General features: G+C 42.2%; 1 protein-coding gene across 4 annotated transcripts; it reads right to left on the reverse strand.

The window, feature by feature from the left end:
* Positions 1-10,591: 10,591 nt before the first annotated feature.
* On the reverse strand, positions 10,592-82,298 carry LOC110533360 (gamma-aminobutyric acid receptor subunit gamma-2). 4 transcript variants are annotated; one of them, XM_021617479.2, is made up of 10 exons: positions 81,021-82,298; positions 74,389-74,528; positions 72,023-72,090; positions 56,518-56,738; positions 55,803-55,885; positions 51,862-51,999; positions 31,575-31,727; positions 26,763-26,968; positions 18,862-18,885; positions 10,592-15,458 (listed from the first exon to the last, which is right to left on the reverse strand). In XM_021617479.2, exons 1-10 carry the CDS (start codon positions 81,134-81,136, stop codon positions 15,180-15,182), a joined length of 1,428 nt encoding a protein of 475 aa, XP_021473154.1. In that variant the 5' UTR covers positions 81,137-82,298; the 3' UTR covers positions 10,592-15,179. The 4 variants fall into 4 exon arrangements, with proteins under 4 accessions (XP_021473154.1, XP_021473153.1, XP_021473155.1 ...); XM_021617478.2 differs by having other exon boundaries at positions 10,592-15,461; XM_021617480.2 differs by lacking the exon at positions 18,862-18,885 and having other exon boundaries at positions 10,592-15,461.
* Positions 82,299-121,894: the final 39,596 nt, after the last annotated feature.

Here is a 121,894-nt window from a genome sequence, read left to right on the forward strand (position 1 = left end):
CCTCCCACTCTTTCTATTCTGGTTAGAGACAGTTTGCGTTGTTCCTTGAAGGGAGTAGTACACAGAGTTGTACGAGATCTTCAGTTTCTTGGCAATTTCTCACATGGAATAGCCTTCATTTCTCAGAACAACAATAGACTGACGAGTTTCAGAAGAAAGTTATTTGTTTCTGGCCATTTTGAGCCTGTAATCAAACCCACAAATGCTGATGCTCCAGATACTCAACCAGTCTAAAGAAGGCCAGTTTTATTGCTTCTTTAATCAGGACAACAGTTTTCAGGTGTGCTAACATAATTGCAAAAGGTTTTTTGTGGGTTTGTTTACTTTGATTTACACAACATGCCTACCATTTTGAAGATGCTAAATATTTTTTCCTCTGAAACAAACAAGATAAAAGAACAGAAAATTTGAGCGTCCATAACTTTTCACCCCACCAAAGTCAATACTTTGTAGAGCCACCTTTTGCAGCAATTATAGCTGCAAGTCTCTAGGGGTATGTCTCTATAAGCTTGACACATCTAGCCACTCTGATTTTTTTCCCCATTCTTTATGGAAAAACTGGAAAAATCCTCATTCGTCATTCCTTCAATTCTGACCAGTTTCCAAGTCTCTGCTGATGGAAAAACATCCCCACAGGATGTTAGTCTTGGGATAATGATAGGTGTTGGGTTTGCGCCAGACATAGCATTTTCCTTGATGGCCAAAAAGCTCAATTTTAGTCTCATCAGACCAGAGTACCTTCTTCCATATGTTTGGGCAGTCTCCCACATGCCTTTTGGCAAACACCAAACATGTTTGTTTTTTTTTCTTTACGCAATGGCTTTTTTTCTGGCCACTCTAGCGTAATGCCCAGCTCTGTGGAGTGTACGGCTTAAAGTGGTGCTATGGACAAATACTCCAATTTCCGCTGTGGAGCTTTGCAGCTCCTTCAGGGTTATCTTTGGTCCCTTTCTTGCCCCTCTGATTAATGCCCTCCTTGCCTTGTCCGTGAGTTTTGATGGGCGGCCCTCTCTTGGCAGGTTTGTTGTGGTGCCATATTCTTTCCATGTTTTAATAATGGATAAATAATGGTGCTCTGTGGGATGTTCAAAGTTTCTGATATTTTTTTATAACCCAACCCTGATCTGTACTTCTCCACAACTTTGTCCCTGAGCTGTTTGGAGAGTTCCTTGGTCTCCATGTTGCCGCTTGCTTGGTGGTGCTCCTTGCTTAGTGGTGTTGCAGACTCTGGGGCTTTTCAGAACAGGTGTATATATCTATATATACTGAGATCGTGTGACACTTAGATTGCACACAGGTGGACTTTATTTAACTAATTATGTGACTTCTGAAGGTAATTGGTTGCACCAGGTCTTATTTAGGGGCTTCATAGCAAAGGGGGTGAATACATATGCACACACCACTTTTCCGTTTAGTTTTTTTTTTCTTCACCAATTTGGACTATTTTGTGTATGTCCATTACAAGAATTTCAAATAAAAATCCATTTAAATTACAGGTTGTACTGCAACAAAAGAGGAGAAATGCCAAGGGGCATGAATACTTTTGCAAGGCACTATACATGTATCACATTTACATAAGTATTCAGACCCTTTACTCAGTACTTTGTTGAAGCAGTGATTACAGCCTTGAATCTTCTTGGGTATGATGCCATAAGCTTGGCACACCTGAATTTGGGGAGTTTCACCCATTCTACAGAACCTCTCAAGCTCTGTCAGGTTGGGCTCAGGCTGGGCCACTCAAGGACATTCAGGGACTTGTCCCGAAGCAACTCCTGTGTTGTCTTGGTTGTGTGCTTAGGGTTGTTGTCCTGTTGGAAGGTGAACATTCACCCCAGTCTGAGGTCTTGAGCTCTCTGGAGCAGGTTTTAATCAAGGATCTCTCTGTACTTTGTTCCGTTCACCTTTCCCTCGATCCTGACTAGACTCCCAGTCCCTGCTGCTGAAAAAAATCCTCACAGCATGATGCTGCCACCACCATGCTTCACCGTATGGATGGTGCCAGGTTTCCTTCACACGTGATGTTTGGCATTCCTGGCCAAAGAGTTCAATCTTGGTTTCATCAGACCAGAGAATCTGTTTCTCAAGGTCTGAGAGTCTTTCAGTGCCTTTTGGCAAACTCCAAGTGGGCTGTCATGTGCCTTTTACTGAGGAGTGGCTTCCATCTGGCCACGCTACCATAAATACCTGATTGGTGCAGTGCTGCAGAGATGGTTTTCCTTCTGAAAAATCTATAACGCAACAAAATGTGGAAAAAGTCCAGGGGTCTGAATACTTTCCCGAATGCACTTTGTTTGTGTGAGTGCAGCGTGTGTATATAGTGTGTTTATAGTCTAGTGAGTAGTCAGTGCAGCCAGCAAACACTTTAGGAAAACATTTTGAAATCACAATAAATGTGGAATAGTTTAAGATCTCATGGATCTCGAAGTTAGTTTAGGTTCAGTTAAGGTTTATTTAACTGTTGTGGCCCATTGAGTGCTTTAGGAGAGTGGGAAACTTCTGTTCACAGGTGAATGCATCATGCCTGGCTCTCACGGTGGATGAGCAGAAGACTACCATCTGGATTTTGGTCAGGGGGGTCCATAAATACATCAACATGAAAAGCACTACCAATGCTCACTGCTGTGACACTGAATAACATATGATATCTCTGGTGCTCCAGAGTCCTCCCCTACTGTGTACCATGTCTTCTGGAGGGGAAATGAGCGATCTATTATCCATGTGTTTATCATACTGTACGATCTCTGCCTATGTTATGGTGGTATATTGATTGTGAGAGTGGCTGGTGCATCCCGTCTCCTACTATTAAATTGATGTTGTTTTAGAGTGTCTGATGCATCCCATCTCCTACTATTAATCTGATGTTGTTTTAGAGTGTCTGGTGCATCCCGTCTCCTACTATTAAACTGATGTTGTTTTAGAGTGTGATGCATCCCATCTCCTACTATTAATCTGATGTTGTTTTAGAGTGTCTGGTGCATCCCGTCTCCTACTATTAAACTGATGTTGTTTTAGAGTGTGATGCATCCCATCTCCTACTATTAATCTGATGTTGTTTTAGAGTGTCTGATGCATCCCATCTCCTACTATTAATCTGATGTTGTTTTAGAGTGTCTGGTGCATCCCATCTCCTACCTGATGTTGTTTTAGAGTGTCTGATGCATCCCATCTCCTACTATTAATCTGATGTTGTTTTAGAGTGTCTGGTGCATCCCATCTCCTACCTGATGTTGTTTTAGAGTGTCTGATGCATCCCGTCTCCTACTATTAATCTGATGTTGTTTTAGAGTGTCTGATGCATCCCATCTCCTACCTGATGTTGTTTTAGAGTGTCTGATGCATCCCATCTCCTACCTGATGTTGTTTTAGAGTGTCTGGTGCATCCCATCTCCTACCTGATGTTGTTTTAGAGTGTCTGATGCATCCCATCTCCTACTATTAAACTGATGTTGTTTTAGAGTGTCTGATGCATCCCATCTCCTACCTGATGTTGTTTTAGAGTGTCTGATGCATCCCATCTCCTACCTGATGTTGTTTTAGAGTGTTTGGTGCATCCCATCTCCTACCTGATGTTGTTTTAGAGTGTCTGATGCATCCCATCTCCTACCTGATGTTGTTTTAGTGTGGCTGGTGCATCCCATCTCCTACTATTAAACTGATGTTGTTTTAGAGTGTCTGATGCATCCCATCTCCTACTATTAAGCTGATGTTGTTTTTAGAGTGTCTGATGCATCCCATCTCCTACCTGATGTTGTTTTAGAGTGTCTGATGCATCCCATCTCCTACCTGATGTTGTTTTAGTGTGGCTGGTGCATCCCATCTCCTACTATTAAACTGATGTTGTTTTAGAGTGTCTGATGCATCCCATCTCCTACTATTAAACTGATGTTGTTTTTAGAGTGTCTGATGCATCCCATCTCCTACCTGATGTTGTTTTAGTGTGGCTGGTGCATCCCATCTCCTACTATTAAACTGATGTTGTTTTAGAGTGTCTGATGCATCCCATCTCCTACTATTAAACTGATGTTGTTTTTAGAGTGTCTGGTGCATCCCATCTCCTACTATTAAACTGATGTTGTTTTTAGAGTGTCTGATGCATCCCATCTCCTACTATTAAACTGATGTTGTTTTTAGAGTGTCTGATGCATCCCATCTCCTACTATTAAACTGATGTTGTTTTAGAGTGTCTGATGCATCCCATCTCCTACCTGATGTTGTTTTAGAGTGTCTGGTGCATCCCATCTCCTACCTGATGTTGTTTTAGAGTGTCTGTTGCATCCCATCTCCTACCTGATGTTGTTTTAGAGTGTCTGATGCATCCCATCTCCTACTATTAATCTGATGTTGTTTTAGAGTGTCTGATGCATCCCATCTCCTACCTGATGTTGTTTTAGAGTGTCTGGTGCATCCCATCTCCTACCTGATGTTGTTTTAGAGTGTCTGATGCATCCCATCTCCTACCTGATGTTGTTTTAGAGTGTCTGATGCATCCCATCTCCTACCTGATGTTGTTTTAGAGTGTCTGATGCATCCCATCTCCTACCTGATGTTGTTTTAGAGTGTCTGATGCATCCCATCTCCTACCTGATGTTGTTTTTAGAGTGTCTGGTGCATTCCATCTCCTACCTGATGTTGTTTTAGAGTGTCTGATGCATCCCATCTCCTACCTGATGTTGTTTTAGAGTGTCTGATGCATCCCATCTCCTACCTGATGTTGTTTTAGAGTGTCTGATGCATCCCATCTCCTACCTGATGTTGTTTTAGAGTGTCTGATGCATCCCATCTCCTACCTGATGTTGTTTTAGAGTGTCTGATGCATCCCATCTCCTACCTGATGTTGTTTTAGAGTGTCTGATGCATCCCATCTCCTACCTGATGTTGTTTTAGAGTGTCTGATGCATCCCATCTCCTACCTGATGTTGTTTTCTTCAACCCAAGTTGCCACATGTTCAATTTGTGTATATATACACTGTCGTTCAAAGGTTTGGGGTCACTTAGACTTGTTTTTGTTTTTGAAAGAAAAGCAATTTTTTGTCCATTAAAATAACATCAAATTGATCAGAAATACAATGTAGGCATTGTTAATGTTGTTAATGATTATTGTAGCTGGAAACGGCAGATTTTTAATTGCATATCTACATAGGTGTACAGAGGCCCATTATCAGCAACCATCACTCTTCACCCTGTGTTTCAATGGCACGTTGTGTAAGCTAATCCAAGTTTATTATTTTAAATGGCTAATTGATCATTAGAAAACCCTTTTGCAATTATGTTAGCACAGCTGAAAACTGTTGTCCTGATTAAAGAAGCAATAAAACTGACCTTCTTTAGACCAGTTGAGTATCTGGAGCATCAGCATTTGTGGGTTTGATTACAGGCTCAAAATGTCCAGAAACAAATAACTTTCTTCTGAAACTCGTCAGTCTATTCTTGTTCAGAGAAATTAAGGAAAGTCCATGCGAGAAATTTCCAAGAAACTGAAGATCTCATACAACGCTGTGTACTACTCCCTTCAAGGAACAGCGCTAACTGGCTCTAACCAGAATAGAAAGAGGAGTGGGATGCCCCGGTGCACAACTGAGCAAGAGGACAAGTACATTAGAGTGTCTAGTTTGAGAAACAGACGCCTCACAAGTCCTCAACTGGCAGCTTCATTAAATAGTACCCGCGAAACACCAGTCTCAACGTCAACAGTGACGAGGCGACTCCGAGAGGCTGGCCTTCAGTTCTTTAATTTGCCATGCCTAGATACAGCACACCTTCCACCTCCGCTCAGAGTCAGGATAGTCAAATCAATAGTAATTACTACTGAATGATCAAGTTGAACTCATTATGTACAATGACCCAAGCTGCTAGACTTTAGATAAAGCCTTCTCCATTGGCTTTCAATCTCCACACATCACTAGAGTCTCAACTCAAATCTCTCCTCAGTTGTACTTCTTTTCACACCCTCTATTTCCTTCAGTCTGCCTTTTGAAGTCTGTGATATTTAACTTCATGATCAGGGTGATTGTGTTGGGGGAAAGATAACGCAGAAGTAGGTCTACATTTTGGAAACCTAACAGAAATTATATAGCCTATGTGTTACCTGCAAAGCATAAATTCGGGTGGCAGATAGCTTAGCAGTTAAGAGCGTTGGGCCAGTAACCGAAAGGTCGCTGGATCAAATTGCCGAGTCGACTAGGTGAAAATCTGCTGATGTGCCCTTGAGCAAGGGCCTTATTTCTCATGTAAGTTACCATTTAAACAGCCTGTGTCCACCCTATCGACAAGGGGAGATGCCCCGTGGAAGGGCTCTTTCTGTTCATTCTAAGCATGTGCCGTTGTGTCTGCCTCCAATGTAAAATGCATTTTGGACCTCCACACCAAATTACTTCTTTACTTATTTTAGGATTAAGGAAGTGTGTAGTTCGCATTCTTTAGGCATTTTGTGCTCAGTTTTATGCCCCTCGTTCCCAGCTCAAATGTACTGTAAGCTGCTTGCGTTCAGTTACAGTGAGAGTGGCTCTTGGTGCTTAACCTCTTCCTTTAGCCAAGCCAATCTGTGTAAACAGGGATTAATTACCCAAGCTTATTGTCAAGATAGCCCTCCATAACCACAGAGAGTAGATAAGCACGCGTTACACACATAATAGTCTGGGGAGAAATGAGGACATGGTGGGTTCACTTACGTAGGTACGCTGCTTTCAGAAAGTATTCACTTCCACATGTTGTTGTGTTACAGCCTGAATTTAAAATGGATTCAAATTAGATTTTGTGTCACTGGTCTACACACAATACCCCATAATGTCACAGTGAAATTATGTTTTAGACATTTGGACAAAAATGAAATTCTGAAATGTCTTGAGTCAATAAGTATTCAATGTGCTTAACCAGTCACATAATACGTTGCATGAACTCGGTCTGTGTGCAATAATAGTGTTTAACATGATTTTTGAAGGACTACCTCATCGCCATACCCCACACGTACAATTATCTGTAAGGTTCCTCAGCTGAGCAGTGAATTTCAAACACAAAGGAAGTATTCCAATGCCTCGCAAAGAAGGGTACCTATTGGTAGATGGGTAAAAAATGAAATAACAAACATCAAATATCCATTTGAGCATGGTGAAGTTATTAATTACACGTTGGATGGTGTATCAATACACCCAGTCACTCCAAAGATGTTTTATATCTTTTTTTATTTCACCTTTATTAATCCAGGTAGGCTAGTTGAGAACAAGTTCTCATTTACAACTCCGACCTGGCCAAGATAAAGCAAAGCAGTGCGACACAAACAACAACACAGAGTTACACATGGAATAAACAAACATACAGTCAATAATACAATAGAAAAAGTATATATACAGTGTGTGCAAATGAGGTAGGAAAAGGGAGGTAAGGCAATAAATAATAATAATAATGACAATGTAGCAATTAAACACTGGAGTGATAGATGTGCAGAAGATGAGTTTGCAAGTAGAGATACTGGGGTGCAAAGGAGCTAAATAAATAAATAAAGTCCTTAGATACAGGAGTCCTTCATAACTCAGTTGCCGGAGAGGAAGGAAACCGCTCAGGGATTTCACCATGAGGCCAATGGTGACTTTAAGACAGTTACAGAGTTTACTGGCTGTAATAGGAGAAAACTGAGGATGGAGCAACAACATTGTAGTTACTCTACAATACTAACCTAAATGATGGAGTGAAAAGAAGAAAGCCTGTAAAGAAAATAATATATTCCAAAACATGCATTCTGTTTGCAATAAAGGCACTAAAGTAAAACTGCAAAAAATGTGGCACAGAAAGGAACTTCATGTCCTGAAAACAAAGCCTTATGTTTGAAGGAAATTGAACACAAGGCATCACAGGGTACCACTCTTCATATTTTTAAGCATAGTAGTGACTGCATCATGGTATGGGTATGCTTGTCATCGGCAAGGACTAGGGAGGTTTTTTAGGATAAAAATATATTAAATAGAGCTAAGCACAGGCAAAATCCTAGAGGAAAACCTAGTTCAGTCAGCTTTCCAACAGACACTCAGAGACAAATTCCCCTTTCAGCAGGATAGTGACCTAAAGCACAAGGCCAAATATAAACTGACTTTGAATGTTCCTGAGTGGCCTAGTTACGGGTTTGACTTAAATTGTCATAAAAATCTATGGTAAGACTTGAAAATGGCTGTCTAGCAATGATCAAGTAACTGCCTTAATGTTGCTGGACTCCAGGAAGAGTAGCTGCTGCTTTGGCTAATGGGGATCATTAATAAACCCCAGGAAGAGTAGCTGCTGACTAATGGGGATCCTTAATAAACCCCAGGAAGAGTAGCTGCTGCCTAATGGGGATCCTTAATAAACACCGGGAAGAGTAGCTGCTGCCTTGGCTAATGGGGATCATTAATAAACCCCAGGAAGAGTAGCTGCTGCCTTGGCTAATGGGGATCATTAATAAACCCCAGGAAGAGTAGCTGCTGCCTTGGCTAATGGGGATCATTAATAAACCCCAGGAAGAGTAGCTGCTGCTTTGGCTAATGGGGATCATTAATAAACCCCAGGAAGAGTAGCTGCTGACTAATGGGGATCCTTAATAAACCCCAGGAAGAGTAGCTGCTGCCTAATGGGGATCCTTAATAAACACCGGGAAGAGTAGCTGCTGCCTTGGCTAATGGGGATCATTAATAAACCCCAGGAAGAGTAGCTGCTGCCTTGGCTAATGGGGATCATTAATAAACCCCAGGAAGAGTAGCTGCTGCCTTGGCTAATGGGGATCATTAATAAACCCCAGGAAGAGTAGCTGCTGCCTTGGCTAATGGGGATCCTTAATAAACCCCAGGAAGAGTAGCTGCTGCCTAATGGGGATCCTTAATAAACCTCAGGAAGAGTAGCTGCTGCCTTGGCTAATGGGGATCCTTAGTAAAAAACAAATACAAATCAACAACCAATTTGACAGAGCTTGAAGAATTAAAACAATATATAATGTGCAAATTTGGTACAATCCAGGTGTGCAAAGCTCTTAGACTCATAGCTGTAATCGCATGTATTGCCTCAGGGGTGTGAATACTTATGTCAATTAGATATTAATGTATTTCATTTTCAATAAATCTGCAAACATTTCTAAAAACATATGTTCACTTTGTCATTGTGGGGTATTGTGTGTAGATGGCTAAGAAAAAAATCTATATGATCCATTTTGAATTCAGGCTGTAACACAACAAAATGTAAAATAAGTCCAAGGTTATAAATACTTTCTGAAGGCACTGTATGATCACACACAGGGTGCAAATCTCAAAAATATTTATTTGTGGTTTTGGTTTAAGTTTAGACATTGGTTAAAGCTCGTATTTCATGGCTGACATTTTGAAATGTGAATCGCTGTTTGAGTAGTTCAAAAGTTATTTAATGTCACTTCTAATTACGTTTGGTGCCTTTTGATGCAGTAAGGTGATATCTTTAATATCTAAATAGCTTTTCAAACAGCATAAACATGTCAGTGAGACACTTATGTTTTAGGTAGCCTGTATGACTTTACGATGAGACATTTTGTTATTTGGATGAACTCTCCCTTTAAATTTCACCATGTCTTGGAATTTGTTTTACACATATCCCTCTTTTTTTTTATGTCCCTGGAATGACTTTGCCCTCCAACCACATAGCCTATGTGGGTTAGTAAAATCTTTGCAAAAAAAAAGCAAGTCCTATAGAATGACCTGTTCATGCCAAGATTCCAGGGATATGCACATCCGATAATCCAGTTGTCAGTTGGTTAAGACAATTCTAAATGTTGTGGAGATGGGGTTTACAAACAGACAAGTTCTCAGGCATTCATTTCATGAAGGGGGGGGGGGGGTCTCCTTGTAGTTCCAGTTTTTCCTCAGAAGAGCTTGCACCTCTGTGGATGAAAGGCTACTTTTGATCATGGGTTGTGTAATAACCAGGGTGATTCGCTGCCATCTCTGCCCCAGCAGCTGCCACTCAACCCAGGGGATGAGGAGATGCCAAGTCAAAATCTGCCTGAGCCAGCCAGCCCAGCACGCTGCTGCCCTGAAACACATCAAACACTGGGCTACTGCCGATGTTCCCATCACATCACTGCACAGTCGACCACACCTCAACTCGCTAGTCAAAAACTGCTTCACATGCCTCCAAATATGATGTCATCTGTTGTTTTATCTGTTTTTTTGTCAAGGCACCAAGTGCTTTATTGTAGCTCAATCCAGATTTTAATCTGTTCTCCCCGGTGATTATCATGATGGACTTCAGGTATTATATGGTCTATAACCCTCAAACTCAACTCTGGACCTCTAAACCAGTTTCACTGTATTTTATTTCATTGTTCCCCTCCAATCAGGGACTGATTTAGACCTGGGACACCAGGTGAGTGCAATTAATTATCATGTAGAACAGAAAACCAGCAGGCTCCTGACCTCATAGGTTGAATACCCCTGGTCTATACAGCGTGAGAAACCAGCTCACATGTTCCAGAGTGTCATGTTTTGATGCATAGTCGCATTTCTTTGTGTTACACCATGCCATTGCTAGAATAACAGCAATGTTTATTAAATACATGTATTGTAATGCTATGTACATAACGTGTTGATTTGACAAACAAGACACATTGATAAATGCAATCATTTTATTATAAAATGCACACAGCTGTGTGCAAATCCCTTATGAAAAGGATATTTTCAGTACATTTAGTGTATTATACAGACCCCAAGAATAATTCATCAATATCCTCAAGAAATATACAGAGATGGCAAACAACTAACATATCAATGGAATTTATAATATATTGATTTTGTTTTTGGAACCCAGGTACCCAATACAGCAATGATGGTGTGGTATATTTTATTGTTTTTCCCAGTCTGACAAAATATATAACAATATAAATTATCTACATGTGATCTTCACATGGGTCTTATTTAGAGTTTGCCCAAAATAAAATAACTCTCTTGTCTTCGGTGATTGTTGAGTCTACATCTAACATAAATGTGATGGTCGAATAGACGGAGGCAAGGCATGAGGCCAAATTAAGCTGATTAATACCACATTACTTAAATGTCAAATATATTAATCTTTGTGATTGACCTATATATCTTGTGCAAATACTGTATATTTTATGATATCTTTGGAAGTACCAGCAGACTTCCAAAACCTTCAACAGTTTATACAACTGTATGTACCATACTGTAAACTAGCACAAGAAAATACAGAAATCACAAAAATACAATATAATGTAAAGTAAAGTCATATTTAAATAGTTGATAGAAATAATCCGATTTTGTATGCCATCCCCGTTCAATAACATGACCTCTCAAGCTCTAAGGACTGGTTGGTCGTTGGGTATATGTAAACCAAATAGAGTTGTTCCACTCTGGCTTGATACCTCAGTAACTACTTCCTCAGTTTAAAACATCTCTACTTTATGACTGCACTCAGTCCTTCATTTAAACAAACAAAACATGATGCCTTATGCTAACTCATTCTCTTTTCATTGGTGAAACTTGAATTTATGAAAGTGTGCTGAAAGAAGGAGACATTTAGATAAAGCTAACTCATGGTTTAGTCCTTGTGCCTGGATATTTGTTCATAAGCAATAGACCATGAGAAAATGTTAAAGATATGCAAATAAAAGTCACATTTTTGTCATATTTTCATGCTGTATGTGTCAATAGTAAATTATTTAAAAATGGTGTTAAATATATTTTCTCGAAGAACACAAAACGGGTTTCTCTCGTTCTCACATTATTTCCAAAAACTCCAGTGCAGCAAAACAGTTCATTTCGATTTAGAGATCATTGGATACTATGGGTTTCTGAAAGGATATATCACATTTGTGTCAAAGTTTGGCACTTAGTTGTTCTTCCATAACCTTCCATTCCTTTACATTTTAAAATAAGTAAACACTACACATTAAAGGCCCAGTGCAGTCTAAAATGTTTTGTTTTTTAAAAATACATTTTCAGACTATGAGGTTGGAATAATACTGTAAAATTGAGAAAATTATGAATATGCCCTTTTAGTGTAAGAGCTGTTTGAAAAGACCACCTGTAATTTCAGTTTTGGCCTGCCTGGTGACATCAGGTAGCCTAGCAGTTACGAGTGTTGTGCCAGCAACCAAAAGCTTGCTGATTCAAATCCCTGAGCTGACTAAGTGAAAAATCTGTCGATGTTCCCTTGAGCAAGGCAATTAACCCTAATTGCTCCTGTAAGTTGCTCTGGATAACAGCGTCTCCTAAGTTACTAAAATGTAAATAAGAGAGTTCCAAACCTCTCCCCCATTCACAGATAGTTTTCAGACCACTCCCAGAAGGTCCTGGCTAAATTCTTGCTTGAGAAATTGCTCTTCGCTAAGAAGCTATTTTTGTTCATTTTGAAAACACAATCACAGTAAGGTTCTTAATTGTTACCCAGAAATAGGCTGCATTGGACCTTAAGTAAACTATCAAGTGGCCCAAAAAATAAATTCCATTCTTTTCAAGAAGTGCAAAAAACAACACACATGCTTAAGACACACCCTGGTACTGAGTGATAGCTTCGCAACAGGTACAATATATAGGACCACTAGTGAATGAAAGCGCTTCAGTTTCCACTTCATTCAACTAACATTGGTAGTACAGTTAATACAGAAACTCTGAAGATCACTCTAGAGTAGCACATCTGTTCAGTACCTCAGGAAGTAGCTAACATCACAGTAAAATGTCTGAAAATATATTTTTAATTGAGGCTGGTTAATAAGTAACTTTGCCACCTACCTTTTTAGCCATAACATTCAATGAACAGACTATAACTGGTCTTTAACGCCTATGTAGACCACAACATGGAAAATAAAATAACTACGACACGATAAATGAATTTCTACATAGAACGAAAGTGTGTCTCGTTGTTGACAAATGACATTCTCCATCTCTGTTTTGTTAAGGGCCATCTGTTTTGTTAAGGGGAAATCTAAACAATTTCCCACAGGTTCAAGCATAATGTAATGATATAAATGAAAAGGGTTAAATGAAGGAAAGACAACAAACCAATAAGTTCCCCATTTTAAAATGTAAGGGTTTGTTAAGTGTTGGTTTCCTTTTGTGATCGACTATGTACATAATATCATGTGACTTACAATATGCATAATGACTTATTTATTTCGATTCAAGAACTGCTCTTTAACATCCTTGGGCTGCCTTTACCCAAGGTACTCGTTTGGAAACGGTTGGCTATGATTTGGGTATATAAATATCCCTCAAGTTGCATTGTAAGACCTCTGTACCGTATGATGTGAAGCACATTAGTACTCAAAGCAGTTTGAGTACTTATTTTGACGTTCACAATGTGCTACACTATACAGTACATGAGTAATGTCGTACTGACACATTAATGATTTAATGATGCATCATAAACACTGGAAAAAAACAACAACAAAACAAACCAAAATGAATTCCTGAACTTCTCCCAGATCTTTAAACATGTTTTCAGTGTCAGATCATTGTAATTTCCACAGTGTGTCTCTTCAAAGAGAGTAAGGCTAATGCATCTGGTCGGGTCACAAGCAGATGCTTTCTTCTCCACGGAGCTGTCAAGTTCAGCAATATTCCTCCAGTTAAATAGTTAGTTTTTGCCTTAAGTCCCCCTAAACCACCCATTGAGACAGATGGATCTGTTTTAATGCAGTGACTAAGCAATGCTGTTCAGTCTTATGGCAAATGGGAGTGTGTTTTCTGTCACTGAGCGTTTGGGCATTTTGATGGGTGTAGGCATTCAGAACTACAGCCGCTTCCAGTGTAGACACTCAACGTGCCAGCCGAATGAAGTAAAACACTGCTTGCTGTGTTTGTGTAATACTAACGTCTACCAAGTGGTTGTCGGGGAGAAAAAGGAGCAGAATATTTTTGGGATGATTCTGATGCCTACTTCTTATCTACACACTTCCCATAGGAGCCAGCACAACCACACCTGTGTCAATTGAAGTGTTTGAAAAGGAAGATTAGGTCCTCAGAACACTATAAGTTCATTAAAGTTGATATAACGTTTTTTTGCCTGTAAGGTCTGTATTGATCCTGTCTTAATACATATTGGTGGAGATGAACATGAACTTAGAAGTCAACATCTGAAAGTATTTTTGTCTCATTTTCTACTTTTCCTCAAAAAAAGATGAATAATCAGCCGTGTTCTTTTTCTGCATCCATAGCCAACAACAGAATACCTTAAAACGTGTTGAATTTTGGCCAGAAAGGTGCATGCAATAAATGTAAACCACTACATAATAACATATATACACAGTGTCTGTACAGTCGACCATAAGCAGTATTTTCTAGCGCTCTGACCACACATGAAAAAAAGTCACGTTCAACACTGCTAGTCATGTTTAACACTGCTAAAGTCATGTTTAACACTGCTAAAGTCATGTTTAACACTGCTAAAGTCATGTTTAACACTGCTAGTCATGTTTAACACTGCTAAAGTCATGTTTAACACTGCTAAAGTCATGTTTAACACTGCTAAAGTCATGTTTAACACTGCTAGTCATGTTTAACACTGCTAAAGTCATGTTTAACACTGCTAAAGTCATGTTTAACAGTGCTAAAGTCATGTTTAACACTGCTAAAGTCATGTTTAACACTGCTAAAGTCATGTTTAACAGTTAGCTAAAAGAAACATATCAAAGTAAAATGTAAAATCATACTTACTGTTCAACCTATATAACTATTAAAGTGCTTTTTGTATTTTGGATGGATGAATATAGCAATAAATAAAAACGTGAAAATAAGCTGATGTCATATCTGACATTTGTCTTCTGTAGCGCATGCGTAACTTGTTAATACAAAAAAACAGGAAACTGCCCTTTTCACTGTGATCTAATATGCTGACTAAGGGCAGATACAAATAAAACATTGAAGCGGACCTGATATTGAATAATTTCTACATAAACCAATACCTGACCAAGGGGAATCTGGGAAACGTAGTCATGCAGAATCACTATGGTGAGCTTAGGTTCTTGCTTACACAAAGCACAGTCGTAGTTCCACTATCAGACTCCAGATCCCTGCATGCCTATTGGGTTTGCTACAACTTTTGCATTAAAAAATATGAATGATCAAATAACGAAATAAAAGAGAAACAAAAGGAAAAGGAAAACATTTCAGTGGGTCCCCTTCTTAAAAATGGTCTTGTTGGAGCAGAACGTATATTCTACGTCCGGCTACACGCTGGATCTAGAGATAGAGATAGGAGATCCAGTAAACCAGGTTAAAGAGACCGAAAGCGGTGGGGAAACCGATGCGAGCGTACGAGTCTATCTTGGCGACACGGATGTGCAACCGCCCGTGCCGCCAGGCCCCAGAGCGGCAGTCCTCGAAACAGCAGAAGAAGCTGGTGCAGTCCTTGCCGTCCAGGCACTCGTAGCCATACTCCTCATCCCGCTCCTGCATGTGGGTGGCGTTGTTCATCTGGATGGCGGTGGCTGAGCGAGGGCGTATGTCCACCGTAGGGGTCTGCTTTTAACAGAGAGAGCACAGTTAGCAACTGGAGTCTAAGAGGTGAAACATGGGGGACCTAATTTAGTCTCTATCTTAGTACACAAAATATAATTTTTAACTTCACTTGGAAATTGAATCTTTTTAAGCATTTCAGTAAAACACAAATAAGCCATCAGTGGTACCTGTATTTAATTAGAGTGGCTTAAAGCTGACAATGGACTATTCCCTTTGGAACACACAATGCAAATTACACCTATGGGTAAAGCCAAAAGTACAAAGTATCTGGCTTCTGTAGGATACATTGTGTATTGGGCTTTATTTAGTCGAAAGATGACGCTAGTGCTGGGCAACCTATTTTAAGCTCTGTTTTGCACGTCATGGGAAAATACGAGGAGTATCATGGTTATCATTAGTCCCAAACCTAAACACAGTCCCTTTTTGCATAATGATTCACTCAAATGACATAATTCTTGTTCTGTATGTGGATGCCATTGAGTGGATTTCAGAGGGGGAACATTTGAATTTATTCTAAATGGATAATGATGTAAGCTGTACGATAAGAAAGACTGTTGAGCAGGGACTCACTGTTCCTCCATTTCCTATCCCTAAATGGGTTAAATCAACCTCCTTTAAAGCCTGCCCACCACTTGAGAGCACAGCAATTCATTTCTGACAATTCCTAAAATAGTCCTTTGCTCCATCAGTCAAAGGAGGCACAATTAGCATTTTCATGGGCTTTTATCTCAAAATGGCAAGCCACCTTTGCACATATGTCTTCTCTCGTGATGAACTATAAGACTGAGTTTCTGCTGACCCAGCATAATATTTTGTGTATGATTCATTTAGAAATATAATGACGCAGTTACATACAGTATTGTATTGTTCCACTTCAAATAAACTGAATGGAATCGCTACTAACTGAACAGAGCCCAAAGCCTTTAACCTCTAGTCCCTAACCTCTCCCGTAACCTCTAACCCCTAGTCCCTAGCCTCTAACCCCAAGCCCCTAACCTCTAGGCCCTATCCCAGAGCCTCTAACCCCTACTCCCTAACTCCTAGCCTCTAACCCCTATCCCCTTCCTTTTCATTAGGCTTTATTGTAGTTAATCGATGTCATGCTAGTGCTATGTATAGGTAATCATACTGCTTTCCTAATGTCCTCATAAAATGAACCATATGTGTGTCAAGCACCATCAAACGCCATAATAATTGGGGTTAAATTGTTTAAAGGCATGTGTCATTATAAAAGATCAAAACACTGATTTGACTGTAGCTCCTTCTCTGCAGCTCAAATTTGCCCAGCACTAGAATACAAGGATGCTTGTAGTTCCTTTGAAAACGATGCATAACCACATGTAAAGATTGGTTGGTTCCACATTATACTCTGATTCATTGACAAGCAGGGGATTTGCAGCTAGGTCGAAAATATTGAGGTTAATACAACCTAATAATTCCATGCGGAGCGTTTGAAAATAAACACATTCATTGGACCAGCTCTGTGGCTGATTCTACAGGAATAGGTTTGAAAATGTCACCAATGGTCAAGAAATCAAGTAACAAAGTGGCTGCAGATCATTTTTTATAATTTTTTAAAGAATATAATGACAGTAAAACAGTTATGCTGTGTTTGGTGAGTAGTTAGCTAAAATGGGAAACTTTTTGTACTGCTAACATTTGCTTCCAGTCACTTTTGCTTGTTAATTCTGTAGAATCAGTAATGGTGCTGGTCCAATTAATTTGTTAATTTTCCAACGCTTCCGCATGGAATTATTACATGGTTTTAACCTTTTATCATCAACCTAGATTTGCACCAGGAAGCAGCATCGGGTCATGTGACTCGGTTCTCAAAGGGGGGGTTGCACGGGAGAAGGAAGCGTGTAGTGGAAGCTAGCTCAAGCAGAAGAGCAAACCCAGATCCTGCAGTGTGGCCGGGGTTTGCAAACAAAAGTGGCATAACCAGCTTTAACCGGATGAAGTAGACAACCTCTCAAAATGAATAATTGACGGAAACACTTAAGGGCTCTATTCAATCCGCACCGTGGAAGTTCAGCTTTACAGGTTGAATATAGGCCTTAGTCTCCTACTCTGGATAACTACCACTATAATCAAAGCTAAGTGTCAGCTGTAGTTCATTTTTTGTCCATTACTTAAAATAGCTATAAAAATGATCTCACTTTAAATGGCTGGTTCAAATGTTTACCATACTTACAGTATCCTCTGACTAATGGTATTTAAATTCAGTCAAATTACCCCATTAAGAAATGTTACACTTCCATATAATAGATTCAGGGTGATTCTGTTTTTTAAAGCACATCATCTTCTTTACTTGAGTGTTAAATATACAGCTAACTGCCAAAATAAAGGAAACACCAACATAAAGCGTCTTAACAGGGCATTGGGCCACTACAAGCCAGAACAGCTTCAATGCACCGTGGCATAGATTTTACAAGTGTCTGGAACTCTATTGGAGGGATTCACACCATTCTTCCACGAGAAAGTCCATAATTTGCTGTTTTGTTGATGGTGGTGGAAAACGCTGTCTCAGGCGCCGCTCCTGAATCTCCCATAAGTGTTCAATTGGGTTGAGATCTGGTGACTGAGACGGCCATGGCATGTGCTTTACATCGTTTTCATGCTCATCAAACCATTCAGTGACCTCTCGTGCCCTGTGGATGGGGCATTGTCATCCTATGGGGGCATGGCCATGGTAGCAACATTGCCCAGCATTTTATACATGACCCTAAGCATGATGGGATGCTAATTACTTAATTAACTCAGAAACCACACCTGTGTGGAAGAACATGCTTTCAATATACTTTGTATGCCTCACCTAAGTGTTTCCATTATTTTGGCAGTTACCTGTAGCTCTTCAGTAGCACCCTGTGCACTGTGAGTGTTTTAGAGATTACTGGGGCTAAATCTACTCTGCTGCATGTGGAGCCATTAAAATGATCACTACTAATTAGGCTTAACACAGTGTAGGGGTTGTCTATTTCAGTCTGTTAAGGCTCTGCTGATTCTATAGGAAGCGTCAGGTTAAAAGCCCCACAAACACACGGGTAGCTTAGCTTGACAGGGGAAATAGAGCTGCCACTGCTTTACTGTTAAAATTGCACAGTGTAAAAAATAAAATAAGTCAGAATGAAACTATTTTGTACCATCTTTTTACTAGCTGTGGACGTGTGTGTGCTGGTTATATGAGAGAGCAGAATGTTGTCATTACACAAGTATGTCTGGCTGCCTCTGCACAGTGAGCGCTTTGTTTGGTGGTATTGCGGAAGACATTCTGAGGTAAAGGTAAAGAAATGGTCTCTAAAACAGACATGTAGCAGTGAGGTACACTAGCTGGGTACAGAGACAGGCAAAATGCAGCAGACACATGCAGTCAATAGATGAAACTCAGACACAGGCAATATACCTTTGAGGAAAATAGCCGGAGGAGCTTTTGTCCCAACAGGAAACAAAGAATATGTAGAATTAAAAGAGAACAACACAAAAAAGAACAAATGTAAAAAGACAAACAGAGAGAATGTCTAAAGAAAATAACACCGTAGAAGTAGGAAGGGAACAACATACTGTCGAGACACACATACAGGAGGAAGATGCAGGACTGGATACATCAAATTGTGGACCAGGTTGATCCCCAGTCAATTTTACATTTAGAGATGTGCTATATCCATGAAACAAACTTGACATCAACGATTTAGGGATGATATTGATCCTAGTTGGGCTCAGAGCTGACCCGTTACACCAAGACAAGACAATGGCATTTTTAAGCTCAGTTAAAGGCATTTTTATCTGAAAAACACATTGAACATGGATTTGTAGTACTTTAAACTCTCAAACTACTGTATCTTCAAAAATGCTTTTTTACTGATTTTATTTCCTGTTTATCAAACAATTAGTCCTAATGGAATAACACATCAGTTCCAGTATGCATACATTTAACAGATTGATTATAAATACACTGTCGTTGTCTACAAACAATTATTTGAACAATTACTGTACCATCATAACATTTCATAACACTGAAATAGGACATCATTATTTACTTATTCATTTTTTAATTTTCAGAAAATGGTTAAATCCTTAAACCTAAAACCTATGAGAAATGAAAATGTTTAGACCCTTACACCCAAAACCTATGAGAAATTAAAATGGTCAGACCCTTACACCCAAAACCTATGAGAAATGAAAATGGTCAGACCCTTACACCCAAAACCTATGAGAAATTAAAATGGTTAGACCCTTACACCCAAAACCCATGAGAAATGAAAATGGTCAGACCCTTACACCCAAAACCTATGAGAAGTTAAAATGGTTAGACCCTTACACCCAAAACCCATGAGAAATGAAAATGGTCAGACCCTTACACCCAAAACCTATGAGAAGTTAAAATGGTTAGACCCTTTCACCCAAAACCTATGAGAAATGAAAATGGTCAGACCCTTACACCCAAAACCTATGAGAAGTTAAAATGGTTAGACCCTTACACCCAAAACCTATGAAAAATGTTAGACCCTTATTAAACCCAAAACCCATAACATATTAAAATGGTTAGACCCTTAAACCCATAACCTATGAGAAATGAAAATGGTTAGACCCTTACACTATAAAAACCTATGATAAATGAAAATGGTTAGACCCTTACACTATAAAACCTATGAGAAATGAAAATGGATAAACCATTACACCAAACACCTACGAGAAATGAAAATGTTTAGACCCTTACAACATGAAAACCTATGATAACTTAAAATGGATAAACCATAACACTCAAAACCTACGAGAAATGGAAATGGTTAGAATATTACCCCCAAATCCTGTGAGAAATGAAAATGGTTAGACCCTTACACCCAAAACCTATGAGAAATGAAAATGGTTAGACCCTTTCACCCAAAACCTATGAGAAATGAAAATGGTTAGGCCCTTTCACCCAAAACCTATGAGAAATGAAAATGGTTAGGCCCTTTCACCCAAAACCTATGAGAAATGAAAATGGTTAGACCCTTACACTATAAAAACCTATGAGAAATGAAAATGGTTAGACCCTTACACTATAAAAACCTATGAGAAATGAAAATGGTTAGGCCCTTTCACCCAAAACCTATGAGAAATGAAAACGGTTAGACCCTTACACTATAAAAACCTATGAGAAATGAAAATGGTTAGACCCTTTCACCCAAAACCTATGAGAAATGAAAACGGGTAGACCCTTACACTATAAAAACCTATGAGAAATGAAAATGGTTAGACCCTTACACTATAAAAACCTATGAGAAATGAAAATGGTTAGGCCCTTTCACCCAAAACCTATGAGAAATGAAAACGGGTAGACCCTTACACTATAAAAACCTATGAGAAATGAAAATGGTTAGACCCTTACACTATAAAAACCTATGAGAAATGAAAATGGTTAGACCCTTACACCCAAAACCTATGAGAAATGAAAATGGTTAGACCCTTTCACCCAAAACCTATGAGAAATGAAAATGGTTAGGCCCTTTCACCCAAAACCTATGAGAAATGAAAATGGTTAGGCCCTTTCACCCAAAACCTATGAGAAATGAAAATGGTTAGACCCTTACACTATAAAAACCTATGAGAAATGAAAACGGGTAGACCCTTACACTATAAAAACCTATGAGAAATGAAAATGGTTAGGCCCTTTCACCCAAAACCTATGAGAAATGAAAATGGTTAGACCCTTACACTATAAAAACCTATGAGAAATTAAAACGGGTAGACCCTTACACTATAAAAACCTATGAGAAATGAAAATGGTTAGACCCTTACACTATAAAAACCTATGAGAAATGAAAATGGTTAGGCCCTTTCACCCAAAACCTATGAGAAATGAAAATGGTTAGACCCTTACACTATAAAAACCTATGAGAAATGAAAACGGGTAGACCCTTACACTATAAAAACCTCTGAGAAATGAAAATGGTTAGACCCTTACACTATAAAAACCTATGAGAAATGAAAACGGGTAGACCCTTACACTATAAAAACCTATGAGAAATGAAAATGGTTAGACCCTTCCACTCAAAACCTATGAGAAATGAAAACGGGTAGACCCTTACACTATAAAAACCTATGAGAAATGAAAATGGTTAGACCCTTACACTATAAAAACCTATGAGAAATTAAAATGGTTAGACCCTTACACTATAAAAACCTATGAGAAATGAAAATGGTTAGACCCTTACACTATAAAAACCTATGAGAAATGAAAATGGTTAGACCCTTACACCCAAAACCTATGAGAAATTAAATCGGTTAGAACCTTACATCCAAAACCTATGAGAAATTAAAATGGTTAGACTATTACACCCAAAACCTATGAGTAATGAAAATGGTTAGACTCTTAGACCAAAAACCTATGAGAAATGGAAATGGTTAGAATATTACCCCCAAATCCTGTGAGAAATGAAAATGGTTAGACCCTTACACCCAAAACCTATGAGTAATGAAAATGGTTAGACTCTTAGACCAAAAACCTACGAGAAATGGAAATGGTTAGAATATTACCCCCAAATCCTGTGAGAAATGAAAATGGTTAGACCCTTACACCCAAAACCTATGAGAAATGAAAATGGTTAGACCCTTTCACCCAAAACCTATGAGAAATGAAAATGGTTAGGCCCTTTCACCCAAAACCTATGAGAAATGAAAATGGTTAGGCCCTTTCACCCAAAACCTATGAGAAATGAAAATGGTTAGACCCTTACACTATAAAAACCTATGAGAAATGAAAATGGTTAGACCCTTACACTATAAAAACCTATGAGAAATGAAAATGGTTAGGCCCTTTCACCCAAAACCTATGAGAAATGAAAACGGTTAGACCCTTACACTATAAAAACCTATGAGAAATGAAAATGGTTAGACCCTTTCACCCAAAACCTATGAGAAATGAAAACGGGTAGACCCTTACACTATAAAAACCTATGAGAAATGAAAATGGTTAGACCCTTACACTATAAAAACCTATGAGAAATGAAAATGGTTAGGCCCTTTCACCCAAAACCTATGAGAAATGAAAACGGGTAGACCCTTACACTATAAAAACCTATGAGAAATGAAAATGGTTAGACCCTTACACTATAAAAACCTATGAGAAATGAAAATGGTTAGACCCTTACACCCAAAACCTATGAGAAATGAAAATGGTTAGACCCTTTCACCCAAAACCTATGAGAAATGAAAATGGTTAGGCCCTTTCACCCAAAACCTATGAGAAATGAAAATGGTTAGGCCCTTTCACCCAAAACCTATGAGAAATGAAAATGGTTAGACCCTTACACTATAAAAACCTATGAGAAATGAAAACGGGTAGACCCTTACACTATAAAAACCTATGAGAAATGAAAATGGTTAGGCCCTTTCACCCAAAACCTATGAGAAATGAAAATGGTTAGACCCTTACACTATAAAAACCTATGAGAAATTAAAACGGGTAGACCCTTACACTATAAAAACCTATGAGAAATGAAAATGGTTAGACCCTTACACTATAAAAACCTATGAGAAATGAAAATGGTTAGGCCCTTTCACCCAAAACCTCTGAGAAATGAAAATGGTTAGACCCTTACACTATAAAAACCTATGAGAAATGAAAACGGGTAGACCCTTACACTATAAAAACCTATGAGAAATGAAAATGGTTAGACCCTTCCACTCAAAACCTATGAGAAATGAAAACGGGTAGACCCTTACACTATAAAAACCTATGAGAAATGAAAATGGTTAGACCCTTACACTATAAAAACCTATGAGAAATTAAAATGGTTAGACCCTTACACTATAAAAACCTATGAGAAATGAAAATGGTTAGACCCTTACACTATAAAAACCTATGAGAAATGAAAATGGTTAGACCCTTACACCCAAAACCTATGAGAAATTAAATCGGTTAGAACCTTACATCCAAAACCTATGAGAAATTAAAATGGTTAGACTATTACACCCAAAACCTATGAGTAATGAAAATGGTTAGACTCTTAGACCAAAAACCTATGAGAAATAAAAATGGATGGACCATTACACCCAAAAGCCATAATAAATGAAAATGGTTAGACCCTTTCACCACAAAAACCTATGAGAACGGAAAATGGTTACACCCAAAACCCATGAGAAATGAAAATGGTTAGGCCCTTACCCCCAAAAGCCATAATAAATGAAAATGGTTAGGCCCTTACCCCCAAAACCTATGAGAAATTAAAATGGTTAGACCCTTCCACTCAAAACCTATGATAAATGAAAATGGTTAGACCCTTACACTATAAAAACCTATGAGAAATTAAACTGGTTAGACCCTTACAACACACAAAACCTATGAGTGTCACTTCCTGACCTTAGAGAGCCGTTGTATTTCTCTATTTGGTGAGGTCAGGGTGTGAGGTGGGGTGGGCATTCGATGTTTTGTATTTCTTTGCGTTTGGCCGAGCGTGGTTCCCAATCAGAGGCAGCTGTCTATCGTTGTCTCTGATTGGGCATCATACTTAGGTAGCCTGTTTTCCCACCTATGTTGTGGGATCTTGTTTTTTGTTAGTTCTGTGAAGCCGGCTGAACGTGACGTTCGGTATTCCTTTTGTTGTTTTTGTTTGGTGTTCTGAGTATTAAAGATCATGAACACTTACCAGGCTGCACCTTGGTCTACTTCTTCAGACGAACATCACAGAAGATTCCACCACAAAAGGACCAAGCAGCGTTTTCTGGAGGAGTGGACATGGGAGGAGGTACTGGAAGGCAAGGGACCGTGGGCGCAGGCTGGAGGATATCGCCATCCTAAGGAGAAGCTGGCATGAGTTGGCATGACGAAGCATGCATGAGAGGCAGCCCCAAACAATGTGGGGAGATTGGCGGAGTCAGGTTATAGACCTGAGCCAACTCCCCGTGCTTACCGCGGGGAGCGAGTGACCGGGCAGGCACCGTGTTATGCGGTAAAGCGCACGGTGTCGCCAGGGCGCGTGCACAGCCCGGTGCACTCGGAGCCAGCTCTCCGCAAGTGCCACACTAGAGTGGGCACCCAGTCAGGGCGGATTGTGCCAGCTCAGCGCTCTTGGTCTCCGGTGCAGGTTTCGGCCCAGGGTATCCTGCGCCAGCTCTGCGCACTGTGTCTCCGGTGCGCTGTGACAGCTCAGTGTGTTCTGTGCCTGCACTCCACACGTGCCGGGCTAAAGTGGGCATTCAGCCACGAGGAGCGGTGCGAGTTGTAAGCACCAGATCTCCAGTGCTCCCACACAGCCCTGTTCAACCTGTGCCTGCGCTCTGCAGGTGCTGGGCTAAAGTGGGCATTCAGCCTGGAAGAGTGGTGCCAAGGATAGGCACCCGATCTACAGTGCTCCCCCACTGTCCGGTTCATCCTGTGCCTGCTCCATGGGTCTCCAGTCCGGAGCCTCCGGCGACGGTCCCTAGTCCGGGGCCTGCGGCGAGGGTCCCCAGTCCAGGGCCTGCCACGAGGCTCCCCAGTCCGGGGCCTGCCACGAGGCTCCCCAGTCCGGGGCCTGCGGCGAGGGTCCCCAGTCAGGGGCCTGCGGCAATGGTCCGTAGTCCGGGGTCTGCGGCGAGGATCCCCAGTCCGTGGCCGGTGACGATGGTCCCCGCACTAGAGGCGCCACTAAAGTGGGGGGAGCCAGAGGCGGAGTGGGGGCTATGCCCTAAACCGGAGCCGCCGCCAAGGGTAGATGCCCACCCGGACCCTCCCCTATAGGTTCAGGTTTGCGGCCGGGAATCCGCACCTTGGGGGGGGGGTGTACTGTCACGCCCTGACCTTAGAGAGCTGTTTTATTTCTCTATTTGGTGAGGTCAGGGTGTGAGGTGGGGTGGGCATTCAATGTTTTGTATTTCTTTGGTTTTGGCCGAGCGTGGTTCCCAATCAGAGGCAGCTGTCTATCGTTGTCTCTGATTGGGTATCATACTTAGGTAGCCTGTTTTCCCACCTATGTTGTGGGATCTTGTTTTTTGTTAGTTCTGTGAAACCGGCAGAACGTGACGTTCGGTATTCCTTTTGTTGTTTTTGTTTGGTGTTCTGAGTATTAAAGATCATGAACACTTACCACGCTGCACCTTGGTCTACTTCTTCAGACGAACATCACAATGAGAATTGAAAATGGTTAGACTATTACACCCAAAACCTATGAGAAATGAACATGATTAGACCCTTATACCCATAACCTATGAGAAATAAAAAATGTTAGACACTTAAACCCATAATACATTAAAATGGTCAGACCCATAGACCAAAAACCTATGAGAAATGAACATGGATAGACCCTTATACCTAAAAGCCATGAGAAATAAAAATGGTCAGACCCTTACACCCAAAACCTATGAGAAATAAAAATGGTTAGACCCTTACACACAAAACCTATGAGAAATGAAAATGTTTAGACCCTTACACCCAAAACCCATAAGAAATGAAAACAGGTTAGACCCTTACACACAAAACCTATGAGAAATGAAAATGGTCAGACCCTTACACCCAAATCCAATGAGAAATTAAAACGGATAGATCATTACACCCAAATCCAATGAGAAATTAGTATGGTTAGACCCTTACACCCAAAACCTATGAGAATTTAAAATATGTTATTTCCTCGATTTCCTTTTTTATTCATGAAGATCAAAAAGATCTGAGTCAAAGGCTTCTTCTGCATCACAACTTGGCAGACCATGTGAAGAACCTCATTTAGAACAACCCCTTAGAGAAAGCAAACTGGCATTACACCTTCAGATCGTCAAAACTCATTCACCCAGCACACATTTATATCCAAAAACAAATCTTACTTACAGAGAAGCTGAAACTGGAGCACTCCACAGCCTGATAAGTACCTAGCTAGCTAACTCTGGTGCTTTTACTATAGCCGTCATGATGTTGTGGGGATTTAAAGCCCCGACACCTTCTGGCCATGTGACGAGGTTTTAAAATAGTACTGCACAGCTGTGGTATGGATTAAGGACAGGTTCTATGTCTCTCGTAGACTGCATGGCACGAGGTGGCCTCACAATGACTGCTCCCTTCAGAGAACCTAGTGGTAGTAGGCTTTGCATTACAGTGACACAGTAATACAGTGATTGGCGAGGCTTTCAGAGACGGGAAATAACTCTGTGTTTGGAGAGTGTTGTAATCCCCACCCCTTGACTGGGCCTATTCCTAATATAAACACATTCTCACAGGTATGGTCAACATTCTTTGCAAACACATTAAGCTCAAAATGTGTCTGACATTTATCTCAGCTATTCTGACCATTTTATCTTCACTACTTGAGAAGAGTCATTGTGTGCCCACTTTGTTTTGGATAAACGACTCACCGGGTTTTTCTTCTTCTTGTCCTTTTTTGTGCTTGGCTTCCTGTTGCTTACAAAGTAGTGCAGTGTTCCGTATTCTATCAGCGCGGCAAAGACGAAGATGAAGCATACGGACACAAAGAGGTCCATGGCCGTCACGTAGGACACCTTAGGCAGCGACTTCCTGGCTATGGTACTCAGCGTAGTCATGGTCAGCACAGTGGTGATGCCTGTCAATAGACCAGATGGCCAAGAGGGTCAGACGAGGGTACAGAAAGGGTATAGCAACAAAAGATAACAAACAGTATGCCATTCTTAGAGGGTTTTGATTTTAGTACTTGGGGAGTTGGTACAGTGGAGGCAATAAAAAATGTAGGATATGTCGGAGACTAACAAAATAGAGTTGTAAGAGTGGTTCAGAATATATATATATATATATTTAATATATATATAATTATTTTATTGACCTCCCTAGTCTCAGAGACGTGAGAAAAAAACTGACCAAAAATTCAAAGAAACTTTCTGTACAAAAATATATTCACAGAGATTATTGGAATGGAGCAATCTCAGACTGGTTGAACAAAATACAATATGTATGATACACACAGTGGGGATGTTTGAACTATTTTAGCATGCTGCACACATCTATTTTGAAGAGAGCTTCCTATTTGATCCTTATGGGTCTTAAATGAATTACATACTTTACGTGTGTGAGCTGGGTTATGCCGAAGTGCTTTCTCTGGTAATGTAACATATCTAACAGATACAATATATTTCCCATAATACTACTCCAACAAATGAAAGGAATCCGAGGAAACGGTATCATTAAGTATAGTGATTAGAAATCAAGGCAGAGTATTCAAGTACTGGATTACACAAACTAAAGGATTATGAAATGCTGTTAAATTGCAAACACTTGACACATTATGACGTACAGTTTCCCCATAATGGACGGCGTAGCAACCAACTGTTGTGGTCCCTTGATCCACAACATACACAATATATACAACATTATGTGGACACCCCTTCAAATTAGTGGATTCAGCTGTTTCAGCCACACCCGTTGTTGACAAGTGCATAAAATTGAACACACAGACATGCAATTTCCATAGACAAACATTGGCAGTATAATATTGTTACTAGAGGTCAGTGACTTTCAACGTGGCACCGTCATAGGATGCCACCTTTCCAACAAGTCAATTCATAAAATTTCTGCTCTGCTAGAGCTGCCCCGGTAAACTGTAAGTGCTGTTCTTGTAAAGTGGAAATGTCTAGGAGCAACAACGGCTCAGCCGTGAAGTGCTAGGCCACACAAGTTCACCGAACAGGACCGTAGAGTGCTGAAGTGCGTAAAAATCGTTTGTCCTCAGTTGCAACACTCACTACCGAGTTCCAAACTGCTTCAGGAAGCAATGTCATCACAATAACTGTTCGTCAGGAGCTTCATGAAATGGGTTTCCATGGCCAAGCAGCCGCATACAAGCCTAACATCGGCGGATGCCGGGAGAACGCTACCTGCCTCAATGCATAGTGACAACTGTAAAGTTTGGTGGAGGAGGAATAATGGTCTGGGGTTGTTTTTCATGGTTCTACATGGTACCTCAGTAGTGTTCTTGTGGCTGAATGGAAGCAAGTTGCAGCAATGTTCCAACATCTAGTAGAAAGCCTTCCCAGGAGAGTGGAGGCTGTTAAAGCAGCAAAGGGGGGACCAACTCCATATTAATGCCAGAGATTTTAGAATGAAATGTTCGACAAGCAGGTGTCCACATACTTTTGGTCATGTAGTGTATCTCTTCTTTCAAGTTCAGCCTTACCACCAGCCATCTGGGGCAAAGGGATCAGTGTTCATTTTGGCAGCTATTTTATATTTAGTTTTAGTCTTAAAATATATTTGAGCCTTAGTCACACTTTAGTCATTTTATCCATCATTAGTTTCAGTTATTATCAATTGACTAAAACTCTGGACAATTTTTGTCAGTGCATTTTTCCCCCATTAAATAATTTATATTTACCTCTATCTTCCATCATGTGCACATTCAGATGGCCGTGTCCAACTAGGCCTACTATCCCTGTATACAACTGGCACATTGCTATTGTGGAAGATTGTAACCAATGCCAGCCAAGATTTACTATATAGGCTACAAAGCCTTGGATACAGGTTAAACAATTTATGTATAGGCCTACAGCTCTTTTCTCCCAATCATAACCAATGAGAGAATCGCATTCCGTATTCTGCAAAGGCATGCATGCGTATGATTGGACAATACAGATGAAAAGCAGCTTCATGTCAAATTGAATGTCCATGAGTCTTTTCGTCAACTAAAAATGAAAACTCATTTTTTACAGTTATAAATTAAGGACCCTGTCTTTCAAAGATCATTTGTAAAAATGCAAATAACTTCACAGATCTTCATTGTAAATGTTCAATGAACCATAAACAGTTAATGAACATGCACCTGTGGAACAGTCGTTAAGACACTAACAGCTTATAGACGGTAGGCAATTAAGGTCACAGTTATGAAAAGTTAGGACACTAAAGAGGCCTTTCTACAGACTCTGTGAAAAACACCAAAAGAAAGATGCCCAGGGTCCCTACTCATTTGCGTGAACGTGCCTTAGGCATGCTGCAAGGAGGCATGAGGACTACAGATGTGGCCAGGGCAATAAATTGCAATGTCCGTACTTTGAGACACCTATGACAGCACTACAGGTAGACAGGACGGACAGCTGATTGTCCTCGCAGTGGCAGACCACGTGTAACAACACCTGCATAGGATTGGCACATCCGAACATCACACCTGCGGGACAGGTACAGGATGGCAACAACAACTGCCCGAGTTACACCAGGAACGCACAATCCCTCTATCAGTGCTCAGACTGTCCGCAATAGGCTGAGAGAGGCTGGACTGGGGGCTTGTAGGCCTGTTATAAGGCAGGTCCTCACCAGACAACACCGGCAACAACGTCGCCTATGGGCACAAACCCACCATTGCTGGACCAGACAGGGCAAAAAGTGCTCTTCACTGACGAGTCGCGGTTTTGTCTCACCAGGGGTGATGGTCGGATTCGGGTTTATCGTCGAAGGAATGAGCGTCACACCGAGGCCTGTACTCTGGGCTCATGGTCTGGGGCGGTGTGTCAAAGCATCATCGGACTGAGCTTGTTGTCATTGCAGGCGATCTCAACGCTGTGCTCATGTGGTACACTTCCTGCAGGCTCATCCTGACATGATGCCACCAGCCATACTGCTCATTCTGTTCGTGATTTCCTGCAAGACATGAATGTCAGTGTTCTGCCATGGCCAGCGAAGAGCCAGGATCGCAATTCCCACATCTGGGACCTGTTGGGGCGGAGGGTGAGAACTAAGGCCATTCCCCCCAGAAATGACTGGAAACTTGCAGCAAGAACTGGCAAATCTGGTGCAGTTCATTAGGAGGAGATGCACTGTAGTACTTAATGCAGCTGGTGGCCACACCAGATAGTAACTGTTACTTTTGATTTTGACCCCCCATTTCTTCAGGGACACATTATTCCATTTCTGTTAGTCACATGTCTGTGGAACTTATTCAGTTTCTGTCTCAGTTGTTGAATCTTGTTATGTTCATACAAATATTTACACATGTTAAGTTTGCTGAAAATAAACGCAGTTGACAGTGATGTTTTTTTTTGTTGCTGTGTTTAGTTTTTTCCACGGCAACTCGTTTCATTATCATCATTCGTTGTCGTCGGGAAAAATAGGTCGTTGAGTAATATTTTTTGTCATAGTTATTGTTGACGAAATTAACACTGCATGGGATCTTTGTCATCGAGACATGATGATATGGAGGGCGATACCACACCAGGGGAAACCCTTTAACATAGCACACAGATACTACAGATGCGTGTTTAGTGAGTACAGCTACCAGCATCCCTGCCTCAAACACACACCGCAGCTCTTTAACAAACCACTCTAATAGATCACGAGGGCTTTGCGGCTAATATGGTTTTATTTGTGTCTATTTTTCATGCAAAACGAGAGACATCATCATGTCTCAAGATTAATGTTGCAATATCTATGGAGGTGCCTGGAGTGATTGTCATATTTGGTTGGATGGCACTGAAGGATTAAGAATAATGTGACAGCTAGCTAACCAACATTCACCACCCTGTTATCTTTGGGAAGAAAATTAAGCCATTTGACTCCATTTTCATGTTTGTCCTAATATTTAATATTACATGAAGATTATAAGATAACAATAAGATATGGACACCTGCAGTAAATAAAATAACAAGTTAACCTCTCACAGCAATAGGGACATTCACTAAAGGTGAATTGGAAGTGGATGTCCGTGTTCTGGATTGATTTACAATCAGCAATGCTTCTAATGGTCCTGGTGAGTGCTTGTGTTCAGGTTTGAGAAGCTTGGAGAAGCAAGGAGCTGACTAAAGAATATGTACATACTCTGAAGTCGTCTGCCCTTCGGAGACAAGAGCGGGTTCAAAGGTTCACACATTCTGAAAAAAAGTCTCCCTTTTTGCCTTAAGCAAAGCTGGCCACCTGTATTTTCACACTGAGGCTGCATCTCCCCTGCTGTGTTGCATAATGAATGTCTAATTTAGATATGTATGAAAACAGATGTGCTCATCTGGGCTCATATCATCAAGAAGGACTAGTTACTGAAGCCTCTCTGGGTCACTGAGGGTTGGTCCTGACCACCACAAGTCCTGTGTTATGAGAAGCACTGATAATAAACTTCACTGATAATGCTGCACCGTGTGTTTGTGTCGAGGCTAGGTTGGTGTGAACCTGAGGAGGTTTTTAAATACCCTATCCCGATTTTCCTTGCTTGTTGTTACCTAAGGATGTTCTAGCAGGCACAGCATCCTTGTTGATCCAGAAGGAGACCCAGGAGAGAACAACGATGAGAGTGCAGGGGATGTAGGTCTGAATGGTGAAGTAACCCATCCTTCTGCTCAAGTCGAAGAAGACTGTCAGCACAACGTAATCTCCTACGAGAGAGGGAAGATGAGAAAAAGAAAAACACTGGATCACCAAATTACTGTATATAATATGCAGGAAGGCAATGCAGTCAACACAATTTAATCCCCATAGAGAACTACAATAAGCATACATGCCATACAGACAATGAATAAACAGTAGACAAAGTTAGGTAAAGATATACTGGAAATCTGATTTGGAAATCTGATTTGCATATAACATCACAGGGTTAAATAGAGATTCTACAAACTAGGTGTAGAATCCCCTCTTGACCCCTGACCTATCCAGATGTTAGACTGTTATACAGGGTGGTCATCCCTGCTTCCGCCAACTTCTGCTATGAAGTTGGAAACAGTGCGAGCAGCTCACCCTACCTGTGTAGGTTTATAGAGAGCTCAACGCTAACCCGTACACTAATTGATTAACACCACAATGTAAGCTGTGTCAGAAACTCTCCTGCCCCCTACTATAGTTATCGTGCTTGTAAGCCTGGGGGGCATCGTGAGTATTCTCCTAGCCCTTTTCTGCTTTGCGAGTGGGGCCGCACCAAGCAATTTGGCAACCCGATAATTGACTTCCCTTACAAAAAAAGAAACGCACACAGCAGGGTTACGTGATCAATCCCAGGTTACACCTCTCCTCACCTCCACACTGAGAGAGAGAGAGAGAGAGAGAGAGAGAGAGAGAGAGAGAGAGAGAGAGAGAGAGAGAGAGAGAGAGAGAGAGAGAGAGAACCAACCAATGCCGCTGACATCTCCATGTGAGTTTTCTGCTGATGAGGCAGTTGGTAGGAGAGAGATATGTGAAGAATATTCTCACAGGTCTGTGGTCCACTATTTGTTTTTATTACCATTACATTAATATAGCTATTGAGGTTGGTCAGCACACATTGCATTACCCTCCACAATAATAATGATGGGCTTATTAGGCAAATACTATCCTTTTTTGTGTTTAATTTTACCCCCCTTTTCTCCCCAATTTCGCACACAACCCAACCAAGCCGCACTGCTTCTTAACACAGCGCGCATCCAACCCGGAAGCCAGCCACACCAATGTGTCGGAGGAAACACCGTGCACCTGGCAACCTTGGTTAGTGCGCACTGCGCCCGGCCCGCCACAGGAGTCGCTGGTGCGCGATGAGACAAGGATATCCCTACCGGCCTAACCCGGACGACGCAAGACCAATTGTGCGTTGCCCCACGGACCTCCCGGTCGCGGCCGGTTACGACAGAGCCTGGGCGCGAACCCAGAGTCTCTGGTGGCACACCCGGTAGGCCGGCAAATACTGTCTTAATGTAAGACACCCCAGCTGTACAACAGCACAGTTCTGGCAGAGTGCTTCCTACTGTCATGACATAGACTTGGGGTAGACCTGGGGTGAGGATATCGACAACTTACTCCATCAAGACTAATGTATCCATATCAATGCTTTCCTGTTATCATGAAACACTCGACTCGCTTGTTCAAATGTTTAACCCCATTATCTCACACCAAGGCCAACTGAATTATTCCTTCGTTCGACAACACAAGAGATGGAGCAAGCACATGAATATGAGGTCAATTGGATGGAGACACGATAGCTACAGTGCTTTCGGAAAGTATTCAGATGGCTTGACTTCTTCCACATTTTGTTAGGTAACAGCCTTAATTAAAAATGTATAAAATTGTTTTTTTCCCCCATGATCGATCTACACACAATACCCCATAATGACAAAGCAAAAACAGGTTTTATTGAATTTTTGCTCATTTATAAAAAATTAACAAATAAATATCACATTCAGACCCTTTACTCAGTACTTTGTTGAATCACCTCTGGAACCAATTACAGCCTTGAGTCTTCTTGGATATGACGCTACAAGCTTGGCACACCTGTAATTGGGGAGTTTCCCCATTCTTTGCAGATCCTCTCAAGCTCTGTTAGGATGGATGGGGATCGGGTTCAAGTTTGGGCTCTGGCTGGGCCACTCAAGGACATTCAGAGACTTGTCCCCAAGCCACTCCTGCGTCATCTTGGCTGTGTGCTTAGGGTCATTGTCATGTTGGAAGGAGAACCTTCACCCCAGTCTGAAGTCTTGAGCGCTCTGGAGCAGGTTTTCAACAAGGATCTCTACATTCTTTACTCTGTTGATCTTTGCCTCGATCCTGACTAGTCTCCCAGTCCCTGCCGCTGAAAAACATCCCCACAGCATGATGCTGCCACCACGATGCTTCACTGTAGGGATGGTGCCAGGTTTCCTCCAGACGTGACACTTGGCATTCAGGCCAAATAGTTCAATCGTGATTTCATCAGACCAGAGAAACTTGTTTCTCATGGTCTGAAAGTCTTTAGGTGCCTTTTGGAAAGCTCCAAGTGGGCTGTCATGTGCCTTTTACTGAGGAGTGGCTTCTGTCTGGCCACTCTACCATAGTGGCCTGATTGGTGGAGTGCTGCAGAGATGATTGTCCTTCTGGAAGGTTCTCCCATCTCCACAGAGGAACTCTAGAGCTCTGTCAGAATGAACATCGGGTTCTTGGTCACCTCCCTGACCAAGGCCCTTAGCGCCCGATTGCTCAGTTTGGCCAGGCGGCCAGCTCTAGGAAGATTCTTGGTGGTTCCAAACTTCTTTCATTTAAGAATGATGGAGGCCACTGTGTTCTTATGGACCTTCAATGCTGCAGAAATGTTTTGCTACCCTTCCCCAGATCTGTGCCTCAACACAATCCTGTCTCGGAGCTCTAAAGACAATTCCTTCAACCTCATGGCTTGGTTTTTCCTCTGACATGCACTGTCAACTGTGGGATCTTATATAGACAGCTGTGTGCCTTTCCAAATCATGTTCAATCAATTGAATTTACCACAGGTGGACTCCAATCAAGTTGTAGAAACATCTCAAGGATGATCAATGGAAACAGGATGCACCTGAGATCAATTTTGAGTCTCATAGCAAAGGGTCTGAATACATTCACTTTGTCATTATAGGGCATTGTGTGTAGATTGCTGAGATGTATAATAAAAAAAATAATCCATTTTGGAATAAGGCTTAAGCATAACAAAATGTGGAAAAAGTCAAGGGGTCTGAATACTTTCCTAAGGGCACTGTATAGCTGGTTATCCCCACATTGTGAGTGCAGTATGATAAACAAAGAGCATAGGCTGTAGCTTTGATAGACACAACTCAATAATTTTCCGCTGGGGCTACGCACAGCATGGCAGCAGTGACACATCACACATTATCATGGCCCACGAGTCACCATTCCTGGCTCTGCTATTATCACATTATCATGGCCCACCAGTCACCATTCCTGGCTCTGCTATTATCACATTATCATGGCCCACCAGTCACCATTCCTGGCTCTGCTATTATCACATTATAATGGCCCACCAGTCACCATTCCTGGCTCTGCTATTATCACATTATCATGGCCCACGAGTCACCATTCCTGGCTCTGCTATTATCACATTATCATGGCCCACGAGTCACCATTCCTGGCTCTGCTATTATCACATTATCATGGCCCACCAGTCACCATTCCTGGCTCTGCTATTATCACATTATCATGGCCCACCAGTCACCATTCCTGGCTCTACTATTATCACATTATCATGGCCCACCAGTCACCATTCCTGGCTCTACTATTATCACATTATCATGGCCCACCAGTCACCATTCCTGGCTCTACTATTATCACATTGTCATGGCCCACCAGTCACCATTCCTGGCTCTACTATTATCGCATTATCATGGCCCACCATTCCTGGCTCTACTATTATCACATTTTCATGGCCAACCATTCCTGGTTCTGCTCTTTTCTATTTTGTGTATTCAGAGAAATACAAACAAAAAATATCCCTCCCAAATGATTTAGTGAAATGTAATATCGGGTCCTTGGCATGTACTGCATACGTCCCCCCTGTCTCTCTCTCCTTCCCCAGAATCTACAGAGCTTCAGTGGGTGAAGTAGTCGGCTTGTCCCAATGGATTTCTCTGTGCGCTTCAGGACATCAAAGGGCCCTGCTTGCTTCTCCCTAATGAGAGGCCAGCGCATGTGCGAACACACACACACACACACACACACACACACACACACACACACACCTCAAAGCTCCTCTCTCTTCAGGAGATCTCATCTGTCAACCCACAAGATAGTGGAACACATGACGTAGGTGTAGAAGTTCTGCTTTAATCATCACACCGTGTGAATGCATGAAACAACACTTCCTTCTCACAACCAGGCAACTCCTTAGTGGGGCCTATACCTAAAATATTTATACATTTACTTTACTTCTCTTTGACATGAGGAAATACAAAGCTCTTATCCAGGAACATTGAAGATGGTTGGAAATGGGCTCAATGGGTTTGGTTGGGTCATACCAATGAATATGGACCCTTTTCTCTAATCAGGTTGAGACAGATCTTGGATTCAATTAGTCTATCTGGGTTGAAATACTTCTCCCTCTTTCTAAACAGATATGATGCTTGACTAAAACATAATAATTTCAACTGGTGTGAGATGTTCTGCTGTGTTCTGATGTTTTCTGAAAAGCTTAAAAATTTAGAATGCTGTGACAAATTCACCACTTAGACTACACAATGACTCAAAATCGAACTCATTGTTTATATTGAGGTATTGTTTTGTGTATTTTTATTAGTATAGCTGCATATTTTCCCGAAGCAGGAAATTTAGTAAGAAACCTCACAAATGTAATATTCTCCTATAAAGAGTTATGGAACGCAATAATAACTTGGCAGGGAAGATCATTCATCAGAGCACACTGTTAAAACCTCTGGGACTGCTGGATAGAATTATGCACATAACACAGGCCTCACTCTGCCCATGCTCCTACCATTCCAGATCCCACTGCAACAAGACCACAGTGGTAAATAAGCAGTTCCATTTTCCATTTTTGAACGGAGGAAATGCTGAAACATCACTCCCAGTAATGTTGGTGGCTACATATTGCCGGAGGAGACTGCTTTCATGAGAAGAGATATGGTAATCCCAGGTTGGGTTGCAGATCAGGAGAAGAGCTGCTGCCACTGGATAATCTCTCTCTCATCCCCTGGGATTGAGACAGACATCTGTAAACTGGCATGATGGAGACAAGCAGGCTGGGACCTGCGGCACATGCTGGCCGTCCTGTGGTCATAGGCATCTGCTGACAGGATGGCAAAGAAGACGTTATGCACAACCACAGAGCAGTCTATAAGAGGGGGTGGTGAGCACTATCGCTGTGGGGCCAGCTATAAGAGGGGGTGGTGAGCACTATCACTGTTTGGCCAGCTATAAGAGGGGGTGGTGAGCACTATCACTGTGGAGCCAGCTATAAGAGGGGGTGTTGAGCACTATCACTGTGGGGCCAGCTATACGAGGGGGTGGTGAGCACTATCACTGTGGGGCCAGCTATACGAGGGGGTGGTGAGCACTATCACTGTGGGGCCAGCTATAAGAGGGGGTGGTGAGCACTATCACTGTGGAGCCAGCTATAAGAGGGGGTGGTGAGCACTATCACTGTGGGGCCAGCTATAAGAGGGGGTGGTGAGCACTATCACTGTGGGGCCAGCTATAAGAGGGGGTGGTGAGGGCCGATTTGTTCTTGAGCGGTTGGTCGGGGGCCGGAACATAATTACAAATCATTTATAGACAGCAAATTGACAGCAAGAAGCCTAAACCTAAACAGATGTAATGTTTGACTAAAACCAAATCATTTCAAACCTTGCTTACATTTATATACTATCACATGTCTCTCTAATATCCGTGGGAATACTTGGGAACAGATTTCTTCAATTAAAATCACTTGGAGACAAAATTCACCCAACTTATTGTGGGAAGCTTGTGGAAGGCTACTTGAAACTTTTGACCAAAGTTAAACAATTTAAAGGCAATGCTACCAAATACTAATTGAGTGTATGTAAACTTCTGGCCCACAGGAAATGTAATTGAAACAAATAAAAACTGAAATAAATCATTCTCTCTACTATTATTCTGACATTTCACATTCTTAAAATAAAGTGATGATCCTAACTGACCTAAAACAGGGAATTTTTACTAGGACTACATGTCAGGAATATGTCAGGAATTGTGAAAAACTGAGTTTAAACGTATTTGGCTAAGGTGAATGTAAACTTCTGACTTCAACTGTATATAAACTCAGCAAAAAAATAAACATCCCTTTTTCAGGACGCTGTCTTTCAAAGATAATTCATAAATATCCAAATAACATCACAGATCTTCATTGTAAAGGGTTTGAACACTGTTTCCCATGCTTGTTCAACGAACCATAAACAATTCATGAACATGCACCTGTGGAACGGTCGTTAAGACACTAACAGCTTACAGACGGTAGGCAATTAAGGTCACAGTTCTGAAAACTTAGGACACTAAAGAGGCCTTTCTACTGGCATCTTTCTTGTGGTGTCAGTAGAAAGGCCTCTTTAGTGCCCTAAGTTTTAATAACTGTCAAAATAAAGAGAGAGGACATTTCATTTTTTGCTGAGTTTATATATTCCCCCCCCCCCATACCTAATATATTTATTTTCTTATCTTCCTCTGCTCACTATCCATTTGAACTGGTTTAGGGGGAGACTAATTCTCCTCACAGAACAAAAAGAGTGCTGATGAGCAATCTCTAATCCCGGATGTGCTGGGAAAAAAATATGATAATCTAAAATTCAAAAAGACAAGATCTAATTAGTGAAGGCAAGCCAATGCTGTGGTTGGCGGCAGCAAGGAGATGCACCATTATTGTAGCTCAGAGGTATGCAGCACACAGGGCATTAGGGTAGGCTTTCAATTAAAACACAAGGCAGGGGGTCAGTTCAGTCATACTGTACTGGACATGCACGCACAGACAGACAGACAGACAGACAGACAGACAGACAGACAGACAGACAGACAGACAGACAGACAGACAGACAGACAGACAGACAGACAGACAGACAGACAGACAGACAGAGCAATGTGTGTGCTAGCGAGAATGGTCGGGTTGTCATAGCAATCTTTTCTCTAGGCAGGGATCCATTTTACTTGCAAAGTAATAAGCTCAAGAGTGATTTTGTGAGGGGTTACTACAAACTGAGAATATTTCACATTTAATGTGGACATGAGAAAGGTGCAAAATTGCTTACACGACAGCAAAGATGTAGCCGCGGCCTTCATTCATGGATGTGTGAAAGCAAGGTGATCGTCTTATCGCCTGAAGTGATCTGACATCTAATGTAAAGTCACAGAAATATGATGACTAGCTCAGGTTTCCATGAAGAGATTACACACTATAACACTTTCTGTTGTAGTAAACAATAAACAATTGTCAGAAACTACTGTAACCAGCGAGCAACAAGTCTCCTCTCTCCTCCTCGTTTCCTTGGTTATTAGCTTGGAGACGGTCCAGTACAGTCAGTACAATTGTGGCTGAGAGCAGTAATGGCTGGAGAAGTGAGCCATGGACTCGGGAACACGATACCCATTTACTATTCACTGTGCTCTCAGGGAAGACTACATGGCTGGATAATTTGATCATGATCTCCACGACTCTCCTCCCAGCTACTGCTCCTCAGAGTGGCGTTGAGTCTGCACTGCTTCCTGCAGCTCAAAACTCAATGCCCGATACTGGGCTAGCTGCTGTGCTGTCTCAACAGTGTGGTGTTGGGAGTGGATGGAAGGCTATTAAGTGATATTAAAGTGTGTGCTGGCTGAGCTGGTCTAGCCCCCTGACGGACCCCAGTGCAGCCCTCCCAGCCCTCTCAGCTCAGATAATGACATGCCAGGATGTGTCAGCGTGACAGCCTTCCCTTGCAGGGTGCACCAGCAGACACTGGGGAGCGGGCCAACCGGCAGGTCCCTGACAGCCCAGCCTGTTTATACACTATACCTCACTTCGCTGCCTCCATCCTGTGCCAAGAAATAACAACTGTCACGCAGCCTTACAATGTCCCACACTCACAAATGGGTTGATTTCATTTCTGCTCAATGTATTCCTGTGTCCTAGTTTATTCATCTGACGCGCACCAAGGCAGGATGCTGTGGTTACACTCCATCAAATGAGGGAGAGAATAAGTGGAAAGTATTAGCAAATTCAAATCCCTGTTTAGAATTTCAACCGTTACTGTGATTGTACAGTAGGGCTTCATGTTCTCTGGCTCTGGTTTAGGAGCTGTTGTGAGACTTTGGGATGCTGGGATGTTGTGGTCTATTTTCATCTCTCCTTTTCTGTTTATCTTGCCATCTATTTGCCTGTTTCTCTCTATCCCAAATCTCCCTGTTTTACTCCCTGTTTCTCTCTACCCCACATCTCCCTGTTTTACTCCCTGTTTCTCTCTACCCCCCTCTCCCTGTTTCTCTCTACCCCCCTCTCCCTGTTTCTCTCTACCCCCCTCTCTCTGTTTCTCTCTACCCCCCTCTCCCTGTTTCTCTCTACCCCTCTCTCCCTGTTTCTCTCTACCCCACTCTCCCTGTTTCTCTCTACCCCCCTCTCCCTGTTTCTCTCTACCCCCTTCTCCCTGTTTCTCTCTACCCCCCTCTCCCTGTTTCTCTCTACCCCCCTCTCCCTGTTTCTCTCTACCCCCCTCTCCCTGTTTCTCTCTATCCCCCTCTCCCCCTGTTTCTCTCTATCCCACATCTCCCTGTTTTACTCCCTGTTTCTCTCTACCCCACTCTCCCTGTTTCTCTCTACCCACTCTCCCTGTTTCTCTCTACCCCCCTCTCCCTGTTTCTCTCTATCCCACTCTCCCCGGTTTCTCTCTATCCCACATCTCCCTGTTTCTCCCTATCCCCCTCTCTCCCTGTTTCTCTCTACCCCTCTCTCCCTGTTTCTCTCTATCCCCCTCTCTCCCTGTTTCTCTCTACCCCCCTCTCCCTGTTTCTCTCTATCCCACTCTCCCCGGTTTCTCTCTACCCCCCTCTCCCTGTTTCTCTCTACCCCTCTCTCCCTGTTTCTCTCTACCCCACTCTCCCTGTTTCTCTCTACCCCCCTCTCCCTGTTTCTCTCTACCCCCCTCTCCCTGTTTCTCTCTATCCCACTCTCCCCGGTTTCTCTCTATCCCACATCTCCCTGTTTCTCTCTATCCCCCTCTCTCCCTGTTTCTCTCTACCCCCCTCTCCCTGTTTCTCTACCCCCCTCTCCCTGTTTCTCTCTACCCCCCTCTCCCTGTTTCTCTCTATCCCACTCTCCCCGGTTTCTCTCTATCCCACATCTCCCTGTTTCTCTCTATCCCCCTCTCTCCCTGTTTCTCTCTACCCCCCTCTCCCTGTTTCTCTCTACCCCTCTCTCCCTGTTTCTCCCTATCCCCCTCTCCCCCGGTTTCTCTCTATCACCCTCTCCCTGTTTCTCTCTACCCCCCTCTCTGGTGCCCACAAGAGCTCTTAATACGCAGGTGGTAGTCAATGGGGAGGAAAACAAGCAGTTCTTTCCCCAAAGCAACATATTGTCTTTGGTTCATCAGCAGCGTCTGTGTCCAGGTGATAATTACGGATTTACTAGTCTGTCTCAGGCTGGATGGAGATGGACAAAAAACAGGTTGTTGGTATTTTAACTCAGCACAAGGTGTTGGTATTTTAACTCAGCAAAGGGGATTGGTATTTTAACTCAGCACATGGGATTGGTATTTTAACTCAGCACAGGGGATTGGTATTTTAACTCAGCAAAGGGGATTGGTATTTTAACTCAGCACAGGGGATTGGTATTTTAACTCAGCACAGGGGATTGGTATTTTAACTCAGCACATGGGATTGGTATTTTAACTCAGCACAGGGGATTGGTATTTTAACTCAGCACAGGGGATTGGTATTTTAACTCAGCACAGGGGATTGGTATTTTAACTCAGCACAGGGGATTGGTATTTTAACACAGCATATGGGATTGGTATTTTAACTCAGCACAGGGGATTGGTATTTTAACTCAGCACAGGGGATTGGTATTTTAACTCAGCACAGGGGATTGGTATTTTAACTCAGCATATGGGATTGGTATTTTAACTCAGCACAAGGTGTTGGTATTTTAACTCAGCATAAGGGATTGGTATTTTAACTCAGCACATGGGATTGGTATTTTAACTCAGCAAAGGGGATTGGTATTTTAACTCAGCACATGGGATTGGTATTTTAACTCAGCACATGGGATTGGTATTTTAACTCAGCAAAGGGGATTGGTATTTTAACTCAGCATATGGGATTGGTATTTTAACTCAGCAAAGGGGATTGGTATTTTAACTCAGCACAGGGGATTGGTATTTTAACTCAGCACATGGGATTGGTATTTTAACTCAGCAAAGGGGATTGGTATTTTAACTCAGCATATGGGATTGGTATTTTAACTCAGCAAAGGGGATTGGTATTTTAACTCAGCAAAGGGGATTGGTATTTTAACTCAGCATATGGGATTGGTATTTTAACTCAGCAAAGGGGATTGGTATTTTAACTCAGCACAGGGGATTGGTATTTTAACTCAGCAAAGGGGATTGGTATTTTAACTCAGCATATGGGATTGGTATTTTAACTCAGCAAAGGGGATTGGTATTTTAACTCAGCACAGGGGATTGGTATTTTAACTCAGCACATGGGATTGGTATTTTAACTCAGCACATGGGATTGGTATTTTAACTCAGCACAAGGTGTTGGTATTTTAACTCAGCATAAGGGATTGGTATTTTAACTCAGCACATGGGATTGGTATTTTAACTCAGCAAAGGGGATTGGTATTTTAACTCAACACATGGGATTGGTATTTTAACTCAGCACATGGGATTGGTATTTTAATTCAGCACAGGGGATTGGTATTTTAACTCAGCACATGGGATTGGTATTTTAACTCAGCACAGGGGATTGTGCCTGCCTCCATTCCCACCTCTCTGCTCTGCTCATCACTGGCATGACCCAGGAGGAAGTAAGGGGTTCAGAAACCAGTTCCTACTATGGGAACACAGCCGCACCACCGTGGTAAATTGATTATATACCGTGTGTAGCATTTCTAACCCCTTTCACACAAACTGAGAGGTACGTGGAGATCAGATAAAAAGCACTTGAAAAATGTGATAAACACATTATTACTGAATCACATTTTTTTTTTCGATAGGTGTTACCCAGCTCAATGTAACATCGATAGGTGTTACCCAGCTCACTGTAACATCGATAGGTGTCACCCAGCACACTGTAATATTGATTGTTGTCACCCAGCTCACTGTAACATTGATAGTTGTCACCCAGCTCACTGTAACATCGATAGGAGTCACCCAGCTCACTGTAACATTGATAGGTGTCACCCAGCTCAATGTAACATCAATATGTGTCACCCAGCTCACTGTAACATCGATAGGTGTCACCCAGCACACTGTAATATTGATTGTTGTCACCCAGCTCACTGTAACATTGATAGTTGTCACCCAGCTCACTGTAACATCGATAGGAGTCACCCAGCTCACTGTAACATTGATAGGTGTCACCCAGCTCAATGTAACATCAATATGTGTCACCCAGCTCACTGTAACATCAATATGTGTCACCCAGCTCACTGTAACATCGATAGGTGTCACCCAGCTCACTGTAACATCAATATGTGTCACCCAGCTCACTGTAACATCGATAGGTGTCACCCAGCTCACTATAACATCGATAGGTGTCACCCAGCTCAATGTAACATCAATATGTGTCACCCAGCTCAATGTAACATCAATATGTGTCACCCAGCTCACTGTAACATCGATAGGTGTCACCCAGCTCAATGTAACATCAATATGTGTCACCCAGCTCACTGTAACATCGATAGGTGTCACCCAGCTCACTGTAACATCAATATGTGTCACCCAGCTCAATGTAACATCAATATGTGTCACCCAGCTCACTGTAACATCGATAGGTGTCACCCAGCTCAATGTAACATCAATATGTGTCACCCAGCTCACTGTAACATCGATAGGTGTCACCCAGCTCACTGTAACATTGATAGGTGTCACCCAGCTCACTGTAACATCAATATGTGTCACCCAGCTCACTGTAACTTCAATATGTGTCACCCAGCTCACTGTAACATCGATAGGTTCTTGGTGCTCTTCTAAAACAGCGTCTCTCCTGAATCTGCTGTGGATTTCTACTATCGAACCTGTTGCAAGACTTTTACCAAGGTGTCCCTGGGATGATTCCCTAACCTCCCGCCACACAGTCACTACATTGCCACCAAGGTGTCCCTGGGATAATTCCCTAACCTCCCGCCACACAGTCACTACATTGCCACCAAGGTGTCCCTGGGATGATTCCCTAACCTCCCACCACACAGTCACTACATTGCCACCAAGGTGTCCCTGGGATAATTCCCTAACCTCCCGCCACACAGTCACTACATTGCCACCAAGGTGTCCCTGGGATGATTCCCTAACCTCCCACCACACAGTCACTACATTGCCACCAAGGTGTCCCTGGGATAATTCCCTAACCTCCCGCCACACAGTCACTACATTGCCACCAAGGTGTCCCTGGGATAATTCCCTAACCTCCCACCACACAGTCACTACATTGCCACCAAGGTGTCCCTGGGATAATTCCCTAACCTCCCGCCACACAGTCACTACATTGCCACCAAGGTGTCCCTGGGATAATTCCCTAACCTCCCACCACACAGTCACTACATTGCCACCAAGGTGTCCCTGGGATGATTCCCTAACCTCCCACCACACAGTCACTACATTGCCACCAAGGTGTCCCTGGGATAATTCCCTAACCTCCCACCACACAGTCACTACATTGCCACCAAGGTGTCCCTGGGATAATTCCCTAACCTCCCACCACACAGTCACTACATTGCCACCAAGGTGTCCCTGGGATGATTCCCTAACCTCCCACCACACAGTCACTACATTGCCACCAAGGTGTCCCTGGGATAATTCCCTAACCTCCCACCACACAGTCACTACATTGCCACCAAGGTGTCCCTGGGATGATTCCCTAACCTCCCACCACACAGTCACTACATTGCCACCAAGGTGTCCCTGGGATAATTCCCTAACCTCCCGCCACACAGTCACTACATTGCCACCAAGGTGTCCCTGGGATGATTCCCTAACCTCCCACCACACAGTCACTACATTGCCACCAAGGTGTCCCTGGGATAATTCCCTAACCTCCCGCCACACAGTCACTACATTGCCACCAAGGTGTCCCTGGGATAATTCCCTAACCTCCCACCACACAGTCACTAAATTGCCACCAAGGTGTCCCTGGGATAATTCCCTAACCTCCCGCCACACAGTCACTACATTGCCACCAAGGTGTCCCTGGGATAATTCCCTAACCTCCCACCACACAGTCACTACATTGCCACCAAGGTGTCCCTGGGATAATTCCCTAACCTCCCACCACACAGTCACTACATTGCCACCAAGGTGTCCCTGGGATGATTCCCTAACCTCCCACCACACAGTCACTACATTGCCACCAAGGTGTCCCTGGGATAATTCCCTAACCTCCCACCACACAGTCACTACATTGCCACCAAGGTGTCCCTGGGATGATTCCCTAACCTCCCACCACACAGTCACTACATTGCCACCAAGGTGTCCCTGGGATAATTCCCTAACCTCCCACCACACAGTCACTACATTGCCACCAAGGTGTCCCTGGGATAATTCCCTAACCTCCTACCACACAGTCACTACATTGCCACCAAGGTGTCCCTGGGATGATTCCCTAACCTCCCACCACACAGTCACTACATTGCCACCAAGGTGTCCCTGGGATAATTCCCTAACCTCCCACCACACAGTCACTACATTGCCACCAAGGTGTCCCTGGGATGATTCCCTAACCTCCCACCACACAGTCACTACATTGCCACCAAGGTGTCCCTGGGATAATTCCCTAACCTCCCACCACACAGTCACTACATTGCCACCAAGGTGTCCCTGGGATGATTCCCTAACCTCCCACCACACAGTCACTACATTGCCACCAAGGTGTCCCTGGGATAATTCCCTAACCTCCCACCACACAGTCACTACATTGCCACCAAGGTGTCCCTGGGATGATTCCCTAACCTCCCACCACACAGTCACTACATTGCCACCAAGGTGTCCCTGGGATGATTCCCTAACCTCCCACCACACAGTCACTACATTGCCACCAAGGTGTCCCTGGGATAATTCCCTAACCTCCCGCCACACAGTCACTACATTGCCACCAAGGTGTCCCTGGGATGATTCCCTAACCTCCCACCACACAGTCACTACATTGCCACCAAGGTGTCCCTGGGATAATTCCCTAACCTCCCACCACACAGTCACTACATTGCCACCAAGGTGTCCCTGGGATGATTCCCTAACCTCCCACCACACAGTCACTACATTGCCACCAAGGTGTCCCTGGGATAATTCCCTAACCTCCCGCCACACAGTCACTACATTGCCACCAATGTCTCCCTGGGATGATTCCCTAACCTCCCACAACACAGTCACTACTTTGCCACCAAGGTGTCCCTGGGATAATTCCCTAACCTCCCACCACACAGTCACTACTTTGCCACCAAGGTGTCCCTGGGATAATTCCCTAACCTCCCACCACACAGTCACTACTTTGCCACCAAGGTGTCCCTGGGATAATTCCCTAACCTCCCACCACACAGTCACTACATTGCCACCAAGGTGTCCCTGGGATAATTCCCTAACGTCCCGCCACACAGTCACTACTTTGCCACCAAGGTGTCCCTGGGATGATTCCCAAACCTCCCGCCACACAGTCACTACTTTGCCACCAAGGTGTCCCTGGGATGATTCCCAAACCTCCCGCCACACAGTCACTACATTGCCACCAAGGTGTCCCTGGGATGATTCCCAAACCTCCCACCACACAGTCACTATTTTGCCACAGGGTTTGTCTCTTCATGAATGTAGACCATATAAAAGGGAATTTGCTGGAGATAAATTGGTCAGTGCTCAGTGTAATGTCACTACTGTCCCCCTAGGACGGGTCACCTCGGAGAAGCTGTGGTGGGTTTTCTTTGTTCCTTTGCTGGCCCCCATGTGCAGGACTGAAGGGCTACAGAGAGCACAATGACACACCGCTGTGTGAGGATGGTGGGCTGGCGGGTCGGGGGGTGGGCGGGCTGGCGGCGCGTGTCCTGAGTGCTGTGCTAGTCCCTTACCCCGGCCACTTCCTGTCATCCACAATGCCTCCAGATTTCCCCTGTCAATGGCTCATCTGTGGGGAGGCTGCTGATGTGTCCCGAGGCTTTCTCCACTGCAGCTAAATCACACAGACAAGAGAGCTGCACGCCACAGCAGCTAGAAGGTCCTTCTAAGAATAGCACTCGGCCCAAAAACACAACAAAACACAGATAAATAACAAATTAACCATCAGTTACTCTGCTTAAAATCAATACTATGACTCATCTTAAAGAGAGAGTGGAAATGTGGAAAATGGAAATTGAAACATGGAGAATGAAACATGGAGAATGAAACATGGAGAATGAAACATGGAGAATGAAACATGAAGAATGAAACATGGAGAATGAAACATGGAGAATGAAACATGAAGAATGAAACATGGAGAATGAAACATGGAGAATGAAACATGGAGAATGAAACATGGAGAATGAAACATGGAGAATGAAACATGAAGAATGAAACATGGAGAATGAAACATGGAGAATGAAACATGGAGAATGAAACATGGAGAATGAAACATGGAGAATGAAACATGAAGAATGAAACATGGAGAATGAAACATGAAGAATGAAACATGGAGAATGAAACATGAAGAAAGAAACATGGAGAATGAAACATGGAGAATGAAACATGGAGAATGCAATTGACTCTTTTTACGCTTGAGACGATAGCCCTAAACCGTGCTCTGTTTAAACAATGCTTTTACAATTCATTTATTCTGTTAATGCACTCAGAAGGAAACTAATGAATGTGGGGAGGTCCTTTTGAAATAATGCTGATGATTAACTCAAATGCCCACAAACTAAGGTCTGTGTTTGGCGGGAACAAATCACATGGAATAAAAAAAACATTGTCCGACTCACAACTAACTATCAGACCCGTGTGAAGGAAATGTTACTTTGTGAAGAAAAAGTATTGGGTGTCATAAACAAGTCCCTGCTTGTGCCTGGTAAAAGTGTCTATAACCAGTCTATAAGGGAAATAACGGAACTGCCCCGAGAGAACTCCTGACAGACGTTCACTATGGGGTATCAAGTATGTTAGAACGTCCCCACTTAACTGATAATAAACCATTATTAATTTAAGATTGACTTTGAGTGTCCCTGTGTAGAATATCCACAACACCCTCAAGTAATTTACTTTCGCTGTATTAGTATCCGTCTCTCTCGCTCTCTCTGTCTCTCTCTCCCACTCTCCTTCTCCCTCCCTCATGTTCTCACTCATGTTCTCACTCTCTGATGTGTTTCTCACTCTCAGACTGCTTGTCCTTAAGAAACTGAGAAGCTAGTATCTTGGTTTGTCAGCAGCAGCGGACAGCAGCAGGGAGCTGGATCAAGACACTGAGGAGGACATAGGGCTCGGCAGGTAGATTTGTGGCCCTGAGGGGCATTGATGTGGTGCGACACAATGAAGGACTAAGCTCGTTGACATTGCCAGAGGAGAAACACCAAATCAAAGCAGACACAGCCTCCTTATAAGGCAAACAACCACAGCGGAGGAGCAGGTGGTGTTGTCTTTAATTCTCTCTTTTTGTGCTTTGGGCCAAATTTGAAATATAACTCAAGCTATGTGCTCTGAGGGCAAGTAGTCAACATTTTCCATATCAGCACGGATGAAACTGTAGTTAAAATACAGAGGGCAATGGCATGATCCCTCCTCCGCCCCCTCGGAATACATTTTCACCAGATGGTATTTCAGAATCTTAAACCGAGGCAAGCCCCACAATGGACTGCACCATTACAATCGCCGCTCCACTTTCCCTTGTCATGTAACAGAACAGCTGTTTGTTTATCTAACCTTTGAGTCAAAAGAACAGAAAGAACGCGATTTAGTCCTGCATCTATTGCAAGGTAAAGGAATCTAACTGTAGTCTACTATCTCCAATCAATGTAATTCCCTCTCAGTTGTATAAACAGTGAGTGTTATTCCAAGACCTTGTGTTGTATTTTCCCTGTTTCACTGACTGACTTCAGAGCTGGTGTTATCCCTGGGATCAGAAGCTACTGTGTGACTATGAAAGACAACAGCTGTCGGAGCAGCCGCTAACGGCAGACAGATAGAGTGCGGATTTGTAAACTGCCTCCTAAAATAAACAGACCATTTAATTCTGTCTCTGATTGGGTTCCAGGAGGAGAAGTTCAAGTTTGATGAAATAGCTATGAAGATGAAGTGTGCCAGGTTTCATCTGGTCAGAAAGACACAGATTGTGTGGCTCCATTCAGTTTATCTTCTCCATACACAGCTTTACCCTTTCAACAGGTCAGCTTACATTTCACTATCTACAAATGCAATAGTTTACATGATACATAGACTAATTAAAATAGTAACTCAAACATAACCCCTTGATCAGGGCTATATGCTGAAAGGAGTTGGTTCCGTTGTCATCCGAGAATGTACGTACATCTTCCACATTATTAGTTCAGCTCATTACATGGAGGTTTTTAAAGAATATGCTCTCTGTAACCATAATTTCTGCCATCTGTAACCTAGTCATTATACCTGTAATGCTAACTGTAACCATCATGTCTGCCATCTGTAACCTAGTCATTATACCTGTAATGCTAACTGTAACCATCATGTCTGCCATCTGTAACCTAGTCATCATACCTGTAATGCTAACTGTAACCATCATGTCTGACATCTGTAACCTAACCATCATACCTGTAATGCTAACTGTAACCATCATGTCTGCCATCTGTAACCTAGTCATCATACCTGTAATGCTAACTGTAACCATCATGTCTGCCATCTGTAACCTAGTCATCATACCTGTAATGCTAACTGTAACCATCATGTCTGCCATCTGTAACCTAACCATCATACCTGTAATGCTAACTGTAACCATCATGTCTGACATCTGTAACCTAACCATCATACCTGTAATGCTAACTGTAACCATCATGTCTGCCATCTATAACCTAGTCATCAAACCTGTAATGCTCTCTGTAACCATCATGTCTGCCATCTGTAACCTAGTCATCATACCTGTAATGCTAACTGTAACCATTATGTCTACCATCTGTAACCTAACCATCAAACCTGTAATGCTAACTGTAACCATCATGTCTGCCATCTGTAACCTAGTCATCATACCTGTAATGCTAACTGTAACCATCATGTCTGCCATCTGTAACCTAACCATCATACCTGTAATGCTAACTGTAACCATCATGTCTGCCATCTGTAACCTAACCATCATACCTGTAATGCTAACTGTAACCATCATGTCTGCTATCTGTAACCTAGTCATCATACCTGTAATGCCAACTGTAACCATTATGTCTACCATCTGTAACCTAGTCATCATACCTGTAATGCTAACTGTAACCATCATGTCTGCCATCTGTAACCTAGTCATCATACCTGTAATGCTCTCTGTAACCATCATGTCTGCCATCTGTAACCTAGTCATCATACCTGTAATCCTAACTGTAACCATCATGTCTGCCATCTGTAACCTAGTCATCAGACCTGTAATGCTAACTGTAACCATCATGTCTGCCATCTGTAACCTAGTCATCAAACCTGTAATGCTAACTGTAACCATCATGTCTGCCATCTGTAACCTAACCATCATACCTGTAATGCTAACTGTAAACATCATGTCTGCCATCTGTAACCTAGTCATCATACCTGTAATGCTAACTGTAACCATCATGTCTGCCATCTGTAACCTAGTCATCATACCTGTAATGCTAACTGTAACCATCATGTCTGCCATCTGTAACCTAACCATCATACCTGTAATGCTAACTGTAAACATCATGTCTGCCATCTGTAACCTAGTCATCATACCTGTAATGCTAACTGTAACCATCATGTCTGCCATCTGTAACCTAGTCATCATACCTGTAATGCTAACTGTAACCATCATGTCTGCCATCTGTAACCTAGTCATCATACCTAGTCATCAAAGCAATGATCCAAAGGATTTGTAATAATACATGCATGGTACATTATGTTCCCTTCTCAGTTAAATGCATTACTAAACGGATGTACCTTTCAGGACGACAACATCGCCTTCAAAATATAGTGAGACGTAATCTGAAGAAAATACCAGACATACCAGACATGAGAAAATGAGAAAATACCAGACATAATTGCTCTACTAAAGCATATCTGCTAGAATCATTTCTGTTTCTTTAGGCCAGGGTGATTGTCTTACACTGATGGAATGTAGCCAACAAAGATCCATTCTGTTCGATCAATATCCATTTAAGCGAATAGCCTAAATAAATGTAGTATCTTTTTAAGATCTTTCTTAATTTCCCTCCAGAAGCCAAAAGACTCTTGCCACATTTATGACAATGGGAACTGATAATGTTTCCTCTGGTTAGTACTTCTTCTGTAACTGCCAGTTAGGGGAAATAACTGCTTAAATGGCGGTATATCTTCTTGACTGATTAAACACTGTGATTTATAGGTTGGCCTTTAGTTTTACATACATTATTTTCCCCTAGAGAAGACTTCAGCCATGTCCCTTGCAAACCCAGATGTTTTAATGACCATATAGTGTGTACAGGCCAAAGATAAAGCTCTCTGTCAGGCTGTAGGCCAGAGAATATCACAGTGACTTCCCAACAAATTCATGCATTTCCATACAAGGCTCCTGACACACCACCACACATTATAAACATTCAACTCCAAACAGCCTCTAACCAGCCTCCAGTACTAGCTCCACTGCAGAGCCATTTTCCTCAGGAGACAAATTCATTTCCTGCTTTGGAATCCAACCAAAAATGTGTGCATGCATAATGCATATGTTTTCCTCTGTTATGTATTAGGCACATAGTCTTTTAATTCACCAGGGTGTGTGCATGCTGCAAGTGCCAGAAAGCAGAAGGGGGGTTATGGAAAAGGGGGAGGTGCCTCCTTGAGTAAACCACATTCAGAATAGGGAAGCTCAGAGAGAGAGAGAGAGAGACAAAGACAGAGAAACAGAGAAAGAGTGAGAGAAAGAAAGAAAAAGAAAGAGTGAGGGAAAGAAAAAGAAAGAGTCAGGGAAAGAAAAAGAAAGACTTACCTGACACAGTCCTGACAATCTCGCTGGTATTCCTCAGGCCAACGAAGGAGAACTGGTAGAGCCTCCAGGAGCGGATGTCTCCCACCTCCACGGAGCTTCTCTTCCACTTGTACACTATCTCCTCTCTGGGGTAGCCATCTGGACAGAGGGAGGGTGGAGAGACAGTTAGTTCGGGAAATTACTACCTGTGGTGGTCTATGACTGAATCCATCCAATAATAAAACGTGTTAAACAGGTGATGTGTAATGCTATGTACATCTTTTCCACTCCAATGGTAGGAAAATGTTTAGGGTGACTTTAATGTAGACATAACCAATATTCAGGAACATTGTAAGGAGCAATCCTAAATAGTGACTGGACACTAATAGTCTGATAATGACTGACCTTCAGTCAAGTCTCTGTTGATTTTTGTCCAGAGAAGAACACTACAGGCCTACATCATGTACAGGCCTACATCATACTAAATGGGGTGGTTTAATGCACATTAGCTTTCCCAAGTGCAAGCTGTAATGGGCTTTTTGGTTGAATTGCCCAGATATCCTGCCACAGATATCCTGTAATAGATATCCGGTAACAGATATCCTGCCACAGATATCCCGCCACAGATATCCTGCCACAGATATCCTGTAATAGATATCCGGTAACAGATATCCTATAACAGATATCCCATAACAGATATCCTGCCACAGATATCCTGTAATAGATATCCGGTAACAGATATTCTATAACAGATATCCTATAACAGATATCCTGCCACAGATATCCTGTAATAGATGTCCCTCAACAGATATCCTGTAACATATATCCTATAACATATATCCTGCCACAGATATCCTGTAATAGATGTCCCTCAACAGATATCCTGTAACAGATATCCTATAACAGATATCCTGCCACAGATATCCTGTAATAGATGTCCCTCAACAGATATCCTGTAACAGATATCCTATAACAGATATGCTGCCACAGATATCCTGTAATAGATATCCGGTAACAGATATCCTATAACAGATATCCCATAACAGATATCCTGCCACAGATATCCTGCCACAGATATCCTGTAATAGATATCCGGTAACAGATATCCTGCCACAGATATCCCGCCACAGATATCCTGCCACAGATATCCTGTAACAGATATCCGGTAACAGATATTCTATAACAGATATCCCATAACAGATATCCTGCAACATATATCCTGTAACAGATTTCATGTAACAGATATCCTATAGCAGATATCCTATAACAGATATCCTGCAACGGATATCCTGTAACAGATATCCTGTAACAGATGTCCCTCAACAGATATCCTGTAACAGATATCCTGTAACCTATATCCCTCAACATATATCTTGCAACAGATATCCTGTAACAGATATCCTGTAACAGATATCCTATAACAGATATCCTGCAACAGCAATCCTGTAACAGACCCTGTCTGTCTGGTTACTGTACTGGTCTCTCTCGTCAACCCTGCCTGTTTACTGTACTGGTCTCTCTCACCAACCATGTCTGCCTGTTTACTGTACTGGTCTCTCTCACCAACCCTGTCTGGTTACTGTACTGGTCTCTCTCACCAACCCTGCCTGTTTACTGTACTGGTCTCTCTCACCAACCCTGTCTGTCTGGTTACTGTACTGGTCTCTCTCACCAACCCTGCCTGTCTGGTTACTGTACTGGTCTCTCTCACCAACCCTGCCTGTTTACTGTACTGGTCTCTCTCACCAAACATGCCTGTTTACTGTACTGGTCTCTCTCACCAACCATGTCTGCCTGTTTACTGTACTGGTCTCTCTCACCAACCATGTCTGCCTGTTTACTGTACTGGTCTCTCTCACCAACCCTGCCTGTTTACTGTACTGGTCTCTCTCATCAAACATGCCTGTTTACTATCCTGGTCTCTCTCACCAACCATGTCTGCCTGTTTACTGTACTGGTCTCTCTCATCAACCCTGTCTGTCTGGTTACTGTACTGGTCTCTCTCACCAACCCTGCCTGGTTACTGTACTGGTCTCTCTCATCAACCCTGTCTGTCTGGTTACTGTACTGGTCTCTCTCATCAACCCTGTCTGTCTGGTTACTGTACTGGTCTCTCTCACCAACCCTGCCTGGTTACTGTACTGGTCTCTCTCATCAACCCTGTCTGTCTGGTTACTGTACTGGTCTCTCTCACCAACCCTGTCTGTCTGGTTACTGTACTGGTCTCCCTCACCAACCCTGCCTGGTTACTGTACTGGTCTCTCTCGTCAACCCTGTCTGTCTGGTTACTGTACTGGTCTCTCTCACCAACCCTGTCTGTCTGGTTACTGTACTGGTCTCTCTCATCAACCCTGTCTGTCTGGTTACTGTACTGGTCTCTCTCACCAACCCTGCCTGGTTACTGTACTGGTCTCTCTCATCAACCCTGTCTGTCTGGTTACTGTACTGGTCTCTCTCATCAACCCTGTCTGTCTGGTTACTGTACTGGTCTCTCTCACCAACTCTGTCTGTCTGGTTACTGTACTGGTCTCTCTCATCAACCCTGTCTGTCTGGTTACTGTACTGGTCTCTCTCACCAACCCTGGTCTGGTTACTGTACTGGTCTCTCTTACCAACCCTGTCTGGTTACTGTACTGGTCTCTCTCACCAACCCTGTCTGGTTACTGTACTGGTCTCTCTCGTCAACCCTGTCTGTCTGGTTACTGTACTGGTCTCTCTCACCAACCCTGTCTGGTTACTGTACTGGTCTCTCTTACCAACCCTGTCTGGTTACTGTACTGGTCTCTCTCACCAACCCTGTCTGGTTACTGTACTGGTCTCTCTCACCAACCCTGTCTGTCTGGTTACTGTACTGGTCTCTCTCACCAACCCTGTCTGGTTACTGTACTGGTCTCTCTCACCAACCCTGCCTGTTTACTGTACTGGTCTCTCTCATCAACCCTGTCTGGTTACTGTACTGGTCTCTCTCACCAACCCTGTCTGTCTGGTTGCTGTACTGGTCTCTCTCACCAACCCTGTCTGGTTACTGTACTGGTCTCTTTTACCAACCCTGTCTGGTTACTGTACTGGTCTCTCTCACCAACCCTGTCTGGTTACTGTAGTGGTCTCTCTCACCAACCCTGTCTGGTTACTGTACTGGTCTCTCTCACCAACCCTGCCTGGTTACTGTACTGGTCTCTCTCACCAACCCTGTCTGGTTACTGTACTGGTCTCTCTCACCAACCCTGTCTGTCTGGTTACTGTACTGGTCTCTCTCACCAACCCTGTCTGGTTACTGTACTGGTCTCTCTCACCAACCCTGCCTGGTTACTGTACTGGTCTCTCTCACCAACCCTGTCTGGTTACTGTACTGGTCTCTCTTACCAACCCTGTCTAGTTACTGTACTAGTCTCTCTCACCAACCCTGTCTGGTTACTGTACTGGTCTCTCTCACCAACCCTGTCTGGTTACTGTACTGGTCTCTCTTACCAACCCTGCCTGGTTACTGTACTGGTCTCTCTCACCAACCCTGCCTGGTTACTGTACTGGTCTCTCTCACCAACCCTGTCTGGTTACTGTACTGGTCTCTCTCACCAACCCTGTCTGTCTGGTTACTGTACTGGTCTCTCTCACCAACCCTGCCTGGTTACTGTAGGTTTGGAGGCTAATGTTATACTCCCTCTTTCATTGTACTGCTTCTCCCCTCTATTACTGCTTTCTCTCACAATAGAAAAGCACTAAAAACACAGCAGCATGTTGTGCACTGTGCTGATGTCTTCATGGTATAGTGCTTGTTCTTGGCTGCCACTGCTGTTGAAAGTAGGCATGTGGAGGCCATGGAGAGAGAGAGAAAGTGGCATGTGGAGGCCATGGAGAGAGAGAGAAAGTGGCATGTGGAGGCCATGGAGAGAGAGAGAGTGTGTGAGCGAGAGAGACATGAGAGAGTGGTGGTGGGGAAGTAAAGAGCACATGGCAAGACTTACAGCTGGAAAACTCCAGCGGACAGGAGTGCTCATCCATTGGGAAGTTGTTCAGTTTAAGCTGGCACTCGGCATCAATAGTCAACCTACAAACACAAAAACACAGTTTGCATCTGCTGTGCTGGTCGGGTTGTCAACAAAGCATCTAAAATATTCTGTTCTGAAACTATCCTGTCTGATTTCTATTGTTCATTGGACTTAAGAGTGTTGGGCCAGTAACCAAAAGGTTGCTAGATTGAATCCCTGAGCTGACAAGGTACAAATCTGTCGTTCTGACCCTGAACAAGGCAATTAACCCACTGTTCCTAGGCCGTCATTGTAAATAAGAATTTGTTTTTAAATAAAGGTTAAATAAAAATTTAAAAAACATTTTTTTTTAATTATAATTAGTCATTGGTGAGGTTGGAGTTCCCTAATGAATTAATGAACTGTGGTTGCATTCTGGGAGAACATCAATCACTGCTGGGTTGAGGAGTCCAGTCCACCAAAGTTCATCTTCTCATTAGACAGTGTGAGGGAGAGTTAGCTAGCTAGCCAGGCTGAATCTACTCTTCTTTCTTAACCAGAGGCACCAAATTAGGATGATTAATGAGGTCTGAAGCGCAATCAGTCAGCTCAATCAACTACCGCCTGTCAAATACAGTCAACTGGAAACCGTCTGTTTCCTCATTTGTGTCAGAGTCTCCCAGTGGTACTTCTTCATTGGACAACATCTCACCGCAGTGTGTAGAGTATCCGTCCATCGTTCCAGATCCGGAGCATACGATTGGGTGTGGTGATCCAGTGGGCGTCGGCCTTCTTGGAGTTGCGGAAGAAGGTGTCAGGGATCCAGATCTTGCCCACCATGTTGCTGTTGAGACGCAAGACCTTCATGGTACTGTTGAACTTTAACCTCCGGTCATACCACGTCTGGGCAAAAAATATGTCGATGGTGTACTCCTGCGGAGGGAAAAAAACAGGCTTGATTCTATTAAACCCGCGGTGCGGTATTATTCAAGGTCAAATCAAATCTAATGTTATTTGTCACATGTGCTGAATAAAACAGGTGTAGACCTTACTGTGAAATGCTTACTGACAAGCCCTTAACCAACAATACAGTTAAGAAAAATAAGTGTTAAGAAATACAAAAGTTAAAAAGAAATAAACAAATAATTAAATAGCAACAATAAAATAACAGTAATGAGGCTATATTCGGGGGGTACCGGTACAGTCAATGTGCGGGGATCAGAGAATGTTTTTTACTACTGCAGGAACCTAATATTACTAGCTAGACCCCACTCACAGGTATATGCATCCTGTTTTCAGAATAAGAAGTGTGTACACAGGCAGTAGTAAATCACCACTGGCTAATTGCCTATCACTATGGCAGTTGAGTTGATTCCATCCATAGTCATCTTTGGAAGAGTTTCATTCCAAAATGCTATATTTAGTCAGGTCTAGGGTTACACATTTTGGGGAATATTCAGAGGTGGAAACATTCCGTGGGAATTAACGGGAATATATGGGAATTAACGGTGACATATGGGAATTAACGGAAATATATGCAAATTAATATTATTACCATTTAAATGTAGATGTTTTTTTGCATTGGACATATTTAACATATCATATGGAGACAGAAACATGAACCTTTTACTTTATCATAAGAATACATAATTGCAACATATTAAATCCTTCCAATAGAAATGTAAAAAAAACTATTTAGTTACGAATTGAACTTTAATTAAATGAGTTGACTCTTCACATGGGATGATTTCACTGAACAAAAAAAAAAAAAGAATATTTAATCATCCCCAATGATCCATCGCATCTCCTAAAAACATTTTTCTACATACATCTGTAAAATTATAGTCTAGAAACTAAAGCTTTGGTTGTCTTCTTCTCAGGCTTCCATGTCTTCTCCCTGGATCTCCTCAATGTCCACCTCTTGAACATTAGACTGAGGCCTCATCTTCACTGTCACTTTCTAACCTTGTTAAGGATGGCTGGTTATCAGGCTCAAGAAGCCTCAAATTTGCCCTGATGGCCACCAATCTTTCAACCCTCGTATTGGTCAGCCTGTTGCGTGCTTTGGTGTGTGTGTTCCCAAACAAGCACCAGTTGTGCTCTGAGGTGGATGATGTTAGTGGGATTTGGAGGATGATGGCGCAACAGGGGAAAGAGCCTCAGATCCACAAAGTCTCTTCCACCAGGTGGCTGATGATATACGTTGGCACGACTGCCATATTGCATCTCCATCCCAAAGCCCTTGCTTGGAAATATACTTCACCAGACTTCCAAGAACCTTCCCCTCATCCAGGCCAAGGTGGTGAAACACGGTAGTGATGACACCATAGGCCTTGTTGATGCGTTTCACCAGACAGGATGCTCTTGTCAGCATACTTGGAGTCCAACATGTACGCTGCGGCGTGTATGGGCTTCAGGCAGAAGTCTTCATGCTTTTTGATGTATTTCAGAACTGCAGTTTCCTCTGCTTGGAGCAACAGTGAAGTGGGTAGGGCAGTATGGATTTCTTCTCTTACATCTGCAAGCAGAGTCTGAACATCAGACAGGGTGGCATTGTCTCCCTCAATCCGTGTAATGGCTACTGCTATAGGTTTCAGGCTGCTTACCACTCTCTCCCAAAATACATCATCCAGGAGGATCCTCTTGATGGGGCTGTCCATATCGGCAGACTGTGATATGGCCTCTTGGAGAGACTCTTTCCCCTCTAGGAGACTGTCAAACATGATGACAACACCACCCCAACAGGTGTTGCTGGGCAGCTTCAATGTGGTGCTCTTATTCTTCTCACTTTGCTTTGTGAGGTAGATTGCTGCTATAACTTGATGACCCTTCACATACCTAACCATTTCCTCGACTCTCTTGTAGTGTATCCATTGTTTTCAGTGCCATGATGTCCTTGAGGAGCAGATTCAATGCATGAGCAGCACAGCCAATGGGTGTGTTGTGAGGGTAGGACTCCTCCACTTTAGACCAAGCAGCCTTCATGTTCGCAGCACTGTCTGTCACCAGTGCAAATACCTTCTGTCCAAGGTCATTGATGACAGCCTTCAGTTCATCTGCAATGTAGAGACCGGTGTGTCTGTTGTCCCTTGTGTCTGTGCTCTTGTAGAAAACTGGTTGAGGGGTGGAGATAATGTAGTTAATTATTCCTTGCCCACGAACATTCGACCACCCATCAGAGATGATTGCAATACAGTCTGCTATCTCTATGATTTTCTTGACCTTCACCTGAACTCTGGTGAACTCTGCATCCAGCAAATGAGTAGATAAAGCCTGTCTGGTTGGAGGGGTGTATGCTGGGCAAAGAACATTCAGAAATCTCTTCCAATACACATTGCCTGTGAGCATCAGAGTTGAACCAGTTGCATACACAGCTTGAGCAAGACATTCATCAGAATTTCTCTGACTACGTTCCTCCATTGAGTAAAAAAAACTTCTGATTCCAGGAGGACCATGAGCTGTTGCTATCGATAAGGTGTCTGATTCATCATTTTCACCTCAAATAGAAGAGGGACTTCTGTCAGAGGTTGCTTGTTGTGAGCGCTGAGGGAACTTTATGCACTTGGCCAGATGATTCTGCATCTTTGTTGCATTCTTCACATATGATTTGGCACAGTATTTGCAAATGTACACAGCTTTTCCTTCTACATTAGCTGCAGTGAAATGTCTCCACACATCAGATAGTGCCCGTGGCATTTTCCTGTAAAGATTAGAAAAAAATGAGTAAAAAATAAACAAATATAATTCCATGTACAGATAAATAGTTAAGCAGTTAGATTAAACAACTCCTTTGTAAAATAAATGTCTTAAAATGAAACATGTATGGAAACAGGTGAATTAACACTCTTCAGTTAGCAGGCTCAAGCAACCGAAAACCCACATGGTAGCAAAAACTGACAAGCAGAAATTGCTAACAAGTTAGCAAATGATTTAAACACACTTTGCTGTAGGCTCCTATTTCCTAGTTAACAAAACAATCATGTTAGTCATATAAATATATTCACCCCACCCAGTATTGTAATCAAAACTTACCAGAAAGCATGTAGTCCTTGACTCAGACAGTGTAGTAGTGTGGGCTCAATAGCATCTCAGTGTGCAAGATCTTGAGAATCAGCTGTACATGGAAGAGGGCACTGCACATGTGATGGAAGAATGCACTGTGCATGCAGAGGGTTGCAATTCCATTGAATTGGGGATATTTTAACCAAAACATGCCACAAGACCTAGAATTGCCTGATGTATATCGCACAAAAAAAGGTTCACAGTTATAAGCTAACTTTTTACATGAATTTAAGCAAAATTCCCCAAAGTCCAGGGCTTAACCTCCCATGGAAAATTTCAAGAAACTTACCAGAAAGTTTCCAACCCTTTGCAACCCTAGTCAGGTCCATAAATATTTGGACATTGACCAAGTTATTATTATTTTAGCTGTCTACCACAGCATATTGGAGTTGAAATTAAATAATGAATATGAGCTGAAAGTTCAGATGTTCAGCTTTAATATGAGGGTATTAACATCCAAATCAGGTGAACGGTGTAGGAATTGCAGCACGATTTATATGTGGTACCCCCTTTAACGTACCTCACTTTAAGGGACCAAAAGTAATTGGACAATTGGCTGCTCAGCTGTTCCATGGTCAGGTGTGTGTTATTCACTCATTAGTTAATTTACAAGTAAGCAGATAAAAGGTCTAGAGTTGATTTCAAGTGTGGCATTTGCATTTGGAATCTGTTACTGTTAACCCTCAATATGAAGTCCAAAGAGCTGTCACTGCCAGTGAAGCAAGACATCAATAGGCTGAAAAATCAAAACAAACCCATCAGAGAGATAGCAAAAACATTAGGTGTGGCCAAATCAACTATTTGGTACATTCTTAAAAAGAAAGAACGCACTGGTGAGCTCAGGAACACCAAAACGCCCGGAAGAGCATGGGAAAAAACTGTGGTGGACGACAGAAGATTATTTCGCTGGTGAAGAAAAACCCCTTCACAACAGTTGGCCAGATCAAGAACGCCCTCCAGGAGGTAGGTGTATCTGTGTCAAAAGTCAACCATCAAGAGAAGACTTCACCAGAGTAAATACAGACCGTTTACCACAAGATGTAAACTATTGATAAGCTTCAAAAACAGATGAGACAAAGATCAACTTGTACCAGAATGATGGCAAGAAGGGAAGGAACTGCTCATGATCCGAAGCATACCACCTCATCTGTGAAACATGGTGGAGGTAGTGTTATGGCGTGGGAATGTACAGTATAGCTGCCAATGGAACTGGTTCCCTTGTATTTATTGTGATGTGACTGCTGACAAAAGCAGCAGAATGAATTCTGAAGTGTTTAGGGCTATATTACTTGCTCAGATTCAGCCAAATGCTTCAAAACTCATTGGACGGCGCTTCACAGTGCAGATGGACAATGACGCAAAGCATACTGCAAAAGCAACCCAAGACTTTAAGACAAAGAAGTGGAATGTTCTGCAATGACCAAGTCAATCACCTGATCTGAATCCAATTGAGCATGCACTTCCTTTGCTGAAGGCAAAACTGAAGGCAAAACGCCCCTAGAACAAGCAGGAACTGAAGACAGCTGGAGAAAAGGCCTGGCAGTGCATCACCAGGGAAGAAACTCAGCATCTGGTGATGTCTATGGGTTCCAGACTTCAGGCAGTAATTGACTGTAAATGATTTGCAACCAAGTATTACAACTCACAATTTAATTTATGATTATGTTAGTTTGTCCAATTACTTTTGAGACTCTAGAATTGGGGGGCTATGTATAAAAAAGGTTGTAATTCCTACACGCTTCATACCATCATTTTGACAAATCTCTTAAACTAAAGATTAAGTCTACACTTAAAGCACATTTTGATTGTTTCCTTTCAAATCCATTGTGGTGGCGTACAGAGACAAAATTATGCAAATTGTGTCACTGTCCAAATACTAATGGACCTGACTGTATCTGTTTTCAGAAATGTTGGTAAATTAGCTTTTATTAAATCAATTATGAAAGAGATTGGTGTGTTATTTCCACTATCTAATCATAGCATGAGGTTGTTCAATGACAGCAATGTATTTGTTTAAAATCACTTGATGGTTTAATTTCAGAGAAATGAATAATACTGGGTAAATAATACTCACTCTCAGAGAAATAAGTAGTACTGCTAGGTTTTACACAATCAAATGTAACACATAACTAACTACATTTTAATAAAGAACTGTACAAATGCTACATATGAGATCTGTATGTAAAACATTTACATTTTACATTTTAGTAGATGCTCTTATCCAGAGCGCCTTGCAGTAAGTGCATTCATCTTAAGATAGCTAGGTGAGACAACCACATATAACAGTCAAATATACAGGATACGAACAATTCATTCCAGCTAAACAATGGATATATAGCATTTTGCAACAATATATAAATATAATACACATCTAAAATCGCTGAACTAAAAATCAGAGATCAGTAATATTTTACACACACATGAAGGTACCCATATGCAATCATTCCTGATGAAAAAACACTAATGTGAAAAATTTGTGGATATAGAATTTTGGAACTAAACTTTTCATTTAAACTACCGTTCAAAAGTTTGGAGTCACTTAGACATTTCCTTGTTTTTTAAAGAAAAGCACATTTTTGTCCATTAAAAGGCTAATTGATCATTAGAAAACCCTTTTGCAATTATGTTAGCACACCTGAAAACGTTTGTGCTTATTAAAGAAGCAATAAAACTGGCCTTCTTTAGACTAGTTGAGTATCTGGAGCATTAGCATTTGTGGGTTCGATTACAGGCTCAAAATGGCCAGAAACAACGACCTTTCTTCTGAAACTCATCAGCCTATTCTTGTTCTAAGAAACGAAAGCTATTCCCTGAGAGAAATTGCCACTGAAGATCTCGTACAGCGCTGTGTACTACTCCCTTTACAGAACAACGTAGGCTTCTAAACTGGCTCTAACCAGAATAGAAAGAGTGGGAGGCCCCGGTGCACAACTGAGCAAGAGAACAAGTACATTAGAGTGTTGGTTTCTCAAACTAGACACTCAAATGTACTTGTTATCTTGCTCATTTGTGCACCGGGGCCTCCCACTTAGAGACGTATGAGTTTCAGAAGAAATGTCTTTGTTTCTAGCCATTTTGAGCCTGTAATCGAACCCACAAATGCTGATGCTCCAGATACTCAACTAGTCTAAAGAAGGCCAGTTTTATTGCTTCTTTAATAAGAACAAAAGTTTTCAGGTGTGCTAACATAATTGCAAAAGGGTTTTCTAATGATCAATTAGCCTTTTAAAATTATAAACTTGGATTAGCAAACACAATGTGCCATTGAACACATGAGTTATGGTTGCTGATAATGGGCCTGTGTACGCCTATATAGATATTCCATTCAAAATCAGCTGTTTCCAGCTACAATAGTCATTTACAAATTTAACAATGTCTACACTGTATTTCTGATCAATTTGATGTTATTTTAATGGACAAAAACAAAAAACAAGGAAATGTCTAAGTGACCCCAAACTTTTGAACGGTAGTGTACATACATGTTAAATTCTGTGTTGAAATTTAACAATGAATAAAAACTACTGTAGAACACCCTGAGACCCTAAACAGGAACGAGTGTCCTCCAAAACGTTGAATACAAATCACTCTCCATGTTCCACCGAACCCGTTTAAACTGAGGACAGTTTTACAACTACATGGTAAAACACCTACATGGTAAAACTGCTGTCTGGGATACATTGGCAGAGCACTTTCTTAAAGCAAAACGGCTTCCTTTCAGACCATTAATCTTTTGTTCCTATTAAAGAATGCAGCTACACTGGGCCACCTTGAGCCCCTCAACCTGAAAATGAAATGTTTAACGGGGCAATTAATGGCTTCCCTTGTTTAGCAGAAGCATTATCTAACCTCATATCCTGAGAAGCACTTTGCTCTCACTCTGACAAAACCCTTCCTGCAGTGCTCTCTGTCTCCCATTCAACAGGCCTAGGAAATATATATTAAGGCTATTCAATAGAGCACTGGAGAAAGGAGAGAGGAGTGTATGTGTGTGTGGTCATGTGTGTGTTTGAGAGAGAGAGAGAGAGAGAGAGGGGGGGGAGAGAGAGAGATATACAGAGAGAGAGAGAGAGAGAGATACCGAGAGAGAGAGAGATAGAGATACAGAGAGAGAGAGAGATATACAGAGAGAGAGACACAGTCTACTTAAACAGAGCAATACTCAATCATGAGGCATCAAAGCCAAAGGAACTGAGTAACATTAAGAAATGCTATAGATGGAAGGAATGCAGTTTGGAAACCTACCAAAAAACAATTAGGCAACAACAAATTCAATCCCTTTTAGACAATTTCCTGGCTAAAACATTCCACTGTAATAGTGAAGGTGTAAACTTGGCAGTAGAAAATCTTAACAGTATATTTGACCTCTCAGCTTCCCTATCAAATCTAAAAATCTCAAATAGAAAACCGAAGAAAATTAACAATAATGACAAATGGTTTGATGAAGAATGCAAAAATCGAAGAAAGAAATTGAAAAACCTGTCCAACCAAAAACATAGAGACCCGGAAAACCTGAGTCTACGCCTTCACTATGGTGAATCACTAAAACAATACAGAAATACACTACGGAAAAAGAAGGAACAGCATGTCAGAAATCAGCTCAATGCAATTGAAGAATCCATAGACTCTAACCACTTCTGGGAAAATTGGAAAACACTAAACAAACAACAACACAAAGAATTATCTATCCAAAATGGAGATGTATGGGTAAACCACTTCTCCAATCTTTTTGGCTCTATAACAAAGAATAAAGAGCAAAAACATATACATGATCAAATACAGATCTTAGAATCAACTATTAAAGACTACCAGAACCCACTGGATTCTCCAATTACATTGAATGAGATACAGGACAAAATAAAAACCCTCCAACCCAAAAAGGCCTGTGGTGTTGATGGTATCCTCAATGAAATGATCAAATATACAGACAACAAATTCCAATTGGCTATACTAAAACTCTTTAACATCATACTTAGCTCTGGCATCTTCCCCAATATTTGGAACCAAGGACTGATCACCCCAATCCACAAAAGTGGAGACAAATTTGACCACAATAACTACCGTGGAATATGTGTCAACAGTAACCTTGGGAAAATCCTCTGCATTATCATTAACAGCAGACTCGTACATTTCCTCAATGAAAACAATGTACTGAGCAAATGTCAAATTGGCTTTTTACCAAATTACCGTACAACAGACCATGTATTCACCCTGCACACCCTAATTGACAACCAAACAAACCAAAACAAAGGCAAAGTCTTCTCATGCTTTGATGATTTCAAAAAAGCCTTCGACTCAATTTGGCATGAGGGTCTGCTATACAAACTGATGGAAAATGGTGTTGGGGGTAAAACATACGACATTATAAAATCCATGTACACAAACAACAAGTGTGCGGTTAAAATTGGCAAAAAACACACACATTTCTTCACACAGGGTCGTGGGGTTAGACAGGGATGCAGCTTAAGCCCCACCCTCTTCAACATATATATATCAACGAATTGGCGCGGGCACTAGAAAAGTCTGCAGCACCCGGCCTCCCCCTGCTAGAATCCGAAGTCAAATGTCTGCTGTTTGCTGATGATCTGGTGCTTCTGTCACCAACCAAGGAGGGCCTACAGCAGCACCTAGATCTTATGCATAGATTCTGTCAGACCTGGGCCCTGACAGTAAATCTCAGTAAGACCAAAATAATGGTGTTCCAAAAAAGGTCCAGTCACCAGGACCACAAATACAAATTCCATCTAGACACTGTTGCCCTAGAGCACACAAAAACGATACATACCTTGGCCTAAACATCAGCGCCACAGGTAACTTCCACAAATCTGTGAACGATCTGAGAGACACGGCAAGAAGGGCATTCTATGCCATCAAAAGGAACATACATTTCAACATACCAATTAGGATTTGGCTAAAAATACTTGAATCAGTCATAGAGCCCATTGCCCTTTATGGTTGTGAGGTCTGGGGTCCGCTCACCAACCAAGACTTCACAAAATGGGACAAACACCAAATTGAGACTCTGCACGCAGAATTCTGCAAACATATCCTCTGTGTACAACGTAGAACACCAAATAATGCATGCAGAGCAGAATTAGGCCGATACCCACTAATTATCAAAATCCAGAAAAGAGCCGTTAAATTCTATAACCACCTAAAAGGAAGCGATTCCCAAACCTTCCATAACAAAGCCATCACCTACAGAGAGATGAACCTGGAGAAGAGTCCCCTAAGCAAGCTGGTCCTGGGGCTCTGTTCACAAACACAAACACACCCTACAGAGCCCCAGGACAACAGCACAATTAGACCCAACCAAATCATGAGAAAACAAAAAGATAATTACTTGACACATTGGAAAGAATTAACAAAAAAACAGAGCAAACTAGAATGCTATTTGGCCCTACACAGAGAGTACACAGAAGCAGAATACCTGACCACTGTGACTGACCCAAAATTAAGGAAAGCTTTGACTACGTACAGACTCAGTGAGCATAGCCTTGCTATTGAGAAAGGCCGCCGTAGGCAGACATGGCTCTCAAGAGAAGACAGGCTATGTGCTCACTGCCCACAAAATGAGGTGGAAACTGAGCTGCACTTCCTAACCTCCTGCCCAATGTATGACCATATTAGAGAGACATATTTCCCTCAGATTACACAGATCCACAAAGAATTCGAAAACAAATCCAATTTTGAAAAACTCCTATATCTACTGGGTGTCCACAGTGTGCCATCACAGCAGCAAGATTTGTGACCTGTTGCCACGAGAAAAGGGCAACCAGTGAAGAGCACACACCATTGTAAATACAACCAATATTTATGCTTATTTATTTTATCTTGTGTCATTTAACCATTTGTACATTGTTAAAACACTATATATATAATATGACATTTGTAATGTCTTTATTGTTTTGAAACTTCTGTATGTGTAATGTTAATTTTCGTTGTTTTTCACTTTATATATTCACTTTGTATGTTGTCTACCTCACTTGCTTTGGCAATGTTAACACGTTTCCCATGCCAATAAAGCCCTTGAATTGAATTGAATTGAGAGATACCGAGAGAGAGAGAGAGAGAGAGAGAGAGAGAGAGAGAGAGAGAGAGAGAGAGAGAGAGAGAGAGAAAGATAGAGAGAGAGATATACCGAGAGAGAGAGAGAGAGATACCGAGATACGAGATACAGAGAGAGAGAGATATACCGAGAGAGAGAGAGAGAGAGAGAGAGAGATATACCGAGATACAGAGAGAGAGAGAGAGAGAGAGAGAGAGAGAGATACCGAGAGAGAGAGAGAGAGATACCGAGATACAGAGAGAGAGAGATACCGAGATACACACAGAGAGAGAGAGAGAGCGAGAGAGAGAGAGAAAGAGAGATACCGACATGCAGAGAGAGAGAGAGAGAGAGAGAGAGAGAGATACCGAGATACAGAGAGAGAGAGAGAGAGAGAAAGAGAGAGAAAGAGAGATACCGAGATACAGAGAGAGAGAGAGAGAGAGAGAGAGAGATACCGAGATACAGAGAGAGAGAGAGAGAGATACCGAGATACCGAGAGAGAGAGAGAGAGAGAGAGAGAGAGATACCGAGAGAGAGAGAGAGAGAGAGAGATACCGAGATACCGAGATACAGAGAGAGAGAGAGATAGAGAGAGATACCGAGATACAGAGAGAGAGAGAGAGAGAGAGAGATACCGAGATACAGAGAGAGAGAGAGAGAGAGAGAGAGAGATACCGAGAAACAGAGAGAGAGACAGAGAGAGAGATACCGAGATACAGAGAGAGAGAGGGCGAGATACCGCGATATATATATATATATATATATATATATATATATATATATAGAGAGAGAGAGAGAGAGAGAGAGATTTGTGTGTGAGAGGACATAGGCTAAGCATTGGAGATTTATACAAATTTAATTTATACAAATTTATACAACAAAATTTATACAACAAAATAAATAAATGCAATACCTTATTTACATAAGTATTCAGACGCTTTGCTACAAGACTCAAAATTGATCTCAGGTGCATCCTGTTTCCATTGATCATCCTTGAGATATTTCTACAACTTGATTGGAGTCCACCTGTGGTAAATTCAATTGATTGGACATGATTTGGAAAGGCACACACCTGTCTATATAATGTCCCACATTTTCGCAGTATTGAAGTTCACCAAAAACACAGTGGCCTCCATCATTCTTAAATTGAAGAAGTTTGGAACCACCAAGACTATTCCTAGAGCTGGCCGCACAGCTAAACTGAGCAATCGGGGGCTACGGGTCTTGTTCAGCGAGGTGTTCAGCGAGGTGACCAAGAAACCAATGGTCACACTGACAGAGCTCCAAAGTTCCTCTGTGGAGATGGGAGATCCTTCCAAAAGGACAACCATCTCGGCAGCACTCCACCAATCAGGCCTTTATTGTAGAGTGGTCAGACGGAAGCTACTCCTCAGTAAAAGGCACTTGACAGCCCACATGGAGTTCGCCAAAAGGCACCTAAAGTCTCTCAGACCCTGAGAAACAAGATTCTCTGGTCTGATGAAACCAAGATGGAACTCTTTGGCCTGAATGCCAAGCATCACGTCTGGAGGAAACCTGGCACCATCCCTAGTGTGAAGCATGGTGGTGGCAGCATCATGCTCTAGGGATGTTTTTCAGCAGCAGGGACTGGGAGACTAGTCAGGATAAAGGGAAAGATGAACAGAGCAAAGTACAGAGAGATCATTGATGAAAACCTGCTCCAGAGCTGATGACAGCTTTGAAAATCTTTAGACAGAGTTGAAAGTCCGTGTTGCCCAGCAACAGCCCCAAAACATCACTGCTCTAGAGAAGATCTGCATGGAGGAATGGGCCAAAATACCAGCAACAGTGTGTGAAAACCTTGTGAAGACTTACAGAACATGTTTGACCTCTGTCATTGCCAACAAAGGCTATATAACAAAGTATTGAGATAAACTTTCCACCATAATTTTCAAATAAATTCATAAAAAATCCTACAATGTGATTTTCTGGATTTTTTCTCTCTCATTTTATCTGTCATAGTTGAAGTGTACCTATGATGAAAATTACAGGCCTCTCTCATCTTTTTAAGTGGGAGAACTTGCACAATTGATGGCTGACTAAATACTTTTTTGCCCCACTGTAAATGATTCACAGAGTTCAAGTAACAGACACAACTCAACATCAACTGTTCAGAGGAGACTGTTTGAATCAGGCTTTCATGGTCCAATTGCTGCAAAGAAACCACTACTAAAGGACACAATTTGTTTAAATGTAACCCTTATTTAACTAGGCAAGTCAGTTTAGAACTAATTCTTATTTACAATAAATAAATAAATAAATAAATAAATACAATATAAACATAGGACAAAACACACATCACAACAAGAGAGACAACACAACACTACATAAAGAGAGACCTAAGACAACAACATAGCAAGGCAGCAACATATGACAACACAATAAGAAGATGAGACTTGCCTGGACTAAGAAACACGAGCAACGGACATTAGAGCAGTGGAAATCTGTCCTTTGGTCAGATGAGTCCACATCTTTTGGGGTTCCAACTGTCGTGTCTTTGTGAGGTGCCGAGTAGGTGAACGGATTATCTCCGCAGGTGTGGTTACCACCGTGAAGCATGGAGGAGGTGGTGTGATGGTGTGGGGGTGCTTGCAGGTGACACTGTCTGTGATTTATTTAGAATTCAAGGCACACTTAACCAGCATGGCTATCATTCTGCATCAATATGCCATCCCATCTGGTTTGCGCTGAGTGGGACTATCATTTATTTATCAACAGGACAATGACCCAACACACCTCCAAGCTGTGTAAGAGCTATTTGACCAAGAAGGAGAGTGATGGAGTGCTGCATCAGATGACCTAGCCTCCACAATCACCCAACCTGAACCCTACTGAGAATGTTTGGGATGAGTTGGACCGCAGAGTGAAGGAAAAGCAGCCAACAAGTGCTCAGCATATGTGGGAAGTCCTTCAAGACTTTTGAAAAAACATTCCATGTAAAGCTGGTTGAGAGAATGCCAAGTGTGCAAAGCTGTCATCAAGGCAAAGGGTGGCTAATTTGAAGAATCAAAAATTAAAATCTATTTTGATTTGTTTAACACTTTTTTGGTTACTACATGATTCCATATGTGTTATTTCATAGTTTTGACGTTACATATACATTTGCAGAAATAATTAATAACCTGTTTTGGGGGGATTGTGTGTAGATTGATGAGGGAAAAAAGTATTTAATCAATTTTAGAATAAGGTGTAATTTTATTAAAAGGCTGCCTAAAACTTTATAACTCCGGTGGTCTAAAACCTATGTCAAACTAGGGATTCCGTGGTTAAATAAGGTAAAACAATCATTCAATGAATCTTTTATTTGTGTACATGAACTATACTGTACATTGACACATCAAGACCAAAACTGGAGTTTTAACTCAGTTTTGGCCAAATTTGCCAACATCCCGTAGACTTCTACTTATCTAGTATCTCTTTTTCCTCCATAGCCATAGTCCACTGAAACCAATTTGGAGGATACTATACCGTAAGCCTCCTGCTACCAGTCAGATTCCCATTATAAATGTAGCTAGATTGCTTCCTGTTCAGAATAGGAATTGTGCATGCACAGGTAAGCATTTGTAAACATTGTTATAGCAACGGCTTCCGGTTAAACTCCAACACCATGACAACTGACCAGAAAGCAGGATCTTGCTATTCTCTTCAGGACATTTCAACTTAACCAAATGGATGCTGCTAAAAGCTGTGGCAAAGTGAGTAGTCCTGCATTCTATACTGTTTATGCTTTGATACACACTCCAGCATCATCAGTCAACCCATAATCCTCTTCTCTTTAGGAAAGCTAGCATCTTCACCACAATCCTCAACAACAGCCATGATGTGATTTCATGTGAACGTACCCAGCACTGATTACATCTGAATGTACGGCAATCAATATGGTCTTGACATGCACGTACACACAAAGGTATACTCACACACAAACAGACACACAACACACACATGCAAACACACACACATAAACACTAAGAAATGTGAGCTGGTTGCTATGGAGGATCAAGGTGATTAAGAACAGGAAGATCAAACGAGTGACTGTCTTTAAACCCCCACGTTGACAGTAACAGAGCCATGCTTGTGTTAAGATTTTCTCTGTGGCTTGACGCTTGCCCATGGTGGAGATGAGATTGTTGTGCTGAATTACAATGGAATTGGAACCTCGGCATGGATTTTAACTGGAGTACAATGGGACAAATGTTGTTGCAGTCTCTCTAAGCAATGCAGTCCACTTATCTCACCCTACACACCCTGCCCTATTTTTACAGCCTAGCTTACAGTAACTCCTGTACTGTCTACAAATATCAACAACCATCTTGGAGTAGCTTATTCCATCAAGTTTGTATAGGCCTACTCCATAGAATTCTGGATGTCTTTCCGACAACCATAGCCAAGGCAATAAAACAAAAGCTATGATATTACCTTGCGCAAGGTATCTTAAGTTTGACTTATGCAACAATCCATGACATGACATGAAAGCAACACAATCAGAACACAATTATGCCATTCATTACATAATGCAATTCATTCAACATTACAGCTTTCAATGTATCTATCTATTTTGAAAACAAACTTGGCATGTACATGAACAGACCATGGTGGAAATAAAGTATGTCTGAAAAAGTGCAATGATTGGCGGCTACTGATAGACATCAAATCAATTCAATCAAACTGTATTTGTCACATGCTTGGTAAACAACAGGTGTAGACTAACAGCTTACTTACGGGCCCTTCCCAACAATGCAAAACATTTCAAATCAAAAAATAAATGGAGAAATAATAGAACAATAATAACAGAAGGAATAAACACACAATGAGTAACGATAACTTGTCTATATAAAGTACTGCACAAACAGCCCTAACTCATCCACCCTATAGGTCTTCACAGCAAAAGCCCTGTAGTTTCCCAGTCAGTAACGATAACTTGGCTATATACACAGGGTACAGGTACATGAGTCGATGTTCAGGGTTACGAGGTAATTGGGGTAGCTATGTAAATATAGGTAGGGATAAAGTGACTAGGCAACAGGATAAATAATAAGCAGTAGCAGCAGATTTTAATTTGAGAGGGGACTCTCTCTATATTACTCACCATATTGATAGCATTCACTGGGCCAATACTGTTGACAAACATGTCAGTGTGGATCACGGTTGGTTTTACTGAAAGAAGAAAAAACAAGTGTTATGATGCACATTCAATATTATGTGTTTAGGTATTATTCATGTCTATCTTATGTCAGGGCTAAATAGCTTGTACTACTATAGCAGTTAGTGTGTCCGAGTGTAAAATGATGACACGATGGGGCTGTCCATGGTGCTGAAAACAGACTTTACGTACTCTGCACTAAATTCTCTCTCTCTCTCTCTCTCTCTCTCTCTCTCTCTCTCTCTCTCTCTCTCTCTCTCTCTCTCTCTCTCTCTCTCTCTCTCTCTCTCTCTCTCTCTCTCTCTCTCTCTCTCTCTCTCTCTCTCTCTCTCTCTCTCTCTCTCTCTCTCTCTCTCTCTCTCTCTCTCTCTCTCTCTCTCTCTCTCTCTCTCTCTCTCTCTCTCTCTCTCTCTCTCTCTCTCTCTCTCTCTCTCTCTCTCTCTCTCTCTCTCTCTCTCTCTCTCTCTCAGTCCAAAGTCCACCATGGTACTGGAGCTTACTGCATGATACAGTACAGATAGATGTAGGCTCTTAATAGCGAGCCAGTTTGTTACAGCAGGAAAATAGCAGGAAATGTTAATTATTATGTGTACATTTTTGTAGGGTTTGATATATTGTTTGTAAGATAAAATATTTTTAGGATCCTACATCTGTCCTGAGCCTGAGACGATCTCTGCTTTTCCAAGATATGGATGTGGTAAAGGCTTTGACACACCACAGACACGGCTTCTAGTTTATCTCCAATCACAAACTCTCTCACCATAAAAGTAATGTTACTAGAGATTATATAGTGAGTGAACATAAACTGGCCCCATGTAGTGAGTTTCCGACTGCATAATCAGTGTCAAAAACATAGCATGATAAAAACTCAAACTTAAAGCCATATTTAGTTCCAATTGCCAGCTGGTAAATTGATTTCTTTGAAAAACACAATAAATATGACCGTATACAAATGAAATAAAAAACACAGCTTGGCTTTCTGAATTCCCAGACCACTTTTGAGGGTGATAACATTAATGCAGTCGTAGAAACCAACTGCTACATTCATCCTGGGAATACTCATCAAAGGTGCAATGGTGTGTACAACCTATAGCCAAACAACAAACGCAGCAAACTACCGTTTGGACGTCCTCATTTCCTTTGGCTCCAGGTTGGCTTTATATTATACCTTGTCTATACCTGCATGCCATGACGCACACCATTTCCTTTGGCTCCAGGTTGGCTTTATATTTTACCTTGTCTATACCTGCATGCCATGACGCACACCATTTCCTTTGGCTCCAGGTTGGCTTTATATTTTACCTTGTCTATACCTGCATGCCATGACGCACACCATTTCCTTTGGCTCCAGGTTGGCTTTATATTATACCTTGTCTATACCTGCATGCCATGACGCACACCATTTCCTTTGGCTCCAGGTTGGCTTTATATTATACCTTGTCTATACCTGCATGCCATGACGCACACCATTTCTTTTTTAGCAGACAACATTGCAGCCTGTGTCCTTGTGATATCATAATGCGAGGGAATTAAAATGTCATTCCCCACATATCTCTCGTTAGCTATTTTGCTATACATAGACTGCAGCAGCATTACAATTGAATGAGCTGCACAATGGACTTGAAAAGAACTGTCCACAATCTGCAATTAATCCAAATCCCAGTTTTCAGTGCATGGTTGCAATCCCAGTTTTCAGTGCATGGTAGCAATCCCAGTTTTCAGTGCAACGTAGCACTCTTGGTAGTTGTTAGCTAATTATACCCAGTGTGTAACTCTGGCAGTCTGGGAGATGACAGGGTGCAACATCATATCATGTTTGATGGTAAGATGGTGGCGGCTGCCTCTGTAAATCTATTGTAGCTGTATGCATTTTCTGTCTGAACATGGGAGCTGACCCCAGCTGCCAGCCCAAGTGAAGGGAGAGAAAGCTACTTCACTGGCTCTATACTTGGCCAACAGCAGTGCAGGGACAGACGAGGCTAATAGGCCCATAATGGATAACCAGACGTCCAGGTTTCACAGCTCACACTGGGTCTGCATAATAATGCTAGAATGTTGTTTCTGTTGCACCAACCTTTACACAAGTCATACTGGGGCGGGCCCATGGCCCTGTAGACTGAATGGGCTCCGTGAAATGAGAGGGCTGCCTGTGATGATGCTATCAGTGATGATGGTGTCTGCTCATCATTCATGGCCTGTAATACTGATGTAGATAGATTGTGACGAAGGCGTTGATGCCAATGGAGATTGGTCTTTGGGGAGGGCGGCCATAGCAGCAGCAGCCAATCAATGTGCAGTGGTATGACACCTACCTCCTATATCTGGTCGCAGTTTGTTATCGTAGCCATCTAGTAGGCTGTTTAGGATGTTGGTGACATCGCTCTCGTACACTTTGGGAGTCAACACCCACGTTTTGTTTGTCACATCATCGTCATTTTCAGTCTGGAGGGATCTGGGAAGAGAAAAGGAGAACAGAGAAAATATGAAGCAAGGATTTTTCCATCAGCACTATAAACAGCAAGGTAAAATGAAAAGAGAGAGAATCTTGTTATGCTGTCAATATGTAAAGCAACAATCCACGACAACAGCACAGAAAAGACCACTAAATCATACTAGGCTAAGCTTGCTATGCGTTTAGGCTCCATTCTTTCAAATGTGCACTGCCCGCTGGTTGAAATCAAAGGACAAGGCAGAAACGGGATAAAAGGGCAGAACTCCTGCTGGTTGCCACTGATCTCTATGTGATTCCCTACATGAAAGTCCTCACAAAGTGACACCAGCCCCACAGTGCAGCTGGAACTGAGAATAACGGCAATGAATCCTAGCATAGTGTTCAAAAACAAAAACCCAGTTAGGAGAGAAAGACTGTTACCCAGGCCCTTTCAGAACGCTGAAGAAATGCACAGTGCCAATAGTGGACCTGACATTGTTCCTTTGAGTGAGATTTTGTAATAGAATGATTGTTCTCTGCTCTCTTTTCAGTGCTTGAACAGAAGGGTCCGTCTTGTGAGTTGGCTCACCTCTGTAAAATGTCTCAACCAAGAGTGCCATAGTCACCAAAAACACAGTCAGGAGAGAAACATGGGGAGAGAATGTTCTGGTTCCTCAGGCCCTTTCATAACACAATGAAGAAATGCCAGGTACAAACAGTGGATCTGTTGTTCCATTTGTGAGATTTCTTCTTTGACATTCCTTGGTTCTCTGCTCTCTTTTCAGTACTCAAGCAGAAGAGTTAGTCTTGGGAGTTGGCTCACCTCTGTAAAACGTCTCAATGCATTACAATGTCTCAAAAATCCTAATGAAAATGTTCTTCACTCAGCCAAGAGCCAGTTAACTGAATTACACATTGAATAAAAGTGTTTTGCAATGGGGCTGGGATACTGAGGCTGGAGGTGTGAATACACCTATGATGGTGCATTGGAGTGCACCACAGATGAGTCTTATCTAGAAGTGCTAACGGCAACACACTGTCATGAAGTGTGTGATTAAACTAACAAGCACAGATTCAGGTCTCTGGGAAGTTGTTACCGCCAATGGCACGATAGATGGAATATGAAGGATTTCCATTGTGTCCGAACTTACTGTACCAAGAGCTTTACCCAACTCAGTAACCATGGAATCCCAGGGATACTGTATACAGTATGGTGGCACCACCAACACATTAAGACTTTATAGAGGGATTCAGGACAGCTTGGATCTTTTGGCCATTCTTAGACATTGTAAATGGACCTGATGTCGAATCAAATCTAATTGTATTTGTCACATGCACCAACCTTACCGTGAAATGCTTACTTACAAGCCCTTAACCAACAATGCAGTTAAGAAAATATTTACTAAATAAACTAAAGTTTAAAAAAATAAAAGTGACTATGCATAGATAATAAACAGCGAGTAGCAGCAGTGTAAAGTCCGGGTGGCCATTTGATGAATTGTTCAGCAGTCCCCTCTGTTCTAATAATAGAACTAGAATGAAGATTGAAATAGTTAAACATACTTGTTCTGTGGTTCTAATCTACTGCAGAGTCGACTGAGCCAATAGCAGTCAGGTGCTGTTCCTACTTTTCAGCAGAACCCAGTTGTCAACGGAAATCCCCCAGAGACGGTTGGATGAAAGAGAAATCTGTGTATGTCCCCCAGACAGATCTAAAGTATCCATGGCTAATTTGGTAATGGGAGGCCCATAAAAATGTACAACTTAGAATGTGACACTGGAGTACAGTAATGTTATTGTAGCTACCCCCATTGAGAACATGCTACAGCTGCAGGGCCTAGCTAACCACAAGAGGACTGTTTCCTATACTGAAAGGTTTAAATTGGCCTTTATCGCAGTTGCATCATGTGAAAACTGCTATCAGATGTATTTTTTTGATTCACATTTTCCTCACGTACCAGATGAAAGACAATTCAATTGTCGACAGAAAAACAATTAGGATGTATTTGAAAACACTCCTTAAAGTAGTTCTGTTAAATATGATCTCTAATTGAATTCTTATCATCAACACCAATGATTCATAAAACATTTATTTTTTTATGTAACCTTTATTTAACTATGCAAGTCAGTTAAGAACAAATTGTTAGTTACAATGACGGCCTACTCTGACTAAACCCAGACGACGCTGGGCCAATTGTGCGCCACCCTATGGGACTCCCGATCACGGCCAGATGTGACACAGCCTGGATTTAAACCAGGTACTATAGTGACACCTCTTGCACTGTGATGCAGTGCCTTCAACTGCTGCGGCACTTGGGAGCATCGATATCCAAATACCAGTATAATGTACAGACCCCCAAATCAGTTGCTTCAATATCAGTTCAAATACTACAAACAATTCTGGGATGATTTGATGTTAACTTTAAAAATATATATTTGAGCATAATGTTATCAGGTGGGAAAATCACTGCATGTCTGTTGATAGTAATTATGTCACGTTTCCGTAAGCTATCATTTCCTGGGTTTGTGTCTGGGGCTAATGAGGCACAGCCCATCCCAACTCTCCTCCTATCCAGCCACACACAAGACACATCACTGAGCACCATTCTTACAATCACTACACCAAATGAAGACTCATTACGGTAGCTAACACTGACTGCCTTAACGTAGTCCTCGCACCATTTTGCTTGTTATCGCCATAGAGAAGGTACTAGGATCTATCCCTGTGGAACAAGATGAAAATGCCTCTGTTTGTTCATTTCTTGGAGGGTAAGATTGCAGTTTAGCTGACATTTTATAAAATGGCCTCACGGTGCTCTGTCCTGAGGACACAGAGCTATTAGTGACAGATCACCTGACCTGTGGTGACCTGGTACTCCCTAATTAGCTCACCTCTGGCATCAGCTCTATTTGTGTACCCAGTTAAGCCTAACTAAATGGGATCAGACAGATTAGAAACATTATGATTGTTTAACGGGATACTTTGGGGTTTGACCATTTATCTACTTTCCTGGAGTCAGATGAACTCGTAGATACCATTTTTATGTCTCTTTTTATGTATCTTTTATGTCCAGTACGAAGGAAGTTTTGCAAGCCAATGTTAACTAGCATTAGTGCAATGACTGGAAGTCTATGGGTATCTGCTAGCATGCTAGTTAGTAATGGCGCTAGCGCTAGTTAGCAACCTCCTTTCAAACTGCAAGCAGACATGAAAATGGTATCCACAAGTTCATCTGAATCTGAGGAAGTAGATAAAGCGCCTCATTGTCAAAATCCCTAAGTATTTTAAGTATTGTTTTCCATCAATGATTAAATACAGCTTAGGACAGATACGGCTAATTTGAGAGGCACAAGACTGTTGATTTCATTTGTATTAACCGCAGGAGGTTGGTGGCACCTTAATTGGGGAGGACGGGCTCATGGTAATGACTGGAGCGGAATCCGTGGAATAGTATCAAATAATCAAACACATGGTTTCTATGTGTTTGATGCCATTCCAATCACGCCGTTCCAGACATTCGTTCAGATAAGAAAAAGGACCAGTAGGCCTACCGTAAAACCTGTTTCTTTACAACTAGCATGGGATGGCAAATGATACCAGTCAAAATCCAAAATCCATTATTAAAACAGAGCAGTTAAATTGTAAAATGGGACTACAGAGGCCTACTGAAATTCTAGACACACTGAGCGACATGCAGGTAGGAATTTAAGGAAGCAGGTGATATAAATGCTTTTGAAAAAGTTGTATTATCCCCAGGTCACCCACTACAGTAGGCTTATTCCCTGTGCCCGTTGGAAAGAAACGTGCTGATTAGGATTAAGAATAGGCCCAGCGGACCGTATCCAAAGTGCTTTCCATAAAAGTCACTTCAATGAAGGCTGGTAGTCACACAAGACACCTGTAGGTCACAGTAATAGACATCCTGATGGGTTATACTGTAGATGCAGTTCGTCTGACATACATTACATGCCAAAAAGTATGTGGACACCTGCTTGTCGAACATCTCATTCCACTAACTTGAAGGGGTTTCCACATACTTTTTTTTTGTCCATGTAGTGTATTGCTTGTGGTTTTTTGTCCATGTAGTGTATTGCTTGTGTTTTTTTTGTCCATGTAGTGTATTGCTTGTGTAATCACAACATAGTCTATAGTCATGGACAGTTTAACCCAATGGGCAACATGGACTGTGCTTCTGGCATGCTAAACAGTGACTTACTTGATTTAATCCCTTGGCTCCTATAATAAGCATAGGCCATTGATGATTGTCCTCCATATGCTATACTGTAGTTGTGTATGTTTGCTTCTTTGACAACAGCTGTTGAGTATGTCAAGTGATTAGAAAGTGAGGACACACTGAGACAAATTAACAATACATGTATGTTGAGTATGGTGGGTCTGCTATAGGTCAACTGTTTGACAGTAGTGTCATCCACCTATACCGAATTGCATGCAATGTTGTCAGAAATTATAATTGAGCTCTGACTTGCAAAGCGCTGACTTGACCATCCACTACAAGTTGTAAGTATGATTGTCAGAAATGGTTGCAGTATGGATCAAGCACTACACATACCCTTTGATAAGGCACACCAATGTGATAAAGCTTAATACACCTATGCCCATTGTTTTGTATGGCCCCGACCTAGGGCCCACCTTAATCCAGCACTGTCTGCACATGGATTATTAGCTATTCATATTGTGATAATCCACTCAACGCAGATCACCTAACCTGTGATGCTCTATTGGTCTTTTAAAAGCGGAGACATCACAACACAAGCTGCCCGGGTGGGTTGGGGTCGAAGGGAGGTCCACCAGACTACAGGTAATCTCTCATTGTTGGACTACTTCCTGCTGGCAAGGCTTTGGCACTTTCTGGGTTTACAGATACTCCTTGGGGATTAGCTACATCAGAAGGCATGTGTTTCCCCTGGGTGCCCTATGGGTGGCCGTGGAGCATGGCCCAGTGTACTGTAAACCAAGTAGTTGGAGTGAAAGTTGGATGAGTATGTTATTACTATACAGTTAATACCAGAGATCCTGAGGTGCTTATGAAGTCACTAACAGCGGTTATAGAGTTCATACTCATGTATATATATATCATTCAAATAGATAGTAATACAATTGTAATAACAAATATATCTGTAAAAATGTGTCAACATAAAATCCCTTAGCCAGTTGTTAGGACAGTTCAAACCTTATGTTGTACCTAGCCATGCCAGCCTATATATACAGTGTTGCTCTTTCACAGGGGCTTATGTGTTATGACTACCTAGGATGCACCCTTATGTTGCCTTACCATGAGCTGCAGTCAAGGTGAGCTCATTACGTTTCATGCGTCTTATTTACGTGTTCCCAGATGCATATGAAAAGCCTTGCCTACTGAATTCTTGAGAACAGAATCCTTTTAAATTAGGTTTGAATCATGTTAAAGGCTGGCATATGTGTGAACACAATAGAACACACAGTGCAGACATTTTGATCTAGGCCAGAGACTCCATGGCCGCGTTTTCTACGATGGTGATTGAATGAAGACTGATCTATCACCCTCCATTTTTCACCCTCAGGCAGCACACAAGACAGAAGCGATGTGAGCCCTTAAACCATCCGCTTCCTTCTCAAGTGTTCATATTTTATTGGTGCAATGGGTGCCTTTTCGTGACAAGTCAATTGAGCATTTCTTTCTACAGATTGTGGAGTTAGCAGTGACCAGAGATAGACCATATGTGTCTCTCTATTGTTGCCTTTATTGCACTGCTTCTATGTAAATATAAAAGTCTACCATTTTGAAAAGTCGTGATTTAGATACAGGAATCAACAATTACTTTTGAATCGTGATTTTAATGGCTAAGGGGGCGGTACATATGAGACCAATGGGTTTCATTTGAAGTTCTACATCCATCACCTTAAAAACATTCTGGGAATGAGGACGTTTTGGGATCTTGTAATATATAAGGTTCATGCATCGATAGGCTACGTCTTCACGTGCCATTTATACAGTACATAAACATAATCATTTAGAATGATATGGTATGCTATGCATCTATTTCCAAGACATTAGCTTTACATATTGTTCACATCTGAATAGCTTTGCCCAGTAGCCTACATCACCATTATAATATTCCTTATACAGCAAATAAACCCGTGGAAATAATGGACATCCTTACCTGACCACTGTTTTTATTCTAACCTCCCAAAAACACGACTATATCTATTGGAGTCACATTAAGCATTACAGTTACGGATCCAATACCACTCATCCAAAGTGCCAACAATGTGCGAAATACATTCCTTGACAAGTAACTAAACGAGCCCTGGTTCTGTAACAAGCCACCCTAATAAACGGCAGGGTGTTATCCTGTCCGATAGAAAGCATAAGAGGAAGATCAGAGGAAAACATAAGATTGAAATAACTGGGCCGGACTCTCATTCTAGTATCCAAAAACTAAATATTTGCCCGGCCACACATGTATGTGTCGACGGCATTTTAATAAAAGCCTGGTATATTTTCTCCTTACCTTGTAGGAAGATTAGCGAGTAAAAACACCCAAAGAAATAGCTTTAGAGAGAAGGAAGGCTTCGCCATCGCTTTCGAGCATTTAGATGCTACATTTGGAGGAGCAATGATCACCATCTTCTTTTCGTCTTTATTGCAGATGGACTACTGTCTATCCTCACTGTGGTACATCACGCACATAGCATAGGCTAAACAACTTGTGTTAGCGTTCGGTTCGGAAAATGTAGACCCTCTGCGGTGTTGAGCAAAACGGCCACAAAACCGATTGAATCTAATCAAGCTTCCCCGACTTTAAGAAATAACAGTAACAACTACATAAATACAGCGGCAACGGAATAGCCTAAAATCCAGCAACTGAGAAATATATTGGAGCGTCAATCTAAATCTGAATGCAGATTAACTCTGGGGTCAAAGAGGAATTGATGCACGTTGCCGCAGCACAGATGAACACATGCGTGGTTTCATTGCGCGGATGCAGAGCTGTGGAGAGAAAAATAAACCTTAGCTTGCTACTATACTTAAAAATGTACCCTAAAATCGTTTTTTTTGTGTGTGTGTTATTTCCCTAAAATAGAAATGCCGCATTATATGATTAGAGGGAGTTGTTGGTTTGATACGGTTTTGAATTGTGTGCGATTAAATAAAGCCAGCAAACAGCTGATATGGCGGTGATAATTAGGCTATAGGTAAATCTTGCCCATTTTAAACAATTATGGGAACAATATGTAATTCATTGAGCTGAAAGATGTGATCTAGCGTATTCTATAAGCGACTCGTCACCACCACGGACAGATCGTTCTGCTTTCAGCACCCCCGTTAAAATGCAAACTAGACCGTCTGGCTTTCCCTGTAAGCTAATTATTGAGTTGATTGATTCATTGATTTATTGATTGATTATAACAGAATAATCAATAATTTAATATCTTAATAACAAATATATATATTTCCGTAGTAAATAACTTTTTAGTTGTCAAAGTGCGTGATACTGGCTATTTTGTCTTGGTCCTGGAGGTTTGTAGTTCAGGGCTATTTTAACAACCCACCCTGTCTTGTTGTTAATTGTAATTTACGAACAGTGTGGTGGTGTTCAATAGTCATAGTCTCTTTTGGAGAGTCTCCAAATTTGTTCAGCACATGGATTAATGTCTATATTTATGTTCCTATTTGCTGTAATTCATTCTGAGGTCTCAGTTGGTTAATTTACAACAATAACATAACATCAGATAATAGGCTATCCTTTGTTTGACAAATTATCTGATTCAGTCTGGGTCATTTCAAACATGGGAGACAGTAAACCCCAAATGGTCAGTCCCAGTTTACTCTTGCCTGAGGGGTGAACCCCCCCCCCCCCCCCCCCAAAAAAAATGTTGAAATATAATTTATGCACATAATTACGTTCGTGACGTCAAAGGTTTCACGTGTGCTTAGCTTTGCTTCTCTACTGAATAAACTGTAGTAGGGGTATATAAGCAGCAGTCACTTACAGTTTGCCACTTAGTCTCTGATATAAAGCAGCATGATGCTCCCTGGAAGCCTATGTACAGTACACTATCCACATGCATTCATTTGTTGAACACTGGCACATCTAAGCATCAAAGTGACAGTACTATATTTCGTACAGTACCTTATATTTCTGTAATGCATTCCACAGGAAATTGCTTCAATTCAAGTACAACAAGATAAGATATGTATTGAAATCCACCAAATGCATAGCCTGGCCAACACCATGGGACATGTGACATTTGAACCTGCTGTATGTGCTGTCCTGTAGGGTTTTCCCCTTCACAAACCAGCCATTCAAATTTAAGATGCTCTGTGATGTATGAAAACTAAAAGTGTTCTTGCTTTTTCAAACAACAAAAAAATATGCTCAAAACAAACGGTGTCAGAAAACCTCACTCACTAGAAGTAAAGGGCACCAGATGTATCCAGTATTCTACATATTTTAATGGGTTGCCTGCCACAATCCCTCTGAACACTTAGCCCACATCCATACACAACAACAGACACACACCACTCTTTAAAAATTAGGGTCCTATGAGGATAGTGCACATGAACTCTTTACCTGTATCAATTCAATGTTGCATGGTAAAAACTGCTTCATTCAGATACACATGAGGATCCAGTGCCCTTGCATCGACCCCTCTGCAAATCAGCAATGACAGTTCAGTTAAGTTTTACTATTTGTTTTGACTGAATCCAATTGAATGGCTAGCCTTACCAGCTGCCTCTGCCATGTATGGATGGGGAGGTTCCTTGGTCTAATCAACAAAACCATGTACTCATTTGTACCAATTTAAGCTTGGAGTGCTACAATTATCTCATCAAAATCGAATGCTGGTTCACCAGATTTACAATAGAACTCCTTGAAAAATGTTGTATTCAACAACCACCTTGAATAAACAGGAAGAGAGTTGGTTGAAATATCTTGCATTATCCTAGCAACAGTTTTAAACACAATTCCTCCACCTCGCCCGAAGCTTTTCTTCAAATGTCAGATTCACAATGTACTGCACGCAACATGTGGAAATGCTAACAGTTTTAGGTCATTTTTCATCACCAGCCATACATCTACACTAATGATGAACTACATTTAGAGCGATCACAACAAATCCCCATACTGCCATGTTTACAAAACCCAGCAACTTGTGCTTTTTGCACTGACCTGGGAAATTATTGGAATTTTAGTATAATCAAATAGAGAAACTAGACACAGGCAAGCCTGGTGTTCTCCAGCCATGCCACCTACAGTACACTCACTAAAGTATCTGCTTTGTTCATTAACATTATATTGTTCATGTAAATGTTTTTTTTATGTACATTTTGTCTGTAATGTCTTTTTCGTTATGTGTTGGACCCCAGTAAGACTAGCTGTGTCCATTGCCGTCGGCTAACGGGGATCCTAATAAATCGAATCAAAATTGTATTTCCCATCAGTGACTCGCAAAAAGGGATTCTGAATCATTTCCTCATCATAACCCCAAATAAATGCAGTTGCCGGGTACCAGCGTAAAACCATGGTTCATTGTTCCATTGTTTGAGGACAAAATACATCAACAACAAAAAAAGCTCATTTTTAGATCATGTGTGCTACAGTGAAACAGCTTGGAGATGTGTTGGGGTCTGATACACAAGGGCAAAGAAGACAGAGGATGGCATTATTATTCATCTCCTACTGTCGTTGTTACTTTATATTCTCACAGTGACCAGTTTAACACTTAGCCACCGCATGGTACCTTGACATCCACTGGGTAGTGAGGAAGTCTACACTGAGCTTTGAGCCTGTGTAGTTGGATGCTGATTTCAGATAATGATACCTTTACACCCAGTGGGTATAACATCTATACTTAAGTATTAAATGTCAGGATGAACCACATACTACAGATCTGAGCCTGTGTATTACTATAAGAGGAGGAGAGGAGGAAGATTACACTGCCTTAGTACACGACCCAGGTTGCGGGTTTTATCAATCGTTGTCTGCAGATTAATGAGATTCTTCTTGTTTAATTCAGTGTTATATAAGTGACCCAGCTCTCCAGGTCACCTCAGACAGATTAACACGATAAACAAAGGGCTTTACAACAGCATGGCATGATTGTTGGAAGTGTTTGACTGGAGATTTTATATACACATTCAAGGCCTTTTCTTTCAGCTAATCTCTGTATCATACAGATGAATTCCAATAATTGCTCACATACATTGCTGAATTATCAGTTATCGTAGGGTTTAATTACTTATCTACATGGGCCCTATATGCTGATATGAAGACAACAAACATAAAAAAGACTAAATGTGTCATTTGCATGGTGGAGGGAAAGATCCTTTGTTTATAGATCACCGATAGACTTAATTCTTGATCAGCTTCATTAGAATCAGCCACAGCATAACTCACTTATACTGTGCCAGTTTGCTACAGCAGGAAAATAATCCTGCAGCAACAGGAAATGTGAATTATTATGTGGATTATAATTTATGGATGTTTTTGTAAGGGTTGGTGCATTTTTCATAAGGGAAAATCATGTGTGACATTTCAAAGTGGAAATTAAAAACTTCAGAAACCTTTTTAAACCTCAAATACACTACAGGTTTTACATTTCCTACATTGCAGGACAGTTTTCCTGCAACAGGGTCATCAAATTAAGATCCAACATCTGTATTTTGCCAGTTACCCACTCCTTCCCATACCCAGCCTCCATGTTCTGCAGTCGTCAGATTCCTCTGTGTGCCGTCATTACCCACAGGATAAACAGGCACCAGTGTGCTGATGTGATTCTGTCTGACTACCCACATGGACCGAGACTCTATTGCCTGTTGTTCAGCTGATAACATCCATAATAACACTTACCCCAGGTACTGATGCATCAGCATCACACTCCCAGGCAGGCCTCCATGTCATTGGTACTGTCATGGACACATCTCAGGTCACTGCTAATCCCCTAAAGATGGTACAGAGATTTCGTATTGATTTGGTTGGATGTTGGTTAGATGCTGATTTTCCAGCTGTCATTGCTGCTCAGTTTAATTCATTCAATGTTTCAGGCAAAATAACCTCTGACATAATTCCAATGCTACCTTTGATGCAGCACAGCACTTGTGCATTTGTGTATGATAGTCAATTAGTTAAAGTATAACTATATCCTTTTAATGAACATGAATGCTTGTAATTACTTTATACAATCAAACTACTGTTGCTACAAAATACACAATAACCATTGGAGATGGACCAATAAAGGAATTTACTCATGGCGCTACCTGGGCATTCAGTCAAGGCAAGCACAGGATATAGGGGATTTTGAGAGAGGCAGGTTGGTTTAGCGGTCACAGCACAAGGCTGGGTTGGGGAACACTCCCTTAGCACGCAGGCACCTGTGTTGTACTTTCTCCCTGGACTCTCTCCCTGGACTCTCTCTCTGGACTCTCTCCCTGGACTCTCTCTTTGGACTCTCTCCCTGGACTCTCTCTCTGAACTCTCTCTCTGGACTCTCTCCCTGGACTCTATCCCTGGACTCTCTCTCTGGACTCTCTCACTGGACTCTCTCTCTGGACTCTCTCTCTGGACTCTCTCCCTTGACTCTCTCTCTGGACTCTCTCCCTGGACTCTCTCTCTGGACTCTCTCTCTGGACTCTCTCCCTGGACTCTCTCTCTGGACTCTCTCCCTGGACTCTCTCCCTGGACTCTTTCCCTGGACTCTCTCTCTGGACTCTCTCTCTCTGGACTCTCTCACTGGACTCTCTCACTGGACTCTCTCCCTGGACTCTCTCTCTCTGGACTCTCTCCCTGGACTCTCTCCCTGGACTCTCTCCCTGGACTCTCTCCCTGGACTCTCTCTCTGGACTCTCTCCCTGGAATCTGTCCCTGGACTCTCTCTCTGGACTCTCTCCCTGGACTCTCTCTCTGGACTCTCTCCCTGGACTCTCTCCCTGGACTCTCTCCCTGGACTCTCTCTCTGGACTCTCTCTCTGTACTCTCTCCCTGGACTCTCTCTCTGGACTCTCTCCCTGGACTCTCTCCCTGGACTCTCTCCCTGGACTCTCTCTCTGGACTCTCTCTCTCTGGACTCTCTCACTGGACTCTCTCACTGGACTCTCTCCCTGGACTCTCTCTCTCTGGACTCTCTCCCTGGACTCTCTCCCTGGACTCTCTCCCTGGACTCTCTCCCTGGACTCTCTCTCTGGACTCTCTCCCTGGAATCTGTCCCTGGACTCTCTCTCTGGACTCTCTCCCTGGACTCTCTCTCTGGACTCTCTCCCTGGACTCTCTCCCTGGACTCTCTCCCTGGACTCTCTCTCTGGACTCTCTCTGTACTCTCTCCCTGGACTCTCTCTCTCTGGACTCTCTCCCTAGACTCTCTCTCTCTGGACTCTCTCTCTCTCTGGACTCTCTCCCTGGACTCTCCCTCTCTGGACTCTCCCTCTCTGGACTCTCTCCCTGGACTCTCTCCCTGGACTCTCTCTCCCTAGACTCTCTCTCCCTAGACTCTCTCTCCCTGGACTCTCTCTCTCTGGACTCTCTCCCTGGACTCTCTCCCTGGACTCTCTCCCTGGACTCTCTCCATAGACTCTGTCCCTAGACTCTTTCCAGGGAGTGCCTCTACACACTCTCCCTAATACTCACCTGCAATATGCACCTCAGCGACAACCACTTTAAATGTAAGCCTCCTCTTAGCTACACCACCCCTTCATACTCACTTGACTAGATTAACTGAAGCAATTGGTAAGTTGTTGTGTTTTATAGTGTTGTTCCTGTTCAATTTGAATCCTTGAACTCCGTCATAGCATTGATTGCATCACCAATATTTTGAAATGATTTTGCATCATGTATTTTTAAGGGCATCCTTTTAAAGAGAATCTTATGCATCATTGATAGGCTGAAATTTTGGAGACGGGGTACTTTGAATACATGATGAAGATGCCATACTTAGGTTACACCACTAGCCTTTCAGGCATATATTCTTATTACATTGTAATGAGCGCAATCGGTTCTGAATCATTTACTCTGTTGACATAATAAGGGAACACAACATAGAGGCTGGGTTGCTGGTAGATAATGGGGTTGGATAGTAAGTGGGGTCCTCTTCAGCAACAGGAGGGAGGACTGGGTAGGTTTGCCCTTCCACAATGGCATCATCATTTTACTCCAGATGCCTAGCCAACGGGAGTCATTGTGGATTTACAACTGCCACATATGCTGTCGCACCATCACTCCACTACAGACATGTCATCAGTATGCTGATTGGCTATATGTGATGTTTAATAGCGTCAATAGCAACTTGATAGTATGCATTATGAATGGCTATTGTTTTAATGGATTACTGTTCAGCATTTGTTCAGCAAATGAACACCAAATAAAGCATTGTAGACACAAAGAAAATGTGGACCCCATGAGTATAAATCCAGTCAGAGCATTGTTTTAAGAAGTAGGTTAAGCTCCGCATTACCGTTGGTCAAACATAGGCTACGTGAAGAGAGGAGCAGACATGTTTGTCTCCAGTGAGTGCTTCCTTACAGTATGGACATGGGCTTATTGGGCCTTTACAGATACTAGGATATGTATTGTCTGCCAGGCAGAGTTCATCTCAAAACCTCCGGATAACAAAAACTCAAATCACTGTGCATACCATCTAGATATATCAATTATCATTCGGTTTCTGAAAAACTACATCTGAACACACAGATCAAAATCAAGATAAAATCAGGAATAATATTTACACGTCTTATAATCGCTCAGGGGACATATTCCTCTGCCTATATAGATCTAGGACACAGACAGCTCCTAGTTGATGACTTTCATTAAAGGTTTGGCAATGACAACACCAACAAACATGCCTCCAAGACTGTTAAGCCATATCACGGTACCCAGGAAGTCTATCTACACAGTGTGTCTATGGCTCACGTATTGTCTGGTCTGTTAACTATTTACAATACCTTTAGAAAGTATTCACACCTCTTGACTTATTACACATTTTGTTCTTTAACAGCCTGAATTCAAAATTATTTTTTTTTAAATCTCACAAGCAATACATCACAATGACAAATGGAAAACATGATTTTCGAAATTTGATGCGTCTGAGCTGAATTTGGAGTGTCAGAGTAAAGGGGGGTGAATGTTTATGTAAATGAGATATTTAGGTATTTCATTTTCAATACATTTCATGTTTCACTTTGTCTTTACGGGGTGTTGTGTTTAGATGGGTGATACAAAAATATATTTGAATCCATTTTGAATTCAGGCTGTAACAAAACAAAATGTGGATTAAGTCAAGGGGTATGATACTCGCTGAAGGCACTGTATTCTAAACCTATCCAAATGAAATCAATTCAGTGCACCTCAAACCCCTCTTCCACCTCTGGTGTGTCCTGATATTCCACACATGGGATGGAGGCCAGTGCAGATACATGTAACACTTTAGTAGCCTATCACAACAAGGATGGTACTGTAGTCATCAGAACATAATCATGCCATGAGAGGCTGACAACCCAACAAGTTTGAAACTGGAGTTGAATGGAAAAATACACTCCTGCACTTTGTAAGCACACTAAAGCTACTTTATGTATGATTCTGCAATGCTGGCAACTCCTTCCTCCAGGTCTGTGAGCAGTGGGGTGTCTGGCTACACCTAACCTCTCTCTCTCTCTCTCTCTCTCTCTCTCTGCTGTGATTATGGAATACGTCAACAGGCTGATTTAAACCCTGCTCTGATACAGTATTTGGTCTGCTTCCGTTAAGCAGGTATAATCTCCCCTCCCTAAGGTAGATCATACCGAGTTATTCCTTTCGGCTTAGACATTGTTTGCAGGGCCTTGATGCTCTCTGTAGGGAGGATGCCATTCCAATTGACATCAGAACAATCAACTGGTATGCAGTGATACTTTTTAGCTATATCCAAAAGGAGATTATAGATGGCGAAGAGGTGATTAGCCACATTACCGTATTACAAGGAAATAATAAAGTCTTGTAGACTACATTCTTAGAAAAAAAGGTGCTATCTATAACCTAAAAATATTTTTCGGCGGTCCCCATAGGAGAACCATTTGAAGAAACCTTTTTGGTTCCAGTTAGAACCCTTTTTGGTTCAAAGTAAAACACTTTCCAAAGAGGGATTCACATGGAACCAAAAAGTGATCTAGGAGAACCAAAAACGGTTCTAGGAGGACAGTGGAATAATTATTTTGGAACACTTTTTCGAAGAGTGTAGAGTATTGTAAACAAATAAATGACTGTTCTGATTCCATCTGTGCAAAAAGCATGTCTCTTCATTCCTAAACTAACCCTTAATCAAATAATCAAATACATAATATATTAATCAAAAATAACCAAATACATAATTTGATAAGTGTCTGCTAAATGACTCAAATGTAAATGTAATGCATAGACACATACAGTATGTCATTCTGTTGACAAAATATTCAGCTGGTTTAAGATGTTGTCAAAGCGCAATCATGAATCAGATGAACATGTCCTCAGGCAAACTATTTGACACCCTGTGGATTTATCTGATTACAAGTTTAAATCCTCAACTCCACATGTACTTGTTTTTACCACAATCTCTCAAGTTATGAAACTTTCATTTTCATAATTTGATTCCAACAGGTTTGCTTGATTAAACTCAAATAAAATGTTCTTGTAAGATGCCAGTGTGTATTTTTTATTTAAACTGTCTTCCAAATATATATCCTCCTCCATAAATATAACTAGGTGATCCTCTGGAATAAATGCCCTATCTTGTCATGCAACTAGACATGTTTGCTGTCGGTAAATGCATAAATGAGAAGAGTTACAAATCAAATAGTAAAAAATAGAGTTACTACTCACCCATAATATGTTGATATTTGACAAACGACTTCCCCTGCCAATAATAAGGAATTATTGCTAAGATCAACATTCCATTAGCAATTAAGCAAATACAAGGTATAACTTAATGTCCATTATTCAAGTACTGAGACTGGGCCAATTAGACCTAATAGAGAAAACAAAAAGAGGTAAATAGAGACCCTGCCCTCAACAGATCCCAATTCATTGGAGTTCTCCCCTAGCAGACCAAAACAAAACAGTGACTTTTTAGATTGGCAGTACAATGCAATTTTTCATTTTAGATGTTAGATCCCAAAATAATTAATTTAGCCCAATTCTACATTCAGCTTCTGTTGACTATTGAAGAACATTTGCCATGCTCTAGGGATATCTAGGGTTCTTTCTCCCTCCAAGTCTCCAATCAACTAACTCAATCAAACTAAATCCAAATCATTCGGTTTCATGAGTGACTTGAGGTGAACATGAGTTGCCCATATATGTATGGTTAAGTTGTGGTGCTCGGGAGCATCATGACTTATCCCAGGTTTCTTGGAGCAGCAAACTCAGAGATGGTAATGCTCCGCCAAGTTGTGGTGAATTATTTTGTTTTGCCACTCTTCTCCCATGCCTCCACTAACCTCTTGGCTCCCTCTGACAGTGGGATATGATTGTTATTGAACACTATTAGCAATGACCCTTTTTTTGTGGGGGGGGGGTTACAGTTTTTCTTTCTCAAGCAAGTCTGAGGTTTGTGTCGCATTGCATTCTGTCATCAAAAATCCTCAAAATGAAGGACATTTCTATTTGAAATAATGACACCCTGGTCTTTCGTAATGTTTGTGTCATAGTGAGGATGAATAGTTCCCAGACCAGTAACTGGGTTCTTATAGCCAGGGGACATTTAGCCACATCTACCATCAACTGCTTTGGATTTTAATGACAAATGAAACACAATGCCCGGAGAAGCATGTATGAGGGACTATCATAAAGGCCTTTAGCCCTGAAATGTTACCACATTCAGTACAAAGACAGAATGCGCAATCAAAGCCATTAAGATAACAGTGGGGAATTCAAATGGCAGAGCCTGAAATAGTTTCCGTCTCCTTTAATAACAATAAAACGAGTCCTTCGTATCAGTCAGAACTGTGCAGAACGGTCAACAGATCACTACTGTCCCTGGGTTAAGCTAATGCAACAGGGCATCAGCACAGCATGGCCTGTATCTAAGGAAGAGTTGTCTATAAAGCTGACCCTTTCAACAGAGTTCATGCTGTATGCAAGATAGGTAGGATTTATAACATATGGAAGACAGAGGTCACTGTACTCACAACTATCTGAACGGTAAGGCGTTGTTCATTATCAATATTTATCAACATTGACATGTACGAATCACATGGCTGATCTGTAGACACACAATTCACAGCACCTTCCATACCTTCCAGCACCTTCCGTTTCAGATTTCTATGAAATATAACCTATTACTTACAATGTGAGTGAAATAGTTTTCCTTCCTATTTGTTTTTATTAAGTATGTTAAAAATCTGCTTTTCTGTGATGGAATGGTGTGGTCATAATGTCATTAAAAATATTAATGCGAGTAGACCACTGATTAGCCTGCTCAGCCAATATATATATATATACAGTGCCAGTCAGAAGTTTGGACACATGTACTCATTCAAGGGTTTTTCTTCATTTTTACTATTTTCTACATCGTAGAATAATAGTGAAGGCATCAAAAATATGAAATAATACATAAGGAATCACGTAGTAACCAAAAAAGTGTTCAAAATATATTTTATATTCTTCAATTTAGACACCCTTTGCTTTGATGACAGCTTTGCACACTCTTGGAATTCTCTCAACCAGCTTCACCTGGAATGTTCTTCCAACAGTCTTGAAGGAGTTCCCACATATGCTGAGCACTTGTTGGCTGCTTTTCCTTCACTCTGCAGTCCAACTCATCCCAAACCTTCTCAATTGGGTTGAGGTTGGGTGATTGAGGATGCCAGGTCAGCTGATGCAGCACTCCATCACTCTCCTTGTTCAAATAGCCCTTGCACAGCCTGTAGGTATGTTGGGTCATTGTCCTGTTGAAAAATAAATTATAGTCCCACTAAGTGCAAACACGATGGGATGGCGTATCCCTGCAGAATGCTGAGATACGCCATCACACTGCCTCCTCCATGCTTCACGGTGGTAGCCACACATGCTGAGATCATCCGTTCACCTACTCTGCATCTCACAAAGACACGGTGGTTGGAACCAAAAATCTCAAATTTGGACTCATCAGACCAACGGACAGATTCCCATCGGTCTAATGTCCATTGCTCGTGTTTCTTGGCACAAGCAAATCTCTTCTTATTATTGGTGTCCTTTAGTAGTGGTTTCTTTGCAGCAATTCGACAACATCATAGCACTTGGTGGTTTATGCTACTGCACTGAAATTTTCCGTATTGACTGACCTTCATGTCTTAAATTAATGATGGACTGTTGTTTCTTTTTGCTTATTTGAGCTGCTCTTGCCATAATATGGACCTGGTCTAAGCCAAGCCTACCTTGTCACAGAACAACTGATTAGCTCATAAGCACTAAGAAGGAAAGAAATTCCACAAATGCACCTTTTATAAGGCACACCTGTTAATTGAAATGCATTCCAGGTGACTAACTCATGAAGCTGGTTGAGAGAATGCCAAGAACGTTCAAAGCTGTCATCAAGGCAAAGGGTGGCTACTCTGAAGAATCTTAAGTAAAACATATATTTTGATTTGTTTCACACTTTTTTGGTTACAACATCATTTCATATGTGTTATTTCATAGTTTTGATGTCTTCACTATTATTCTACAATGTCGAAAATAGTAAAAAATAAAGAAAAACCCTGGAATGAGAAGGTGTGTCCAAACTTTTGACTGGTACTGTAAATGTAACCTGAGTGGCAACTAGCCCCAGTCTCCACTACAGTATGTTATATTTAGGACTCATTCATGTTATTGTTGAAATAATACAGTGCCTTGCAAAACTATTCCTATTTTGTTGCATTACAACCTGTATTTAAAATTGATATTTATTTTGATTTCATGTAATGGACATTCACAAAATAGTCCAAATTGGGGAAGGGAAAATTACTTGTTTCAAAATATTTGAGAAAAAAAAAAAAACGGAAAAGTGGTGTGCGCATATGTATTCACCCCCGTTGCTATGAAGCCCCTAAATAAGATCTGGTGCAACCAATTACCTTCAGAAGTCACATAATTAGTTAAATAAAGTCCACCTGTGTGCAATCTAAGTATCACATGATCTGTCACATGATCTCAGTATATATACACCTGTTCTGAAAGGCCCCAGAGTCTGCAACACCACTAAGCAAGGGGCACCACCAAGCAAGTGGCACCATGAAGACCAAGGAGCTCTCCAAACAGGTCAAGGACAAAGTTGTGGAGAAGTACAGATCAGGGTTGGGTTATAAAAAAATATCAGAAACTTTGAACATCCCACAGAGCACCATTAAATCCATGTGTACATTAAATGATACAAACCCCCAAAAATTCAATTTTAATTCCAGGTTGTAAGTCAGCAAAATATGAAAAATGCCAAAGGGGGTGAATACTTTTGCAAGCCACTTTAGAATGTCACATATCACACACTGCTGTGCTATGTTCAGTAATTCTCAATGCTGCAGAATTTTGATGAAAATCAAATGTATTGCCCAAGAGCTGTATCGAAAAGTACAGCCTTTTCTGAATTTTCATCAGGCAGTTATATAACTGTTGTTCAACCCAAGGCCATAGATTTCTCTCACTGTGAATACAGACAGCAATAGTTACCCAGCCAACAATTGTTCATTCATCCAGGTTTTTTGAGCGTGTTCAACATTTTCTCCTTGACTACGGATATGAAGGTAAGTGCACTTGGCATTACCAGGGGAAACAGACAATAAATAACCTTTATGACTGTTTATACTGCATACAGAGCTGCAAACTTACGTTTAGCTGTTATGGCAGAAAATCGCTTGACAAAGCATTTACTGAAAAGTGTGTCAACTCAAAATATGAAATGGATGTATATGGATCAGAATCTGATGGTCAGAAACTGCACAATTTAATAATACAGAATGTTGCTCAGACTTGTTTCCTAATAAGACTTGTGAATTTTTCATCAGTGCAATATAGACATCCTTGAGGACAATGAATGTATTGCAAGGAAGGATTTATATTAGCATATTTTACAACATATTGGAGTGATTTGGGTTTTGAGCTGAGGCAATTATCAGTTGTTGAGATTTTTTTTACTTACTCATCACCATGACAACAATTTTTACAAAACAGACAGGGTGAACAATTATGGAAAGGGTTAGTGCTAAATCCAGTGAAAGTATGGCCCTGTGTCATCTTATGTCAATATACAGTAAGTGTTTCTCTCTCTGCCTGCTGTGTTTAATCAGGGCTCCTTATCCCTGAGGGTGCAGCGGCAGGAGGTAGGAAAAGGTTAAGCCTTGTACTCTTGTGTTCTGCTCTTGAGAACAAGGCCAGGCGTCACAAACTCGTTTGTCCTTTAATTCTGTGATACATCTCAAACTTGACTTTGGAGAAGATATGTACTTGACTTTGTTGAAGGTACAGTGCCTTCGGAAAGTATACAGACCCCTTGACATTTTCAACATTTTGTTACGTTACAGCCTTATTCTAAAATTGATTAAATTGTTTTTTTCCCCTCATCAATCTACACAATAACCCATAATGACGAAGCGAAAACAGGTTTTTAGCTCGGCACACGTGTATTTGGGGATCCAGATCCTCTCAAGCTCTGTCAAGTTAGATGGGGAGCATTGCTGCACAGCTATTTTCAGGTCTCTCCAGAGATCTTAAATCGGGTTCATGTCCGCACTCTGGCTGGGCCACTCAAGGACATTCAGAGACTTGTCCCGAAGCCACTCCTGTGTTGTCTTTGCTGTGTGCTTAGTGTTGTTGTCCTGTTTCGAAGGTGAACCTTTGTCCAAGTCTGAGGTCCTGAGCGCTCTGGATCAGGTTTTCATTAAGGATCTCTCTGTATCTTGCTCCGTTTACCTTTGCCTCGATCCTAACTAGTCTCCCAGTCCTTGCCACTGAAAAACATTCCCACAGCATGATACTGCCACCACCATGCTTCAATGCAGGGATGGTGCCAGGTTTCCTCCAGATGTGACGCTTGGCATTCAAGCCAAAGAGTTCAATCTTGGTTACATCAGACCAGACAATCTTGTTTCTCATGGTCTGAGAGTCTTTAGGTGCCTTTTGGCTTCTGTCTGGCCTGATTGGTGGAGTGCTGCAGAGATGATTGACCTTCTGGGAGGTTCTCCCATCTCCGCAGAACTCTAGAGCTCTGTCATTGTGACCATTGGGCTCTTGGTCACCTCCCTGACCAAGGCCCTTCTCCCAACGATTGCTCAGTTGGTGGATCAAAACTTGATGATGGAGGCAACTGTTTTCTTGGGGACCTTCAATGCTGCAGACATTTGTTGGTACACTTCTCCAGATCTGTGCCTCGACACAATCCTGTCTCAGAGCTCAAGGGACAATTCCTTTGACCTCATGGCCTGGATTTTGCTCTGACATGCACTGCCAACTGTGGGACCTTATATAGACAGGCATGTGCCTTCCCAAATAAGGTCCAATCAATTGAATTTACCACAGGTGGACTACAATCAAGTTGTCGAAACATCTCAAGAATGATCAATGGAACCAGGATGCACCTGAGCTCAATTTTGAGTCTCATAGCAAAGGGTCTGACTTTGCAAACACTTCTACATCACTTTTTTGTCTTTGTCATTGTGGGGTATTGTGTCTAGATTGCTGAGAAAACATACAGCTGAAGTTGGAAGTTTACATATACTCAATTAGTATTTGGTTGCATTACCTTTAAATTGTTTAATTTGGGTCAAACGTTTCGAGTAGACTTCCACGAGCTTCCCACAATAAGTTGGGTAGATTTCGGCCCATTCCTCCTGACAGAGCTGGTGTAACTGAGTCAGGTTTGTTGGCCTCCTTGCTCACGCTTTTTCAGTTCTGCCCACAAACTTTCTATAGCATTGAGGTCAGGGCTTTGTGATGGTCACTCCAATACCTAGACTTGGTTGTCCTCAAGCCATTTTACCACAACTTTGGAAGTATGCTTGGAGTCATGGTCCATTTGGAAGACCCATTTGAGATCAAGCTTTAACTTATGTCTTGAGATGTTGCTTCAATATACCCTTCCTGAGCGGTATGAAGGCTGCGTGGTCCCATGGTGTTTATACTTGCGTACTATTGTTTGTACAGATAAATGTGGTACGTTCAGGTGTTTGGAAATTGCTCCCAAGGATGAACCAGACTCGTGGAGGTCTACAATTATTTTTCTGAAGTTTTGGCTGATTTCTTTTGATTTTCCCATGATGTCAAGCAAAGAGGCACTGAGTTTGAAGGTAGGCCTTGAAATACATCCACAGGTACACCTCCAATTGACTCAAATTATGTCAATTAGCCTATCAGAAGCTTCTAAAGCTGTGACATAATTTTCTGGAATTTTCCAAGCTGTTTAAAGGCAGTCAACTTAGTGTATGCTAACTTCTGACCCACTGGAATTGTGATACATTGAATTATAAGTGAAGCAATCTGTCTGTAAACAATTGTTGAAAAAATGACTTGTGTCATACACAAAGTAGACGTCCTAACCGACTTGGCAAAACTACAGTTTGTTAACAAGAAATGTGTGGAGTGGTTGAAAAATGAGTTTTGATGACTCAAACTTAAGTGTACAGTATGTTAACTTCCGACTTCAACTGTACATATTTTTATCAATTTTAGAATAAGGCTGTAATGTAACAAAATGTGGAAAAAGGCAAGGGGTTTGAATACTTTCCGAAGGCACTGTATATATATTTTTGTTACTAGGAGTGTCTTTAGGCCTGCCGCCTTACCCCAGGCCATCATGTATCGCCTGGCAAGCCCAGCAAATTTTGGATCTAATTTGGGAGAAGTGCCTTGGGCGGCATATGATGTATCTGTTCGGATTTAGACTCTGTCCACCTAACAGGTGAGGATGCCAGAGTAACGGCATAGCCCATGTTAAGGATTTAGACTCTGTCCACCTAACAGGTGAGGATGCCAGAGTAACAGCATAGTCCATGTTAAGGATTTAGAGGCATAGGACATTGGTGTTACATGTGTTTAATGTTTTACAATGTGACCGAACACTGTTCTATTTATAATCTTAAATTCATTATACAGAATAATTACGCCTTTACCAGAAATAAATGGCAGACTCCATTTGTCAGAGTCTTATCTGAAATTTGCACAATGCTTACAGATAACACTTTGAGAAGGCCTACATTTATATTTGAAAGATTTTCATTTCATGCACAACCCCTTTTACACCCACATGTAAAGGCCAATTTCAGCTTCACATGGTGAAGGTTTGAGTTACACATCTGGAGATACACACTCATTTTTCATACTTGGCCAGAACAAATGAAAAATAATGCACCCTGGCTGCAATGTGTATTAACTTCTGATTTGTGCCTTATTGGGTTATTTATGAGTTGATCAAATATGCATTAAGTTTAATTTACAATATCTCTGTCGGGCTGAGAAGTGCTCTGGCTGAGAAATGCAGCTTTTCCCTCTGCATTAGATCCACTTCTGTGAATTGATCCACACCTTATCCTACCTCTCAGCCGTCTACTGTCTAGGTCAGGGGCCTGTTTTTCTAACATGATAACAATTACTCGGCCCTATGATTCAATTAAGTGGAAGGCTAAGTTGGCTAACCCTCTTACTTGAGTATAATAGATTTAGGTTAGAACTTTTAATGCATTTTCTGTGGAGCGTTCAAATTTGGATTTCATTTTTTTTGTGCCTCCCCTCCTTTACCTCCACCTCTTCCTCCCACAATGAGTGCAGTGTGGAACGTCTACAGCGCCACAGCCCGGCCCCAGCAGACCCACAGCCCGACCCACAGCCCGGCCCCAGCAGACCCATGGCCCGGCCCCAGCAGACCCACAGCCTGGCCTCAGCCGACCCACAGCCCGGCCCTAGCAGACCCACAGCCCGGCCTCAGCAGACCCACAGCCCGGCCCCAGCAGACCCACAGCCCGGCCCTAGCAGACCCACAGCCCGGCCTCAGCAGACCCACAGCCCGGCCCCAGCAGACCCACAGCCGGCCCCAGCAGACCCACAGCCCGGCTCCAGCAGACCCACAGCCCGGCCCCAGCAGACCCACGGCCCGGCCCCAGCAGACCCACGGCCCGGCCCCAGCAGACCCACAGCCTGGCCTCAGCCGACCCATAGCCTGGCCCTAGCAGACTCACAGCCCGGCTCCAGCAGACCCACAGCCCGGCCCCAGCAGACCCACAGCCCGGCCCCAGCAGACCCACAGCCCGGCCCCAGCAGACCCACAGCCCGGCCCCAGCAGACCCACAGCCCGGCCTCAGCCGACCCACAGCCCGGCCTCAGCAGACCCACACCCAGGCCCCAGCAGACCCACAGCCCGGCCCCAGCAGACCCACAGCCCGGCCCAAGCCGACCCACAGCCCGGCCCCAGCCGACCCACAGCCCGGCCCCAGCAGACTCACAGCCCGGCCCCAGCAGACTCACAGCCCGGCCCCAGCAGACTCACAGCCCGGCCCCAGCAGACCCACAGCCCGGCCCCAGCCGACCCACAGCCGGCACCAGCAGACCCATAGTCCGAGCATACACTCTGCTGCCTAGCCTGTGTTGGGAAGGCTTTGCCTGGTGCTCCGCTTCATCTCTGACGCATGCATTTTACAAATCGTTATCTCACCGTCACACCATACTGCTATACAGTATGTGTCTCCTGCTCGCAAGTTTAATAGTGATAGTGCTAAAATGTTACCAATATAAACCCTATGACCTGGCACTAATTAGTCTAATTAGTCTGGATGTGCTGTGCAAGAAGGATGGTTCTCAATTAAGAAAATAAAGTTATATAAAATATAGAAATGAAGAAGAATTTGAATTTAGCTGGAGTCCAGCTGAAAGCAGTAACGTCAGTGCTCACCATGGCTTTGGGACATGGCATGATTTATTTAGTGCTGAAAAATCAACTTCTCCCACTGCAGTCTCAGTGAGTAATGGTCATCACTAACTTCTATACCCTAACATTAACCCTAACCACACTGATAATATTATGCTTAGTCCTAACCTTAAATTAAGATCAAGAAACTCATTTTTGTAGCCAATTTGGACTTGCTGTGGAATCGGACTTTGTGGATATAGAATCTAGTGGAAACATTTAGTAGTACCGTAGCAGCGGAGTCCCTGGAAGCGTTGCGACCGGCCATAATGCTATAGAAAATAAGACTTCATATCACCTCACAGTCACCACCACAGGGCATAATCTATTTTTATGACTCAACACAAACATCTGTTATTCATTACGTTATGCATTATTAATATGTCATCAATTTCCTCTAAAACCATGGGTGACTTCCTTTCCGTGTTTTCCAAATTCAGGTATAGTACCCTAAAGAAATTACACATCCTAAGCGCTCAGAGGCAAACTCGTCCCTGCAACCCAAACAAACAGATATCAATACTACCCATGCTATCGCATACCACAACTCTGAATAAAAGACAGTTCAGCTCAGACTGTCTCAGCCGGTCTGCGTGAGACCAGAGAACTATAGCAGGTAAAATGTCAGTGCCTCCTAAGTGCAGGGACTGTGTGGCTGGCTCTGTCTGTGCCGGTCGGGCTGCACACCTACAGTGATCTTCGACAGTCGGTGACAGAGGCCTGTTTCAGTTATTGTCACGGGACTCTTCTGAGTTGGCTGTCTCTCACTGCACTTGGTGAGATTAACTGGAGTGATAGAGTTAGGCTGTCTCTGGTTGTAGATGTCTGCCTGCCTGACGCCACGCTGCTCACACCACCAAATACTGCAACAACTCCCCCTGCTGGAAATACTGCAGTGAGATGAGCTGATGAATTATGGAGAGTATGCTGATATTCTCTCCTTCTCTCTCTCTCTCTTTCTCTCTCCTCTCTCTCTCTCTCTCTTTCTCTCCTCTCTCTCTCTCTCTCTCTCTTTCCTCTCTTTTTCTCACTTGCTCGCATTCACACTTTAACTCGCTCTCTTTCATTCTCTCTTCATTTTGCTACATTCTCTTGCATTTTTTTCTTCCTATTTTTTTGGTACTTTTCTCCTGTCCCACTCCTGTCCCACTCTCCGCTCTCCCACGATATGTCTTGTATTTGGCTGTGCAAAATAAGACACTAACGGTAATAAAGGGAGGTGGGGGACGGTTTTTCAGGGGGATTTTTAGGTAGGACTGAAATTTGAATGTTTATGAGAGTTGATGTCACTCAATTGCAATGGTTTGAATCAATGGGAACTAACGTCCCTCTCAAAGTCAGCCATCAGTATTCACACAACATGTGCAGTGTCACACACAAAGTCCACCATCAGTATTCACACAACGTGTCACAGAAAGAGTCAAAGAACAACCAAACAAAATGTGTTTTTTTGTGTCGCGATAAAGACTTAAACGGCTGTCAATATGCCAGAGGCGCGGGAGCTGTGAGCCAGATGAAACAACATGAATCCATAAGAAAAAAATGTAATTCTGCCAGTAAAATATCCCCCCTAGTAACATCAACATAAACAGGCAGCGTGTAAAGGTTACCCGGGAGACAGAGAACACAGGGCAATGTCATGTGATGGAGGACATTTCATTCCTCCATGTCAAGGTGACCTTGAGTGTAGAAGGGGGAAAAAACTCAGCAAAGTTCCTTCCTTGAAAACCTTTAGTGTCTTCAAAAGATGAGGGACAAAAGGTGAGTGTTTCGAAGCAACTGGAGATTAAGTGCTTGAGAAAATAAGCAAGGCTTTCTTGCTCTGAGTCCCCAGGCGGAATGCCATATTAAGATGGTCCAAGCCCCCTGTTAAAGCAGCTGACTACCACAGCCTTCTAGGTTTGAAACCAGAATAATAATCCAGCTCCTATTCAAAACCCTCTTTTCTTGAGTGGTCCTGTACATTGTCCACTGCATGACCTTCCACTGCATGACCTCTATAGTCCTTTGGTGGAATCGAATGTTGGAACATTCTTGGTTTCTCAACCATTGAGGGCCACATCAACCACTTCAGAGATTGGAAGACACCCTTTTTGTGAAAAAGTTTTCCATCTTCATTTTGGACCTTAGTAATTCTCAGTTTCATTAATGAGACAGGATGGCATTGTCAGCGGCAGGCAGTGCAGGTCGGTGGACAGGAGGGAGCTCGCCAAACAGGAGAAGTGAAGTGGTTTAGTAAAAATGCAGATAAGCTAATCAGTTGACTTCATGCAGGGAGAAGGCTTTCGCTTCACTCCGGGTGGTTGTTCCATGTTTGTCTGCTGCAATCACAAGGGCTCCTATTCATTTGGCCTTCAATGTATTTCATTCTCCTCATTTTATCTGCTGGTTCTGAGTTCTTCTGGATCGCTGAACAACAAGAAGATAAAACGAGGTTGGTATAAAAAAAGAGTTGGTTGGATGATGCACTAGGTTGTTTTCACGTCCATGTACGTACATGTATGCTATTTGCAGCCGGTTGCACGGTGTTGAGGTGCGTTAAGGATCCATTGTCGGTGTGTTTGGATGGTGAAGAGGCCACTGGCTCCCCAGGGAGCTGATATGAGGTGCATGTTTGCACAGTTGGGGTAAATTGAGCCATTTTTTGTTACTTTCAGCATCGCTACATCAAGGAAAATATAGTATTCTTTCTAACAAAGATATCTACATACTGTAAACATAACAGTTCGAAAATATAGCTGGTCCTCTTGGCAAAACTTTACCTGTTTTTGGGGTAGGTTGAGCCTCCTTGGGGTAAGTGGGTGATGGTGTCCTGTGACAGTGGATGATGGTGCTGGTAGGTCAATGTTTAATTCATGGTATGGGGGTGTGGTATATTGTACATCTTAAATGTATGCCTACATTCAGATATATATTTATCTGTTCAATATCACTTACCCTTCCATTTCTTGACCAGGGACAAAAATGTTGTTTCGATGAGCCTATTTGTATTTCTCTGCATTTGAGGCTATTAACCCCATAAAACTGGTCTGTGAGATTCTTGAAGTTTTTATCAAGCTCACACTCCATGTCATCAGATAAGACCTTGTGTGCCTCTGCTACTCTATCATAGACTCTCTTTCACACAGGTACAGTTGAAGTCGGAGGATTACATACACTTAAGTTGGAGTCATTAAAACTAGTTTTTCAACAGCTTCACACATTTCTTGTTAACAAACTATAGTTTTGGCAAGTATGTTAGGACATCTACTTTGTGCATGACACAAGTCATTTTTCAAAAAATTGTTCACAGACAGATTATTTCAGTCATAAATTAACTGTACCACAGTTCCAGTGGGTCAGAAGTTTACATGCACAAAGTTGACTGTGCCTTGGAAAATTCCAGAAAATGATGTCATGGCTTTAGAAGCTTCTGATAGACTAATTGACATCATTTGAGTCAATTGAAGGTGTACCTTGAAGGCCTACCTTCAAACTCAGTGCCTCTTTGCTTGACATCATGGGAAAATCAAAAGAAATCAACCAAGACCTCAACAAAAAATTGTAGACCTCCAGAAGTCTGGTTCATCCTTGGGGGCAATTTCCAAACGCCTGAAGGTACCACGTTCATCTGTACAAACAATAGTATGCAAGTAAGAACACCATGGGACCAAGCAGCCGTCATAACGCTCAGGAAGGAAACACGTTCTGTCTCCTAGAGATGAACGTACTTTGGTGCAAAAAGTGCAAATCAATCCCAGAACAACAGCAACGGACCTTGTGAAGATGCTGGAGGAAACAGGTACAAAAGTATCTATATCCACAGTAAAACGAGTCCTATATCGACATAACCTGAAAGGCAGCTCTGCAAGGAAGAAGCCACTGCTCCAAAACCACCATAAAAAAGCCAGACTATGGTTTGCAACGCACATGGGGGCAAAGATCGTACTTTTTGGAGAAATATTCTCTGGTCTGATGAAACAACAATAGAACTGTTTGGCCATAATGACCATCTTTATGTTTGGAGGAAAAAGGGGATGCTTGCAAGCCGAAGAACATCATCCCAACCTTGAACCACGGGGTTGGCAGCATCATGTTGTGGGGGTGCTTTGCTGCAGGAGGGACTGGTGCACTTCACAAAATAGATGGCATCATGAGGAAAGAAAATGTGTCTTCCAAATGGACATTGACTCCAAGCATACTTCAAGCATACTTCCAAAGTTGTGTCAAAATGGCTTAAGGACAACAAAGTCAAGGTATTGGAGTGGCCATCACAAAGCCCTGACCTCAATCCCATAGAACATTTGTGGGCAGAACAGAAGAAGCATGTGCGAGCAAGGAGGCCTACAAACCTGACTCAGTTACACCAGCTCTGTCAGGGGGAATGGGCCAAAATTCACCCAACTTAATGTGGGAAGCTTTTGGAAGGCTACCCGAAACATTTGACTCAAGTTAAACAATTTAAAGGCAATGCTACCCAATACTAATTGAGTGTATGCAAACTTCTGACCCACTGGGAATGTGATGAAAGAAATAAAACCTGAATGAAATCATTCTCTCTACTATTATTCTGACATTTCACATTCTTAAAGTAAAGTGGTGATCATAACTGACCTAAGACAGGGAATAATATTTTCTAGGATTAAATGTCAGGAATTGTGAAATTTAATTTAAATGTATTTGGCTAAAGTGTACGTAAACTTCCGACTTCAACTTCAAATGGACTTCATCCCTTCTCTCACTTCCTTGGCTTCTCTCTCAAGAACCTTAAGGGGGGCCAGACCCCTGCTTGTTTTATGTTTGTATACACAAGGCATGATGATGTCTGCTCTGTAACAATACAAATGCACTATCTAGAGTTCATATCCATGACAGACAGCAACAGTACTATGCATAGAACTGACAAAATGTAATCATAATTTGTGTATGGGGTATGGTGGCCAAAACCTCAACCTACCACATGACCATTGGCTCAACTTACCCAAAGGCAAACATTTTGACTATTAGCCCACAAAGCTACAAGGATGCACTTTCATGCTAGGTTTAGGACCTCATTGTGAAGCTTATAGACACCCCAACTGATGTATAAAACAATCTACTTTGGTTTAGATACAAGCATCATGAAACCTGTAACACAATCAATTAATTTGACTTTGTGAAAATCTCTTTTTTTTTTACCAAACTTGCTTAACACTTTTCCATGGGTTTTCTTCCATCACAGACTCCATAAAATGACCTCTTCCTAAATATTTGGTCACATGATACATTTTGTGTATGGTTTCCTAGAAAAAGGGTTGGCTCAACTCACCCTTTGGCTCAATTTACCCCATTCTCCCATATGTTCAGAGTATCGTGGCTCAGGTCTGTCTGACATGGAAATGCCAGATTGACCAGAGTGGCTGGGGTATAGCCATTAGACACCTCCCTGGAATACATGAATACATGAAGAGGGAAAAGCATAGAATCACATTTAGACAAAGGTACACATCCATTACCTACATCTAGTGATGACTGACATTGTTTCTTCCCTGACACACCATGTGAATCTTTCATGGCAGGTCCCCTTCTTCATAACATATTTTCTTGGTCAATCCTATTCTTTACTAACTTTATTGATTTTTATTCCTGAAATGTGTGTTCTTCCTGGGAATGTGCCTTTTTTGCTGCAAAAATAGCAGAGGGAATAAAGTGGGAATGTTGCTTGTTACCTTTGGATTATCCTCAAACACACACAAAGGGTAATGCTCCCTGAAACGCAATGTCACTGGTGCAATTATCTGCAATACAGAATATACATATATTTTTTTAAACTTGCATTGATTGAATTTCTAGTTTATGCCCTATGAGCAGCTTTCCCACAAAATAGAGAAGTTCAAAGGGAACCTCCTTATAATAGGATATGATTGAATGAAAATGTGTGACTGAGCAGAACGAAGTGAGCATTATACCCTTTTGAACTGCACTGCTTGTTAGAGATGTACACTGCAACAATTGGCTTTGACAAGGAACATCCGGAAAGCTTCAGAAGACTGAGTGTGAATGACCCTGTAAATCTCTGGAGAGTGTAATGTATTGTTTGTAGGAACAGTGTGAACAGAGGGGGGACTCCTTTCCCACTACCAGGTGATGTTAGGGGCTGACTGCTGTGGCTGTTGCCTTACACTGTGATTTATGGGTCGGAGGTAGATACACACCCTCAGGCTGGGGGTAGCAAGCGCTGCTACTGTTAACCATCCAAAGTGAAGCCATGTTCGGCACGCTAGAGATCCAGGCTGGACAAATGCTTTGAGCCCAGGAGTCACCACCCGCCAGCAGAAGTGTATCGCCCTGAGTGTGGGACATCCCATGAGAATAGGAATGTGGTGGGTATGTAGATTTGTCCTGTTTCACACATGTCCAAGTGTATATTAACGTGTGAAATGGAAATATGTTCTTTGCATATCCCCAACTCTCCCTGAGACACCCTTGGAGAGTGGGGTTGCGGCCAGGGTCAGCCATTATCAACGGCGACACTGGAGCATTTAGGGTTAAGTGCCTTACTCATCGACAGATTTTTCACCTTGTTGGCTTTGAATTAGCAACCTTTCAATTACTGGCTAACACTATAACCACTAGTCTACCTGCCGCTAGGCTACCTAACACGAGTGTAACCGGTGTGAAATGGCTAGCTAGTTAGCAATGCGTGCTAGTCGTGTTTCAATCGGTGACGTCACTGGCTCTGAGACCTTGAAGTAGTTGTTCCCCTTGCACTACAAGCGCCGCAGCTTTTGTGGAGCGATAGGCAACGATGCTTCGAGGGTGACTGTTGATGTGTGAAGAGGGTCCCTGGTTCAAGCCCACGCTGGGGAGAGGTAAGGGATGGAAGAAAAACAATGTTATGCTAGGCTACTTCCCGCTAGGCTACCTGCCTTAATAAGGCAGTGGATAAGTAACATACTAGCCCAAGGCAGTAGTTAAAGCTCTAATGTTCATACTCCCTTGTGTTGGTATGATGGTCTCATTGAAAAAGGATGTGGTAATATTTTAAAAATGCACGTTTGTATTTGTTCTGTCATTTTTTGTTGAAGGGTTTATCAATTCATGTATTCAGTTTCTATAACATGTATGGGCTGCTGACAAATATCTCCGTCCAACCTCCCTTAAGCTAGTCTACAGGTAGCTCACAAATATACATGTATATTTGCTATTTTGTTTGTATGTATGTGTTGGACTTTATAGATAGCTGAGATTATTCTTTACAGTGTCAAGTATATTTGTCCAGGCTGTTCCTGGACTAACACCATTCATTCTCGCTGTCAATAATTCTGATGTTATAACTTCTAATAGTAACTGTATCCACTTCCATATTTTTTTTCAAGCTGTGCTGCCTCCCAGCAGTAATCGTCTCTGATTGATTGAAAGATTCAAGGAGCTATCATCGTTAAGTAACATAGTAGATGCAATGCATTGAATATTTACATTCATACACTTAAAAATTAATTTAGAAACTTTGGCCCAGAAGCATTTACGGTAACTACAGGGCACTCCCACATCATATGAAGGAACGAGATTTAGGGGATAAAGTGAACAGTTGGGAGTTGGGGCAAATTTCATCATAAACCTTTTCATTGGTGTGAACAACCTGTATGAATTCATGGTTCCGATTACAGGATGCCAAGGTCAGATTTTTCCATATTCTGTTCCAGTTAAAGGGTTGTTCAGATTCACTTAGCTCTGTGGACATTACTTTTTTAATGGCTAGCTCAGAATATGAGCTTTCCAAAAGTTGTTTATATATTATAGATGTTAGACCTTTCAGTTAGCCAGATCATTTATTTATAAATCCCATCATTGGATGGTTCAGTAGTTGGATTTCCCAAGGGACTCCATAGGCCAGAATAGCTGACTTATGTTGTCAATATAAAAAGGAGTTGCCTGGTAATGTCTTTCAAATCTTGGAATGCTCTCAACCCGTTTACAGTCCATGAAATCAGAAAGGGTGTGGATTCCATATTTAGACCATTGGGGGGATGCAAAAGGCCGGTCTCTAGATCGCAAGACATTATTGTAAAATATTGCACGGGCATGCCATTTTCATTCCCAATTCCATTTTTTATTTTATTTTGCGCTTATTAGAAATTGTGTGAGCAGTAATAGGACCTAAGTGTAGTTTACATTGTTTCAGGGATATATCAGTGAAGACCACTTCTTTCAGGACAATAGGAGACACCATATTTCTCTCTATAATCAGCCAGGGGGCAAAATAATAAAATGTGACTAGTTTTAGAAAACTATGTTGTGTATGTCGTGTGTCACTACTTCACAGGAGAGTCATTTGAACATAAACTTTTTTTATTTTTAGAAAAATTCAATTTTGGGGCAGAAGTGCCTTCTGGAACATGTGAACTTTCATGTGCCGTAATAACAAACGTTCATGTGCCTTAATAAGAAACTTGTATGCCATCTATTATATATGTAAATATTAGCTGGCTGGCTGGCTCGCTAGCTAACATTATGTGTATGATCTGTGTAGTAATATTATTTGTATCTCAGAGTCATTTGCTTTGCTAGTTATAGCCTAATGTTAGTTAGCAAACATGAAACCTGGTTGGTTAGCTACCTGCAGATTCATGCAGGGTATTAACGTCATGAATTGGTATTATGGTTCATTTTTTAGCTAGCTACATGTCTGAAATTCTTTGGGATCGTTGTCCCTTCCATGGGACGGTTGAGCTAACGTAGGCTAATGCGATTAGCATGAGTGTGCCAGAGCGCAAAATACCCGTTGAAAATGGTTTGTCATCCTAAGTCATTACCTCCTTGCAAGTTTTTTAATTTTGTCAGGGATTGCTTACCTTGCCATATACATTCTGAAACTGCTCTATGGATTTTGTCCCCATAGCCAGAAGGGGAACAACAGAAATTAAGCAATGGCAATAAATACATTTTGACAATAGACATTTGGAATGTTAAAGTAATTGGGATTTCTACCGAGGTCGGATTGAATTTGATTTGAGTTTTCTGTTAAAGCTTCTGGCAGTTGTTTTATCTAAGGAAGGAAATATATCTATTAAAACGGGAAAAGATTGGGATTCTATAAGTAGAGATGGAGTCCTCCATCAGCGTCTTGAGAGGCAGTAGGGCAGATTTGTTAGATGTATTTTATAACTTGAGATGGAGCTGAATTTGTCTATGGGAGGGATTGAGATACATTGTCGAGAGTAAGTAAGATATTGTCCGTTTCACCTGTCCTCGTTATTGTCTCCACCCACTCCAGGTGTCGCTTGTTTTCCCCAGTGTATTTATCCCTGTGTTTCCTGTCTCTCTGTGCCAGTTGTGTGTTCCATTTTTTCTTGTGTGTTTCCAAGTCATCCAGCGTTTTCCCATTCTCCTGCTTTTTGCATTCTCCTTTTTCTAGTCCTCCCGGTTTTGACCCTTGCCTGTTTTTGGACTTTGTACCTGCCTGCCTGACCATTCTGCCTGCCTTGACCACGAGCCTGTCTGCCACTCTGTACCTCCTGGACTCTGATCTGGTTTTGACCTTTTTGCCTGTCCACGACCATTCTCTTGCCTACCCCTTCGGATGAATAAACATTGTAAGACTCCAACCATCTGCCTCCTGTGTCTGCATTTGGGTCTCGCCTTGTGCCTTGATAGTACGAACTGGCCATGACAGACCCAGCAGACTTGGACCAGCTCTGCCACGCTGTCTCACTGCAGGGAGCCACCATTGGGAGACATCAAGAGTTGCTACAGGGCCTTTTGGAAGGGCTCAGTTCCTTGACGGAATGCCACAACCATGGGTTAAAGGCTATTATGGAACAAATCAGGGAGTTAGCTCAGAGACTGTCTGCCACTTCTGAAAAAGTCCAATCTAGCTGTGGTGACTTGGTACAACCTATCCTGAATCCCCGTGAACCCTGCTTACTTCTTCCAGAGTGATATTCGGGGAATCCTGGTGCCTTCCGGGGTTTTCTTTCTCAGTGCTCGCTTATTTTTGAGCTACATCCATCTTCGTTTTCTTCAGACCGATCGAAGATAGCATATATAATTACACTAATGTCGGGAAGGGCGCTCTCCTGGGCTGGGCTATGGCAGTTTGGGAACAACAATCTGCCATTTGCGGGAATTTGGAGGAATTTATGGCAGAGGTGAGAAGGTTTTTGAGTCTTCGGTATCCAGGAGAAAGGTGGCCAGCAAACTGCTTGACTTAAGTCAAAACTCCCGTAGTGTGGCAGACTACGCGGTTGACTTTCACAGCACGTTGGCCGCCGAGAGTGCCCGGAATCCGGAGTCTCTTTTCGGTACTTTTCTGCACGGATTATCTGAGGAGGTAAAGGATGAGCTAGCTGCTCGGGAACTGCCAGAGGACCTCAACTCTCTTATCGCCTTAACCATGAAATTTGATGGACGCCTAAGGGAACGCAAGAGTGAGAGGGGGTCGGGTCTCAGGCACACTCGTGCACCCGATATGGCGCATTCACTTCCTATGGAGTCCGGAAGTTCCCAAAGGCAGCTCTTCCAAGAGGAGTTGAAGCCACTCGAGCGCTCTCGCGAATCTACAACGGGTGAGTTGGATACTCCTGAGCCTATGCAGTTGGGAAGAACTAGGCTATCAGTTCGGTAGCACTCACGGAGGATGAATAATAACTGTTGTCTGTACTGTGGAAGGGGCAGGACATTTTATAGCTACTTGCCCTATTAGGAAACCCTTGTCTCCAGTTGGTACCAGTACTATGGTGAGTCAGACTGGGAGTTCCCTAATTCCGATCACCCGCACACCCCTTGTGACCAATCTAAGTCTCTCCGATTGCTCATTGACTCTGGGGCTGATGAAAATCTTATGGATGCCACAATAGCTTCGGAGCTTGGTATTCCCACTCAGCCTCTCTCTGTTCCCATGGATGCTAGGGCACTGGACTGCCGCTCTGTAGGGGAAGTCACCCATAATACTGTGCCCGTTCAATTACGGATTTCTGGTAACCACAGTGAGACGATAAAGTTCCTCCTCATTACCTCTCCCCATGTTCCGGTGGTTTTTCCTGGCTTCAAAAGCACAATCAGATGATTGATTGGATCACAAGCTCCATCCTGGGTTGGAGCCCATTTTGCCATTCCCACTGCCTTCAAGCAGCACAGCCATTCTCAAGTCATCTTCCTCAGGATGCTATCTCCACAGAATACCATGACCTCCTGGAAGTGTTCAGTAAGGCACATGCTACTTCCCTTCCCCCGCACCGTCCTTATGATTGTGCCATTGATCTTCTCCCAGGCACCACATCACCTCAAGGTCGATTGTATTCTCTGTCTGGACCAGAGACCAAAGCTATGGAGGAGTACATAGAGGAGTCTCTATGGAGGAGTACATAGAGGGTCCATCTGCATCTCCTGCCGTCGCAGGGTTTTTCTTTGTGGAGAAGAAGGACAAGACCCTGCGTTCGTGCATTGACTACCGAGGACTTAATGACATTACTGTCAAGAATCGTTACCCCCTGCCTCTCCTCTCCTCGGCGTTTGAACCTCTCCAGGGTGCCACCATATTTTCCAAGTTGGACCTTCAAAATGCCTACCACCTGGTTTGGATATGCGAGGAGGATGAGTGGAAGACAGCCTTCAACACAGCCAGTGGACATTATGAGTACCAGGTAATTCCATTTGAACTCGCTGTTTTCCAGGCTTTGGTCAATGATGTCCCATTCTCATCCATCCAGATCCCTCGCGTCAATTTGTGATGGAAGTGGATGCTTCAGATGTTGGAGTGCGGGCCATCCTGTCCCAGCGATCTGTCCAGGGCCAGAAGCTTCATCCCTGTACCTTCCTGTCCCATCATCTCAATCCTGCTGAAAGGAACTACGACTCCTGGCGTTGAAGATGGCGTTGGAAGAGTGGAGGCATTGACTGGAAGGAGCAGAAAAGCCATTTCTGGTCTGGACCGACCGTTAAAACCTGGAATATCTCCATACAGCCAAGCGCCTAAACTCCAGGCAGGCCCGGTGGGCCCTCCTGTTTCACCAGATTTAACTTCACCATCTCCTACCGCCCAGGGTCAAAGAATGTGAAGCCTAATGCCCTCTCCCGCCTATACAGTTCCTCTGCCACACCGTCAACCTCTGAAACCTTTCTCCCTGCCTCATAACTTGCTGCCACTGTGGATTGGGGTATTGAGAACCTGATCCGTGAGGCACAATTCTCCCAGCTTGGACCTGAAGGGGGCCCGGCTAACCGTCTGTTTGTCCCTAATCCAGTCCGGTCCCAGCTTCTGGAATGGGCTCATTCCTCCAGGCTGACCTGTCATCCAGGGTCCCGTTGTACGCTAGCCTTCCTTCGACAACGTTTCTGGTGGCCCAAAACGGTCCCTGACGTCTCTGCCTTTGTCACCACATGTACTGTGTGTGCTCAAAACAAGACTTCACGGCAAGCTCCTTGTGGCCTCTTGCAGCCACTACCGGTTCCTCATCATCCCTGGTCTCATAAATCTCTGGACTTTGTCACTGGCCTCCCTAGGCTTGATGGCAACACTGTCATTCTGATGGTAGTCGACCGGTTATCCAAGGCCGCCCAATTCATTCCTCTCCCCAAACTACCTTCTGCCAAGGAGACGGCCCAGCTTATGGTGCAGCATGTCTTCCGGATCCATGGTAAACATGTTCTCCGATTGGGGTCCTTAGTTCTCGTGGTCTTAACCAATCCCACTACCTGGAGCTGTCAACTGGTCTGGGTGGAGTATGTCCAGAACACTATTCCCAGTTCTGCCACGGGACTCTCCCCTTTCGAGTGCTCCATGGGGTATCAGCCTCCACTCTTCCCTGAACAAGAGCAGGAGGTCAGCGTACCCTCGGCTCAGATGTTTGTCCGCCTTTGTCGAAATACCTAGAGAAGAGCCAGGACGGCTATTCTCAAGACCAACTCCAGGTTTCGTCGACAAGCGGACCGTCGCCGGACCCCAGCTCCCCCTACCACATTGGGCAGACGGTATGGCTGTCCACACAGGACCTGCCCCTTCTGGTAGAGTGCTGCAAACTGTCTCCTCAGTTCATTGGTTCTTTTCCCATCTCCAGAGTCCTGAGTTCCACTGATGTCTGTCTTGTGTTACCCCGTACCCTCCGTATTCAGCCCCCCCCCCCCCCGTGTCATTGATGGCCATCCGGCCTACACGTAAAACGTCTCCTGGGTGTTTGACCACAGGACAGGGGTTTCCAGTACCTGGTTGACTCTGAGGGTTACGGCCCGGAGTGGAGATGCTGGGTTCCCACTAGAGACATCCTGGATCCAGCCCTCATCATCGACTTCCACCGCCGACACCTCGGTCAACCAGGTATGCGCCCAGGTAGGACACCAGGTGGCGTCCCTAGAGGGGGGGTACTGTCACACCCTGATCAGTTTCACCTGTCTTCGTTATTGTCTCCACCCCCTCCATTGTAAGACTCTGCCTCGTGTGCCTGCATTTGGGTCTCACCTTGATATAATGAGATGACCTGTGTCATGACGTTGGCCTGGGGGGTAGGTTTATGACAGTCATAAATACCTCTTCCCCCCTTTTTCCTCTCTACCCTACTGAGGTTACATTTGCAAAACCCTTGGTTAACTCTTTGAACTACCCATCCCGGATCTGGGAGTATTGTCATCAACTGACACAAAAAAAATCTTACTAGAAAATATTCATATTCACGAAATCACAAGTGAAATATATTCAAACACAGCTTAGCCTTTTGTTAATCACCCTGTCATCTCAGATTTTGAAAATATGTAAAACCGGGTGGAAAAATGGCTACCTCTGTCTTTTGTGCGAGAAATACACAAAGAGCCATCAGGTGGACACTGACACAATGTTGTTGTACACACTCATTTTTCAAAATAAAAGCCTGAAACTATGTCTTGTGATACTAGACACATTAAGGAAGCCATAGAAAAAGGAATCTCGTTGATATCCCATTCACTGCTCAATAGGGAAGCATAGGAAGGGACTCTTATTTAGAAACCGCTGCATTCCTGATTGAATTTTTCTCATTCTTTTGCCTACAATATCAGTTCTGTTATACTCACAGACAATATCTTTACAGTTTTGGAAACTTTAGAGTGTTTTCTATCCTAAGCTGTCAATTATATGCATATTCCATTTTCTGGTCCTGAAAAATAGCCCGTTTACTTTGGGAATGTTATTTTTCCCAAAATTTAAAAAATGACCCCTAGATTCAACAGGTTATTAACATAGAGATTCTGGAAACGTTAGAATATGGGGGGAAATGAACTATATTCTGGTAATCCGAACAATTGAACATATGCGGTGGTACTTAATGAATATGATGTCAGTTCGGTTGTCATCTGAGACATTCTCATCAATGATAAGATGACATAAACTCTACAGTGGAAAGTCTACACATCAGAGTTATCGGATTCACATGGAATTGTTGTTCAATTTAAATGTTTGAATATGAAATTATTTGTGATGGGATGAAATGTGATTTTAGCTTCTAAAATGTGAGATGTGAAGAGACAGAGGATGTAAACTATGAATCACACCCCTTTTCTCCCTTCCTATATAAATTCTTGACGACAACATAACTTCCTGTTCCGAGGATATGAGGGTGACGGTCCTATGTCAGAATGGTTCAGAACGAAGCCAACATCAGCATGAGCTTTGGTTGCGAATGGTATGAACTTTGAACTCTTATTCACTACAGAAGTGATACTTCCTAGCTGTTGAGTTAGCGACCGCAGCTACAAACGCAGGTTAGGAAGGAACAGACAGAGTATCCCGTCTAACGACGTTACTACAACGTATCCAATTGACTACCAGAGACATTCTTCAAAGGACAGAGGACTCGGTTTGGCAACACGGCCTTCCATCTACCACCAACCTACTGAAGCGCAGCTGAAAGTAAATATTTATTGTATTTTCCTTTTCCAAATGGGCGGTAATTTAGAATGCATAAGATACTGTATTTACGATAGCACAGCTTCGCCTTTGTTCCTGTCTTTTGTGTAACAAGCTGTCACATCTGTTCCGCCCGCTAGGGACGTTTTCCTTTATGACGTAATTTGTAATCAAGTTATGATGTAATTATGTGTATGTGTGATTAGTTAGGTATTTAGTAAATAAATTATTAAACCCAATTTTGTATTGCTGATTCAAATTGTTAGCCAGGGTTCTTGCAGATAACTAAGAATTTACAACTTTCAGATGAGACTGAAGTAAGATGAAGATTAATGTTGACTGCTATGGATGTAAAATATTACTAGGTCTTTAAGAGTTTATTCGGAAGATAACAGCTCTATAAATATTAATTTGTGGTGCCCGACTCTCTGGTTAATTACATTTACATGATTAGCTCAATTGAAAATAATAATAATATTACTACATTCTGAGTTAAATGAGTGTAGCCCACAGCCATACGGCATAGCCAGATCAGGGCCTAACAACTCAGAGTATGCTATTCTGTTCTTCTGAAATAGACTACATTTTCTTCACTCCATGTTTCTTTAGACCTGTCTAAAATAAATAATGTATTTATTGTGAAGGTGTAGGCTATATTACATGGATTTATTAGACTCTTTAAAATGTACTGTAGATGTTCCAAAGGTCTGCATCAGTAACTTGTAGGCTCTGTGGAAGCCAGGAGATGCCAAATGTGTTTATGTTAATTAACGGTCAATTAGACCTGCAGATATTTGCTTGACAGTCACCAACTGATTACATTTGGTAACCGCCACAGCCCTACACCTGACACCTACTACCATACTCCGTTCAAAGGCATCTTTTGTCTTGCCCATTTACCCTCTGAATGGCACACAATCCATGTCTCAATTGTCTAAAGGCAAAAAAAAAAAAAATTAACTTGTCTCCGCAGCTAATGAAGTGGATTTAACAAGTGACATCAATAGGGGATCATAGCTTTCACCTGGATTCTCCTGGTCAGTGTACATCATGAAAAGTGCAGGTGTTCTTAATGTTTTGTATACTCAGTGTATATTGCCATATTTAGCCCAAATGGATTCCATGTACTGTAGCCACACAAGAAAGCAGTCCCAGTATGTATGACACCTCCATATATGGTTCATTGTCCATTCGTTGGCATGGTGTCATCACTGTGTAAATGTCCTAGAACACAGGCAAAATAATTATAACAAGTTCAATGCTCAGCATCAATAGTTATATTGTTTTTTTGTACCCACACATGAGAGGTGTCCTCATCCTAGTCTTATGCTGAGGGCAGCATCGTAGCCATAGGCTAAACTGCGTGATTGTGCATGGATAGCATACCTGAATAATGAGCCAGCCATGGGGTACCATCTGTCAGCTTGTCCCCTTGTGTGTTGGATTTGATGTGCTTCTCAAATAAGTCTTGAGCCTCCTTGGCAGTGGAAACTGTGTGTGTTGTGTTCTGGAAGGTCATGATTAGTTTTGCTGGATGGATGAAGCCGCATCTCAGGTTTAGCTTGCCTCCTATTTGACAGTTTGATGCAGTGTCCAAAGTGCCCCAATTACAGTGGAAATTAGGTGTAACTCCTTTTTTTCTCCACATGAAAGCTCTCACTTGTAATTTAATGGAACTGTATGTTTTCTGATGTAAGCCGAACACATTTCAACTACCATCTGAGCAAATGGATTTTTGCACTGAAAAAGGCGGAAGACATCTGAATTGGGATAAACGACTGGCACAAGGAAACTAAATGAATGTAATGCAATGATTGAAAAAGTAGAACTTCTAATTATGTTACATAACTTCTGTTACATAAATGTAGCTGTAGCAGCCCATAAAAACAATATCTCCTAGATGATAGAATTGCTTTTAATAATTGGAATAGAGAGAGCAAAACAGAGGGAAAGAGCAAGAAGGGAGAGAGAGGATGCACATGAGAGGAGGAGTTGGTGAGCCAGAATAACAGATTTTCCCTCGTCTTTAGTCATGTAAGCTCTGCTGTCGTGTTACACCTCTGAGATGTGTCATATCATTCTCTGAGTATAGATGCCTGTGACATCAGCCGCATGCAGACACAAAGGCGGCAGGAAGCGGTGTAATGCCAAGGTCCTACGCCCATCTCCAGGCGTTTCTGTACACATGACAGCCAAATGAGTGGTCATCATAATGTGCGCCCAATCTATTCCTTCCTATCCACATAGATGGGTATGTCAATCGACCATCAGAGCCAGAGTGATTTCCCACCAATGTAAATATCATCAACAAAAATAGTGACAAGAATATTTGTCAAACACATCTTTTTTTAAAGACTAACTGACTAAATTGACTCAGAAAAAACTAAAACTAAAAAAAAAATATTTTTCATTTCAGTTAACTAAAATGAGACAAGACAAAATTATCTCTGTGACTAAAATCTGAAAGCTTTTCAGTGATAAGCACAATTAATATTAACAACACAGATGCGCAGCGCAGTTCTGTTCAGCAGTAGGAAGGACGCACCAAACCCAGCACACAGCCTACATTAGCTGGTAAGCTGCACGGGAGCAAGCGATGAGTGTGGTCAGACAGGCAGACAGGCTCCGATCCGACTCCGCCTCTGATTATACACATTGCTCAGGTGACTCTCTTGCTTCCTCGTAGCTAACCAGTCACCACCAGCCTTCTAGTTAGCTACCTTTGCCTTGTTACAAAGCACAAAATGCTCAACGAACTTCAAAACAATAGCAGCGTTGAGTTTAATAATAAAACAACAGTCTTCCTATGTTTTTCTCTCCCTTGAGAGAGAGAAAGAGATATCTATGTAGGCTGAAATAGGAATTTATATGGGCAGATAATTCTTATATATGTTTGTCATATTTCTGCTGTTGGGAAGAGAATAGGATACTATGGATGTAACAATCGTCTGTGGTTGAAGAAGGTGAGGACCAAAGCGCAGCGTGGTAAGTGTTCATGTTTTTTAATAAAGTAATGAACACTGAACAAAACAATACACGACAAACGAACAGTCCTGAACGGTGCAACAAAACACAAAACAGAAAATAAACACACACGAAACACAGGTGTAAAAAGGCTACCTAAGTATGATTCTCAATCAGAGACAACTAACGACACCTGCCTCTGATTGAGAACCATACTAGGCCGAACACAGAAACCAACATAGAAAAAAAAATAGACTGCCCACCCCAACTCACGCCCTGACCATACTAAAACAAAAAAAAAAGGAACTAAGGTCAGAACGTGACAATGGAGGCTTCTCAGAGCAGGAAGGGGAGGATCATCCTCCTCAGTGAATAAAAATAAATAAAAAAAGTAAAATATTAAAGAAAGTTATCCTTTAAGTTATTCTACTAAATATATTAATGTCACCAAAGAATTGATTAAAACTCACTGTTTTGCAATGAAGGTCTACAGTAGCCTCAGCAGCACTCTGTCGCGTAGCACCATGGTGGAGCCAGAGCACAGCTAACTTCGATCCTTCTCTGGGTACATTTACTTCAATACAAGACTTAGGAGGCTCATGGTTCTCACCCCCTTCCATAGACTTGCACATTAATTGTGACAGAGAGAGAGAGAGCTATATTTGGTTGTATTTTTTAAAACTTTCACTTAGCTAGCAAATGCAGCTAGCTAGTTTAGTCTACTCAAACACCCGGCTCAAACAGAGAGGGATGCTATGTTAGCAAGCTGGCTATGATTATCCAACACTGGAGCTCTTCCAAGTCAAGGTAAGCTTTTGGTTTTATTAATTTATTGCCACCGGTGACATGAAGGTTTGGCTTGGAATGTTTTTTTCCGCCTGGTCACAGACAGCTGATGTGTTGTGCATGTAAGTCCACAAGGGAAAAGGTGAGAGGATATAGTTGAGAGAAGGAATTATATATGCAAAGAGCAAAGTGATCATGTTGTTTTTATGTGGATGATATGAAAGTGAACTGTGTTTGCGTGTGATCAGAGGTGTATTCATTCTGCCGATTCTGTTTAAAAACATTTCTAAACAAAAGCAAACAGAACAAAACGGAGATGAACATATCAGAATGTGTCCAATATAAACTCTCATTTGCAACTGTTGGACTAATGATTACACCCTAGATCAGCTAGATGCAGGCAAGAGTGTACAAGGCGGTATTGAATGCATCACTGTCTGGCTCCTTGATTACTCAAAATTCTCTCGACCTGTGCCCCTACGTTGTAAACTTTGATTCATAGGCTAGGATGTAGCAACCTTATGGGTAAATTTGACTATCATATAGTAGCCTAAACCGATCGATATTACATTGACCTGGGTAAAAGGAATATGAATGACATTCATCCAATATGGTGTAATAGAAATAAGGCCATGCTCATAAAAAATGATCATCTCATCTCAAGGCTGTGTATGTTTGTGCACATGGAAGTCAGTGATTTATGTTTATCATGGGTACAAATGTGATGTGACTAGAATGAAAAGGGCATTTAGTTTACTAAAATGACCCACAGTTGTTGTCGTTTTGACAATAACTAGACTAAATCATTATTCAAAATTACTAAAATGTGACTAAGACTTAAGGATATTTTTTTTGTTGAATTTTTACCCCTTTTTTCTCCCCAATTTCATGGTATCCAATTGTTGTAGTAGCTACTATCTTGTCTCATCGCTACAACTCCCGTACGGGCTCGGGAGAGACGAAGGTTGAAAGTCATGCGTCCTCCGATACACAACCCAACCAGCCTCACTGCTTCTTAACACAGCGTGCCTCCAACCCGGAAGCCAGCCGCACCAATGGCTACACAGTGTACCTGGCAACCTTGGTTAGCGCGCAGTCACAGGTGCGCGATGAGACAAGGACATCCCTACCGACCAAGCCCTCCCTAACCCAGACGACGCTAGGCCAATTGTGCATCGCCCCACAGACCTCCCGGTCACGGCCGGTTACAACAGAGCCTGGGCGCGAACCCAAGGACTCTGATGGCACAGCTGGCGCTGCAGTACAGCGCCCTTAACCACTGCGCCACCCGGGAGGCCTGACTTAAGGATATTTTTAAGTAAAAATGCTAAGACTAGACTAAATCTAAAAAAGAGTGGAAAGATGAACACTGTTTCCCACACATAATGACAGGAAAATAACAACTTAATATTATTAGATACACACACAGGCATGCACGCATGCACACACCACACACATAAAACACACCCGTTCTCTCAACCTTTCTTTTACACAAAAGGATTACCAAAAGTCACCATTAAGTCCACTTTGAACAGGATGTGAAGTCATCAGTAGGGGACAACTCCTTCCTGTTCTCTACTTATGGCCTGCTTCTCTATAAAATACTTTCTTGTTCTTCATCCCCCCTCTCCTCCATTCCTCTTCCCCTCTCCAACCTCCCCCTATCTCCAGAGCAACATGTCAATTACGGAAGTTGAAACAGAAGCGATGTTAGAGCAGAGGATCAATGCGATCTGCCCTGCGGTCAGGCTGACCCAAGTGACAACTTCAAAAACAAACCACTGGCCCCAGAAAGAGAGAGGGCCTGTGGATTCTAATGAGAGGCACCAAGGACATACAATCTGCTGATGATGTCATTACGGCCTACTGCCTGGAGGCTTAATTCCTGCTCCTCTCCTCTCTGCCCCTCTCCGCGAGGCTGACGAGTCTTGCTGTTGGCAACTTTTTGACTCGTTAGCTGATTGGGAGGCGCTGCAAAGTTCAACCAAGTAATGGGATGGCTATTTAGAGTATTGAATGACGAACAGTATCTCTAATGCAACAACCCCAGTAGAGCAGCTCGTAGGTTAATGTTGCTGTCCTGCACTGCCCGACACATCCGAGTCCAGCATGTCATTTTTTGTGGTATGTACTGTAGCATTATTGCCACAAATTCTAACACCTCTGGGGCTTCTTACTATTTGGGCCGCTAACACATTTATATTCGATTTGAAAGGCTTTAATTGTTGTCATTGTGTGTGTGTGTGTGTGTGTGTGTGTGTATGTGTGTGTGTGTGTATGTGTGTGTGTGTGTGTGTGTGTGTGTGTGTGTGTGTGTGTGTGTGTGTGTGTGTGTGTGTGTGTGTGTGTGTGTGTGTGTCTCTGTGTGAATGTGTGTTATTAATGATCAACATCACCTCCTCTCGGGTAACATGGGTGTAGACGACAGTGTTATCCCTCTGGGGGATTTTGCCATTAGTGTCTGTTCGATTGGTAGAGAATGAGACATAGAATTAAATAGAACCCCTTCTATTTTGGATCAACTTTATAATCAACTCCCGCCATAGGGAGTCCAATGAGCCTAAATCTACATGGATAGAAATCTACATGAATATAGCACCTGTTTCATGCTTTTTCATACATTTCCAAGTCCATTCATTGGTTTTCTTGTGTGCTATCCAAAATGGCAGATGAAACTCCATGAGCTATATTGAACATAAATAAATGTCTGTCCTAATACTATAGATGAAATAGGATCTATTGGACTACCGTATTGGGAGTTTGTATTTCTGTTGTATAAAACAATTGGCATTTCTTTACACATAAAAAGTATAGATAAACACTTTTGCCCCTCAGGCACAAACCGTTTTCAACAGACACAACGCGAAAAGCCCTTTTGTAAGGTGAAGGAATTTAGATACAGTAATGTTGACCTATTCATTTAAATTGATGGGGAAAAACAAATCACAGGTCCAAATACCTGCCAAAGTAATCTTTGATATGAGTGAACAGGTAATGTCAGAGATAGAGAGAGCGAGAGGTCTGGGGTCCGCTCACCAACCAAGAATTTACAACATAGGACAAACACCAAATTGAGACTCTGCATGCAAAATTCTGCAGACTCAACCAAATCATGAGAAAACAACAATATAATTACTTGACACATTGGAAAGAATTTTCCAAAAAATTTAGCAAACTAGAATGCTATTTGGCCGTAAACAAAGAGTACACAGTCACAGAATACCTGACCACTGTGACTGACCCAAACTTAAGGAAAGCTTTGACTATGTACAAACTCAGTGAGCATAGCCTTGCTATTGAGAAAGGCCGCAGTAGGCAGACATGGCTCTGAAGAGAAGACAGGCTATGTGCACACTGCCCATAAAATGAGGTTGAAACTGAACTGCATTTCCTAACCTCCTGCCAAATGTATGACCATATTAGAGACACATATTTCCCTCAGATTACACAGATCCACAACGAATTAGAAAACAAACCCAATTTTGATACACTTCCATATTTACTGGATGAAATACCCAGTGTGCATCACAGCAGCAAGATTTGTGACCTGTGACAAACACCATTGTATATACAACCTATATTTATTTATTTATTTATTTCCCTTTTTTACTTTAAATATTTGCACATAATATGACATTTGAAATGTCTTTATTCTTTTGTAACTTCTGTGAGTGTAATGTTTACTGTTCATTTTAATTGTTTATTTCACTTTTGTTTATTATCAACTTCACTTGCTTTGGCAATGTTAATATGTTTCCCATGCCAATAAAGCCCTTAAATTGAAATGACTTGAATTGAATTGACATAGAGAGTGAGCGAGAGAGAAAGCACTTCTAGGAATCTCAGCACATACCCCTACAGCCGAGGGAATTAAGAGCCAAAGAATTTAATGTGGCACAAGGCGGATTGGAGCTGACAGAGAGATGGCTCATAGTTCCTGGCTTTTCTGGAGCCCAG

This window comes from Oncorhynchus mykiss, chromosome 10 (genome assembly GCF_013265735.2).
Source record: "Oncorhynchus mykiss isolate Arlee chromosome 10, USDA_OmykA_1.1, whole genome shotgun sequence".
NCBI classification, from domain to species: domain Eukaryota; kingdom Metazoa; phylum Chordata; class Actinopteri; order Salmoniformes; family Salmonidae; genus Oncorhynchus; species Oncorhynchus mykiss.

Excerpts from the sequence above, each read along its gene's own strand:
- LOC110533360 (XM_021617478.2), bottom strand. The coding sequence starts at position 81,136 with ATGGTGATCATTGCTCCTCCAAATGTAGCATCTAAATGCTCGAAAGCG. Across the intron at positions 55,886-56,517 it reads CGGATACTCTACACACTGCG|GTTGACTATTGATGCCGAGT; the intron begins GTGAGATGTTGT and ends TTGTGTTTGTAG. Across the intron at positions 31,728-51,861 it reads GATTGTCAGGACTGTGTCAG|GAGATTACGTTGTGCTGACA; the intron begins GTAAGTCTTTCT and ends CCTCTCTCGTAG.